Source organism: Thermobia domestica, chromosome 9, assembly GCF_964235325.1.
Source record: "Thermobia domestica chromosome 9, izTheDome1.hap1.1, whole genome shotgun sequence".
Classification (NCBI taxonomy): Eukaryota; Metazoa; Arthropoda; class Insecta; order Zygentoma; family Lepismatidae; genus Thermobia; species Thermobia domestica.
The window spans coordinates 156,986,257-157,130,435 of NC_137462.1; the positions used below are offsets into that span (position 1 = coordinate 156,986,257).

The 144,179-nt window shown below is 33.8% G+C and overlaps 1 protein-coding gene and 1 long non-coding RNA gene across 2 annotated transcripts in view; one reads left to right on the forward strand and one right to left on the reverse strand.

Moving 5' to 3' along the window:
* Nucleotides 1–2,121, forward strand: part of LOC145695126 (uncharacterized) — an 8,396-nt gene extending 6,275 nt beyond the window's left edge. The window contains exon 3 of the long non-coding RNA XR_014133114.1: nt 1,443–2,121. This is a non-coding gene — a long non-coding RNA (uncharacterized LOC145695126). The remainder of the gene's footprint in view (nt 1–1,442) is intronic.
* Nucleotides 2,122–25,575: 23,454 nt separating this feature from the next.
* On the reverse strand, nt 25,576–93,335 carry LOC145695127 (uncharacterized). Its single transcript, XM_081772051.1, has 4 exons — nt 92,725–93,335; nt 68,386–68,510; nt 48,663–48,800; nt 25,576–28,667 (listed from the first exon to the last, which is right to left on the reverse strand). Exons 1-4 carry the CDS (start codon nt 92,763–92,765, stop codon nt 27,670–27,672), a joined length of 1,302 nt encoding a protein of 433 aa, XP_081628177.1. The 5' UTR covers nt 92,766–93,335; the 3' UTR covers nt 25,576–27,669.
* Between the last annotated feature and the right edge of the window lie 50,844 nt (nt 93,336–144,179).

A 144,179-nucleotide genomic window follows, 5' to 3' on the forward strand; every position in this document is an offset into this window, starting at 1 on the left:
CGTCTTGGGATTACCGAGTCGAAGATTACAAATTCCGAAACGTCCAAGGTCACAGGAGCCATTCAATTTTCTGGAACTTCTTTATATATTTCATCATTTTTCAAGACCGCTTTGGTATTTGTGGCAATAAAACAAAGTGTCTGCAACCATCAACTTTGTCAACCATTTTAGGAGATTCGGGGATATATACATTATCCCAAAACACCCTAAAAGCATAGGTGCTATAGTTGAAAAAAAGAGAAATAAAGTAATGCTCTCCAAGACTATACAACAAATGAAAAATGTTTAAAGCGAATAGTGTCCCTCACGAAACGTTAAGAAAAATTGTTGTTTTCGAAAATGTTCAAAAAAAAAAAAAAAAAAAGCATGATGTTTTTAAAAACTGAAAGCTATGTTGTTCCTTATGAAAAGCTAAGAAAATTGCTTGCTCGATTATTCACCAAATCAGGAATCACTTTTAAAAATCGGGTACCGAAGTTCATAGTCCTTACAATTAGTCTTGTGAGGCAGCAATTCAACTCTTTGCTTGTGTTTGTTCTAAAATTCCTGCAATAATTAGCATTAAAGTAAATTATTTTAATGTACAACATACATGTCATCATGAACCAAAAGTACAAGGGAAGTCTTATTATCTTTCGAAAATTTGACATACAACGTTTGTATATTTAAAATCACAAATTGGGGTAACAAAGAATCTCGAGGGTCCCATGTGCTACGTTCAGTTCCAAAGGATTCCAAAGTCTTATGGCCATTGAATCACAATTCAGTGATATAAAATCGCAGCCCGAACTGTTGGACTTAAACTAAATTTGGTGCGAAGGTATGTCTTGAAGAGCAAGTTATGTCTTGGAGAAAAAGAGAATTTTGGCCAGGTCGCCATCTTGAATGAAATAGGGCCGCCAGTCAATATACGATTGGAAAGTGCCTAGCGCGAACAACTAAGGCTAGAGAAGCGGAATTCGCTATCATGGTATATCATGAACAGTAGTTTGCGGAAAATTATAAAGTATTAAACAATTCGCAATCTTGAGTTTATGACCACCGAAAGTGGATCATTAGGTATAGGTTACATTAAAAACACGATCCAAAATAGCGGGAAAACCTATATGAAAAAGCTGCACAGGCTGAAGCGCTGGAGCTAGAGAAACGAAATTTGTTCTGATGATTGTATCATGAAGAGTAGTTTATGAAACAATTGCGAAATTTTCAAAACGATACCGTTTTTAATGGAAAATGAGCACCAAGTATCGGAAGCAAACTGAAATCATCGGAAGCAATACAACGTACGTGATTTATTCTGTAGACATGTAGACATAAAACTGCCATCCGTGGTCCTCAGATATTTCCTTGTCAATACGTGAGAAATTGACTCTCGTCTTAATATCATGTTGATAATCGAATGTTATAGCGCAAATGCATAATTCTTTGAATTTTCATTTCAGAGAAGGCAGAAGCAGAAGTACTCCAGTTTCCTTGGATGAGAGCAGAAACACCACTCGAGTTTCAATGGATGAGAGTGGAAGTGCTACTCGAGTTTCATTTGAGGAAAGCGGAAGCACTATTCGAGTTACTCTGGATGAGAGAGCATCCTCATCTGGAGGTGGCACTCACAGTAGCACAGTCTCAGTTTCCAACGGAAGAACAGTGATGGCGAAAAGTGGTGATAGGTCTGTTTTGAGTTTGTAGTTTTTGTTGGGTGCTATGTTGAAGGAAAGTTGCACATAATGAAGTGAGAGTTGTTTAGCTTGCATGCGTATGAAACAAGACCTATAACTAAACTTAAGACTTTGTTCATATATGGTTGAAACCGCATGGTGATAAGTCTGTTTTGTGCATTTAGTTTTTCTTTTTTTTGTGCTAATTTTGAAGGAGAGTTACACAAAGTGAGAGTCGTTTAGCTTGTATGCGTAACGGAAGAACAGTGATTACGAAATATTTGTAACTATTTGTAAGAAGTAATCCGAACAACTTAAGACTTGTTTATATATGGTTGAAACCGCACACGGTTGATAGATCTGCTTTGTACATTTAGTTTTTGTTAGGTGATAATCAAGGAAAGTTGCTCATAATGAAAAGAGAGTCGTTTAGCTTGTATGCATATGAAACAAGAGTTAATGTTTACCATCGGGGTAGTTATCAACAAAGATGCATTGTACATAGTTTCCAGTAATATAACTGTTTTGTTCATCCACGAGATAATTTGCAGCATCTGTGCTGTAGGTAGTGTGCTATATTATGAACTGAAAGATCAACATCATTCAAATACCACATTCACTATGCTTTATATATATATATATATATATACAAACTCGTATTACTTCCGTGAAATTCATATAATTATATTAAATTTTGACAAAATGGTCGTATGGTATTTTGTGAGCTGGTCAATGATATCGGCAGAGAACTGGGTTTATAAATCTATTAGTTGGTGTGACTCAAGCGGCTTGTAACTGCTAAGAAAAGTTACCCCCAAAAATATTCACCTGTTTTTCGAAATAAAGTAATTAGCATGAAAAGGGTGAAAGTGTGAAGTATTTTTATAATTTAGTGTGTAGGGAAACTGCATGGTACGAATGGATTTTTAGGTATATTGTACTCACCTCACGAAACCTCGTTTTTGACAGCATCGACCAAAGCATGAAGACCGGCAAATAATAGTTAAAAACCACAATGTAGTGTTTTATAGTTTGTGACCTCGGTTCCAGATAAAAAAAACTGAGAAATGGAGAATTTTAACGTGTAGCAAAATATTCCTCACCAGATAACTCCAACTTCCTACCTCAAATCGCCTCCGAATTTGCACCAAGCATGGCGAGCATATATAAAACACAACCGGATGTTTTTGTTTCTCAATATAAGATAGTATTTAGCTGAAGTAACTGATTGCAAATAAGGATTTTGAAAATGAATCCTGTATCGTGCAGATGCTATGCAACCAGTTTGTGTGAGTGATGACTGGGTCGCTTCTCGACCAAGTGTGTGTCTATACGCCAGATATTGGCACACGTTTGTTTCTGGATGCATGTTCCGATAGTTCGGGGGAAAAGCTTCCGGGTGTGTTCTATCTCTGCTTGATGCGAAATCAGGTTGATTTGAGATATGAAGAAGGCAGAGTTCAAAATTTTGATATTTTCTTCCATTTTCGCACGATTTTCAAACTCAAAAAAAAAAAAAAAAAGAAAAAGAATAGAAAAAAAATGGTGGGAAGCGTTGTGAATAGGCTTCAGATACTGGCATCTGGTACTAAGTATTTTTATATATACACAACAACTTACTTTTCTCAACTTTTTTTTTCTATAAAACAGTTTTTGTTAATCTCCTTATGAATTCTGTAATATGATCACTGAGTATTGTTATAGTTTGTAGTACATTGTCATTCTAAAGTCAAAATCAAGCAATAAATATATAATGCCCTTTATTTACCGTATAGTATTTTTTTAATGTTTCATCCTAATCTTCTTAGTTATTTTTATCTGCTTGTTCTCACACATTCTAATGCGGTTGTGCCATTACCATGATTTTTACTGGTTTTTTTCGACATGATAATTTAGAAAAGGCTTAATCCTTTGTTCTTGGAGCCATCTGGATGCCGCCATGTTTGTTTATGCATTTGGAAGTGTCTGTTTTCCCTTGTGCATTATCTTCGAGTATAATGTGTTGTTATTGGATAATTTGTCGTCAATTGCTACTTTGCTGAGTGATTGTGCAGCCGACTTTGTAAAATTTTGAATTAAAATGTACAGGCCAAATTCGTTAAAAGGTAAAATTTATTAGATTTGTTTCAATGACTCGCTTTTAAGTCGAAATCTCCCTACGAAGAACCAGAGAAACTTTCCGTGTCCATTACAAGAGTAAGTGATGGAATAAACGTTGATGTAACCTTCAGAAATATTCAGGTTTAGGCGTTTTCTATTTTTTTTTTTTTTAAGTATTTATGTATACACATATATAAATTAAATGACGTTAAAATAGTCGTTAATAAGTTACTTCTTGTTTTATGAACAAGAAAAGTGCAGCTGGAAGGTAGCAAACTATCTTCTATATTTGCTCTCTTCAAAAGGATGTGGGCTGATAAGGGTCATTTTTCGCCCATCGAACACCGGAAAAATGTAAAGTGTCTATAGAGGCTAGATACATTCTGTTCTCTCATAAGTCGAAAGACACACTACCAAAATAAATTGATCCTCATATCAAAACTTACACAGCGTCATATTATTATGAGTTTGGTTTATTTAGGTTCATCGAATCCTTCTTACTACAAGCCTATGTCAACGACAGCAAACATTGTCAAAATGACGCAAAACTACTTCTTTTTGGGCACTAATTTCTATGACTTATTTTCTTTCTCACATATCTATTATATTCACATACAAAACATATATTCCAATATACAGACATTGCAAACTTGTCTGAATCGGACTATTCATTTTTCCGGTATTCGATGGGCGAAAAATTACCCTTATCAGCCCATGTCGTTTGATATTTTTATATAGTACTAGTTTCAAGACAATTGCTGCAAATTTTGATTAAGATATGTAGAAAAATTCTGAAACTAGTGAGGTACAAGTCAGAATATAAACTGCTTGGAATCTAAAAACTATTAAAGCATACGAAACACAATGTCTTATTCCGATTACATTTAGACAGAACCTGGAAATAATGAAAAATATTTTCTAAACGTCACAGGTGATTACTCCATGTATGCAACCGGAATGGTAGATTGGGTTTTCTGTTTTAATAATATTAAATCGCAAGCAGTTATTATTTTGACTTAAACCTCGATCACTAGTTTCAGAATTTTGATACATATTTTAGCCTTATACCAAATTTGAAACAAACAATACCTTATAAATTTGCTACAAACATTACCTTCTAAATTTGCTACAAACATTACCTTCTAAATTTGCTACAAACATTACCTTCTAAATTTGCTACAAATATTACCTTATAAATTTGCTACAAACAATACCTTATAAATTTGCTACAAACATTACCTTCTAAATTTGCTACAAACATTACCTTCTAAATTTGCTACAAATATTACCTTATAAATTTGCACCAAATATTACTTTATAAATTTGCAGCAAACATTACCTGATACATTTGCAGCAAACATGATCTTGCGATCGTAAAAACACTTTCTGCAATGTTGCTGCAAATCTTTTAATATTTTTACCAAATTTATCAGCTCATTTTCGGAAATTTTGTCAAAGAAAATTTGCACAAAATATTTGCAGCAAAGTCCTGGCAAACTTTCTTGCTGTGCAGTCGCAAACATTTCGTTTGTATTGGCAGATGTTTTCGTTTTCTGAGGCAACTTTGCTGCAAACTCAGCCAGCGTCAACTTCGTTATTTGCATTGAACTTTCGGCAAATTTTCTCATTTGAAAAGGCAAGTTTTTTGCAAACTTTTTAGTTTGCCTCTGCAAATTTTTAAACATTTTTAAAAACTTTTCTGTGCTATCTGGGAAGTTACATAGTTCTTATTGAATGCAGGAATGGTTCACCATTTCTGCAGTAATGCAGATGTATTGTGTCTAATGACATATGCATGAAAATTAGCAGTTTAAGACAACATAGCACAATTGAGAGTTCAGTGAGTTTCTACCGTGTATTAAGCAAATTGTATTGGTTTTATTTGATTTCATTATAAAACAAGAACAACCTGTAAAACGCAGGACTGACGATGTCAATGACAAGAAGATTAATGTATGGTTGATAGCTTAGAAACTTTCGTAATACCTTGTAACTGTAAGTTTAAATCAAGTTAAGGTTAAGACTCACGATGCTTGTGTTTAAGTGTATGTTTATCGGTTAACAAATAAATTATTTTCTCGAGTTTTGACCAGGGAAGAAATCCGATATGTTTCCACTCGAGAACTGTGGAAGTCCTTTCTTTTGCTTATTGGCTAGCATGTGCCTTTGATGCTCGTGGTTCTGGGTTCGATTCCCAGTGAAAGCCCAAAAATTAATTTTACAAGCCTTCACTTTCACTATTATCGAAATCCAGCCCTTCGGTAAATTTGTAATAGAAATATTGATAAAACATCAGCGTACTGGTAGTGTAAGCGTAAGTATCATTGCTTCAGCACATAATGAATTCACAACTTTTAATTATGAAGACAGAAATTCCCGTTGAACTTCCTCTGAATTTCTCTCAGGTTCTGGCTGTCAGGTGACAAACAATTAATTCTACTAACTGCTTTCACACACAATATAATTTTGAAACTTGAGATGCTAGTGTTATCTTTGTGTCTATAATACATAATCATTTGTCGATTGACTTCAGAGGACTGAGTTTAGCCTGTAAGCACAAGTTGCCCATAGGTTAAACATATCAGATGTACAGTCTTGTTTAATAAAATCCGGCCCTCATCTCCTTTATCTGAAAAACTCTGTATTGTTATGAAATTCAAAGACAAAGGCAATCGTCTTTAACCAATTACATTTTTATTTCAAGTATTAAAATGTGCTACATGAGGTTGCGAAAGGTTGGGTGGCTTTTTTTAACTACTGATCTTAGGTACCTAATATTGGCACTCATCTCTATGAATTGATGTAAAAAGCGGCCGCGTGATTTCTGGCCATTTATTTCATCACCGGTATCTTTGAGCAATGAGATAACAGTCGAAAGACAAACTTCGTTCTTCTCAAACTTGATACTTTGAAAAACTTATGCAAGTAGTTTTGTTATTCAAATACATATTCATTCTAATGAGTTTCAAAGTAGCATTAATCTTATAATAACGTAATGGTTGTAAGAGTCACCCAGAAAATGTATATTGTATATATATATATCTTCTTTTAATGTGTAATTTTTTTCTTCTGAATTTCACTGGTTATAAGGAACCTTCAGGTAGCCACTTTAAACTTTAATCGCTCCCCCTCCGCTCCCAATGCAACATTGGGTATATTTCTTTTAAATAAAGTTTTCAAAATGTGGCAGAAACACTGGATTTTCTTTATTACCGAATCATGCTAAATAATGACGGGTTAGACACCAGAGAAAGTTATCTTTATCTATCATCTTAATCAAGGGCGAATTCAAGACTTTTTCAGAGAAGGTTAGGAGTGTGACGGTGAAAGATTATCAGTTTCTTTGTCTCCGGACTTTACAATGATCTCAATGCAAAAGAATTTTGTCACTCAAGACTGCTGAGACAAGAATCGATCGAAGTTCACATGGCCTGACTTGGTCGCAATTTTGAAGACATCTTATCTTAAAACTACACAGTAAAATTTACTTTAAACAATGAAAGCGCAGTTGCCAAATGTATAACTTTGATTCACAAAGATGAAATTCGAGGTTTTATTAATAGGAAGAGTAGAAACTTCTTACACTCGAATGCTATGAAGTTCTTAGTGTTTCTTTGTATAACACTGAGGTTAGTTTATTCTCAAGTTATTGGCAAATTAATACGGAGAGTGCATATACTTTTTTGTGGGTTACTTAAAATGTTCTGGAAATAACTTCTATAACTTCTAAGACTTTGTCTTAACTTGAACATATGCTTGAAGTGGTTTATTACGAACTGGACAAAAAGAACTGTGATAGATTAATTACAAGTAATCCGGTTAGAAACACTGCTGCTTGCATTTTAGTTACAAAACCGGCCATCCGCACTCGTTCGCTGGTCAGGTAATACCAAGGAATGTGATGTCACCTATAGAATATGTTTTTGAAGGTATTAAGAATCGATTATGTCCAAACGGCAGAGCAGCACCGGTTGGAGAGAGTTTTTCGCACAAATAAGCTTTCTTCTTTGAAGCATTAAAAAGTTATCTTTACAACAATGTCCAACGAGGAAAACATTAATAGATATCTACAATTGATAGTGTGAATATACGAAATTTGCATTTTCTGCTGCTGAAATAACTCTTTCATGCTCTATAATACCGTAAGAAAGGAGGAATGTGCATTTAATGCATTAATTAATATATATCTAAAGGTTAATAATGTGACTGAATGTTCCTCGGTGTAATATACGAATACGTTTGTTGAAACATCAGTATATCCGTAACTCCACAATGTGAACAGGGCTTCTCACCAACAGGTTACTGAGATAGTAAAATTATTAAAATGGTTCTTGTAGCAACGTAATAGAAATTTAGACTTCAAAGATCTCATGAGTTATGCAAATTCATACCAAATACTATCATTTATTTTGCTGATAAGAGTATACAAACGGAGAAAAATTCACAGTGGGTATCTCACCACGTTACCAGCCGTGTTTTGCCTCAATATTTGGGTCCTTATTTCCTGAAATGAGACATTCAACCTTTTCTGCCTCTTAAAATCTTACAGGATGGATGTACGCAAAATTTCTGCAGCAAAATATACTTCAATTCTTGATTATGTGCTACGAATCAATCTTCTCAACTTATGCTCAATCTCTCACTAATTTCAGTCGCTTTGCCCATGACTACCTGAATTGACATTTTTCTGGTTTTCGAATAGAACAGGGAGATCCACATTCAATATGAGAATAAATTATGTTAAAATTTGTACAGTAATTCCTAAAGTTATACTAAAATTACAAAAAAAAAAAAAAAAAAAACGTGATTTCGGGAATTGGGGTCTGGGCCTCCAGGACCCACCACCTGAGTCCGTGCCTAAGAACACCAAGTAGGAGTTTAAGGACTTGGCCCAAAATTGACCCACAGAAATAAGATACGTGGGAGAAGATGGTAGTGATTCCAAACTACATGCTCATGGGATATCATGAATGTGTTATAGAGGTTGTTCAAAAGCATGTAAGACTTACCATATTACGTTTTACAACCCTAAGTGATCACTACAAGCAGCTGTTCGGTCGTCACGAATAGTGTCACATCCTCAATGTATATCATTGCGTAACAGAATGTTGGTGATTGCCAAAGCCGGTTGGAGGTAAGAGGCTGCACAAAGTATCCAGACAAGAATGTAAAATTGTTCGTCAGTAATCTTGAGATAACTAGATTTTTTTTTTTTTTTTTTTTTTTTTTTTACAATTCTCATTTTTGGGTATTACGAAAGAAACGAAAAGTTCACGTAGAAAAACCATTGGATATACTGTAGTATTAAAACACTCCCACGTGGACGAACAAGTGAACACAAAGAAGAACATATCTGTAGATATAAAAAAAAACTATCAAACCTGTATGAAACTATCAAAACTATGAAACTCGTAAATCTACTGAAACCTCTAACTTTCTTTTTCAATTACAAGTCTTCTAAAATTCTACATTCCTTTTGTTACTTGAAACTAAAAGAAATAATTCAATATATCAAAGTAATGAAGCTAAATTCGGCATGCATCTTTTTTCTGTTTAAAGGCTATAGATTAATACTTGTTTTATAATTACAAAGCTAATCACTTATTTAAGAAACAGCAGAGAAAATTTAGTTTTACTTTTAAAATCGATTGTACTTTACTTAACATGGATGTTTTCTGCCCCTTCCCCCAACCTCTATACACGGAGTACATTCGTAGAATTTATATACCTCCCCAGCAGCCGGTTAACTGTGGAAAAAACAGCCACCCGCGTCGCGGAGGGAGCAACCTGAAAATCAATTTATTCCTTACGGTTTGGGGCAGAGGCTAAAACAGCTACAAGAGAAACGGCTTGTTCTCGCTGATTTTAGAATCCATTTGCTTTTAATTGACTCAGAAAAGAGATCAACTGAGCGTGTGCACATTGCTAATTTATGTTCGAGTTGCTATGCTGAGACTGAGTTTCTGACGATATACAGACAAAATAAGTGTGTACTTTAGTAACAAATTCATTATAATTAAAATTCCATAAATATTTTATTTTTGGTTGTGTACGATATAAATAAAAATATTTGGAGTATGTTTAGTACAAGGGGTCCAGAAGCACGTAAAAAAACAAAATTTATAGGAGAAATGAATGATGCAAGTACTTAGACGTAACATAACGTAACCAAATCTAACCGAACCTAACATAAACTAACCTAAGCTAACCTTAACTAACCTAAACTAACCTAATATTAGTAGAAATAAGAGAAATTCTATCATTTTTTGGAAGATTATGCGGGACCCCTACACTAATATAACATAAACTAAACTGTACTAATGTATCCTAAACTAACCTAACCTACCCTAAACTAAGCGAATGTGAACAGAAGTTATCAAAATTGTAACATTTTTTAGAGAAAAAAGCTGGACCCCTTCTGCTAAACATAGGCCAAATATTTTAATTATTATTCTAATATTTTAATAAAAATTTTGCGAATAGTAAAAAAAATTAAAAATATAAGTCTATGTACAACTATTCTGAGATATTTGAAAAAATATATATCTAAAATTTCGAGTATGTAATAGTAATTAGCAATTGAAATGAAATGAAATCTTTAAGTTTTACGTCCCACGGTTATGCTGGTTAGGCTAAAGGAGACGGTGATAACGAGAGATGAGTGAAATGGTGGAATGAAGAAAGTGGGAGGAAACGGGAGAACCCCGAGAAAACCCACGAGCACGGTGTTTGTCCACCACAAAGTTCACTTGGCGGAGGCTGGGATCGAACCCGGGACCCCAAGCACCAGAGGTGAACGCTCTACCACTGAGCCACCGCGCCCCCCTAATTAGCAATTGAATCGAAGGTTGAAAAACCTATATTAGTGACTTCTGATTTTTAATGAGACACATTGAAATATCCTAAACTTCTAAAACTTCTCCCACTTCTTTCAACATTTGCATTGGTGGCATCTATGGAGCGTTTATTCTTTGTAAACGGTGCAGTATGATGTATACAATAATTCAAAACATGTTCATAATTGAGAAAAGTATATAATTTTCCGATCATTGATTCAACTATATACTTTATGTTTAGAGATATTAGCTGAAATATCCGTTCTTCGCACGAGAAGAACACATTTATGATATTGTTCTTTGCGAAAAATTTAACCCCCTCCCATTAAAATCCGTATTTCAATCAAAGTAAAATTATAGAAACCCATGTTACCAAAGTGCTATTCATTTCAAATGATTCGGCCGTTCTTCCGTGATGATGGAACAGCCAATCTCGAAGTCATGTTTATATATTGAAAAAAAAAAATAGAAATTCAGGAAATGTAGTGACGCATGCCACTTGTATTAAATAAGGAGTTTAATTACCAAATATAATCTTTTTAACATGCCTCTAACGTTAAGAGATTTCGAGATACGACCGTTTATTACAACATTTGCAATCCCCCCTTCCCATTTTCCTTCCCTTCTATGGGAAATAACAAATAAACGCTGAAATAAAATAAATGAAATGTTTCAGTTTTACGTCTCATGGTAATGTCATGTGAACTAAAGGAAACAGTAATGACGAGAATTAATGAAATGGTGGGATAAAAAAAAAAGTGCGACAAAACGGAGAAACTCGAGAAAACCCAAGCACACGATATTTGTTCACCACAAAACCCACCTGGCAAGAGCAGTTCCACGTATAACCTATATTTACAAATTAATTCAATAAAATAATACTTTATTCAGTTACAACTCAACATGTATATCTATTTATTTGAAGTGTTCCAGACTCAACTTCGCCTATTTCAACCTTGGAAACTTAGAATTAGCAGACGGAGTATTGGAATGATTGATGGGGATGGGTAGGGAAGAAAGTTGTTTAGGGTTTATTATCATTCTAGCATTCATTTGCGCCGCCTCCATAATTAGATCAAAATGCCTGTTATTTATATCTTATAGGTTAGCGCACTTGCCTTTAAAGCAATTGGCGCTGGGTTTGATTTCTGTCTTGAAAAGTATCTTCGATCTTGAGCAACTTCATGAGGTACGTTAGAAACCTACTTGAATTATGAGACAGTACAATAATGAAATAATGCTCCTATGACTGAGTGTGCTTACATATCACAGAACTGAGTATACCCATATCTCTACGTGGATCTAGGGGATTTTATTACACTTCAAATATACGCTATGCATATATATTGAAAGTCTTATAGACGACCTGTTCTATCTATCAATTCAACTGTTTGTCTGTCTGTGTGGTAGAGACCTGCACGGGCCGGACTTGGGCGGGCCGACACTGATTTCTCTTAAGGTCGGGCCGGGCTGGGGCCGATTAATCGCAATTCTTTAATAATTATTGACTTTCCAAAAACGATAATTGGAATAAAGCCAAACTAAACTAACTCACTAACTAACTAACTCTATGGCCTATGGAACCCGGAGGTTCAATGCCGAATTCACAAAGGCTCTCCACTGATTTCTATCCTTAGCCAATTGGATCCAGTTTCTACTTTGTATTGCTATCTCTGCGAGATCCATCTTAATATTGTCCTCCCATCTGCGCTTAGGTCTTCCTAATGGTCGTTTTCCGATTGGTCTTCCAGTCAAGACTTTGAAAGCGTTTCTACTTTCTTCCATTCTAGCTACATGACCTGCCCACCTAAACCTCCTAGACTTGACGACCCCAACAATGTTGGGTAAACCATATAAATTATTAGGGATGCGCACAAGATAAGATTTGAGACCGTCTCGTCTCGAAAATGTGCTGTAAAAGCGATGTCTCGACTCAAAAAATGTATATTTCTCGATTGGAAGAGCTGTGTCTCGACTCGAATTTTGTCGGAAAAATTTTTGTCTCGACTCGTCTCGTGAGCATCCCTATAAATTATGTAGTTCCTCGTTATGAAGTTTCCGCCATTCCCCATTCCCGTTCCTCTTGGGTCCGAATATTCGTCTCAGGATCTCGTTCTCAAATACTTTCAGTCATGTTCTTCCCTCAGAGTAAGCGACCGTGTTCCGCAAACATACAGAACAACAGGCATGATTATCGTTTTATACATTTTAAGCTTCATATCCCTTGACAGAATTCGCGATGACAAGAGATTTTGAACCGAATAGTAACACGAATTCTCTGCTTTTAGTCGACATTTAATTTCTTCGTGAATATGATTTTCGTCTGTTAATATTGATCCTAGATATTTGAAAGTATCCACTTTATCAAAAGTATTATTTAATATTTTAACGCATCCATAATTTGCCGTATTAAGGTTCCGACGCACTTCCATGTATTTAGTTTTCTCTGCATATAGTTCTAAACCCTTGTCCCTGTAAGCGTTTAATAAGATCTCTGCATTTCTATTGTTCTCCTATCATCCCATATTAGCCAAACGTTGAAGAAGTGTGCCCGTGAAAAATGTTAAAAGGATGCAATAGCTATATACAGTTTGTGTTGCTTAGCGGCAGGGCCGGCGCGAGGGGGGGTCGAGCCATGCCACCGCCCAGGGCGGCACGTCTAGTGGGCGGCAAAATTTGAAAAATTAAAGAATACTATTAAAATATAATGCTTCGTAATAGGCCCACATGGAAAAATAAAATTGTGTTCCCTAAGAATGTAATTAAACTTACTTCACTCACATTCAGGAAATTACTCACTCAGGAAATTCAGAGTATTCCCCCTCATTTTCAATTATCAAACTACTAGCCACAGGTATCTCGTTCAAGATTTCCCTTGCAGCAGCGTAGATAAGATTTTCAGCTAGGGCGGATAAGATTTTCAAGTGTCTTTTATATTTCTTCTATTCAGCAATATTCTAACGCTCCACTCCAAGTACGCAAAATGTACACTCCCACTTGAGACTAGCCTACAGCACCTAGAGACTTTTAGGTTCTAGCAGCGAGTTTTTAACCAATTTACAAATTGTTTATTACCATGTCTTATCAACAATATATATATATATATATATATATATATATATATATATATATATATATATATATATATATATATATATATATATATATATATATATATATATATATATATATATATTTGTTTTTATATTTAAGCAATACAAATCATGCCCGAACACATTAAAAGAACCATGGGAGGGCAAAATAAATACCACCATTACTAAGGAAAAGATGTCCAAAAATTCTTAGTGAGTAAATTGAAAGTAAAATACTGTTTTTTGAGAGCTGCAACATATTATACTATAGTGCTAGACTGTACACCAGGTATTTCTGGTACAGAGCAAAGGATCGTTCGTTTTGTACAAATTATATACAGTAATGGAGAATGGCTTATAAAAATTTGCGAACACTTTTTTGGTTTCGTACCAGTAAAAGACATCATTGGTCTAGCTAGAACTGACAGAAGTAATAATTAAACAGCCAAAAGAAATGAACTTCTATCGAAGATATGAAGAGCCAAAGATATGGCAATAGTTCCAATATGAAAAGCAAAAATAAATTCCCAAGCCTTCTATGTTCCTTTACTAAACTTTGTCGTTAACGATGCAGCCACATCATCTCAGTCCACCGTTTTATTTTTTTTATATAGTTAAAAAAAGTTTATGACTTCTTTTCTGCGTCAGTTCAACGTTGGGCTATACTAAAGGAACATATTAGCAGCCACTTTAAAACCATTCAGCACCACAAGATGAGAGATTTGAGTTGATGCTCTGACTGCACTTAGATATCAAATAGAGGTTTATGATACCTTACTTCAAATAAGTAACGACAACAGAGTAAATAGAATAATCGCCCATGATGCTCTGTGTATAGCAAAACCAGCTGCGTGGCTTTACTTTCTTTACTCACTCGTTATGTGGTACGACTTTTCACTCCACATAAACATAGTAAACAAAAGTATCCAAAGCATTGATTCTCGTGTGTTTGATGCAGTAGGGTTTCTTTAAAACAAATCTGAGAACTTTCAGAGGAGCAGAAATGATGCAAAGTTTCAATCTTACTTAGTTGATGCGATGGAGTTGTCATCAGCATTAGATATAGATGACCCACGGATAAGTAGTGCAGTGCAAACTCGAAGTCGAAAGAAGAGACAGTTTCAATAGAAGGCAGAAGATGAAGCTATTGAAGATCCACAAACAAGATACAAGATCGATTTTTATTACAAACTTCTAGACGTGATTGTGTTAGGTTTAAGAGAAAGGTTTGAGCAACTTAAACATCACAGCGAGTATTTCGATTTTCTTTACGATATAAGTAATCTGACCGATATGCCACCTGAACTTCTGTCTGAAAAGTGTCTGCATTTTAATACGCGAAGAATCGAAAGACATTAAGACCAGTGATTTGAAAGACGAACTGAAACTATTAACCGCTATAATTAAGCCTAAAAGTTCACCAAAAGAGACTAACATTAATTAAGGAATATGACTTGGCTCCCTATGTCAGTGTTGCAGTTATGATTTTGTTTACCTTACCAGTAACCGTGGCAAGTAGAGAAAGAAATTTTTCGAAACTTACTCTAAGCTTATTAAAAACTATCTACGTTCTTCCATATCTCAAACACGTTTAAGTGGTCTAGTGATGATATCAATGGAACATTAATTGGCTGAAACATTGGACTACGCGAATGTGATAAAGGAATTTGCTCATATCAAAGCAAGAAAAGTTTTTTCAATTAAAGTATGTTAAATTCGTGTATTTCTATTGCGTTTTAGTACATTATAAGTCTTAAGCTAATTACTTACTTTTGCCGTAATATTTGATTCACTATATTATCTTTCTGCTCCATACTCTATTGGAAACACCTTTTGATATAAAATAAGCTTAAAAATTAAAATTCTTAGTCGGACTAAAAAAAAAAAAAAAAAAAAAAACTGTATGTCCTGCTGTATATTACGTACAGCGAAATCGAGCATACTGAACGTTGTCATGTATGAAGTCATTTAAATATTACGTAAACATTCGAGAGAGGTAGTTCAATTTTTTGTTTACTTTTCCTTTTCATACATGTTTTTAAATATGGTATCTTACTTTTTTCTTAATATCTGAACGTCTTCTGTCAAAATAAGGTTTGTGGATTAAAGGGGCGGCATTTGAAAGTACCGCCCAGGGCGGCAAAACTGCTAGCGCCGGCCCTGCTTAGCGGCTCCACTTTCACTACAGAGGATTGCAGGCATTGCGCGGTAAATTGAGCTCTGACCTTGACCTTCACTGAACCCAAAATATGACAAGAAGGGGTGGTAAAGTTTTACCTGTCGCTAAACAATATTCCCATCTTCACTTTATGCTAAAAATCAATTAAGTTAGATTTTAGTTACAGGAAATGGAGTTTCTGTTCTCTCGATGACAGGCAAAGTTCTAGGAGGCAATGGTACCATTCGGGAGGCAAGCGTCAGGTTGTGAACCAGAGTTTAGAAAATGTTTCTGAGTTAGGTCAAGTTTAATACTAAATTTTGAGAAAGATTTCGGCTCGAGCTAAATTTTTTTAAAATTTATCGGGCCAGGGTCGGGCAAAAATCTTTTAAAATTTGTCGGGCTTGGGCCAAGAATTTTAAAAAACTTATCGGGCCGGGCCGGGCTCGGGCCGAAAATCTCCAAAACTGTTCGGGCCCGGGCTGGGCCGAGCCTAGGTACATTCGGGCTGGATTGGGCTCGGGCCGATATCTACTGTCTGGTGCCATGTGTCAGAGCAAAAATAGTAAGAGATAGCGACAAATGTTTTATATAGTATACTGTATATACAGGGTGATCCAAAAATCTGGATACAACCTTACATACTGGAAATAACTAAGGTATTGGGATGGAACCTGAGCCATGGCTATGTTACAGACCCATCAGAGTCTTGTGGGTTTGAATAAAATCCTGTCGCTGAGTCGATCTCTACTATGCCCTATCTTCCATGGGTGATGATACGTTCAGTGTTCTGAAGTTGGATTCCAGGCTAAATAAATTTAAGCTGAAAACAAGTTCGGACCTCACTCGTTTTTACTTCTCCAGGAGATAAGATAGCATGGGCGCAAATGTATTAAATAGAAATAGATGTCATCCTGCTATTCATGATGCAGTTCTTAAAGCCCCCGTGAGATGGCGACAACCCGTCTTTAGTCGCCAATAAAAGTACGTTTTGGATAAAGATATAGAACGCAAGTGATGTTTCTGAAGATTCAAGCACTGAAGACAAAAGACTTCACTTACAAATTAGATTTGTGAGAGGTTCATAGTTCGTGGTTCTACATGACACGACCTACCACCCACCATGACTCACTCTCGCCCATCGACCCACTACGTTCCATGACTCACTCTGCTCAGTGCATTGTAGCTAGCAACTTCCGAACACTGGTGAATTTTTCTACTTTTTACTTTCAAGAAATCCATTTTCCTTCCTTTTTAATTTGTTTCTATTTACTTACTTTCTATTTACTTACTTTCTATTTACTTACTGAGATATCATAGTATATGAGTATATCTAAGTAAAAAAAAAAAACTTCAGCCATTTTTGGATATTGATATTTGTAATTATAACTATAGCAATAAGACTTACTATTTGGCTTTCGTCACAGTCGAATTATAAACTGTTTTTCTTTCTTTCTTTTTTTTCATTGTCTTGGCCTACTTTACCTTGATTTGAGATTAAAATTCATCCTATTTTCCACTGAAAAGTATCTGTAATTCAACAAGAAGATAATTATATATGACAATTAAATTGAAATTCATAATAATATGTCCCATGGCAAACACTTTACCATTTTATATCGTAAAAGTAAGATGTACCAGTATTGTAACAGTGTGTCGCTTGAGCGATTGACCGTAGAAATTCAAACTCTCATTAGTGATAATTTCACATCCTTGTTTTATTATAAGTGTAAGTGGAGAGGACAATGTGAATCATAGGTCAGAGTTGATGACGATGGATTTTTGTTGGTTGTGGCTCACAGTGGGTGGTGGGTCAGTGGATCATTGGTTAAGCTTCCATTGATTCATGTCATCTCTAGTTCTCTGAAAAGTGTCGTATACCAGTATCTACAAAACACCCACCCACCCCCGAAATGATTTCGCAGATGCTTTTGGAAAGTAGATACAGAAACTCCGTTGGTATGTGGGGGTGGATGGAAATTACGTTGAAAAGTTCCGGAAAGGTTTCATAAATAAAGCATACTTGGAGTTATATGTAAACGGCACGTAATTTTTGGTATGCACCTCGAATATATCGCACAAATGAGAACAAATTTAGAAGAATGAATTCATGATTTTTCATTTTCATATTCGAGAAGAGGCAGTGCTCTTTTCCACAGAAACATACATTTTCGAGACGAGATATCACTTTTATGACAAGACACCCTTAACGCTTGTCTCTTGATGCCTACTGATGTTATGTTGGGTACCAATATTGGTTTCAATTTGCATATATATTCGTTTCAATGTATTGGTGTGAGTATGTGTGAGTACGAAGAAAATCCATATCATGAATTGAATCAGGCTATAACTCAAGATGCATATACAATTTTCAAACTATTCTCAAAATTACATTACTTGATACATGTTCTATTTTTATTTAACATACGCATCATCTATTGCCTTCCTGAAGTTTATTTTCTGAGGTTCCTTCTCCTTTTTCCATGCAATTTGCCTAGCAATATTCAAAGAGGAAAAAAAATTACCCTCGCAGCGCCGCAGCCACAATTAGTTTCCATTGTCGGCTATCGGAAAGGGTGGAGTCGGCTTCTTGTTTGCCTGTAACGTTATAGCTCCATAACTCAATTATTCCAAACGATGGCGGACAGCTCGTATATACGCCTGAATTAAGGCTTGCAGTTATTTCTCATAAACAAGGAAGGTGGAAAACCGGAAGTTGGTGGACGTTATAACTGCTGTGGACGTGCGCCTGCCCCCAAAATCGCGCTTCTGATATGATCATTTGGAGGACAATGCATCCAAGGTGATATGATGGTAGGAAATTATATTCTACACTTTTTCTTTCTTCAAAGTCACTTTTTTGCACACTATATCACCCCTCCTTGATTACCTTCCAGCACGTGTCCACCCCCTCTACACCCAAGCACTACGGCCATGAAAGTGGTTTATCTGATCGCTGATTAGAAGCTAACCTAACTCTCTTTTTCCTTTTTTTTTTTTTTTTTTTTGCATGCTTTTAACATCGCGGGTAATGTGTGGAACTTACTTAAGTGTTTTTGAATAGAAATATTGGTTCTTATTTATAAATGTTAGTACATGATTGGAATTAAGGAATAAAGCGATCTTGGTATTTTAGCATTCACTATTAATTAAAAATATGAAACGCATTCTATGTACTTAAAAAGATGAAGTCAATATTGTTTGTCACGTAATCACGGAAAAACGGATGAACTGTTTCAAATGAGTGTTTGAACATATTTAGCACTACAGTCGAGGAGAGTATTATCATGTCATTTGTATTAAAATGTGTGTTTTTAAAGGAAGCATATTGTATGCCAAAAGTAGTTTTTCACCAACTGCTCAAAATAGTAAAATAAAGCTCAGCTAATAAATTCCTCATTAGGAATAAGTAGGTACATGTTTCAGCGTTTTAGAAATTTCCATTTCTAAAGGAAGAAATGGAGCAATTTCGAAAATATTTTCAGTTTAGTATTCATAAAATGCCTGAAGTGAGTAAAGACAGTTGAACAGTTTCACAGAGGGGAAAAAAACATATGTGGCGTTCGTAAAACATATGTGGCGTTACACACGTAAATCCTGTAATTTTTGGACTTAAAGTGCGACTATATATAACATCCTAAAGCAAACATATATCTGAAAACGTGTGATTTTCAATATTATTCGTATAAATTCCATCTATATGTACTTTCCGTATGACTGTATATAGGTGGTAAGGATCTCATATACAAATGGACGTATATAACATACAGCTGATGTATGTAACATATGTATACATATGTAATATACGGAAGACTGTTAAATGTCAGGCATCCTGGATCCTCAAGTTGTATTATCTAACATCTAAGCGGAAAAGGCAGTACGTATGTAGCATACGGATAATGTATATTCCGTACAGATTTTTGTAGTAAACATATGGATTTCGTACGGAAAGTACAATATACCGCTGACCTTATAACGGATCTTTCTCAGTGTTGAAATGAATGTTCAAACATAGTATGTTAGTCGAGCTATGCTTTTATTATTTCACTTTATTTGAAACACGTATCCTATAAAGAGGGAAAAGGGATCAAATGCAGCTTTCAAATATATTCCAAAAACACGTTTTCCCGTGCAAACAACGGACATTTCAGTTAGCTCACTTTGAAAATGATATCTTTTGAACTCAATCTCAATTTACTTGGTTTCAATAGAAAATTTAATTTTGCTTTGACTAATAGAATAATTGAAACTGTTATTGCGGAAATACTGAATAACATTTTTTAAAGGTAAGTTATGAAGAAATTTGAGTTGTTACGGGCTCATGCGTGTGCATATACAGAAACCAAAAATCACTATTTTAGCGTAATCTCGCTCAATCTCATTTGCATAATATAATTTCACATCACGCTTACTCGACCTCACACTCGCATCATTAGTCCGACACAGGCCCGGATTAAGGGGGCTTGGGGGGCTGTAGACCCGGTCCTCTACTCTGATTAAAATTTCAACTGGCTATCTAAAAAGAATCATCAAGATACAATCATCATCATAAAATAAAATATGAAAAAAATAGGAAACATATTCTTTTAACTTTCCTATTGTACCTTCACAGAAATGTACTAGGTAAAGTCAGCAGGGGTCACATACTTTTTCCTGACCCGGGTATCCAGCTGGATTAATCCAGCTCTGGTCCGACATCACCCTCACTCGGCCTCATATCAATTCTCAAATATCACTCAGTTGACCTCATGCTCACATTGTCAGTTAAAATCGATTGAACGCGAGTTCCGAACTCATGAATTTGGATACCTTTGACAGAGCAGCACATTCCGCAGATATATACGCATATTGGACTTCCTTTACCGTTTTCTTCTTTCCGTCAATCAAGTGTAGCAGACCCTTTTCGGTGTTGTCATGTTCAATGTGAAGAAACGTCCACCATATGAACAAACAGGAGAGTATCCATGATTTTATATCTTAATAAACCGAAATATCTTTGTTTATTTTTTTTTCCAGAGAAATAACGAAACAAATCCCACTAATCCACTCTCGAAATCAGAAGAACTTGAAGTCTTCTCAGCAATCGTGCCCCATTCCTCGTTTTAAAAAATCTACGATCATTGGCTTTATTTCACACCAGAAATCTTGTAGCATAAAGAAACAAAATTTAGGATTTGTCTACTATAAATACGTACGCTTAGTGGTGGCTTAAATTGGGAACAGCGGTGACCCCCCCTTCCTCCGACGCCACGACGGTAGCTGACGCAAATGATCAATTGCTCGTTAAACAACGGAGCATCTTGATTGGTGGTTGGTGGTGCAATAACTGTGTTTGTCTCAGGACTTATTTGTGTGCTTGATTGTACTTGAAGAAAGACTATCCAGTTTCCACAACTTCAATAACTATGATCATGCATAGACTACAGCAATAGAACAAGAAATTGTCCGTTTTACATAGCGAGTCATCCATGGCAGCTCCGAGCAATCCTGATTCCCTGTCCCATCCTATTGGCTTCACGTGTCCATTCACTAATTTGCTGATCGAGTTCTTGGATGTCAGTCAAGCTTGTGTTGTGTTGTTCTCTTGTACTGTCTGCATACAGCAGATAGATATAAATTTAATGGATAAGTTATATGTGGTCTTTAAAGTTTAATATTTATTGTCTAATTTGCTACTTGCTGTTAAAGTGTATGTGTATACATTATTTTCAATGCTATTGGAATAAGTTCGGACGACTTTTCAGAGTTTCATTTGCTTCGAACTGAGCGCGAAGATAAGTTCCAATGAGCATATACAGCAAGTTGTTCAACAAGTTAATTCACTTATGTCATATTCAAGATTTTTTGACCTGCATGCTTTTTCTTCACTTTGTTTCATACTGTACTACTACAAGGGTAAGTCAATAAGTAATTGTAATATGTTTCCATTTCTTTTCACGTTGGCTCTACTGTACTGTGTGCTCACCAGACTCTAGGTCACCGTTGGCTGTGTCTGTATTTAGAATATTATACAGGGCTGAGATTTTGAGATACAGGGCTGCCAACTTGGAATCCAATATTGACTCCAGAAACGAGTGTAAAAAATGACAGCAATGACTCTCTGACTAACTTTGTCACAGATTCCATGCTCATGTGAAAGCGTTGGATTCCGGTTTGAAATCTCCTTTGCCGTCTGCCTGTAATGCAGACTAGCGCCTGAACCTAGGTAGTTGCAAATAAACTGATTTCGAAGTGTGGGCAATATCCTCGTGCGATAGTGAAGACAACAAGTTGAATCAATTTGCTTAGCTTTCTTCCAAATGTAGACGTTATTGCCTTAATGAAAGCAAAGGAAGGAACTTGATTTCCGATTTAGCCGCAATGATTCGGATATATCGGTCGTTTCAGTTTGGTACTTGGCTCTGTGTAAAGAATGCACTTTACTTTTATTATGTACTGCAGTACGTTGTAATCGGTTCCGCCCTAACGTAAAATCCACCAGTACATAAACTGATCTAAGATTTCTGTATTGTTTCACCCACAGCTTCCGTCCCTTCATATTTTATCTCTCTCTGGAGATTCCTTTACCAAAGTCCATTTTTTGATATTTGGCCTGGTATGTTTCCAAGTGGCAACACTGTATTCTCTGCTTCATATTTTGCATACACTCATTAGCGAATACTTAGATGCCTAATAATATAATAGTGCAATGTGCAAACTAAACTCGATATACCAGGATGACAGCAGTGACAACCTGATGAGATCACTTGTTCTTCCCTAATTCCCAGTTTATTGCTACACTTTACTTCTGACAACTAACTTTTCTGATAATGTTTCGCTTCTGATTTATAGTGAATTATTCCATGCATTCCCATTGAATTGCATTATTTTTTTTTTTGAGTCCAAGTTGGATACACTGTATTTCGCAAACAAAGGTGAATTCGAGAAACTGCAAGAGGAACTTGTTTTCTTGTTTTGATCTTAGGAATCACTTCCCGAATTTGTCCACATCTTTGTGTTTAGTTCCAATTGTCAGGAGTCGATTTTGGATTCCAATTTGGCAACTCTGTATTTCAAAACCGAAGTTGAATTCGAGAAATTGCAAGAGGACTTTTTCTCTTGTTTCGATTCGAGGAATAACCTCCTGAAGTTTGTAACGACCTTTTCTTTGCACCCTGTATGAGATATGGTTGACTCATAGGTAAATAAATAGATATAATTCTCATGTAACATGTAGCGACCTACACAGCACTCAAATACAAGGAGGCGTGTGACGAAATTATGAAGCACATCGAATATCTTGGTAAAGAATTGTGCAAAATAGATGGTTATCAAAAAGTATTGGAAAGACCTTTATCCAGCAATAGATCAACAATTGTTAATGGTCTGTATGTGTGTCAAATAGGTATAAATAACTTTTATCATTTCTCTCATATGATACCAGTTCTCATTCTTGATATCTGAGCATTTGAGATTAAGGAATAAACGTCTATACTTTGTTCTGAGAGATTGTACATTTAACCCTATAGCTGTAAGAATTTCTAAGGAGAAATACACTTAAAATAAAATTTACGCTTCCCCCACAGTCCCTCCTTCGGGTATATACAAAACAATGTTCTTCAAATAGGTCAATTGATTTTTGTCTGTGAAAAATTTCTGTTCTACAAGCTCTCCCTTCCGCTTAAATTTGCTATACACCATTTGCTATGCTAATAGAAATACAAAAGATAGGGTCTATAGGAATCATATCTGCATAGTTTATTTTCAATTCCCGAAAATAGGTTCTGCTACGTGAAGTTGGCACTGGCCAATTAGTTTGTTTTTTTTTTTTAACTTTAATTGTTTATAAATCGTGAACAAACAAATTTTTATGAGAACATTCGTGAACAAACGATGAACAAACGATCTGCAATGTTTATTTACGATTTCAGAAAATGGGTTCTGCCATTTCAACGCACATAATTTGTTTGGTTTCTTTCTTTCACTTTTGGCTAAGTCATGTGTGTGCGTGTGTTTATGTCTGGGTGTGACAAACGGTTCTGCGAACTCGAAATATTTTAACAACCGGTGCGAACCGGGTGAATAGCACCACTGCTTATAAACACTTATGTAGAGAAAATGATTCATCTTATGATGATTCAAATACTAAAGAAATGTGTAATTTTGCTCAGATTTGATATGAAAATGTAGAACATCATTATAGTTTTGCTTGTTTTCAGTAATTAGTAAGTATTTAATGAAGTTCGATGTAATATTCTCATAAATTACATACAAATTGAGTAATTGAGGTTTATTCGAAAACATTTTTAAAGTGACCATTGAGAGAATACAGGCCCATTCGTGATTTTAGAAATACCTTTCAGGTGTACAACGATGTTATCAATCACCCTATCATCTGTAAGTGGTGTTTGCTCATCCCACTTAAGACATCTTTACATATGTTCTTATCTTATTTATATTTTCTGCTTTTTCATTATGGTAAGATTAACATTTTTGTTAAAGAAAGAAGGAATTATTTTCAACGACCGGTGGAAATACTGCACACGAATAGAGTTGAAAATCTGAATCAACCTGAATATCAACTATAAATGGATTTTAACACTATAAAATAATCTCTACTTATCTCAAAATGTTGTGATCCTTAACGCACGGTCGTATCAAGTGACCGGAGATCTAGAAATGATCAGGATAGGGATTTGATGATTTAGGACCACCGGTTGCTTTTACTCTCTCGGGTTGATCGAAGCTTAATAACCACGAGTTCTGCCTCCCGACTATTATTACAAGTGTAAACCATTTAGTTAGTGGAAAGGAGGGCGTGGATCATGGATCAAAGTTGATGATGAGTTTTAGTGGGTGGTAGGTCAGAATGAGTCATGGTAGGTGATGGATTAGTGGGTCACGGTGGGTTTTGGATCAGTGGGCCCCTATCTCTGACCGGTTCCCTAAATTTTACGCACACGAAACGTTTTTCAAGGCATCATTATTAAAGAATGTAGAGCATTAACTGGATTCCAATGAGAACACGTTTAAAATGGTAGGGCTATAGTAAAGCGATATTAGAAATAATTAAAAATAGAAAAATCAACTGCTTAAAAGATTGAAATGTTATGCTGACAGACATGATAGAAGAAATGATAGAAGTAAAACTAGGGATTTTGTGACATGTTGTGGAGACGAGACAGCCTGAATTCTTCCCTATCAACACATTATTTTGCTGTCCCATAAATTCTTATACATATATTATTTCATACGCTTTTTAGACCAGTAGTTCTCAATCGATGTGTCGCAACATATTAGTGTGTCAGGCAGTCCCCTACGGTATGTCGCGAAATTTTAGAATTTAAAAATCATGAAGAATTTAATACTACTTAGTTAAAATCTAGACAGCCGGTACTATTCAACATCTCCAGCAGTAGCAATAATGCTCAGTGATGTATACATCATTATAAAGATTAATGTTTCACTATTACAATAGATAATAATAATAATAATAATAATAATAATAATAATAATAATAATAATAATAATAATAATAATAATAATAATAATAATAATAATAACAAACAATGTGTCGCGATGCCCTGGACACATAAAGTAAAGTGTAAAATGTGTCATTAGTCAAAAAAGGTTGAGAACCACTGTTTTAGACTAGAAGAAAGTATTAAAAATAATCTTCCTTTCTGGTTGACTTCAAAGTACATAATATAAGTCTATAGGTAGTAATTAATAAAAATACAAAAATAAACATTTAATCTATTCTTTATTTTTAATTTTTTAAATGATATTTTATATAATCAGAATTGTATATTTTATTCTTTTATAACACAATAAATTATTAATTTACATGAGCAAAGTTTAAAAGACATTGTTTCTTATATTTCATTTATTTTTTAATTTCTCTGCCTTTTTCACATTGCAATATATCTTATGTACATAATAATTCTTTCTCATTCGCACTTTCTCTTACATAAACTCATACACGTATCCACCAAACATTCAAAATATACATACACAAGTAAACTTACATACTCACTCAACAAAATAACACATCCACAAACACGTTATAAATGTAAATAAAATCTTCCCTCATTTATTTTTCTGCTTCAATTTGTCATATGAACACACACAAACAGAAAAATAAACCTCTAACTATTGACAATATAAATCTACAACCTGCTATCCCATCATCATTCAATTACCTTCCGATTTACACCTTTTACAATTCATGATCTTTCCAACGACCATATCCAACTAAACTATTATTATTATATAAATGCATTAATTAGAATGAAAACACAGGAAGAAAATTAAGATTTTCCTTTTATAAAAAAAAATATATTACTTTTCTTCTACATATATGTGTATTTGTAATTTCTTTCTAGGCAGTAATTCAAGAAATATTACAGAAGAAACTTTAAATAGATGAAGCAGTGGTTTTGAAAAAGAGTGTCATGTACTTAAATACAGTAGAATATCAATGAAGATCATTATGTAGTACTAAATCCACAATTTTTCATAGAAACGATATTATAATTAGTTTATCAGTGTAACAACAGTAAGCCAGTGAATTTTGTATATCTTGGAAATGGTAGCATTCAAACACTCTTAATGGTTTCTCATAGTTTATGTAAAACTACAAATTTCATAAACTTATACCATTTTCAAAAGCATTAATTCGAAAGCATTTTTTCGCAATGACTTTTTTTTGTAAATTTTAGATAATTGATATCCAAACAAATCTTTGACAATCTGATTTGAGAGACTGTTCTGTAATTAAGATAACATCTTATTCTTCTTTAGGACTTTACATACTATGTTTAATATTGGGAATATTGATAATTTGCAAAACAAGCCACTTTTGGTCATACGTTGTAACTGGATAATTAAACATATCAGATTAATTAACTTTTGATAGATAAAAGACACTTAGCTAGTAAAAGTTTCAACATCAAATAAAGTCTCTTCTATATATTTGAAAATAATATAGAAGTCATTATTTTAGTGGAATCATGGTTAATTTGTAGGTCAGTTACAAAAACAAAAGTTATGCATAAATCACTGAGTGATAAAATGAAATAAATATTTGTAAATTCTTATGTAAAACACAAGTTTATCAACAGCCAGTGTTAAGAAAAAAGTCAATATATTGCATTAATATGTGAATTAGTACTAAATAGTCACGATAAATAAAATTACAGCATATTGACTTTGGCTAAATTCATAAAGAAAGAAAGGGTGAAGAGAGCACCATGCCATCAAAACTAAGCATTTCCTTACTTTAGTAAGCAGAGATTTTCAATCTTTTTTTCCTTTTTGTACTCCTACTCAAAAGAATTAGAATTTTGCGACGCCTTTGTTACAATTTTCACAGATTGAGAATCCCTGCTTTGTATCATTCATATACTAGACCCCATATCAATTCACTCATTCGATTCGTACTTATACACACGCACACAGACATACACACATATATATACATACACTCTTAATTGCATCCATCATACATATTTTTAAACTCAGGAGACAAAAAAAAAGTTGGTGCTTTACATTTGTTCTCTCTGTACACCTCCATCACAGTCTAATTAATATTTTACACATATATTACCCTTTGTTCTTTGTCCTAAGTGTTAGGTACTTTCATAAAATAGGTGGAGAATAAAACATAGAGTGAACACAAACATTTACCTCAAAATTTACCGTAAATTTACCTCAAAAGGCACTTCCGAGTTTTCTCATAACTTTACACACCGTTCTGTCGAACCATAACTTAAGTTTGTACTCCACCGACTTTGAACATTGGAAAATTTCCTCTCTTTTTCTCTAACTTGGTGTACTTACGTAAGTATTTACCACCATCTTTGATGCATAAGAGGATGTGAATATGTAGGCATTACATTCATGTTAACGTTCATAGGATTGCTCGACATGCATGAAGTTGCCATGCTCATGCATGTACCCATTGACGACATTCCGGATAACTGCATTGCACTAAAGTCCATATTAACGTTTAGCCCGTTTAACGGTGCTAGAGGATTCGGAGGTTGGACACCTAACGAGACACTGGATGAACTTTCTGATGATTTACAATTGGGTGTTGTGTGAGGTTGACATGGTTTACCGTCACGTACTAGAACTGGAACGGCAACTCGTCTCGGAGATGGTAGAGTGTTAACGTCCTGCAAACCTTTCTCCTGTTGTGCCCGTTTCGTTTTGTATCGATGGTTTTGGAACCAGATCTTTACCTGCGTTGGCGTTAGACGAATGATACTAGCAAGATGTTCCCGTTCCGGAGCGGAGAGATAACGTTGCTGGCGAAACCTCCTCTCCAACTCGTATGTTTGTGCCTTTGAGAAAAGTACGCGTCGTTTCCTTTTCTTCTGCGGTTGTTGTTGACCATCGGCTGTATCGGAACTTGCTCCACCGTTGTCGAGCGAAACGGATTTAACATCATCCTCGTCGTGAACCAAATCATCTGATTCGTCCAATTTATGTTTGTCCTCAGCCGCAGATAACGCCGTAGAATCTGCAGCTGCTGTAGATGTGATTCCAATGCTGCGTGGGCTTCCGACGCCCGACGATGAGCATGGAGATCGTGAAGAAGGGGGTGGTGATGGCCCGACCAAAGGTGGAGAAGTTGCTGCTGAACTCCCGTCGAAGGTCAAAGACATTGGCAGGTCAACAACCCCTCCTTCTGTAGACTCTCTCTCCCTGGCATCAGTTAACCTCGGATGTTGGTGACTCTGGTTGCGGGAGGTAATTACGCTGGCAGTGGGGGAAGTGCTGTCGGGGCTTAATTGTTGTGGAGCAACTGCGTCCCCCGATGTTAGTCCCAGTGGAACCAGACCTGCAAATAGACAAAAAATAAACATTATTAGTTTATCATAAAAGATAACATTGAATACATAAGAGAGTTTAAACAGCCTGGACGAAAAGTCACTTAGCACAAATACATTTGAAATTAATTATTTACCAACTACGAAAGTATGAAATTAATATAAGTTGTATCAAAACATTTTCAATGCACAAGTTACATCTTTTAAGCAAGGAAGAACATAGTACATCAATAATAATTCAGGAGGCTGGCTCGTTAAATGAACAGCTCCAGGCAACTGGAAGCAATTTCAATTGTAGTAGTTCATATTGCTTTAGTGAATCAATACTTTACATATTGTTACATTTTACTAACTGTACGTCGTAACTTCTAAGAGCAATGTGTTGTGATTTTTTAGTAAGATTATCGCTGTGATTTGGCAAAAATTGTGAAAGAAACTGTCAAACTTCAAAAAGGAATTACTATTGTAGACGATAAAATTGAATGATAATATGTTCCCACAAGTAGTTCCACAAAAATCAAACATGAATTTCAAAAGTGTCTAAAAGTCAGGTAATTTCATACGAGGGCTATTTCTTTTTTAAGGTTCGCTAATCCACCTTAGAAAAACTTGCGAAGTGACGATACGGCGACAAGATAAATTTGTTCATAGGGTATACTGTAGTTCTCCCCTAACATGGGCAGACAGACTTTGCCATTCAATTGTTGTGGAATAGCAAGCCTCAAAACACGTCGAGTGCAATCGAGGCAAGTCAGGTTTAAGTTGATTTTTCCAGACGCTGATTTTGAAGTTTCAGGAAATTCAGCACATAGTTCAGGAATCATAATCGACCCCTTTCACGAACCACATAAACACGCATTCAGCTAGGACGTCTGACGCGAAAGATTTTCACTCTTGGCCGCCCTCGTCGTTTACATCAGTAATTAAGTTCTTCTTAAACTATCTACAGCATTCATGCACATAATCATCATTTATAAAATTCCCGGCGTAATCCTTATTTATTCGATGGTGAATTGTGGCTGCATTATGATCTTTCATCTGGAGAAATCGAATTACAAAATGCAGTTCACACTTGGCGGCCGCTTCGATTGCGTTCGATATGATTTCACGATCACTATTTCACAATGGCTGAACAGTAGAGTTTATCTATCAGTGTGGAGATATGTATCGTTCAAGAACAGCCTTGTCGTACCTCTGGTCATATTGAGTAACTTCCTTCTGATGGTTTGACGGAGATCGAAAAATTTATATCCCTTGTCCCTTTATTATATTTTACATATAATTTTATTTGACATTAGTTTCTTGACACAGAAATTAAGTTTTCTCATTTATTCGTATAAAAATATACTAATAATTATTGTAGAAATGTGCTTAATTATTTCACCCTACTTAAAAAAACAATCACAATATTTATTACATTCTTATGTTAAACTATGCAATTGATTCAACGTACTTTTAAAGTTTCTTTGAAATATTTATTGTTAACACTTAAATACGGAAAATTGCTCTTCTGATATCATCCTTTAGTGTGAACTTGTAGTCGTTGGGGCAGTCAGAAGACAGTAAATAGTTATTTTTTCTATTTTCACTATTCTTTTATTTTCGTTCATCTTTTACTCCTTCTCTATATCCTAATCCTATTCCATTCTTTATTCACATTATTATAATTATATTTCTTTTTATATAGGACCTATATTAATGTTGAAATATTAACGCATGTAGAATGAAATGACAACTTAACTGCACTAAAAATTGTACATTTGGAAGTTCAATGTGCAAATTACATAAATTAGCAAATTACATTTATGTGTTAATTTTCATTTCTTTATTGTACTATTAATTTTCATTCAATTATAGTTTTTCTTGATTTATTTTTTTAACAAGAATTTTAGGAATCATTCAAAAAATGGATCAAAAGATTGTGATCTTGGCCAATAATTAGTTTCTGGATCAGGGGCCACAAAAGTTTGGAACGGCTCCTAAATTTGGTTTCCGTATTTTTTACGGAATAAGCACACCATACTGAGTAAATTGTTAGTTTCGGTTACGCTACACTTTATGTAGTTCTCAAAATATGGGGCGTACAAAAAAATTGTTTGAGTGTATGAAATATATTGAACTTTTTGGATCAGGGCCCCCAAAATTTTTGAACGATCCCTAAATCGAGTTTTCATTTTTTTTTTTTTTGTGGAATAAGCACATCATACTGAGAAGTAAATCGTTAGTTTTGGTTTGGCTACACTGTATGTACTTCTCAAAACGTAGAGCGTACAAGAAAATATTTGGTTCTATGAAATATATTGAATTTTGTGGATAAGGATCCATACAATTTTTGAAAGGTCCCTAAATCAGGTTTTCGTATTTTTTATGGAATAAGCACATCATACTGAGTCAATTGTAGATTTTGCTTTGGCTACACTATATGTAGTTCTCAAAATATGGGACGTACAAGAAAATGTTTGATTGTATGAAATATATTGAATTTTTTGGATCAGGGGCCACATAACTTTTGGACAGTCCTTAAATCGAGTTTTCGTTTTTTTTTTTTTTTTTTACGGAATAAGCACATCATACTGAGTAAATTGTTAGTTTTGTTTTGGCTACACTATATGTAGTTCTCCAAATATGGGACGTACAAGAAAATGTTTGATTGTATGAAATATATTGACATTTGGATCAGGGGTCACAAAATCTTTGAAATGCCCCTAAATCGAGTTTTCATATTTTTATGGAATAAACATATACTGAGCAAATTGTTAGTTTTGTTTTGGCTACACTATATGTAGTTCTCAAAATATGGGGCGTACAAGAAAATGTTTGATTGTATGAAATATATTGATTTTTTTTATCAGAGGCCACAAAATTTTTGAACGGTTCTTAAATCGAGTTTTCGTACTTTTTACGGAATAAGCACATCATACTGAGTAAATTGTTAGTTTTGTTTTGACTACACTATATGTAGTTCTCGAGATATAAGGCCTACAAGAAAATTTTTGCCTGAAATATATTGGATCTTTTGATCCAAAAAAGTAAGAAAAATCCCTTTTGAAAAAATAATGAACGCATTGAAATACTTTTAAAAGTGAGTATTTCCATAAGATAATTTTGTCTTCATTTTAATATTTTAGCTAACTATTCAAATGTGAATATTGTTGGGAATTTGGGAGAAGGAATAAGTGCCATATAATGAAGGGAATTGTTAACAAGAAATAAGTGCCATATAATGAAGATGTTACTTTTGTACTGTTGTGTATGTCTATACTAGTGTTATATTTTAAGTCATCGGATAAGAAAACATGGAGAAAACATGTCCAAGTACTAAGTAGCAAAGTTTTTGACTCATCTTTAATATAAGTTTTCTACTATAAAACAATTTTATTTTAGATGTTTTATTATACATTTTGCTATTATGCTTTTTAAGAAAAACTATTTGGCGTTAAGTGTTTAAACATACCAATTCGAAATAGACAATGTCGAACTTATGTTCATGCCACCTTGGTAGCAGTTTGTACCGTAAGTATTAAAACTTTTTCTATAATTTGATACAACTTAAAAACATTGGTTGCTAATATGTATTTATATTCAGAACATAAATACATCTTTTATAGGTATTTATAGAATAGAATATAAGGAAAATAAATATATTTGGAAATTTCGTAAGGGGTTTCGTATTTAGTAATGATAGCTTAAGAGTAGAACGAATTACTTTACTTGTAAGTGATTGTGAAATGACAAATATAAGCATAATATTAGTTATGCATAAATTAACTATAAGAATAAGAAATATAAATATTCATACAAAAAAAAAAAAACTATAAGCATAATATTAAATTGACATTGGCATCACTCATAGAAGGGAATAATGTTGAATTTGTGGGTAATATCACTGCCAATATAGTTTTTGTCGATGCAAGTAAACGTTTCTCTATGACAAATGTCTGTTGTCAAGTGCTATTATTTCTTATACAGCCTATTACCGTATTTTCTAGACTTAATTTTCTTATGTTGAAGTAGCAATCATTATTGAATTTTATGTACAATCACATCTATTTATTTCGTAAGTTATACATACCTCGGTGTAATGGAATGTTATTCATGTGAAAAAGATATAAAGATTATTTTTCCATTAGCGTTACAACATTAGATTTACGACACGTGGTTTCGTAGTTGAAATGAAACGAAAAAAGGGGTCACGCAATAACATCCATTCCAACGAAAAACAGCAAAAACGTGTATCAAATGATTAGTTACTTATTTCTATTATTATTATTATTATTATTATTATTATTATTATTATTATTATTATTATTATTATTATTATTATTATTATTATTATTATTAAAATATATTAATTCATGATTATCATGATTATGGGTACATGTACAACTCTTTCTCAGAATAATCCAAATTAACATTTTAAAAATCAATCATCACTTAGCATATCACATGTTGTAAAGCGATCTATAGGACATCCATCTTAAAATCAAACGAGACTAACATATGTACAGAACATGCATATGTAGAAAAGATTTCCAAATAAATCTTGGTTCGATCTTCAAATTTAATTTCGAGTATATATCAATTGTTTTGAAATTTAGTTATGAGACTTGCTGTAATCTATATATTTACCGTTAGTCATAGTTAGACATCGGACTTCTATGCACTTAAAAGACATGAAATATGCATGCAACTAAGGTGTTAAATGTGTTAAAATATGCACTTAATATGCACTAAGAATCTAAGAAAAGAAAACACTTTCAAACATGCACCGAAGTTGTGACAAAAGTTTTGTAGGTGAAATACGATAATATGGAAAGTATACTTTACGTTTTAGGGACTTCTCTTCTGAATTTATTATGATATTTACAATTTATATATCCTAATTTTTTAAAAGCATACACAGATTATGAGATTAAAATGAACGCAGTGACATAAAAAATACAATTTCTAGTTGTTTTTTCACAATTGTACTTCAGAGTGCGTTTACTTTACACGAAATAATAAGAGACTCACTTTTCTACATGTTTCCATCATTTTTAAGAATTCATTTCTTCCCGTAATTATCCTTACAGTATGTTACGAAATACTTCTATACGTTTTCTAGTGTCCGTTTGTGGCGTTTGTAGCCAGAAAATGATCTGCCAATATCAACAGATGTTACCGAACAACATTTATAGAAAGGAGCAAGATTAGTATCTATATTTTCTGGCAAATTGGAATATAATCCTTGAAGGTATTTTCCCATGACTTCAGTTGTTTTGCAGTCGGGGTTTCTGGCAAGAATAGTCGTCCATTTATTTTCCATAGAGCTCCAGCGCCCGAATTCACCAGCCCGAGCTCGTGCTGAACTTTATCAATTAGAATTAAGCATTCACTGAGCAGCATTCCTCACCTCTCTTGTTTCTGAATTGATGTCGACACGATATTAGGTATAATAAATCTTAATCATTATCAGTTTTATGGTAACGCCTTCACAATTGAAAACGTCTTTGCTCGGCTGATCGGTTGCTAACAATATTAGTCCTTCATAAACTAGGCATTTCTCCATCTTTCCACGCAAAAAGCCGTTCTATTGCATATGTTCATTGAAAATACAATCTAAAAATTGGATTTATTGCATAATGCAAGCGTATATCTGAAATAAAAACTTATAGAATATGCTGAATATGCTTTTTAGCATTAATATATGCATTCACCTTCGAAATATGCATTTATATGCACTATAAAACTTCAAATTCGGGATGTATTGTTGTTGTTAGAAACCCCTACCAAGTTTAACAGAGATGCATATAAACAAACAAAATATGCTTTCGTATAAAAATCCCATGTCTAGTCATAGTGGGTAACTTCATAGAAGATAGAAGGGTAACTTCATTACCGAAACAGCTCCAAGTTTACTTTATTATTCAAAGTGTATATATTAGTTATAATGATTACTATGCTAATAATAGTTTTAAATACATTTAAAAATTTCAATTGGGGAGACAACGAACTTATTCGCCTAATTCTTCGTGCACTCAATAATAAAAGTTAATAGCTATTAGCAGTTCCTTGTCTTCACTTGCTGCAATATAAATTTTTACTAGTAATATATTACTCGTTTCAGTGGTATTGTATGGCTCATTTCCAGTATATAGTCAAGATGTTATAAAGCAATAAAAATATTATGAATTTATAACAGAATATTTTTACATCTATTATTGAGAACTTACACTCATTATAAATTCACTATAGTTTATTTTTTAGGAGATCTATTTATTTATTTATTTATTTGCGAAGCCTAAATAACAAATTGCGTAAGATATAATGTTGAAAGTTAAAAGAGTTTCATCATTCTTAGCGTTATATCAAGTTCTTTCGCAATAGATCTTTTTTTTTCTTGCACAGTAGTTACCACTGACAAGTCATTTGTCTCAATTATAATTTCAACACTCGAAACAAAATATTCATTTAACTTAAACAAATTAATATTTCTCTAGTATATCTTAATGTAAAGAAAATTTATTGTTTCTGTCATATTAATAAACAAACATTCGAAAGCACTATGAACTCTGAGAAAATATGTTGGGAATACATACAGCATAGTTCTGTCAACAGTATATTTATTTGATTTCAAAGATTTTTCTAACTTCTTTCGAAGGCTCTTTATAGTTTTTTTTTGAAAGGTAAACAGAATGAACTTGAAAACACCAAAAAAACTACCTATCTTATAATTTGAAGCCATTGTTATCAGTTTTGTTTTGTTTCTGATATTTAGATGTATGTATGGAATTGAGTAAAATTGTTTTAATTCGTTTCTCGCAATTTGACATTGGGTCCAACAGTTCTGTCTGGTAGACTGATTGGGACTTGCTGCTTGTCTCATCAGGAATAGTACACAGAAACACTCAATTAATTTACTAAAGAGTCTTGCTCCCGTGATATTAAATGGTTAGCACTCTTGCCTTTGTGGAATTAATTTTGGACTCGGTTCCTAGTAGCAGCACAAAATTGTCGATTTTAATTCAATTACTTGAGGCAATTGGAGAGCTGCTTGAACTTAAAGGTTAAGTACTCTAGTCTAGAAAATCAGGAACAACATCAGAAAGTCCAATATTTAGTTTATAGTAATTATAATACTCCAAATTAATCACATCGGGCAATCATAATCGTGTTCAAATAGATATTTTATGTATGTAGAACATAACATAAAATAATTTTATAATACACATGAGCAAAAAAAAAAAAAAAAAAACACAATTTTGTTTCTTTTTCTGTTTTCTATTTTCGGTTTCCTTTCTTTCTTTTTCCCCGTAGATGTGTTATGAATTCTACACAGAGTATAGTGTGGAAGCTTATATCGAAAGCTTAATGTGTTTGTTTAATAGGTTAGTGTTCACTGACATGCTATTGATTAGGTGATGATGAATTATAGGTAAGCCATTCCCCTTTTCATCTTATTTCGAGTTGTGTCCATATGAAACTGCGTGGTTTTCAGCTGCCGCGATTCCGTCGGTCAACAAGATGAATTAGTTTTTATTTTACCCTCGGATCAAGCAGATGAAAATAAGTTGAAGGTTCATTCAGTCCATTCTCTCTCTCTCTTCTTTCTTTCTTTCCACGTTTATGTTTGAACCAACGTGACATAATGGCTGGAAGTGAAAAATGGTTTACTTGATTAGATTCCAGTCTTTTTATTTTTCTTTCCGTCTCCCACAAATAAAATCTGCTATCTTTTTATTATTATTTCTTTCTTTTCTTGTGTAGGTAAAATATTTCGGTTTTTTTTCTTGTTAACATTGATTTATATATATCTGACTCTAAAAATCAACAGTCAAAGCTTTGCTCTGGCAAGTCACATCCTATTTTATATATATTCATGTTAGTGTAGTTTTAACCATCTCGGATCGCTGGTAGTAGCATCGCAATATAGGAGTTGTTTTTCGGATTTTCATTTTCCGACAGGGAATTTGCTCTATTTAAAAGAAATAAATATAAATATTTTGTGACATTAGGCCGCGGTGGTTCAGTAGTAGACCGCTGATCTCTGGAGCGTAGGATTCCAGATTCCATCCCAGCTCGCACTAAGTATGGGCTTTATGCTGGAGAAAAAGCGTGTGCGTAGATTTTCTTGTGGTTCTCTCACTTACGTCATTCCACCATTATCCACCATCTCATCATCACTGTTTTTTTTTAACCTCGGTGCATAATCATCGGACGTTAAACAATTTTGTTTTGTAACGCTGTGTACTATGATAATAAAGAAATATCAGATTATATATTTATTATTTCTAACATTTCAAAATTGAAGACCGTGAAGGAATTACAGAAAATTCAAAATTGTTACCTCTTTCAATTTTGCGAAAAATTACATTTTTGCTTTACATAGACCCCTATAAAATGAAAACTGAATCGAGCTCACAAACTAAATTACAAACAGTAAATATCATTGTTTTTTCATAAATTTAACCTAACATATTACGGAGTATTTATTACCCTTATTGAAAACGATAATTAAAAATATGGAAAGCAATGGTTTATAGTGAAGTGGATCTGTATTTCATATTGTAGGCAAAGATATGAAAAAAATATGTCAAAAGGTTTTGCTTACAGTTATTAATAATTAAAGTTTTTGTACGCAAATTACAAAAATTAGATTTGCCACTATCCAATTTATGATTATGACACTCTAACAATGACATATGAGTGGAACTTGCTTTTTCCAGCTGCAGATCAATGAAATCTTACATCATAGAAAGAATAACAAAATTTGATTTATTAAAATAATAAAAAGAATTGATGGGCAACAACAAATTACTGCTTTATCCCTGCCACTTAACGCAATATGCAAGTTTATATTTAATTCTGATTACTTGTGTTTTATAGTACTTTAATTGACAGAGGAAGAGGAGTTACCTTCAGCTTAACCTATTTTGAAATATCGTTAACTTTTCTCGAAGTTTTTCAACGATAGTAAAGTAATATTTAAAAATAAAAGATATTTGTGTGAATAGTAGAAAACAAAACAAAGAAAAACAGAACTATTATCACAGTAGAAAGTAAAAATATGACCGATACGATTGAGTACTTTTTTTTTTTTTTAAGATAAATTCTACTAAGTAATAGGACAGCCATTTGAGAAGAAAAATTATAATTTACTTAAAGTAATACGTGAGCAGATACAATGAGACTACAATAAATTAATTGAAATATTTAATTTTTAATAATATATTTCTAATCAAGCAGAAAACTATGATTTACATAATGTAAACTGTATTTACCGTACCTTTCTAGTCACTTTATAATTTTATGTATGTAGTATACTATATATATATATATATATATATATATATATATATATATATATATATATGTGTGTGTGTGTGTGTGTGTGTGTGTGCGTGTGTGAATAAAGAACTATCAATAAGAAAACTTCAGGTGCTTATACTCGTATATATTATATAAATCATCCGAAAAACTTGGAAAATAATCACACAGACCAGTAAAGTTCACAGGAGTGACGGATATTATGAAAATAAGCACAGAAATGGCAATGGGCTGGATATATTGCAAGAAGAAATAATGATCGATTTACAGAAGCAATTTTTCACTGGACACCAAAAAATAAGACAAGTCCAAGGATACGTATGTATACAAGATGGAGTGACGAAATTAATCAGCATTTTGGAGTAAGCTGGAAAAGAATTGCCCAAAGTAAATGATAAGAATATAACAGAAAAACACCATTACTGTTTGGCGTAGAGAAGGGAGTAACGTGTGTAACCAGCAATTAGGCGATCCGTGTTCAAATCTAACCTCTTTCAAGTTTTTTTTACACTTTTTTTTTACTTTCTGCCTTGAAAATATAATTTCACGATAAATGTGAATGCAGAAAACGGAAGAAAGTGGGAATAGTGTGCAGAAACAGAAATAAGTAAACTGCTGTACCATCTAAATGTGTAAACGCGTCTCATTCAACAAATGTTACGTATGGTTATAGATTTTCTGATAAATACACAAACAAGTTACATACATCCTACATAGTATACACGTTCCTGACACCCCAAGCGGCTAAGAGAGCTAGGTGCGTAAGCAAGGTTCGAGTCTCGATGGTTGCACATTTATCTTGTTTTAACATTTTGGAAAGTAAGAAAAAAAGTGGTATTTACACATGGACCATCTAATGACAGGCACATACGTTACCGCTACTCCACGCCAAACAATGGCATTAGTTTTCTGTTAGGTTATACATCTTGCCATGTGCCATGCCGTGTCACATTCATATCTTTACCGGGTTCTACAATCGAAACCGGGTCCTACCGGCTCTTACATTTTAAAAGTCATATTATGTTCTCTCATTTTTACCTTTAGCATAACTTCATGCTGAGCATGAATACGAATTTTAGACCATCTGAAGTTTTCTTACTTTACATTTAGAACTTTTAGAAGAAAGCAAAAGGCTAATAGTAATGGAAATAGAAGTGGATACAGTATAGATTCGCTAGATATATTTGTTTTACATGTTCAGAATCTATTGTATAACGCTGCATATTACAGAACATCAAAACTAAGTTTATATTTGTAAAACAGTAACAAAACAGAAGACGTTACGTGAAAATGGACAGATTTATTAGCTTCATTTGTTATTCTCCAGCAGTGTGATAAGCATGAGAGGGATAACGCGGTGTTCAGAGCTATATGTACTTTTTTCTTCCTCTTCGCAAACACAGACGTACCCATACAATTGGCCTATAGTCTGCTCCCGCCCTTAGGATTTTTACAAAATAGTGCACTCACAAACTAAATGTATTTGACACTGCTATCAATTACAATGAAGCCGTGAAACTTCGGAGCAGTAATAAGCACAATATGGTGTATGCGTCATGTATATTAATAGCAAAGCGTAGTATGGGGGAGAGAAACTCTATAGCTCCATCCCCTTTCATAATGGACAAAGTAGAAACATAAAAATGAATGCTATAAGGGTCGTAAACTAGACCGCGATTCCCAACAGAACACAAAAATCAATCTTGGTGTAAATGATCACAAGGGACGCAACAGGAGGCAAACATTCCTGCTCCCCTCTCTCGCGAAAGATAAACTACGAAAAGGGCTAACTATTGTGAAGGAAATAGTGGGAAATTGGAATGCGAGATTATATGGGAATAAGTGTCCAAGATATTAGTTAAGGAATGTGAAACATAGGGAAAATTAGAGATTGACTAATGTGTGTTAATAAATAAAAGCAAACAAAAGTATTGATGAAAGAATAGCAATGTAAATACAGTACTTTAAACAAATTCTACACACAATGGTTGTTAATTAGTCAAACATAATAAATTTTTAAATAAAAAAAAGTTTGCCCTCATAAATATTGCTTGTTTATTTTCAAATTAAAATTAACATATTGGAATGAAATTTGAAACGAAGTGATCTAGTCTGTAAAATGTGAAGTGAAATAGCCCAAACTATGCATGTAGTTTGAAATCTTATTGACTGATTTGGCTCAAGATTGGAATGAAACAATCCACTCTATGCATATTTCAAATATATATAAGCTATGTATTGGCTGATATTATAATGCTTATGTTGCGTTTTACACATCAGGCCATCTGTATTAATAAAAGTATCGAAAATTTAGTTTTTCATTAAATATTGTTGTTAAGTTATTTCTAATGCATGTTCTAAAATCATGAGAAAAATCTATATATATTCTGGAGCTTTAAGTAAGCAATTCCACATATATTTTATATGGTATAATATATTTAAATGAATTATAAAATATGAGCATATTAAGAAATTTCTCATAAGATGATTATTTAAATAATAATAATAATAATAATAATAATAATAATAATAACTTTACTTTAAGTACTGTGAACAGCTCATACGCAAAAATACAGCACTATGATAAAAACATTATATAATCATTTTAAACAGACCATAAAATGTATAGTATAGAATGACTATTAGAGCAGGTTAAAGCCTTTGTCAGAAGGTAATGTATTAAAATTATAAGGTTCAAACTGATATTTGAAACAAAAAAATTAAAAAACAATCAATTTCATAATATACTATTAAAACAACTATGCAAATTAAATTCTCATTTAACTACCATTTAAAAGAATGAAACAACCTTACTTAAAGTTGCACATTCGGGCAACATGCAAAAATCTTGGTCACTTATTGCCATATTTTAACATAAAAGACTGGTTCTTTGAGTAAAAGATTATAAAAATACATTGAAAATACACAATAACAATAAAATAAGGGTAAACAGCTAGAACCCTTGTCATAAAGTTAATAATAATAATAATAATAATAATAATAATAATAATAATAATAATAATAATAATAATAATAATAATAATAATAATAATAATAAATATTTGTTTCGCATAACCAATTTTTTCTCTCGTGCGTTCATAACTTATATATTTTTAATTCAAGAAATTAGCGTAATTAAACAATTTGTAATTAAACAACCGTACTTAAATACGGAAACAGTTGAAAGTAAATATTGCGTTCGGAAATAAGCAATTAACGCACTTTCTCTCAAACCATTACTCCAGGATTGTTCCTCCATCCAAAGAGTTACATGCTGTGTTCTCAAATGGAACATAATGGTCGGAAGTTAAGAACGGAACAGCAATAAATATGAAATAAAGCTTTTCTCTGGCCAAGAAGAGGGAAAAGAAGTTCATATAAGGAGCGAACAAGCTCGAAGAAGTTTAATTTTAGTAGACTTACGTATAGTTAGCATACGATACGATGAAAAATAATTTAATTAAAATAAATGATGTCGTAAGTTCTACTTTTGCAGTAATTTCATATTTAAGAAAGGAAATTCTAAGAGAAAATCCAAAAACTCGTCTTTATTTCAAATCGCTAAGGCTTTATCGATAAGAAATCTCAACATATAATTAAATTCTTTCACATTATTGATATAATGTAAATATCATTGTCAGTAAGAAGCCTTTTTCAAAGATATAGATAAAGAATTATATTTTATTAAAATTTAACATTCGAGCACAAAAAATTTAATTGCGTTTAGAATACACACGTTCATAATATTCATTATTTAATTTGTTTAAGTACTTTTCTAGGTTATTCTTAAATTTACGGATGAGATGACTTTAGTGTTAAATATACCAGAAATGATGCAATCTCCGTAATAAAGAACTAAAATTGGACAAACAGTATATACAGAACTGTTAAGAGTCGGAAGCTTCCCGATTACCAATTAAATTTATCTAGCTATGTTTACTAAATACTCGTATATTTAGTTTACTCATGTTCAATTTCAACATTCATGCTAATTTATTTGTGTAAATATTTTCTCGTTATTTACATTTTAATTCTAATTGTTTACTATTCGGTTCAAAATCTCTTGTCGTCGCGAATTCTGTCGAGGAATTTGAAGCTTAAAATATACAAAACGATAATTATGCCTGTTGTTCTGTATGGCTGCGAAACATGGTCACTTACTCTGAGGGAAGAACATAGACTGAAAGTATTTGAAAACAAGATCCTGAGACGAATATTCGGACCCAAGAGGAACGGGAATGGGGAATGGCGGAAACTTCATAACGAGGAACTACATAACTTATATGGTCTACCCAACATTGTTAGGGTCGTCAAGTCTAGGAGGCTTAGGTGGGCGGGTCATGTAGCTAGAATGGAAGAAAGTAGAAACGCTTTCAAAGTCTTGACTGGAAGACCAATCGGAAAACGACCATTAGGAAGACCTAGGCGCAGATGGGAGGACGATATTAACATGGATCTCGCAGAGATTGGAATACAAAGTAGAAACTGGATGCAGTTAGCTAAGGATAGAAGTCAGTGGAGAGCTTTTGTTAACGCGGCATTGAACCTTCGGGTTCCATAGGCCATAGAGTTAGTTAGTTAGTTAGTCACCATTAAATTTAATATTTCCTATTTACTCGCCTTGAACACACAAATTTTCAATACTAAATACCTTCTGTTCATTCTTTAGTTATGGTGGCCCTGCGTTATGTAGTAGCTAACGATCTCGCTTTTTGTGCGAGAGGTCCCGGGTTCGATTCCCGGTGAGGCCACTCGGTTGAAAAAGTGTAACAGTTTTTTCAAGCCATTTTGAGTGAGGTTTTCCTGGGTTTCTCTCATTCACACAAGGCAAATGTCGGGACGGTATCTAACGTATAGGTACCAGGTCGTTTCCTTCCTTCCCTTTTCTCGGATAGTGTGATCGCCAAGGGACGTCATCCCTGATACGTGACGGGCTAACATGACTATAAATGTCGAAAACCCAGAAATCTAATTTCTAAATCCTAAATTCTTAAATGGACTACAATTTGACTAAACTGATAACTTTAATTACTTCCACACTATTCACTATTCTGGATTTAGGATAGAGTAAATGTCTGAAATACCAACTATAGATTTTTGATACCCCTGTTTTGTAGTTTTCCCCAGCTTTAATAATGCATTACTATTATTATTATTATTATTATTATTATTATTAGTAGTAGTAGTAGTAGTAGTAGTAGTAGTAGTAGTAGTAGTAGTAACAGTCAAAACCATTTTAGTAAAGCTTAAATTAATTTGGAATGTCTGCCCATGTAAAATCTTATATCTAATCATTTTTTTAACTAATTTCCACATATCCAGTCAACTTGAATGTTTGTGTAGTTGTGGTATCTATCAAATATAGAAATCAATTAATTTAAATTATATACGATATAAATTTGGAGGCGAGGAAATTGCATTTTATCTTAGAAACGAGCCTAAGGATTTCAATGAAATGGAGTTAATCGTTCGCCCTTGGTTGCTTGAAAAGAAAGAGATTTTCGTTAATCTCAACTTTCAGAAAACACAATCTAAGAATCATTTTAATAACGTTCATTACTAAACATTAAATTGTTAAAAGAAAAGTATCCAGGGAATTTTGATTAGTTGGTTGATTCGTTGAATTAGAATTAGGTGAGTTCATTTCAACTTTAAGGCTATATAAGATATGGACCTACAACTTAACCTGGAATCCGAACAACATAAGCTACTGTCGGCGATTTTGATTAAATTAATTTAACCTACTATTTCGAGTACAAAATATCAATTGAACTCGAAGAAAAAATTAAATTTAATGATAAACCTAGCATAATTCATTTTACAGGATACAAAGACTTTTGAAAAATGAAGTGAATTTAACTTTATCAAGTGTAAGAAGTTGATTATCTAGGTCTTCTTAACTTCGGAAAAACATAAGCTAAACGTCATTTTGCAAAAGTCACTTGTGAGTACATAAGTAAATTAGCTGAATCTATCGTTTGCTGATGTGAAAATTCCACCTACAGCTTATCTTAGGGAATCTATCATTTACATATACGAACAAAGCGATTTATCTAAATCCTGAGTTTGGGAAAAACTCAATTTAGAAGGATAACCCTTATATACTTTTGAAACAAAAACAAAATATGAGCTCATACTGAAAATCAAATCGTGAATCATACACATACTAAAACCAAATGCGCTATCATTCAGTACTTACGAAGAATGAATGAAATCTTAATTTTGGAAATCTTAGGTACTGTAAGATTCTTGAGCAAAAATTTAAAAGGATGACTCATATGTATTCACTAAAATTACAAAGAATAGTCGGTAGTGAATGAATTTAGCAAAAATTACAAAGAATGACTTGCAAATGTATTCAAAGTAAAATTTACAAAGAATAACTGGCAAATGTCCACCATACTATTAATATCAAGTGATTATTCAGTGTACGGCAGATATTAAAATAAACAATGGTTGATTAATCTTTTAATGCCATATTAACTTTGTAGGAACCGTATCCCTTGTACTTTGCTTTACTGTAATAGACCCCTATTTAACAACAATTTAATATATATGTGTCAGTGATTCAGCGCAACATTATTTTTACTTAAAAATCTTTTAAAATATATCTGAATTAGTTTTATTTTATATTTTTACATTATCCAGAGCTACGTTTCACAAACTCTGGTCCTCAAATTGTGAGTGGTCTTCGAGGTTTGCCATTGTGACCCCCTTAAAATGAACATTAGTGAAAGGAAAAAGGGGGACAGAAAAAACAAAAATTTAAGTGAATTTTCGTATCGCACACTACAGTTGAGAATCTTAAACAGAATTTGAAAATTACATAAGAAAGCGTTATTCACTTCCTCTCCCACCACTGACTTTTATGAAATTTATTGCCGTGTGTACTTTATAAAATATTTATGATTAAATAATAATAATAATAATAATAATAATAATAATAATAATAATAATAATAATAATAATAATAATAATAATAATAATAATAATAATAATAATAATAATATATTTTCTTCTATTAATACTAAACTAAACTTGTGGGGATTTTAATTAATACTATTTTAAAATATAAGTAGACATATGCTCAAAATATTTTTAAAAATGATATTCTCACTGATAAAAGTGTTCCTCACTTGAAAGAAAGAGTTTGAAAAACAATTATTGTAATCTATGTACATAATTAAATATAATGTCCACAATTCGATAAAACTAGCTTTAGCAACCACCAAAGCTTACTTCGATAATTAGTGCAAGAAATTAAACTATTTTTCTTCCTTTAAAGCTGTATTTCCTTAATTCTTACTATTTCTTCGTTGTATATACATCTTAAAAACACATCTATAATTGATGACGTCCCTGCTTACTATATCTTAACAGCATAAAAGTACAAGTAGCATAAGTGTGCAGGTCTGGCCACCAAAAAATGGTATCTTACGTACCGGACCATTGTCCTTAACAACACACACATATATATAATCGTTGCATTATTTAGAGGTTACTATATGCAATACTGTGAAAGAATCAGTTCTACCTAGACACTACAATTTTTGCCTCGTTCATTACTAAGTACTGTACAAGGAATGCAAAGCCGACAAACAGATAAAACAAATATTTTATTTTAAAAAAAAATGTTCTGGAAATACGTATATTCATGGCTCTACTATTTTTATCTTGTACTCAAGAAGAAGAGAAAAACGAAAATCAGTTTCCAAAGCTGTAGCTTGTTTGTATTGACTAATCTTTTTTTTTTCCTTCCTAAGAGACTTGTTCTTTCTTCAAGTGCTTTTAAGTAGCAGTACAACTTCAAATGTAATGCTACTTTACACAAACAAACACCTTAGATTCTGATCCCTTCTCCAAATGGGAAGGAAGTATAAACAGGAGAAGACAGGAGCGAAAGGGGTACCATTTACTCATACATACATACATACATACGTCTCATACATCTATAGAGAGAGCAAGATGAGAGGTACTTAATATCCTTGTTTGCTACCTCTAATCCTTCTCATAAAGCATACAATTTCCCAGAATCCCACTTGAGCTTTGAGAAGCTCTCTCTTGTTATACTCGATGTGACCCTTGGCAGCGACCTTAACTCACCGTGACAAAATATTCACCCCAAGCGGGTCAAGATGACAATCAACAACTGTTAGTGATGCTGGATGGAGAACGATCTGATTGGCTCTTTGAGGTATCAAGGAGGTGGGGATCTTGCAAAGAAAACTCCACCTCCTTTTACCATTAGCAAAAAATCTCTTTTGTTGGAAGAGGACATATACAAAAGATGCAGCTGTAGGAAATATCATGAATATGTAAATTACGGACGCTAGTATACTCAGCAGCTGCTTGTAGCTACCTCCTTTCTATTCCCGTACCAATAATATGGCAGAAAAACCGGTCTTTGCTGACATTGGGTCAAGATTTTCTACAGTCACATGTTTGAGATATGTGCTCTCATCCATCCATGTACCTATATATGCTATAGTAAGAGATACAATGGCAACAATACTTGCCTCTAATATTTGAGAAGTGAGGTGGGATCACTCCCCTCATCACAAGTTAATCCTTATAGGAAATACAAAGTAACACTAGAGTCACTCTTTTAAATTCAAGATTTTTTTCGGGTTGATTTAAGGTTTGCATCATATTGTTGCTCAAATTCAAATATAACTTTTTATAAGGTACAACTCCTAAAAATAATTCATAGGTTTTCCAAAACAAATAAAAGGAATGAGTGATTTGGGAAAGACACACATTCCAAAAACCTCAACTTTCTGATACTGGGTAGAAAAATGAACATATTTCAGGTAAACGTTTCATTTTCTATATTTTTCCGCAGGTCTTGGTATAGAGTATGTAAAATTAACGAATATAATATTTTTTCTTCTCAAGAGATATCGGAACCTATAAAGAACAAAATAGCTTTTCCACTTTACCTTGCCTATTTTCTGGAATGTGTATCTTTTTCAACTCACTCATTCAATTATTGAAGTTAAAATTTGGAAAGCTGAATGTTAAAAGAATAAAGATGAATTTATTGTCAACATTTATAGCAACCAACAAAAGAACAGTGTCCAAACTTGAAGATATCTACGAAAATAATTTCCGTTAAAATAAATCACCCGAATATTTTTAAGACTTCAATTCTAAGAAGAGACAGCATCTACTGTATACAATGGTTTTTGTGTGTGTGGGGGGGGGTAAAACTTCATCTGATTGAAAATTCATATTAAATTGTAAATCTACGTCTCCTATAAGTTTGGTGCTGGTTGTAAGGTTTACAAGTTAAGGTCAAACCATCTCCAGTGCCTAAATGATGGCCCATGGGCCGGATCCAGCCAGCGAGTATATATCATCCAGCTCATGAATGAAAATAAATGTATGAGGGTTTAATGTTTTTTTTTTAAAAAAAAACTCCTTGCATAATAGGAAAAGTGTAGAAGGACATCATAAAATACTTGAATAGAGATTTTACTTTTAACTGTCAATTACTATTATCATTATTATTATTATTATTATTATTATTATTATTATTATTATTATTATTATTATTATTATTTATATATTCTTCTGGTTATGAAGCTCCATTCTGCAAGGCTAGACCGTTGGAGCTGAGCCGACTTATGAAAAAATCATATTTCATATATCTAGTTACTGAACTTCCAAATATTCGTAGCTCAAGCCCTAATTGGCCCTATACACATGCAACAAGAAGAAGAATTACGTAGAAAAGAACAGAGATTCAGAAAATGTATGATTTCCACACATTCAGTGCACTATTGTCTCAAAGAGAGGGAAAGAAGAATTGAATGTGGTCCCCGTGTGGGTTTTATTTCCTTCTGATTCACAGTGTATTATAAATTGGCGATCATACCTCCAATCAATAATGCTACATGATCGATATATCGGAGTACTTTTGATGATTAAGAAACCTATAAAAACAATAGCCTATCATATTAGTATACACATATATTGACGCAAAGAATTTACCTTTATTAAGTAATTTACCTTTCATAAAATTCAAGTTGATGAGCAGCTTCGAACACACAGATGATCAATTAATCAAAATTATTTTTAAAAAATCACGGTTGCTGATGCCAGTTGTAATTTATTGTTCAAAATAAATGTATTTGGGGATACAAATCATTGGCACTAAAATATGTAAGTAGTAGGGTGGATGAATTTTTCTTCATGCATCATCGATACTAATTTTCTGTCGATCTAAACAGAACCTTATCGAAACATGTTTCTTTCCGGAAAGAATTCCAAAAATAACTCATAACTCAGTGAAGTTTAATCACAAAGATGCCTTCTGTGATTTATCTTTACTTTTAAAATATAATGTGCAATGATACAGATATACATATTTTTTCTTCCATTTGATGAAGAGTAAGTGAGCTATCACTTTATATTTGCCTGTTCAGATTGTTCCTTTTGGAAATACTTTTTGAAAAATGACATTCATGTATTCTATTACAAGTTTTCTTTTTGAAGTAATGGTTTCAAAAATATTTACTATTTTCAAAATTCTCTCACTGTATACAAAATATATTCGTAAGTTATTTGGTGCAGGCTATAACATATTATCTGTGGATGCGACTACATATAATTGTATTAATATAAATAATCACCACTGAAATGCTATTCCAGCATTGATCTCTTTTCCATTCCAACAGAGACAAAAAATCGTGACTTACTTGGGTCGTGATCATCTTGTGGAGGTGGCCATCGAGAAGCTGGGACTGGAAACAGCTGCTCATTTCCCGACAAATCACAGATATGGCTGTAGCCTGCCAGTCCGAAGTTGTGGCCTCCATGCACCAGAGCTAATGGACCTGTGGGAATAAACCAAACATGCAAAGTGAGCTTAAGACACAGAATGTTTATATCAGAAAATTATTCTTCAGATTTACAACAAATCCTTTTTAAAAATAAAGTAGATAGATAAATATTTTCTATGTATTAATTTATAGAACAAATTGTACCTCAAATAATATAATAAAGACATTTATTACTCTTGAAAGAGCGTACAAAAAATGTAAATTAGAAATATTTTAATATATCATGTTCATTGAATATGCATATGCAAAACAATTGATTTATAATCTTTGTAACCTTGCTAATATTTATGTATCATGCTGCTCATAGAATACAAAATGTATAAGAATTTTCATACACCGATAGCGATCATCTAACTCACTTTTCTCTTGTTTTCTGTTTGAAACATAGATAATTTTCTTTTCTAATTTAGAGAGCAGTGGAATGTTAGCCTCAATAAAGAACGGAGACTTAGTTTTTTATTATTTTAATATTCCAGATTGTTTAGGAAGGGTGCAATAGAAAATGTATTGCAAAACAAATGAGGGAGGTAAAGAAGAAGAGGAAGATTTTTTAATTGTTAGAATGTATTACAAGCCAAAACGAAGAGATCAGAGAGATATCGTAAGCATTGAAGGTTCTACATTTGTGGCAAGTGATTCCTACTGGTTTTACAATAATAATAATGTTTGTTTATTATTTTATGAATAACTTACTATTTTCAAAATAATCTCAATATTAACTTATAATTAACTTCAAAGAATAGGGAGAGAATTTCACCGGAGACGAAATATTAATTAGAATACTGCCTTCGCGAAACATCCTAAAGTCTGGTTACCTTCCTGTTGCGGCAACTACAGAATGACTCCAAAAGAACATGAGCACGCTTCAACGTGATAACTATCGGTATAAAAACTTTCCTATTCAATGTATTGAAATATAAAGAGGAAAATCTGTAAGTCATATTTGACTTCAGCCATCATATGAAGTGTTCAAGCTGGTCATCATAATCACCCAGAGACTTTTAATTTCAGTTGAAATATTGTCCATAGGAATTATTCAGTTTTCTCTTTTAATGAAGGTAATGTAGCTAGCGAGTTTTCTAAGGTCTACTACCTCTTCTACGATTCCCAGTCGAGGAGCAAGTCGAGAGTTTTAAATTAGAATATGAAAGAAATTTAACAGCACTTTTTCGTCTTTCCAACCTCGTGGCCCTATCATTATGTTTAATTTCCCTTGTGAGTTCATGGTGACGTTTTACTTTTCTTTTTACTCTTTCTTTTTTTCTTCTTTTTCTGGCAAAACTGTTTACTGACATCTTTAGAAAGAAAATACCATATATATTACCATAATCTAACTCGAATATTAAAAAAGTTCATAGATAACCACTATTGAAGTATCTATAAGTTACATTTAATTGGGGCATCTCTTTATATATAAAGAAGGATGGATCATTCGGGAAATTCCCGCAAGCAAATTATCCTGTAAATGACGAAACCCAACCAAGAGTTATGTAGAATGGGTTGCATACGTTTCAGACATTTATTTCTTAATGAAGTCATGATCTTATTTCGTATTTAAATATAAATTTATATACATCAATTTAAACGAGGCCACGTATTCTGACGGTTCTGTGAAAGTTGCAACAAAATCCTACACACATACATGCTTTTACATAAACTACAAAGTGGTCGAGCCACTGAACTGAAATTTTTTCGACTGAAGCGAAAATGAAACGAGAGCAATTTTTTACGACTATCTATCTAAATCCATAAGCTTCCATGTTATCACTATTAAAACTTCAAGGATTGACATCCTTTTGTGAACAACCAGTTATGTAAACTTCAAAATGCTAAACCCATATTATTAAATGCAAAAAATCAAGTATAATTAAAAGAAAAATGTGTTGGGTGTCAAATAAACGGCTCAGCGACAAAATTCCAAGAAACTCCGATACTCTTCATTGTCTTTGTGCATTTTTATAAAAATACAAAAAAGAAGAATGTAAGATGCTTTTGCTTTCTGGAAGGGCAGGGAGATCGTAATATTCTCTATATTCCAGTAAAGATGTGGTGGTTTTGTCAGGCTATTCCCGTTTCCTCCCACATTCTCATAACACCAAATCTTCCATAATCATTCGCTTGCCTTGATTATCGTCTCCCTTCCCTTCAAGGGCATAATCGTGGGACGATTAACTGAAATATTACATTTCATTTTATTTCGTAGTAAAGAATCTTTTTCTCCAGTTAAACTAATTGACAAAATTTCGAAAAATTATCCTTTAACGAGTTGTTTAAGATATAGGAGCAACCACGTTCATAATTTAGATCACATTTAAATTCATATTGCATCTCGTTATGTTGGTCTGTGGGTAATTAATTTAGTTATTAAGAGATATTAATATAAAATATTGAACAAGAGTACAAAGAACATAAGTTTTAAACGCATATATACAGTGAATATAAGTATATTACATTAAAGAAAGCTACACGAAGTAAATCACCCAAAATGCTATATTATGTAAAATTGTGAATCAATATTGTTCGTAATAAGCCTATCATTCTATATGTAATTACATAAATAAGACAATCATTTTATTCACATTGTAGATACATACAAAAAATTGTTGTAAAAGCTTTCCTGTCGTGTTTATATCGACAATTTATTGCGTTGTTGTTATGGTTTTTGAAGCCATTGATTTCTCTTCTAGCTTTTACCCCATTCTGCTATCTTCTACAAAGTACTCATAATCCTTTTACTTGTTACCAAAGCCATTTGCAAGCCATGCAATATACGTGTGTTGTATATATGCTATATTGTAGATGGATATGTCCTTTTTTTCTTTCTTATTTCAGTTACAGATAAGCACACACAGGACAACGGTTACAATGCGTGCAATTGGAAATCGGTCGACAAAAATAATTGGTTGTTTCTTTGACAGGCTCTGCGGGTAATTTAGTTCTTTCGATCCGTGGCCTTCGTGTGAGTGGTTGTACTTGTAGCACTCTTCAACGTAACCGAGATAAACTCTTCAGATTAGTTGAAGTAATGGGGAGTATCCGAAAGGGGAACTAAGAGAATAGCCAGTGTAGCCAATCAAAAAGGTTTTCTTCAAAGAAACTCTCTATCAGAATTCCAAGTTAATTTCCATTTCGATCTTATATAAAGTATATTTAGAAAAATACATTTTTACCCTCACATAAAGCTAGCCTAGATCAAATTAAGTCTAACCGTTACTTTGTTTTTCGTGTGTATTACCTCTTTGAAAGTCAAGGGCCTTAATTTTTCTTTGTCATAATTGAATAATCTTAGAGGAGTCTTTAAAATTTTTGTTTCGCAAGATTTTTTCCATCTGAGATTGTATTGGATTAAACGTTTAAATAAGCAAAATGTAAAATTATTGACAGGTTTCTTGTCTACTGATAGAAACGTTATATTATATACTACAGACACAAAACTTTTTGTTTCTATTTTGCTGGGAAAAATAATTTTTAAAAATCAAATATTGAAAAACTGACTCAAAGAAAAGCATTATCATATTTTAATATTATAAAAAAATTACAAGTAATCTGTGCACTACTGTTAGGAGAAATCAAACAACAATTCATTCAATTTGCTACTTAACAGTGTGTAGATTTTTCATAAATAAATAAATAGTAGGTATATTCCAGCAGGATAAAACTATCAACTGCTACGTCAAACTGACAACGAATGACATACTTTTTTCTAACATAATAATAATAATAATAATAATAATAATAATAATAATAATAATAATAATAATAATAATAATAATAATAATAATAATAATAATAATAATTCATTTTTGTCGATTTTCTCAAAAATACAAATCAGATTTTGATTTTATTTTTTTCAGCTCCATACAATCTGTCAAGAGTATTATAATTAATTAAGAACTAATCAACATTTTGGCCATATCTCACTAACTACACTATGTACTGTCACCTTACATGTGTCATTATGAAAAAATTGATGACAATATAGCCCCCTACTTCTGTATTAGTTTTACCTCAATGGTTAGCGGGGTTATGGCACAATTATTAATTTTTACATTTACTAAAAAAATTCGTTTTTTTTTTTCCAATTTTCTCAAAAGGTTTTTACCCTTATTTATATCATTTTCTTCAGCTTAATGAGATTAGATATGTCCCATCTTTGGACTTTTTTTTCGTTATACACTGATAATATTGCATATTTATTTTTCTATTTGTAATTAGTTTGGATATTAACGACCCGTTTTAGCACCGAGGTTACATGAGACTTGGTTCTACACCTTAACGTGGGACTCAAGCAACATGAACTTCCACCGGGAATAGAACTCAAATCCCTGCGCCGAAGATATGTATGCTAACAACTATAGGCCTATAGTCACCAGAAAGCTGAAATTATTTTCGTTCAAAATTAAGACCATATGATTTTAAAGATCAGCTAAGAAACAAAATGAAGTTGATCTTAAATAGTATTTATCAAAACTGCAAGTTTATAACTATGAAAAAAAAATGGTAAAATCTGACCAAAGCACTAGAATATATATTAATAACTTCAGTGTCTTCATGAGATACATTATATGATGTATATAATGAAGGCAATAATATATCGCCGAAATTAGCACAAGCTATTATTAATATATGCTGAGTTAGTGCTATGTCAAATGTTCTTATTTATTCACATAGATAGATTTAAAACTAGTGTCAACAACGTAAATAGTACACAAATTGTTTTTATCGTAGTTCCTATTCTCTGTTTCACATAAAAGGATAGGAAAAAGAAGAAGTTTTTTCCCCCACCACGCTCAAGTACAGGTGAATGTTGGTGTTCCGTCTTCCACCATCAGCCCCCGCACACGGAGGTATAGAGTGTATTTAAATATGTCTAGGCCTAAATAATAAATTACAACTTTCATAATAACATTGAGTATTTTAAAACACTTAATGACATTTACCTGCATTAGTGAGTAAGTAGCAGATGTGTCATTTTAATGGAAATTTTATTGAACAGTTGTATTGTTTATTTTCCTTCTTTTTTGGCAGTCGGGGTTATGACATAATGTTGGAATGGCAAGGGATGTCAGGGTTGGTAATTGAATTGGTATTTACTGCTTTGATACATGAATTTCATAATATAAAATCGGAAACCAAGTACAATACGTATGTATGGGTAAATTATCAGTGCGTTAAGATAATAACAATAGAACCTGAAATAATAATAATAATAATAATAATAATAATAATAACAACAATAATAATAATAATAATAATAATAATAATAATAATAATAATAATACACTTCTTGTTTCCTCTCTTATATACATGTGTTCTTACATTAAAAAGAACCAGAAGAAAAATAACCATATGTATACACACTGATAATAGTGAATAAATGCGTCTCGCCCCGGGCGCCTCAACTCAGGCAAATGCCCTGGTTTCTATTGATTATTTTTCAATGAAATCATTTTCCTACGTTTTTCTCTTCGTACGTACACCTGATGTGATGGTGGCAAAGTATCTTTTTTTGTTTGTTGTTTATTAATACGCGGCGATAAATTTACGGTAAAGCATCATACATACAAGATTCATCAACACTGAAGTCTTCTGAGTTTATTAAGGGGGAAAATTTGTTATGGTGGACTTAGAAAAACAATCCCAGATTGATTGAAGCCTGACACGAAATAGTAACTACAGATGCTACGTAATTTGAACAGGTCCATGTCTGAGTCTGTCGTTTCAAGCAAAATTATAATATTGGAGCTTAACCATCATAGTGAATTTGACGCCCCTAAAATCCCCTAAAATTTGGCGCCTTGTGTGGTTGCAATCCTCACCCGGCCCTTTCGTTGGCCTTGAGTTTAGCCAATTGATAATAGAGGAAACTGACTTTTGAATTGTTTCTTGACTATTTTAATAAAAACGGAGTTGTCAACAGTCCTGACGACCGTTGAGGGGGAGGGAGAGTAACAGATGTTTGGAAATGAAATTAAATCTTTGAGTTTTACGTATCACAGTTATGCCGGGTAGGCTAAAGGAGACTGTGATGAGAATGAATGAAACAGTGCAAAGAAAAAGTAGGAGGAAACAGTAGAACTCCGAGAAAATCTGCAAAAACAGTGCTTGTCCACCACAAAGCCCACTAAGCACGAGCTGGGATCGAACCAGGGCCTTATGCCCCAGAGGTGAACGCTCTACCACAAAGCCACCACGGCCCCAACAAAACTTTTTAGTTCTCACAGAACTCTTGTCTGGAGGTCAATGCAATTAATGGGTGCTATACATACTTGAATTTCATTATTTTCAACAGTCTATGGAGAGTTGAGTGAGAAAAGCAGGGCAGTTCATCATCGGTATTTATAGCTATCAGAATTTTATTTAACGTTGGCAATTCATTACGGGAAAAGACCTGATGAACCTTTGATCGAATTGCCGATTTCGTGAAGTCGTCATAGTTTTCCGAGAGGGGAAATACTTGTACGCGTATTTTTGGGACTTCTTAATTTATTTTCATTAAATTTAGCCTCCCGCCTACTTCTATAAACAGTTGCCTTTCCTACACTTGTCTGTTTCCCAGTCATGTCGGCGAATTCTTCAACAGTTAAATTAGGGTGTTGTTCTCTTAAAGCATGGAAGATATTCAAAATGCAACGCTTCTCACCACTTCGTAACGCTGTCCCGGGCTCATGTTTTATCGCAGAACTACTGCAAGCATCATGAATTGTCGCTTCACAAAGCACTAAATACGCAATTATTTACAATTTAATATGCACTAAAATTTGTTTCAGATAATATAAACTATACAAAACATAATGGATACAGAATACAATTTAATATGCACTAATTTCACACGACACTATATATAATATAGTTACCACACACGCTAAATTCATACAATATTTGCACAGGTCGATAGTCTGCGCACTCGATACTCAGATAGCCAGAAGATTACCTTCCTTGAAATTGTAAATAAAGACAGAATGTCGACAGGATTGGTTTGCTTTCTCTCCCGATTCTTAAGTGAAACAATGATGGAAATTAACTTTATAACGAATTAGTTCTTATTTCTAGAAATGCAATTTAATAAATAGGACTAAAGCCAAAACTTTAATACATAAATAGTAAAAAATACTTTTCTTAAAGACAACAATTAAAAACAGTAATTGTTTGTTTTTCGGGGTTGACAGGTAAAAACAGCAGTCAGTGCTTTCTCACCATCAGGTGCGAGCGAATTGACGTACGAATTTAGTGTGTACACGATTTTGTTTCTTAGAAAAGCTTCCCTCCCTGTAAAGGTCAACGGCTTGATTTCCCCTCCGTACTGGAGAGTGGTGGGAGGAAGGGGAGTTTCCTATCAGGTTGCCTGGAATAGATCTTAGTACTACGTACGTTTGTAATATCGTCTATGAGAACCAAAGGAATGTAACTCCAAGAATGGAATTTGTTTCCTTGGATTATGAACATAATTCTGAAAGCCCCACTTGGTGTTGTTTGAGTGTTATTGAAGACGACTTTGTTATTGACTTGTGCTATGCAATAATACGTTTTCCATCTTATTAAAACAACATTTGTTAAAAAAAAAAAAAAAAAAAAAACTCTCTCCTGTAAACCGACGAAAGTGGAGTTATGTTCCTCTGGTTTTCATGCGACGATACGTAGTATGGTAGTTTGTAATATATGTCTATGTAATTTATGATACTCTAATATAAGGATAATATTATTCCAATTTGTAAATGATAACTATTTTTAACAATTTCTATGTTCAGGATATAACTTTAAAGTAGAAAGAAATATACTAATATGTGTAGCCGTTGGATTAGGTACGAAAACACTGTTCTTACAGTATCTCCAACTTTCCAATAAATTAGAGAACTGTTCTTTACAATACACTTCTAATATTAGCCCTATCATAATGTTTTGGAATTAAACATAAACCTTACCTTATAGCATAATATTGATTGATGCTATAAGTAAAAATTTGTTCTAAATTTATTCCTTTCAAAAGCACAAATTTTCGTGTTTCTTCAGTTGTTAATAGCATCCAGTTAATTGTGTTCTACAGTAATACGGCTAATCTTGAAATGTTTTAAGATGTTGAAACGATTTTTCTAGATTTCATATTGGTCTTGATGATTATTTCGAACACGACACATGGTGTTTTGTTCTGATTTAAGATGAATAGAAGGTTTTCGTTAATACTACTACAGAGCAGGATAGTTTATACGTTTATCGGGCAATATTATTTTAAAATATATTTCTTATTGGAAGAATGCAAGAAAATTAAATACTAACTTTTCAAATCTTACTAATATAACATTTGTTTATTACTTGTGTAAGAAAATTTTCTTGAAGTTAAGAAACAGAACAAGCCGAGTACAAAAACCGAAAATATTAAACTTTCCAACAAATCAGAAATATTCATCTCAATTTCTTTAACGTGATTTTTCTGTTTGATTTTCTACTGTAAAAAGAAGCTCAGGATGTAGAATGGTATCTCAATCGTATCTAACATCTCTAAATCTATACTTTAGACTCAAAATATCTATTGTTTTATTTATCTTTCTTTTTCACAGATGAGGAAATATAAACCATTGGATTCCTTAGTTACTATATATTCACAAATATTAGCAATTTATTGCAGAGAATAATTGTAGAGTTATATTTTGTTGCCGTGAGTTGGTGGCATTGAACATAATATCTGTCTACTCGCTAACAACAATAGGTAGTTGGGCTGTTGCGTGTTGATAGCTTTGGTTTCTACCTCTCAGCGTCCATTACCTGTATTCCATGCAGGACTATTGCTCTGTTCTATTGTGTTGTTATTATTCTGGCGGAGGTCAAACCGCTTTCAAAGAAGTGGACGCCACACAGGCGCTCAAGTGTTTTACATTAACGCTCATATAGTGACCTTAACAACGCAGCCATCATAAAGCTCTTAATGATGCCATTCTCTCGTTGCCACAAACAAACTTGTTTATGTTTTTGTTCTAAATGGATTTCATATGTTATAAATGGTATTATTTCTTTTTTTTTACGTTTGTATGTAATATCGGGGAAAAAATGCATAGCTAAAAAGTTTAGTAGCGGAAAAATGCATGAGCATGGTAAAGCCTCAGAAATGAATGGCACTTTTTTAAGTTCTCTAGTAATGCTTTGTTTATTTTCTACTTAACGATGTTGAACACTCGCGCCATCTTTGCTTTTTAATTCCTTTGAGTTATATGAAGAAAAATGTTCAGTTCTCTTTGAAATGAACTAGACTTTGAATTATTTGATTTTATTGATTTCTTCTTTAAATCTGTTCAAATTCTCCTTACTTCGTGAAAATTAAGTATTTGTTTTCTATAATTTTTAATATTTAATAATATTCTCCTCCTTCTTCCTCTGAAACATTGTCTCATACCCACTGAGACACCACACAGCGTCATTGCAAATTCAAAGGATGTTTAGCTAGACTTGAAGCAGAAATCAATAAAATTCCAATCAATTTCAAAGAAAACAGAAAAAAATATTTTCCTATATAAATCAATGGGCTGAAAAGCAAATACAGTGAATGTAGTACATACTTAACACCATTAAATATTATAGTTTCAATTCCTTTCCATTCTAATAGTTATCTATCTATAATTTTTCATAAAATAGATAAGTTAAATAACTATTAGAATGAAAAGAAAGAAAAACTAAAATAAATAATAAGAAGTATTGTTCAAATAGATTTGATTTGATTTTGAAAATTTTTTCTTTCAATTTAACGTCCCACGCTTTATGCCCTTTAGGCTAAGGGAGACGGATGATTAAAGCAAGTGTATGATGATGAAAGAATTGGTGGAATGAGAATGTGGGAGGAAACGGAAGCACCCCGAAAAACTCATGGACATCATGATGTCCAGTACAAACTTACTTCGCCGGGGATCGAATCAGGGATTACACGCAGCAGAGGTAAGCGCTCTGCCACTGAGCCACCGTACCCCCCCCTCCCTGATGATTTGCTTTTGAGTTTAACGACCCTTTTAGCAGCGAGGCTATATGAGACGTGAATCTACAGCTTAAAGTGACATCCGAATCACATGAGCTCTCGTCGGGAACCGAACCCGGGTCTCCCACGCCAAAGACGCGTACGCTAACCGCTTAACCACAAGGAAGTCCTTTTTCAAATAGAACGAAAAGAAGTACTAAGTAAAAAAAAAAAGAACTGGTATGCGTTGTTTTGCAAAATTAAGTCACAAAATATCCAATCACCACATCATATATTTGCATTTTCTTAAAAAATATATATAGATACCGTATTTTACGGACGATAACACGCACTTTTTCTTCGAAAAATTCCCTGCAAAATTCAGGTGCATCTTATGCTCAAATTAATATAAAAATGTCCAATGCCGTGGAAAACCTATCTCTATCTGGCAACATTGGATTTAACTGTTGCAGCAGTGCACCGATGCGACGAACATGAGTTGCGGAGATTCACAAGCTTGCTAACACTGTCTCCCTCCCTCCCCGCCATCACAAACCTAGAACCACGGACTAGAATATACAGACCGTAAACTCTCCAAAAAACTGGAAAAATGTTACGGCATTTAAATTAAGGTGCGTCTTAAAATCCGTAAAATATGGTATATATATATATATTTGTTGGTACGTAAATTTTTCTTTTATAGTCCCGAATTGTTATAAAAATCTTTAGGACAACCTGTGTTACAGTAGAACACCAGCTTGTCATGTAAATTTCTTCAAGTTCCCTGCTCGGTTTCTTAATTCTCAGAATAAAGATGGATTGAATAATTCTATGAGGTTGATTGATTAATTTCTATTTACGTCATTTATCACCATAGAGACTCACACGTAAGACGAATCCTACAAGTTTCAGCAATCAAGTTTCCACTGTAATGCATTCGAGGATCTTCCACCGAGAAAACAAACTCGAAATTTCGTGTACCAAAGGCATTCATGCTATTGAGAAAGTTTGTATATCATCAATCTACTGCATATAACACTTCTATAATTTGATGAAATATATATGAAATGTGATGAGGCACCCAGGGACAAGTAACTTTCGAAGACGTATACTTCGTCCTTGCTTCCAAAATTCCGAGTATTGTTGATTAACAGTAAGTTGGGTTGCCTGCTTCAAAGGGTTGCAACACATTGAAGATCAGCGCTTTTATTTTGGCCCATAACTAGTGATTAGGGAGAATACAGTTGTCCGGAGATTCTTTGGTGATCACAGAAGGAACCGTCGGAAATAAGAGAAGGTAATGCGTGAACGAGATATCATCGCCTCTATTATAACTAGTTCATCGTCGTAAGTGTGTTCGTGTGTTTGTTTAGCTACTGTTGTTGAGCCTGGAAGGGCGTTGGCTCTATTTGCAGCTCTCCCCGTCCCATCCCGTGTCCCTTCTGCTGTGAGAATGCGGATGAAAAGGCGGGGTCCGAAGAACGACCGAGAAAATTTAGCACGATTACTTTCCTGCAGGCAAATGTCGGCGGGTTTTATGTCAATTAAGGAAGGGAGGGATTCCACGATGGCCTCCAGATGAGAGAGAGCTTTACGTCTCATTCTTTTGCAGCGTTTCCAACTTTCAAATCATATTCATTATGTCTGCATTAACTTGATTAGAAAGGACACATATCATTCGTAGCTTGTAATATCGTAGTCAGTCATATTCCTTTTTGTTTCTTTCTATTTAAATCAAATTTGTGCACAAATATGATACTACATAATTGATTTGATTTCATATACGCAATAACCATTAGCATTGTTGTTCTCACTACCACAAAGCCTCTGGGTATGGAGTTTCAAGGCTAATATTGGGATAAAATTCAGGCCGGTAGCCAACCCAAAAATGTAGGGGGGGTAGAAGTTAGGGGGGTCCGACCCAACCATATTATAGTTCATCACCGTATTATAGTTCATTTGCAAGCCTACCGTGAAAATTTTAGGGGAGGCCAGTGAAAATTTAGGGGGCATATTTTGTCAATTTGCACTCTTCCCATGGTAGTATTAAGGATTGAATGTATACATAGGTCTAATTTCTTTTAAACAGAAGTGTGGCTTATCTATATCTCGAAATGAGATATTGTCAATGTTTTGTCAGGTTCTTTCATCGCCAGGTGTGTAATATAAGAGAACTAACAGAAGTTTATTATTATTATTATTATTATTATTATTATTATTATTATTATTATTATTATTATTATTATTATTATTATTATTATTATTATTATTATTATTATTATTATCGTGTTATAACATTAAACTGGACGTAGTTATTGATTAAACTATTATTTTACAGATAAAGTTTAGCAAAGGGAAAGGAAATTAACATTGCTGTATCAAAAATCTTGGAAAGAAAGCTATACTACGACTAAACAAAGCCAGCCGAGATGTTTTTACATTGACGAAGTGTGGTCACTATATCGTTTGGCATCGTCATTATTTCTGCCTTTCTGAACCGGATTCCCGACCTCATAATTCAAATAGTTCTCCAATCAACTCACGATGCTGGGTCAACACTCAAATATACTATTATCAGTGATTATTTTTTGTTCTATGGCATCACAAAAATAGGTGAATCTTAGCTTTTAAAACTCAAAGTAGTAACTAAAATCGAATAACAATGACTACAAGATAGAAAGTTCGAAACTTCAACATGTAACTTCGTACAATGTGCGTGAAATTGAATATACTGTATTTAATCGAATATAAGCGTCCTTTTTTTTAAATGTGGGATTAAAATTCGTGAGGGGCGCTTGCAATTGCATTATGTGGGTTTGAACTCTAGACAAATTAGGGAAATACCGATAGATGCTCATTTAATTTTTTTTCCCCTTAAAGTTACTTCATTGTTTCTTTTTCTTTTAGTACGATAAATATATACTGTAAATACAACACTGTTGTGTAAGTTCAAGCATAGTATTTTTCAGAATGGATAGAGGCACTACGGGTAACTATATCTGGAATGATGCTTCTAACAAGTCACTGACTTTGCAGCCAGTAGTGTATCGTGAATTTGGTAGCAGAGTGAATATTTTGTAGTAATTAAGTGGTGCTTGTATCCGCATAGGATCTGAAAAATGGATTCTCAAAACCGATACAAATTTTACAAGGTGTTTATATTGGATTAAACACGATATATAAATCAGAAAAGTGTTTAATTGTTCATAGCTCAATAAGTATTATAAACTCAGAAAGACTGTTTATAATAATAATCGCTAGGTATACAGAAATTGCAAATTTGGAGCGAAGTGATCGACCTTCATTAATTATTTATAGAATTTTTTTAGGGTATCAACTGTTTTCGTGAACAAACACCATATGCAAATAGTTGAATTTGGCATATCAGCTAAAAGTATAATGACTTTAAAAAAAATTTTGTTTGTAGAACAAAACAGAAAGGGATTTGCCCTATTTTTAATGCTGAAAATTCTATGAGAATTCGCGCGCCAAATGCTTTTCCAAAGTTGTCTTTGGGCATCATTTTTTCGATGATTATTCCTCAACGGTACGTCCGATAGGAACATGCATCCCTTACGACACTCAACGCGCGCTCTCCAATCGCCACGTCCAATTTGGTGAGATTAGTTCAGACATTTCGGAGATTCCTTTTTTTTTTTTGTGATTATTCCTCAATGGTACACTGTAAAAAATTTCGCCTTAAATTTACTGACCGATTACCGTCAACTCTCGCTGCCATCCGATTACCGTAAATTTTACGGACCACCGTTTTTTCATAAAAACGGCAGACCGTATATTTAGAAGCAAAATAATATTGACCGTGTTTAGAAACAAATTTGGTACCGTATATTTTACGGTAATTTACCGTAAAATTTAGGGATCGCGTTTTTTAAAAAAAAGCACAGGTTTGTTATTACCGTACAAGATTTATCACACCAATTCCCTATCTAGAGGTCCTTGGTGGTCCAGCGTGCCCTCTTGCTAGATCCAGTAAGAATTCTTGCTGGGCAATATATATTGACCCAAGTTTCATCGAATTGCTGGAAATTGTATCAGTACACACACTAACTAGCAATATTTTTTCCTGGATGGATGCAACTAGAGTGCACGCTGGTCCACTGGTGTTAAAGACTACTTAACAAAAAAAAAAAAAAAAAAAAAAAAAAAAAAAAAAAAGTGAACGAAAGAAGCGTTGCACCTACGACATGCATATCCATAAGAATAAAAGTTGAAATTAATTCATAGTTTGTAATATCGAACCCTTGTTCTGATATCATCTTGAACATAAATTGCTTTTTTTTTCAAAATTACCAATTTTGTCATGTATTGAACAAAACACCAGAAGAGGATACGATATTACATACAAAAAAAAAAAAAAAAACTACTTCTTGAATTTCATAGCTGAGTTTTGAAAATGTAGTTGGAACAAATATTCATGTCCTTTTATTCTGTTGCAGTGTTAAGACTAGCTTTATCGCATGTATTTCGCTATGAGTACCAGTAGACTAATAGTCCTCAAGTATTGTAATCAGCGATTCATTCGATTAGTCGCATTATTACGGTTTCAGATAACCAAGCAGGTGCCCGACAACACAGCTTAGAATGACCAGAACTACGACTAAACAAGTGTAAAACCATATGACTTCTCACAACACTGCCTACAGTATCTAGTATCCGCTATCCCAAATTAATAAATACGTGTTTGTATAATTATGTAACAGTGGCATCAATGCTCAAAAAAAAAAAAAAAAAAAAAAAAAAAAAAAGTCACCAAACTTCCAGAGTATCGAACTTTTGCATATTTATTAAACGCTCAAATGTGTTAACAAGACTCCAGAACAGATTATAGGTACTCAGAACAAAATTAAAGATAAAAACATTTACAGAAATATTTTTCAAATCTAACAATTCATTTATCCAGAAAAAATAATGACAGCATGGGCGCCCGATGAAAATTTTCTAGGGGACTCATCTCCCTGGTTACTATATATCCTATTACATTTGATAATTTTTATTTGTATTAAGAAATTTAACACGTTTTCATTAGCTATGGGAGCGACCCCCTGCCCCTCCCTCGAGCACACATGAGTGACAGTATACTTTTATTTCTGTAACATGAAAAATTCCAGTTGATGCAACACAATTTATGTAATGCTGTACTAAGTACGGTAAACTACGAAGCACTTTATTATTATTATTATTATTATTATTATTATTATTATTATTATTATTATTATTATTATTATTATTATTATTATTATTATTTCAACATTGTGGTTCTAATTCTAGCTTCACCAGCACTCGTAGTTGGTTATCATAAGAACTTTAGTTTATACATCCAGCAGCTTCTAGGTTTCGCATCGTTGCACTTTAGAGTGATCTGCTTGCCACGATAGGTAACTAAAGTTTTGTTTGTCACCGAACAAAGTTCAAATATTAATATGGTGCTTTCCCATTCATTACCTTGCTTAATGTTGAATTTCCAGGATATCTTCGACACTAGTACTGTATATATCACACCAGAAAAACCACACACTAAACACACAAACAAACAAACAAACAAAAGAAAGAAACCGAACAAAACAAAGCACAACACATCCGAACCTACGCGCCATCAATCCACGGTTCGAACATGTGTTTTTTCTCTCCAATGCGCATGCCCGACACAAGCACGTGACAGGAAAACGGTCTCCTACCATTATTTTAGAAAAACGGTAAACCGTATATTTTTCATGGTAGGAGGCACTTATTTTCACGGTTATTGGTTACAGTGTATGTCCAATCGGGTCATGCGACCTTTACGACATTCAACGCGCGCTCTCGAATGACCATGTCAAATTTGGTGAAGAACGGGTCAGGCATCTCGGAGTGGTATCCAGATAAACGAACGCCTAGGCTAACTCGAGTAGAGGAGCTTCGTTCCAATTACCGGTGGAAGTGAATGAAATAGGAACATACACCTAATATTTACGGGTACAGTGTCATCAGTACAAATTCCTCATACTGTCGATCGAATCTCCCGACTCCTGGCTATTCATCCTATACTCCCTATATCAACTAGTGGTTTTAATTAGTACAGTAATAAAAATATGTTTCTGCTTATGAACACTAGAAGAAATAAAGACCAATGAAGTCGATTAGTGACCACACATATCCATCAGTAAAATTACATGAACGGCCATACCTTTCATAGGATGTATCGTCAGTAATTCAAACTTTTAAGAAACTTAAACCAAAAATTAGATAAATTTTAAAAGTTAGAAATCCTGCTTGAGTTTCTCGTGTTGCCCCTTTTGCTCCCTTCCATCATCTGCCAATCTCACTTTCTTCCCAGAATCCATCCATATTTGGCTGCTTTGGGCTTCGAGACGGAAGCATGCAAGCACTCTCTAGCTGAAAAGGCGAGTAATTAGGCGGCCAGAGAGGCTGTAATTTGCTTTTCGAACCTTGATGGCCAAGTTTTCCAGTCAATCAAATGAAAAGAAGTTGGTGAACGATATAGCTCACTAAGAGAGCGGAAAAGAACCGAGAGCATGATGTAGTGCCATCACGGAATAATGTTCGGTAGAGAAACATTTAGAATTAAAAAGAGGGTTAGAAAAGTAAAGAAAAAGAGGATGAAAGAAAATCTATTAACTGAAGAATATGAAGTGTTTTCGCCGTACGAAAAAAAAAAGAAAGAAACTCAGGAGTCAGTCAATGATGATTACTAAACTGCTACTAGACGTGTTATCGCGGTGAATTTTGCCTTTTATTATGAACAAAGATACTTTTTCTTTGTTCTACAAGGAGACTTCGTGACTCCATCTTGTAGTTAGTATTTTTTTTTTTCCTTTTTACAAATGGTAGCAATAAAATTAACTTTATATGGCATGCGACTTTAATGAATAAATCGGTAGAATGATTTTTATTGATAATAATACATATTGCAAGTACTCCAATCCTCTTTAATTGATTAACACATTGACGACAAAAAGCAATTTTTCGTTTGCAAACATGAGAATTAGAGTTGGCTCGGCTCGAGTAAGTGTCTTGAAAGTGGTGTCCCGAAGTATTAAAAAATACACCTGTTTCTATTGGAAGGTTTCTATTTCGTCTTGTATCTCTTCACGAAATGTATGTCTCGTCTCGTCTCGTGGGAAACCCTTTTGAGAATGTAATAAAATTTATTGTTAGATCTATGTATTGATAGAGGCTATTTAGTACATTATCATCGTTTATTTTTTCCTAAACAAAAAAAAAAAAAAAAAAAGAGAGAGAGAGAGAGAGAGAGAGAGAGAGATACGTGGGAAGACAGAATGTACATTCGATTTTGATCAAAGTTCGTACGGATATGGATCTCGTTAGATACTATTTTACGAGTAATTGCTTTGCCTGGAAACAGGATGGAATTATAAATTGTTACATTTACTGATAGTTGCTATTTAGCATATTATATAAACTTGCTTTAGTTGTTTCTCATGTTTATAGTTAAAATTTGAAATGAAATCTTTGAGTTTAACGTCCCACGATTATGCCTGTTAGACTGAGGGACACGATGATTAAAGCAAGTGAATGATGATGGGAGAAATTGGTGGAATGAGAGCGTGGGAGGAAACGGAAGTATTCCGAGAAAACCCACGGACACGGTGTTGTCCACCACAAACTTACTTGGCCGTGATCGAACCAAATTACTTAATTGTAAAATAGATACTAGATCCAATTTTAGTCCAATTTTAAATGAAGATAGGTGTTGTAATCAGTTCTTCCGGAGTATACGTTAAATTTATTGTTAAAATTGATACAGAAAGCAATGTATTGAACATTTCACAAACAACTTATTTTTTAATATAGTATCGAAGAGTACTTCTTTCAATAAATGCTAATAAATTTCGTGTTAATCAGTAGTATCACCAACTCTTGTGTTTCAATGATTCATGATCAGAAAATAAGTGTAGCTCCTGTGAACTAGTAATAAAACAAAAGCTAAACCAAAGAATTGACCCATTCTCACGACCCCACAACTCTAGTTATGACTCACTATTCGAATTTGTGCATAGGCTAAGAATGGTGGTCAGTGATTAATATCTAGCATTATATAAGGTCGCGGGAATTGTCACTTGAAAGCATTGCACTACGAGTAAATTCATGCACGAAAGAGGAAACTTTGAAAAAAAAAAAAAAACTCTAAACGCTATTTCCTTTGCGTGGAATGCGAGGGTGGTAAGAGAGCAGGTGTATTAAGCAACTAATAATGTCGATAAATGGAAGAAAGAAGAAAAAAATAGAATTAGTTGCCTCGATTTCAAGTGTACATGGCTTTTAGTGACTTCCCACGATCGCGATGACTCTTTCACCCGCTGAATTGTACTCTTTTACTCTGCATTGATTTCTCAGCAACTGAATCAAAGCCTGTTTAAAAGGACTACGAATGAATATAGCTGTTGTTATAAATGCATCGTGTTACGCGGTGAAGAGTTACATATAAAGTGGAATTATATACAAAGTAGTTTTGGAGTACTTTAGGAGCGGTAAGGAAAATGTGAATATATGTATGCTTTTATGCGTTCAGCCTTGCTTTAAAAAATATAAAAAAGAACTTAATTCTTCAACGAAACATTTTGCATTCTGAGAATTTAGAGTCTCAGTTGCATAGTCGGTAGGTAAGGCGTCTTCCGATCAAACCCGATGATCACGGTTCAGTTCTGTTTTAGCCTCGTCCACTCAAATTCTAATCACATTACATCTTTTGAGTGCTGAGGTCGAGCAAGTAAGTGTGGAACTTTACCTTCTTACAGCCCGTGAGTCACATAAACCTATCCTGAATGGGAGCATATGTTTACCATTCTTTAGATTTATCGGATGTTATAGTCTAGTTTCAGATACACTAATTCTTAGCAATGTTTCGGGAGTCGTCGGGTACCGCAAAATAATTTAGATTTCACTTCAAGTTTCTGGTTATCTTTTACATTTTCGTTAGCTCTCTCAAGTTTAAGCATAATTAATTACTGAAGTTGATTGTTAACATATGGGAGCAGAAGTAAGTAAGATTTTTTCCTCTTAGCTAATAGTCCTATATATTCGAATTAAAATAATTATTAGAAATTTAAATAAGATCTAAAAGCTACGGTCGATCTAATATATCATATAGGCTTTAACGTTATAAATTTCAAAATACAATTCTATTGCTAATATTGTAATATTAAAGAAACTCAAAGCGAATAAGTATGCAACGTAGTGTTTTGAGACTTTGGAAGAATGAATAAAAGTCTGAACTAAACAATCCCTCCTGGGAACCGCCTTGGAGAAAAGAAAACTAATTTTATATAAACATATTGATTTGATTCTTTAATTAAACATTGGGATTCTTTGAATTTAGAGCCGTGGGAATGTAGTTCGGAAAGAAGTCTACCAATCAATTTTTTTTAAATCAAACTTTCAATTTTCTAACATCAGCATTTACTGTTTTCCACACTATAAAAAGGTATTAGCATCGAAAGATTTATTTTGAAAGATCTGTTGCTTCTAAGAAGCATCATTTGAAAAAAAATCGTAACTTCTACAGAAAGTAACTTTTTTCTCTTATACATTAGGGAAAGCAACTTTTTTAAAAAATAATTTGTTTTAATATATTAGAGACACTGAAATAACTATTTTTCTTACCTGTTGACAAAGGGGTTTGCTCCGACTCGGCTGGATCTGCCACTTTGGCATCAGGCATACCAAGGATATCACGGACATGGAAACCCGAGGTCCGAGGTCCTCCCAATTGCATCTTCATCTCAAGTCTGTAAGATAGAATTCAGGCGATTTTAGCTAATTTAAATATTCATTTCAAAAGTGTCAGTCAATACATATTTCTCCAAAAGGTTCACATTATTTTCTAAGTGTATTACTGATAGCTAAAACAACTCCATGTCACATCATCCCAGAAGCGACAACGTACTAATAGCTAAAACTTAACTAAGCGGTACAATAGCCTATAAGGGAAAAGATACTGATAGCTATAGATATACCACATTGACTTGACACCTAGTCTTCCATTCCAAGCGCTGCTATCGGCTGAAGAAATTGCACTCTCATTTCGTCATCCGCTCTCTCGCTTAGCAACAGCTGAACTCTTATTGGCTCAAAGCGTGGGGGTGAGCTTTAGTTCGCATTTTTGCCACGTATCAAGACATTTGGTAATACAATAAAATTAAATTCCGAAGTACACCATCCCAGAACGGACAATCTACTGATAGCTAAAACTAAACTCCGTAGCACATCATGTCAGAAGAGACAAAGTACTGATAGCTAAAACAAACTCTGTTGCATAACAGCCCAGAAGGGTCAAAGAACTGATAGCTAAAACTAAACTCGGTGATACAAGGGCCCAGAAGGGAATAGATACTGATAGCTCCGTAGCACAACAGTAAATTTTAACTCTCGTACTTTTGGGATAATGTAGTCAGAATGTCAGTTATTCCTTCCCGTTAATGCTTTTTCCCTTTATTTCTTGTGTCTGTGTGTTTGTGTGTGAGGAGGGGGAGTGTTGCTACTTCTTTCATTCACGTAAATTCTCAATTATCCTCAGTTGGAACAAGCCATAATGGTATACTTATCTGGATGCATAACTTCGGTAATTTCAAGGAAATCGATAGGGACCAGTACGGCTAGGGCATCAGGATACTAATTTAGATAGTTCCCACTATATCTATAGGGGTATAATTTCCCACTTGAAACCCTACAGATAATTTTTGTAACGGAAGTAAGTAATAGTCTTGGTTTGCTTAAAGAATAGTTTTTAATTTATACCTTAAGAAAATAGAATGTACACGTATATATGTGTGCATTATTTATTTTATATAAATTATATATTTTCCCAATGAAGGATTATTTTGAAGAAAATGCATAGAATAGGTAACATTAGGCACTAAAGCAATTATTTAGGCAGTAAAGGTCAAAATAGGCAAAATAGGCAAAATAAAATTGGCTTAAATCGAAACTATAATCCCCCATATAAACTTTAAAACTTCATTTTTGATCATATCTTTAATATTAAAGAATAGGCATTTTGCCTAACATCCGGTCTCTATTATATATGTGAAAAAGCTATTTTAAAAATATATATTTTTAAAATGAAGAGAGGGAAGGAGATATACTTTTATTTGGAAACAAATCTTCATTGCTTTTATTTCTGTTAAATCAATCAGCTTGAAGAAGCGCATTTCAATCTCGGTATGACAATATTGTTTGAGATTGTTGTAACATTAAGTATCGTTAATTATCATGTAACAACTAAGAGCGGAAAAATCTTTCGTTTTTTATTTATTTCCACGGATTTACATGTTAATGCCTGTAGACACTATTTAAAATTATTAATATCATCAATATACTTCATCTTTTATGTCGGAGAAACAGCAAAAATAATATTGTAAAGAGATGTATTATAATTTTCGTTTTCAAATTGATAATTTGTAAATATGGACATGCATCGTACTGGATGAAGTTAAAATCTCTTTTAACTATCTTTTTATTATCGAACAAACAAATCAAACAACTAATACAAATCAAACAATCTTTTTACCTTATTTGCTATTTGTCTCATTCAATACACTTAGTCTACTAATTTTGATGATGTGTAATTTTGTGAAGGAAGCATTATAAAAGAACAGAAAAATCCATGTTTCTTCATAATAGGGAAAAATAAACGCTGTTCATAAATTTCTCATTAAGCGATGAATCAAACCACAGCTGACCGTGCTTTGTTAACTATCCGACAGATTCAGGATATCAAATATTATCGTTTCCTGGACCTCTTTGAACATTTACATCGCGGTTTGACGTTAGCGGATCAACTGCTGTTGTACAGGAAAGTAGGTGTGGGAGGGGGGATTTAAATAAAAAAAATTAAATAGAAAAACTTTAACCGATTTCAACAAAAGCGCTAAAAAGAAAATAATAGAAGCGTCATAAAGCAGAAAGTAGTAGTAGTAGTAGTAGTAGTAGTAGTAGTAGTAGTAGTAGTAATAATAATAATAATAATAATAATAATAATAATAATAATAATAATAATAATAATAATAATAATAATATGTCTGTTATTTTTGCTATTACTGTTGTTACATGTTTTGGTTTTAGTGTAAGATGGTCAAATAAGTTAAAAGGATAATAATAACTGGAAGTGGACCATCCTGACTCTTAATTTTCTTTTTTACTTTCTTTAGAAAATTAGATTATTATATTAAGTCTATAAAAAGCAAAATTACATACCAAGTTGGCGCAAAACTATTATACAATACCTATGTACATTTTTAAAACTTATTTTAATCATTTTAACTTTATAATATAAAGCCTAATTTTGATAAAACATATTGAAATTCTCGTGGTCATGATACCTGGATTACTTTACTTACGATATCATATTTTATTATTTTTCTGCTACGAAATTATGTGTGTATATAAATATTTTGTCAAGTATTTAGGCCTACTGTATATATGTTACGTATTCTGACTACATACCACTGTTATGTATATGAAAACAAGGTGAAACGAAGTGGAGTTGCACCTAAAGTAGTGTGTAAAGAAGACTTTTCGAAACCAAGGGTATGAGAAATTTTAGTAATGAAGCACACCTGGGATATATATAAATATATTGCGGCGTCTTCAGTGAAAAATATGGAAGCTCGTACATCGTGAACAAGATACTCCATTTTGCCAGCTTTATGAATCTCCACTTCTTGAGCACCTGAGTTTATGAAACTTCTGCCGCTAGTGAACACAAGAGAAACCCACGAAAGATTGTGGTTAGATGTAAGAAAGACAAAAAAGACGGATATGGATGTTCATTATTTGTTCTCAATGAAATTGTATGTGATACTTAAATATATTAATCACCTTCTCAAATTAAGAGTGTGTCAATTTCCAAAAGATATCACCATTCCCCTATATTTTCAATGCATGGTTTTAGGCAGTGAATATGAGTATTTCCGATAACTCATTTAAATTCAACGTATGAGTGTTGAAACTACAATTACTCAGTCAAATTCAAGAAATAGATATTGAAACTACAACCTACGAAAATTCAGTCAAATTTAAGAGACAAATGTTGAAACTATAATAATTTAGAGAAGGTCAAGAGTTGAATGTTAAAATTACAATGATTCAGGCAAATTCAAGAGATGAATATTGAAACTATAATAATTTAGTAAAATTCAAGAGATATGTGTTAAAATCATAATAATTTAGTCAAATTCTAGAGATGGCTGTTAAAACTACAATAATTTAGTGAAATTCAAAAGATATGTTCAACAGATAAGAGATAAAGTTCAATAATTCAGTAAAATTTTAAAAATGAAAATTGAAGCTACAATAATTCAGTTTAATTCAAGATATACCTAGATATTGAAACTACAATAAAGATAAAATTCAAAAGATTAATGTTAACATATTGCCCAAAGACAAGTTAAGTAAATAATCAGAAGATACTCCTCGAAGTTCTTAATTATCTTGATTATCCAATGTTGAGATCACTCATATTTTCAAATTTTTCGATGATTAAACTCTCTCAGTCTTCGAAGGTCTCTCTAATCCGATAATCTTAAAAAATATTCTCCTAATTTCTATTTAATACATCATTATTTATAGAGAAGTCATAATTGTCTATAGCCAGCCCATCTCTAATGAAAATCAATCTTAAAAATTGATAAAAAATGGAGACACATAATAATTACAAAAATGAAGTGCACGGATAAGCCTCTGATTATTGACTTCGTTTGTCTGTAACCAAAGTTTCAACACTTACCTTCAATTTGACAAAGCTTTCGAACAAAAGGTCGTTCCATGAAGAAAAAAAAAATAGAGATTGATGCTCTGTTACACTCGCCTTAGTACGGTTGCTTCCACGTAACTATATATCTATCTATCTATCTATCTATCTATCTATATCTATATATATATATATATATATATATATATATATATATATATATATATATATATATATATATATATATATATAAACGACACATAAAAATGTTTGACGGTTACTCCTTTTAGACCGCTGAACTGATTTTGATTATTTTTGGTAAATGCGTTGATCATGACCTAACTTACGCTTTTGTTACATTAGTTTTCCGAACAGCGTATCCTAAGGGGGCTTGAAGAAGCTCAAGAGATTATTCCAAAGATAGAGTATCTCACGAGTCCATCAACTTAGAAAGATGGTACTCGAATGAACTTCTCATTAAAAATAAGGAGAGACGTATCCCAACGCTTGTAAAACATTTTGTTTTAAGAGCAGGACCAATTTCTATAATAATAATAATAATAAAAGGAAACTTTAAAAAAATATTAACCGACTTCAACAAAAGAGCTAAAAAGCAGAAAATAATAATTATAATAAAGCGGTTCAAAGCAGAAAATAATTTATCTATAAACATTTTTGAAGTCCGTACCAAATCAAATAAATTAATACCTCATAAAACTACCATCAAAACTAATTTCATATTAGACACTAATTTGTTCGGTTGATACATACTTTAAATTTTTTTTATAGATAATAGTGATGAATTGTTTTTTGCTTTTAGTCTAAGTGCTTTATTATTATTATTATTTTCTGCTTTTTTACCGCTTTTATTATTTTTCTTTTTTCGGGGTTGGTTAATATTGATTTTTTTATATAAAAATGTTTTTATTGACTGCTTTTCAGTGAGTCCTTGAAGTCGGTTATTTTTTCTTTTAAGTGTATTTAATTTTTCTACTTTTTCATTAAGACAGTAGTTTAGTTAGTTACCTAAACTAAATGTAGAATATTAAGTTCTTATTAAATGGGTCGGCCTGCGGAACATGCGAGCAAACAAACTAAGCATTGCATTCAATGGCCAATCCCGTAGTGATGAATTCATGGATCTTACTAATGAATGTGTTGGTTGTGATGAACACTATGAAAACGAAAAGAGCAATAACAATTTCATTCAATATGTTTTCTGTAAACGATGGCTTAATGAAACCTATGCAGTACATTCATTGATGTTTGTTTGCCTTGTGGGAAAGTGGTAATAAGGAAAAGTTAAACCATTGCTTTGCTGATAGAAGTATTTGTCTTTAAAACTCATTTGTACATGATTTACTATTGATCACATAGTTCTAAGCTTCCTAGCTAGACTTATTTAATAATGCGATATATTCTTTATAAAACAAACTGTGTAATTGCTCTTATTTTTGTAGAAGCAGTATATTATTGTTCCTTGCTTACAAAGTAAATATGCATCTTTCTAACTTCAAAAATATGATGGTCAACTAACCCGGTATCGTATCACTATCTCTCCCGGGCACCTAGGAAAGTATGGCCAATGTGATATTTTTCAAAATTTGATAGTTTCTCCATATGGTCGATTTTTTCCATCAAAAATGCATTTTATTGTGAAAAGTATACCTTCTAGAACCTAGTTAATCTTTTTACCACAAAATTCTTTTTAAAAAACTTTATGTTTAAAGGCTTTGAAAAAATAACTATGGACATCTCTCCCGGAATTATTCTATATCTATTTAACATGTGTGTTACTAACCTAAAACATTACAGAAGCGTAACAATAGCAAAAAAGGAGATTTTTAGTAAATAAAGTACGTATCAACTGGAGAAAATTGATAATGAAAATACGCCAAAGCTAGTAATAATGTCTTAATTAAAACACGTAGGATTTTTCTTTTTCAAATCACAACCTTTACATCGATATACAGATTTTCCTTAACACACACAAAGAGAGACAAAATAAATCAACATAAATCAATAAGTTATTACTTAAATCATTTAAAAGAAAATATTTAAATAACTTTTGAGCCGAAAAGAAAATAATAGTGTGGTTGCTGCTATTTTATATGTAAAATTTCTATACGTAAAATATCTCTTTCATAATTCTTGTTAGCTATTAGTGTAGCTTCATCTTTCAATCTCCACAGAAGGAAAACAAAAAGTATTTACAATTACATTGTATCATTAATCTTTGAATAAACTCAGAGATGGTGTATGAGCAGAGAGTGTTTTCGTAAACTTGCTTTGTTCAGTTCATAACAGTACACTTTGCTTCTTCAAGTAACGTTAAGTAAAACAATGAGTTGTCGTAAATTGATTTTAAGTGACGACGTCTGTTTGTTTATTTCAATTCTAAGCTAGCAATAAATGGGTTGTTGAATATAAGTGGCACATACAAATACTGTGGTCGATGTATTCCTGCTACATGTGAACCCTCTACCTATGAACCCAATATACGATTACTAAGTGGACACCTGAAAAAAGGCCAATTAACCCTTTACAATGATCGATAACCATTACGAGTATGTGCCCCCCTTGCGTCTATAACTCCTCTTCCTTTTTCCTTCCATTTCAAGCTGTCGTTCCTGCAATGTGTAATCGTAATCTTTAATTTAGACACGGTCGTAAATTGTTGTATGTAACAAACAGCAACAGAAGTCATAAAATACATGAAATAAAAAAAAAGCAAAATGGGGTTTCGATCTACTGTTTATTTTTGTCGAACAAATTCCTTCTTTCGACGATAGATGCTTTATTTTCTAAAATACGTACTAAATGTATAATCTTGGTATTAAGTAAGTAATGCTCTTAAAACTTTAAATTAAATTTATAGCTTGTACCTAGGTAGTTACAGTGACTTTAAATGTCTTTTATTAAATCACCAAAGTGATTATTAAATCTTAAATTTAATTGATTAAAACATAAGAATATTTTGTTTTCTTGTTGAAATTAGTTGTTATATCTCAAAGCGAATGGTTCGTTTAATTTCTCTATATCATGATTCTATTAACTTTTGAAACCCTTCAAGTAAATCATAATTCATTTACAGTTTTATTAATTTCATTTTCCAAACTATCAGTATCCTTTCATATGTCCAAGTAATATCCTCAAACCGTTCTTTTTTCCTTAAACATGGAAAATATTGGACTCAAAACCATTTTATTAAATCCTTCAACTATGTTACTGATTAGAAATAATTGTCAAATCAATCAATTGTATTCTTGATGATTAAAACAACTCCTAATTTGAAACAATTGCAAGAGCAATTTGGATAATAATATTTATCAAGTATAATGTATCTTTCTAAAGAAAAAAATCTTTAAATTAAACTTTAAAAATACAAATTTCGATATTACAAATCGAAAGCAAGTCTTCAAATAATTATAATAATAATTTTCGAGTCATCGTCATTACTACTAGTTCCGTGTTTATGTTCCATAAATATTATGCAATTAGGAGATTTCATTTCCGTGCTCTACAATACTTGAAAGTTGTATAGCCTATATATTAATTAGAAAATATGAAAAGATAGTTTGAAAATTGAACTATCGAGACTTGGAGACGCCTCAGAAAAGGAAAACAAATCCAACAAATCTTTTTGAATGTACTGGAAAACTCATCTCTCTAACCTAATATTGTAATTCAAGAATTTTTAGTTCTGTAATGTTGTTCATTGAGATTATTTTATTTACATAATGTTATTTAAAACAATTTATCATTGATGATTGACTTGAATAAACTCTAATATATTTCTTAAAATGTCACACAAGATGATCCGTTTCAATGGTTAAACAAGTAAGTTTCCTTTCACACTTGTGAAACTAGGGTAGACTTCCAAACTCTGCGAATTTAACATTGGAATGTCTATAACTTAACCACTTCCAGACTAAGAAAAGTGGTATAGGAGAAGACTGAATCTTTCCTTGAAACACTAAATCGATTCCAAAATCGCTTGTCGTTATCTATTACCGTTTTTATTCAACGACTATCAACGTTGAAACCGGAAATGGTTGATTTCTACCAATTCCGGTTTCAACCAGGATTAACGGAGAAGATGAAACATATTCTTGAGATGAAGAATCGATTGCTGAAAACCACTTCTCGATATATCTGACTGTTTTTGCACTATATAAATTAGTATTTGAAATAGGAAGTACAGTGAAACCTCTACTAACGGACACCTCTATAAAGCGGACACCTCCCGTAACGGACATATTTTGTAATCTCCAAACGTCGTAATAGGAAAAAACATATTGGCAAACCTCTCTAAAGCGGACACTCTCTAGTACGGACACGGACAGTCTTTCTTGTCTTTTATAGGTATTATTTACCTCCTATTACGGACACTTATTCTAAAAACAAGTTGAAAAGTACAGTAAAAATACACTTTTGGTAATTCATACTATGTCACCAAGGAAGAACATGAGGGTGTGACAACATTTTGCCTCCTCAACTGTCTGTTCAGCAATCCTGAGGAAGGGTCTCTGTTTCACAACACCCTTATATCCTTTGCTTGCATTTCACTCCCACCCAACCTGTTTCAGATACAAAAGTGATTAACAGTTGCCATCTGTTTGGGATGACATCATTCTACTGTCCCGCTGGAATCTCTAACCAAGCAGAAGACAAGTTTTGTATTTTTGACCACGGGTACGCATATTGTCTTTAAAAAAAGTACGGTAATTACTGGACTGCAATTAACTCACAAATTAAAGCAAACCGAAAACGTAGTAAGTAGCTATAAGTGTAAAGTGCAGAGAACTATAACATCTTATTCCCATGTTCTGCTTCGAACATAGGGAATTGGATGACGCAAGATAATGCAGGTACAGTATCATTTTGGTAATTTTCATAAATGCGTGATGCAATGCAAAATCATTTTTTCTTATTGCATGTTACCTTGTTTATTAATTTACGTAAGAAAATATTGAAACCTCTGTAAGGCGGACACCTCTCTATAGCGAACAATTTTTGATTCCCCACGGCTGTCCGCTTTACAGAGGTTTCACTGTATTAGTAAATTTCAACCACTTCGGTTCCAGTTTTAATCAGAATATTACAAGTGGTTATGGTACTATTTTTTGAAACACTGAATCAATTCCAGAAAATTTATTTTCTTAATGTTTTTGTTCTCTGGTGATTAATGTTAAAACCGGAAACGGTTGATTTGTACCATATCCAGCTTGAATATAGGGTTAACGGAGGAGAGGAAACCTATTCTTGGGACGCTAAATCGATTGCAAAAAAACACTTCTCGATATCTCTTATCGTTTTTGTTCTATGAAAATCTTGTTGAAACCAGAAGTACTAGTTTCAAGATGTGCTCCACCTCCGATTGTAGCATAGCGCTACGGGTAATTAAAGTATGTTTTGTTGAGACACTGAATCGATTCTTAAAAAAAAAAAAAAAAAAAAACAACAACAACAACAACAACAACAACTTGTTACTAGAGCAATATTACTTTTTTGTGATGATCAACGTTAAAACTGCAAATGATTAATTTGTATCACTCCTGTTTATAACACAGGGTTAACGGAGAAAATAGAACTTATTTTTGAGTCGTTGAATCGATTGCAATAAATCGCTTCTCAATATCTCTTACAGTTTTTGCTCTGATACCTGTCGACAGACAGATTAACATAGCCGTTCTATAAAACTTCCGATAATTATGCGCAGCACACTTTGGAAGACTTGAATAATGATGAACACACATATATATTAGTAGGGCTACCTATAAATTATGTAAATGAATATTGAATATTTTATCTGTCTTTAATTATCTGTTATCAATACTTCTATCTGTTAATGTGTTATCTGTTCATCCTGAAGTCTTAGGAAATAAATATATGAGAGGAAGATCTATATCATACAGTGGCGTACACCGAATTTCATCAAGATAGTTCAAGAACCCAAATTTATACTCTGATGTTTTAATAATAATAATAATAATAATAATAATAATAATAATAATAATAATAATAATAATAATAATAATAATAATAATAATAATAATAATAATAATGCATTAATAATCTCAACGCTTTCGAAAGTGGAGCACATCTTTCTTTCAAAATTGTTTCCAAAGTGTTTTTTAAATGGTATTTGAAGGGAACAATACATTTTTTAAAAATCTTCAACAAATGGTAAAAATATTGACAACATAATTTTAGTTAACTAAATTAACTACTTTTATAGTGTCACTATTGAGAAGTTAATTTTATTTATTTATATTTAGAAATATTTCAGCTCTAGCATTGAAGCAATTTTAATTGGCACATTTTAGTAATTTGAAAATCACAATAGCTTCAAAAAGAAAATTAAAAATTAGGAATTATATGGAGGGGAAGAAAATTTACGTCAACGAAGGGGGAGGGAAATCATAGATAGAGGAATATTCAATTATGCAAGGATATGCAATTAGCGTACTATAACAAGGGAAGCAATAATAATTAAAATTAATAGTAATACAATATAATTTTACAATAAAGTTTATGTAGGGTTAGTAAGGTTTCGTCTCTCTATTCGTGAAGATTATAGGAAACGAAGAACAAAAAAGAAACATATTTTAAGTAAAGAAACGATAACTAAACAAATCGTAATAATAGATAATGACAGAAAAGAATCGGCGAAACAATGAGGTTGTTACCGTCGACTCTGGTGGAAGCAAGTTTTAAAGCTACTCCGTATGATGTCATTATTCTCGGTAGCAAATGTAAATGGTCGAGAGTGTAACAGCTATTATTTTATTCCACCAGAGACACTGTTGTATATCCTAGCAAAAATGGATAGTTATGAACGTAGGGCTAATACAGTATAATAAGTACACTTCTTGAAATGGCGTGATTTATAGCTTTGCATTTGTTGAAGAATTGGATTCTTTAGAGATTCGGAGGCCAAGGGGTATTGGTGTTATAATAAACAACATCGATAATAATGGAAGTGTTAATATGTAATGAACTTTAATATAACTTAAATTAGGTTAGTTAGCCAGCAACAACAAACATGATTGGTATAAAATCATATGTACTGAGGGGGTAATATGTGTTAGTAATTTGCTGAAAAAGCCAGAGTACTAACGAAAAGATAGTCGAAAACAATTACATATTAAAATAAATGCGACATACTTTTCAATACTGTAATTTAATTCAGTTTATCGCTCCTTTTCAATGCTAACGGTATTTGAGACATGGATTTACACCTTAACCCCTTACCGCATGCCGTGCCATATATGGCACATACCCTTTTTTCACTTTAGCTTTTTTATGATTTATCAAAGGCACCAAATGACTGTTTTGTCTGCTCTGTGAGATATTGACGTGTATGAATAAGAGATTTTGGTGTCATCTGGCATGTTCTTTGTGAGTTGTGTGTCATATATGGCACTTACTTATTTCTCGTCGGAATTAAGCGAAAAATCTAAAATTCAAGTTTTAATTCATTTTTCAAGTTCCAATATGAGGATTTCCAATACTGATTGTTTTTCGCTGAAAGAAAAAAATCATGCGGAAAGGAGTTAAACGTAGAACTGGAACCACATTAGTTTCTACCAGAAATCGAAAACGATCTCCCTAACTAATGACTGAAAAGCCTCAAAATGAAAAGAGTGGTAATAATCAATAAAGAGCAACGCGAAAATAAGGGTTCTCAACAATCAATACAACAAAATAATTAAATCTAGATAAATAAATTCATCTTCACGCGTAGCCATTGTATTTAGAACAACGATGGCAACATAGAAAAAGATATCATTAGACCAATAAGGAGTAGAAGACCAGACAACTCACTTACTGAATGAATTATCTCTCAAATTGTCACAAACTATCTGGTTAACGAAGATTCTAAGTAAGACTATACAGTATATACAGTAATAGAAAATGGAAATGCTACTGGTGCGATATGAGACGAGACGAGAAATAGAGCTTTCTTTTCTCGTTTTATAAATTTTGAAGATCTCGTCTCGTCTCGATTCTCGAAACCATTTCCTCGTCTCATCTCGATTTTTTTTCTCATTTCGTTTTATAAATTTATATACAAAATTTATGCTTTAATTTTTTTCTCAATTTCATTTGGAAGTTTTCAGAATCATTCCGCATCACGAGAGGTCCATGAAGAGAGTGACATAACAACATTGAAGGCTGATTTACTATTAGAGTAAATTGTGGAATGATTTTGCGTATCTTTAAACGTTGATAAATGCTTTTCATACTGTTCGTACGATTTCTTTATCAATTTATACTTTTGATACTGTGAATCATTTAATGTTGAAATGACTTGGGGGAACTATTGTTCCTCGTAAAAGTCGTTAAAGTTCTCGTCTCATCTCAAAACAAGACGAGACTTGTCATGTTTCTCGACTCGTCTCGAATTTATAAATGTGCTTCTCGGCACGTGGGCAACACTAACCGGTAGCGTCTGGTTAGGAAGTAGCATCCTTGAGTTTGCTTCCCTGAAAGTCCTTCCAAATTCATAAAAGTGCCTTCTAATTTCCTTTACTGCGTAAAACACATATATATATTTGCCAAGGTAATAGGTTGGTTACCCAGCCATAACAATAATGATCGCGTTGTAATAATCTATATTTTGTGGTTAGCACTCTATGCGTGTCATGAAGTTAGTGTCAGTTATCTTCGGAAACCATGAATACTGTCCCGCTATATTTATACAATTTCGATATCAATGTTTATATAATTTACTTATTAATTTTAACATCAGGTGAGGTATAGGTATAAGTTATTTTTTCTTTGTTTTTTTTAATCTATCGGATAACAGGTTACAGTAATTTAGAGTTGTTGTACATGACTAAACATATACCATTTCTTATAGGATATTTATTTCCGCTCAACTCATAAAAACGTCTCTCCCATAGCTAGAACATAATAGCAGCTTAACTGTTGAGCCTCTCAACGAAACCAATTAGAACTACACGGAGAGATCATGCTGCGGCATTCATTCACTTGTAAAACCCTATTCTTTGAAACTCTTAGATCGATGGTACTTGTGAAAAATTGACATCAACATTGTTACAAGTGGCCATTTCGGAAAGGCACCAATTGTAGCTGGCTATATTGAATTTTTTTAAAAAATGAAAAGATCGAACGTGACTTAACAATAGTGGCTTCAGATTCGAACCTCGAGTGGTCTACAAGTGAAGTCAGTGAAAAGTCACGTGGAAAACATTTTCTTTCTCTTTTTTTCGTTATTCTTCAAGTTATAAAGAGAAGAATCCATTTCACACGTCTTTGTGTGCGTATTCGCTCTCTCAACTAACATAATTTTTTCACAAGAAAAGGGCAAGAAGTAAGTCGAAGAAAAGCAACAATTTATCCATTCTGATGTATACTGCAAAGCAATGAAACGTTTATACTTCAGAATACTATAAGTTCCACGTTTCAAGAACAGTTACTGCAACGAAATAAGATTATGTTCAACACATCTTTGGATGATATTGATTGATCACACTGTTGAATATACTTCATCACTGCCAACATTTTTTTTTTATAGTAAACAGATCTTAATGAGAAAAATAGAAAAAATTACCATACCTTTGTTTATGTTATGCTTGAAAAAAATTATATGAGTAATTGACTGAACTGCATACATGTCGACATCTAATTAATCGTAAATGACGTCAATTGAAGAAGAAAAAACAGAGATATATATGACTTATCGAATTTCCTGTAATTGACTTGGCTCCATACTAACGACAAATAAAATAATACGAGTTGACGAAGATTATAATATGGCTACATAAGAGTACGCTATACAAATATAATGTTTCCTTGTAAAAACTAAGTGGACTGTTTGTAAACAAAAACTAAAGTAATTCCCTATAGTACAGGACTTAAGCCGACAAATTACAATTTGAAACTCGGGGGATCACTGTTGTTATTCGTTTTCTACTTCTTTCCTTCAAGTAGTTTCCTAATGGACCTCATGATCTAATTACCTAAATCGTCTGGTTTTTCTCAGACGAACACACATCAAGTATAGTAACCAGGACCAATACTGCTTCGGTAATCTCACAGGAATCAGTAGCGAGTGCGGTTAGGATGTTAACACACCATTTAAAAGAGCCTTCCTTCTGGGAGACTCGGATTCGTTTCCCGGTGGGAGCTCATGTGACAGATCCTACATAAGCTGTAGGTCTATGTCTCATATAGCCTCGATACTTAAAAGGGATGCTAAACTTCAATAAACAAACGAACGTAACAGTTTAAAAAAGATTGTACTTTGGCCATGGATTAGAATAATAATAAACTTATCTAAAGTACTTTTGAATTGTGTCTTATATCCTTTCACATATTCTTTATTTTTCATGATTTAATGAGTTTTGTAATATCCATCCTTCCTCCAAAATCAATAGTTTATTACAGAGTATTTTTTCTTTTAAAAAAAGAAGAAAGAAAAAAGAAAAGAAAGAAAAAGAAAGAAAAATGCGAATCTCTGAAAAACAACTTTAATAATTTATTCCACAATTCATAAATAGTTCGTTTTCTTTTTTTTTAATTTCATAAATCAATGTTTCATTAACAATCCTAAAATAAATATGATACGTCATTTTTCTGGGAAAAATTTAGAAGGGGTAGTTAAGTCGAGGTAAATTCTATTCAAACAATTTTCTCAAAAACAGCTCAGAACTTTTTTCTCCCTATTTCATAAATAAATACTAGTTCACTAATAACTACAGCATGATATAACCTAATTTAGAAATGGAAATGAGAAAAGGTAGTATGTATGATAGCCCTTGTCTTTTATTTTTTTATTTCTTTGAATATAGTAAAATATTTCCTAAAATTAGTAGATATAGCATTACACTAGAATAGATATACTTCGTGCTTTCACCATTCCTTTCTTCCTAATTCATTTGCCCTTCTCAGACATAAGTATTTAAATTTATTCATCCCTTTACCTTGTTATTATTGATTATTAAATTTCCGTTATTATTGATTTTTAAATATAAGTATCTTTCCTGTCTTCAGTCAAGAAGTTATTTATATTTTGCATTGTTCATTCATAGCACTGAAGATACAGGAAATATATACTAAAAATAAAGTTTAACAAGTGAGCCAAACTACGTAGGAATTGAATCGTAGTAATCCGTATCGAAAGCAAGAACTCCATATTTAGCCACGAAAGAGTCCAACTTATCCACATTTTCTTTCACTGACCCTATATCACGTAATACGCAGAAATATATATATCAAAAATATGTCGAGCAAAAAAATGAGCAATTGGTTAAGTAAGACATTGGACAAATCTTACTTAAAACAATCAGGAACAAAATATCACTGTGAAATAACATTTACGTTACATGTTCATCTTATACGGCATAAGAGATCCCAGTTCAATTCTTACGGTTAGCAACTTATCTTAAGATTTCCATATCTTTCCCATTAAATTCTCATATGATTTCCTGATTAGAACTAAGGATGCTTAATATTTCATGAATAAAATTAATATAAAGACAGTAAACCCACGATTTACATAATACGCGTCATTTCATAGTTATGTAATAAACCTAGATAAAATTCAATATAAACCAATTCAATGAATCAGTTGAAAAACGTACACATTCCAGAAAATAGGCGAGCTAAACTGGGTTGGTTATAATTATTTTATATGTACCTACACCGCATGAGAGGAACAAGGAACGCATTCATTAATTTTTGGTCCTCTTTACTGAAGTCTACAGGAACATATGAGTGAAAAATCGAACATATTTCTGGAATGTGTTCATATTTCCAGCATATGTTTGAAAGTTGAGGTTTTTGGAATGTGTTCCTTTTTCAACTCACCCATTCAATTCTAGTTGTAAAATGTTACCTTAGTAATTTCCTATACCTTTAATTATATCTTTTTAACATTTTAACCGTTTATATCCTAATAGATACTGCCATATGGCATTTTATTGTATAAAATTTTTGCAATAATAGTGTGTGAACAATAAACATGTATACACATAATAATAATAATAATAATAATAATAATAATAATAATAATAATAATAATAATAATAATAATAATAATAATAATAATAATAATAATATAGCAGTATCGAAATAGATAGAGGAATTGTTTTTCAGTTTTACGTTTTACGATTACCCTGTAGGACAGAGAAGATTAATGACAGTGAGCAACTATGAAAGACAGACGGTGGTTCAGTGGTAGAGCGTTTACTTCTGGTGTGTGAGATTTCTGGATTGATCCCCGGCCAAATAAGTTTGTGGTGTAATGGACAACATCATGTCCGTGGATTTTTTCTCGTGGTACCCCCGTTTCCTCCCACCTTCTCATTCTATCAATTCTCCCATCATCATTCCTTGACTTAATCATTGTCTCCCTTAGCCTAAAGGGCTTAATCATGAGACGTTAAACTAAAATATTTAATTTCATTTCAAATTATGAAATAGTTAGTGGAATGAGAATGCGGGAAGAATCGGGAGAACCCTACAAAACGTACGGACTCTCCAATAAACTTTAAGCCTGGGATCAACCCAGTGATTAATGCATAAGAGGTGAGCGCTGTACCGCCAGGTCATCGTGCCTCCTGTGAGAATTTTATAAAGATCCAGTTACGAATACATAATTTTAGAAGAGATTTATCACTCTTTAAGATTATATGATATTATAGAAGATTTAAGCATATCAATTAGATTTTTTCTAAAATAACATTTGATATTACAATCTAATCCTTGAAAAATCATCTTTAGATTGCGTTTAAATAAATCAAAAACATTTATCTCAAAACATTGACATTTACATTATATTCTATACGAATTAACCCGATTAAGAAATTTTCTCTCAGAGCATACATTAACTCTCTCTCTTTTATTGTTGCTTTACCTTCTCAATCTTTCATTTAAAAAAAAACTGGAAAGCTAAAACACTTTGAGATACTTGTTTCCTTAAGTATCAGCAAGATAAATCATAGGGCTACGTTATATACTTATCAAACTGCATATCTTGAGAGTAAGCACACCTCGCCCCAATTGACATGATAATTGTCTTTTGAATTGTCGATTACTTCCAATAATGGATTACTCAAGGTGTTTTCTGGGATAACACGATCTTTGACAACTGAAGTGACATTATAAATCATTGTGATTGATAATTCACTGATGATTATGCTGAAGTTTAACTCTTAGATGGCATACTTCTGAAATACCAGTGGAAAAAAGTTTGAATATGAAACTCGTTGAGTAGCAGAGTATGAAATTGTGATTTTTTTTTTCTAGAAACGAACCAATTACATTGTTCAATAGTACTATCTAAACGTTTTGTCTACTGTGACAGAGATCAGAATTCTAACTGTAACATTCAGATTGTAAACCAAGTACACACTACACTTACAAAGAGCCATACAAGAAATATATATTATTATTATTATTATTATTATTATTATTATTATTATTATTATTATTATTATTATTATTATTATTATTATTATTATTATTATTATTATATTACCGGTAAGAAGTTTCTCTATCATAATAAGTTGTCCCACCCGAGCCCTTGCTCCTCTGTACACTAAAGGTTGGATTAAAAATCGAACTTAATTAAAAGTTCTAATTGGTTATATCTAACAAATGTATTTATTCATTTATTGAAATAATTAAACTAAAACAATATACATACTTGTAGATTTCAAGCTGCAATTAAATTGTCACAATAGCTTTAACAGTTTAACAACGGTAGCACAGGTAACGACATACATTAGAATGACTATTTATTATTAGGAATTAGCGTGTTGTTTAAACTGGAGCATTTACTGTTTATAAAAATACTTTTTTTTTTTTACATCGAATAAATGCGTATTGGAGTTTCCCTCTATCCATGCCCATTTTATTACCAGTTACAATTTCAAATAATGTATTACAAAATTCCCTATAACAATCCAGTTTCGTTCATGAGAAAACTCGTTAAAATACAGTACTTATCTTCTAGTTTCCTTGCTGCAAACTGATAAACTATAATGCAAATTCAATCTTTTGGAAAACATTTCCATTTTTTTTTTTTTTTTTTTTTTGGTCAATTGTAACGTGATCACACGTGACTTCTATCTTGTATTTCGGTGTCTTAAGCAAACGTATACTTCCGTTAAAAAGATCAAATACAATTTTGATATGGACAGTTTATTCCTTTCTTCAACTAAAAAGACCCCATTATCCACTGTTTAATTTCGTCACTATTGCAACTTTATTTAATTAATTTATTTTTTTAAAATTTAACGTGTTCTCCCTCACCAGTAGCGAGGCTATATGAAATGTGGATCTACAGCTAAGCATGGGGTTCAAACCGCATAAACTTCCATGAGGATCGAGCATGGACCTTCCGCGGCGAAGGCGCATACGCTAACCTACAGATTAACTAAAAAAGTATTTTGTCGTTTCTTCCCTTTGATATCTATTTTTTTTTAATAGGCTGCAAGATGTGAGAAGTGTGTGATGGAATTTATCATAGAATATGCTAATTGTTAAATTCTCTTTCCCAATAATAACAATAATAATAGACCTAATAATAATAATAATTTCTCACAATTTTGAAACATAAATTTGTTACATGTATTTTCTATATGTTAATTAAGTATGTTTAAAAATTATACAGTCGCAAAAAATATTTTCGAAGAGTAACTGAATTTTTTGTATGTATACAGTATATTTTCTAATGAATATTTATATCAGCTTTGTTGTTATATTAGGTTCCTTTTCAGCATCGAGGCTATATGACACATGGACCTATATTTAAGGATAGAGTCCGAACTATTACAATGCATACAATGCTCTCCCACCGGGGATCGAATCCGGCGCCCGAAGCACAAAAGGCGCGCGCGCGTCAGCTACTTTCTTTTTTTTTTTATTCGTCCTAACTAGTACACTTGTCTCCATGGTTTTCTAATTAATCTTACACAGTGTTTTACTTAATCCAATAAGTCAGATACACAAAAACAGAAAATCCGAGAGCCCTTCAAAAGGTCTCGAATCCTCGATGTATTTCGTTTGACGATAGTGAACCTAATGCCACAGACCATCTAACCACATTACATCAGCTACAACTAACCCAATGAGGCAGACTTACATCAGTTTTATATAATATTTCTACTAGCAGTTTTACTAATACCACTTTACTCGGGAGGAATAATGTTTATGGAAAATCTTTGAAAATAAATAAAAAAAACTCGTCATTAACAACGAGCAATGCCTCTATCTGTTCTCAGGCCACCTGACATCCTGTTCTTGGCACAGGAAGAAATAAGACTAATGTAAAACAATTCAAAAACATATGTAAGTTATGCAACCTGGAACTTAGGAAAAACGATTGGGCTGCCTACTTCACAGGGACTATGGTTCACTACATAATTTTTGCAGACATTTTAATTATCTAATCCTTCCTCGAGTCAAATAATGGAAAAAATACATCTTTCTATGCGATTAGATCTGGTGAAGGGCTATTTGTGTACAATATGTAGTGCCTATAAGTGACTCCTTGGTATGCGAAAATCTGATGACAGATCACACATTCTTTTATAAATTACTAAGGAAGGATAGCAAATAATATAGTAGTTTCAAGTAAAACTCTTGTATTGATGGAAGACTGATCTTAAATTTCTTAATTATGGCTTTGCAAAATTTTTTGAAACAGAAAATACTGTTTCTAAGTCGTTCCAGTATAAGTTAACTGTTACGAAGTGCAGAGGAGAATATTATCTTGCTCCCTCTTTTTAATTACTTTTAGTATTTTGTTAAGACAATTATTAATTTTCATTTTATTTAATGGCCAACTATATATTTTATTTCATAAGTGATCAAATCTTATGCATCTTATTGTACTGTATAATCTCGGACGAAAAAAAATAAGTGCTATATGTATAGAATTTGCGTGTAAAGCACAATTTATTAAAAATTATAATTTTAAATCATGTATTCCAAACTTACCTAAAAATAATAATCCAGTTTGATTCATTAAAAAAAAAACTTGATAAAACGCTTTTCTTCTAGTAATTTACTTGCTGCGAACTGATGCACAAGAATTTGAAAATAAATATTTTGCAGCATATTTTTATTTTATTTCTCTAAATTTATTTTTCCATAAAATTTTGACTACCAGTGTGTGAGTATAGACCCTATATTTGAAGAAAAAGAATTAACATTGTGTTTCGGAAATAAAAGCTACGCGAAAATGTAATGAAAACAGTAAAAGTCACGCTAATAAAAATACAAAATTTGATATTTATATATTTATCTTTTTTTCTTTTTTGTATTTTAAAACTTGATGTAAAGATTATCCTATGACGGATGACACAAAAAGATTAATTTTACAGTAAATATGTGAAATGGGACGAAACCCAAATTTGCAGTTCCGCTATAGACTAATGATATACTAATGGTTAGGGCGTGTGATCCTAGTTTCGACTCTCGATGGAGTCACAGAGTTTCAGTGTTGATTTTGCAATGTGAAGCAATTATGGAGTTATCTGAATTAAGAGGAAATCGAAGCATCGTTTCATCTTCCATGTAAATTTAGACTTATTCTAAACTAAATTTAGACTCTGGAACCCATAAAATTCTATGACTGACCAGATAACGTACTTGGAACTGGATGCTCCTTGGTCAGAGTATCGGGTGCCTTGGTCACTCGGAAATTGCACCATCTGGTTAGCAATAGACTTGTATAGACTATAGAGTCATAAAATTTAGTTTAATTTTAGAATTATGTAGTTACATGAAAAATAAGATTACATTTCGAGATCATTCAGGATAATTATAGCCTATTAAAACTGTAAGCGCCATGTGCATATACATTTTATATACACTTGACCCATAATTGGGTGGTATGTGCATATATATGTTATGCACACGTTTGTGTTCTTCAGTGGGTCAGTGCACGCTGCTAGCCCTAGAATAAAATATCGTATTTTGGGAATTGGCACTTAAAGTGACAAATAATAAAGTTCCCGTTTAAAAAGTAAATAATTTTGTAAATTCTACAAAACCATGTGTAGTTAAATAATTTTAAGTAGTCAAAATGAAATGTTATCATTATTATTTGAAGTCACAGAGAAATTTCCATTCCTAGACAGCAAGATTCATTTTTATTCGATTTGATTATTTATTTATTTATTTGAATAAAGAAAAATGTTTAAAGGAAAATATCATATTATTTTTGGAAAAAACTTTCCTTTGTATTTTCTTTATGTCAGTACAAAATTATATGTGATTAATTATAGTAAGATCATTCGTTCATTTATGTTCTGAATATAAAAAGTAGTTTACAACATTTTATTATTCTTCTCTCAGAAAATGTTCTTTAGAATGAATACATTAAATAATTTTTCTCTTTTAATACCAATATTGTATACTGTTTATTTATGAATAATATCCATTATTACAGAAAAAAGTTTGGTTTGTTTGAAAGTATATCAACTCATAAAACAAAGCATATGTAAATATTTGACTACCAGAAAATAAACTAAATGTATAACAATGAATTCTTATTACATTGTAGTTTTTTAAACATATACCTGTGGCTAACGTGTATAGTCGCGGATTTCATCACCGGATTTCATGCTTCTCTCGTATAAAACCCGAGCATGGTTCAAATTCCATTTTAAAAAGTAGGCCCCGTCTCATATATTTTCGATGCTGAATAGCAAAGTTAAATTTCAGTCAATCATTCAAATATGATGTTTCACTAAAGTAATTCATGAAGATTTTTTTATAGAGCTTTATAGAATGGAGGTTAGAGGAAAGTGTAAAGCTGGTGGTCCAAAATCATAATGTTCTCCACGTGATGAGACGAGATTAGAAGTTATGATTTATCGTCTCACCTCGTATGTTTGTGTCGAATTATTGTCTCGTCTCGCTTCTCGAAGAATTCTTTCCTATCTCGTCTCGATTCTCGAAAAAGTTATCTCGTCTTGTTTCGTAAATTGATATGCAAAATGTATGTCCTGATTTTCTTGTTCATTTCATAGAAATTATCTGAATCTTTCCGCACCACGAGAGACACGCGCATGGTGTAATATAACAACATTCCAAATCTATTATTGGAGTATATTCTGTAATAATCTTTAAACGTTGATGAATGATCTTCATTTTGTTCACACAGTCACTTTATAAATTTATAGGTTTTTACTATATAACCCTATGAAACAGTGTTTCGAATCTAAAACTTGGGTAAACTAGTCTTGTCCACGAGAAATTTCTCGTCTTGTCTCGATTTTCACATCGAAAAAGAAAAGAATTATCATGTTTCTCGTCTCGAACTTGAAAAAATATTTCCCGTCATATTTTCGAGACAAGACATTTCTTGTCTGTTGCGCAGCACTACACAATAATAAGAATGGGATGCAACAAATATAGCGTATAACACTTGAGAAACAACAAAATGTCAATAAAATATAGCACACACACTGAAGCTGTTAACATGAAATTCATTAACATAACTCTATTGTGTTCTCTACAGGACTTTTGTTAATATTAATATTTGGAATGGGAGGCAGGAAAACTAGGAAGAAGAAAAAGTAGTTATAATTAGTCGGCTGTATTAAGAAGGCCAAGCAATCTTACGTCAGAATGAGTTCACTGAGGACCATATGGAATCATCTAAATTAGAATAATTAGGTAGCAAATGACCTGAAATCCGATACAATATTGATGATGTGTTTCATTTTATTACATTAATAGGCACATTACATTACATTTTTTATTTGGTAAACTAATCAAAGTAAGATACACATTAGTCATACTCCATTGACTTCACAAGATCAAAATGACACTGGGGCCTAAATTCTCTTAAACTAATTCATTGTACAAAGAAACTGCGAATGAACAAGTTGCTTTATCATAAAAAAGTAGGTCTATGTAAATGCAATATTATTTTCTAATAGCAAAGCTACAAGTAGACCTAAATTGGTAAACATAGAATTCGTCTGAAGCAAATATGTTATTATAACGGATTCTATTAATATGATCTTTCATATTAATGTTCGTTCGTGAATGTCGTGACTTTAAAGCGAGTAGATGTGCAGCTAGAATACTGACAGCCTCATCCGTAGAAGCAATTATCAATAAACATTTCACTGTCTATTCAGTACTGATGCCAATAGTCTTTAAAGAAAGTAGAGGATATATCTTTTCTACTCTTTTGAAAGAGAGCCGTATATTCCGTTTTCGAGAACATCGTAGTTTGCATATTCTTTTCTCATAAAATTAATACTTTTCGAAATCTTTACCGGCAAAATTTTCTTCGAAACCTATCCTTTTTATCCATTTTAGTGTCTACTTTCGAATTGTTAGGAGAGCTATTTGTTAAACTATGCTACACTTCGTCTTGGTAAAAAGTTAACAACTTTACATTCGACAGTTGAGTGTTTGTCTAGAGACTGTCAGCTAAAATATGATTAAACAATTAATGTGGTATAATATTTAAAAAAAAAAAAAAGAGAGAGAGAGAGAGAGAAGTAGAAAAGAAACATGTAACCACATACACGTAGCAGCGGATCTAGTCCGGGGCCGGGGAGTCTAGGACCCCCAGTTTTTTGAGTGACAAAAATAATTTAATTTGTTATTTATATAGTTTTGAAAGTTTATAGTAAACTCATGATATACCTTTCATAGTCTAGATTCCGGCTGCCCTCCCAATTTTTACCTTCCAGATCCGCCATTACATATACGATAATCTGTCTATTAATCTCAAAATCCGTTTAGATTTTTATGTTGCATACGATCCTAACGACACATTACTAAAAGATACAGGATATAAATACATTTTTAAAATATTAATTCAACTTCTCTTTCTTTTTATATAATAAAAAGTCACAAGGATGTCCATGATCTGCTGATGTGATGTATCGAATACAATATCTTTGTTCCTAAAATGTGGTCTCTACAACAATTGACCTCCTCCCGCTTCCGGTAAATTTAAAATATTTTTTTAAAAAAGTAAATAACGAAACTTATTATAAAATGCAACTATAAGAACTTAAATAAATAATTCGAGAGGTAGTATACATTGATTATGTTGACTGTGAGCGATCCAATGTAAAACTTACTTTTTCCCCTCAAATTGTGATCAAATAATTGGGGAGGGGGAGCAAGAAACAAATAAAGAGGCTACAGTAGTATAGAAAGTCTACTCTAATAAGTCTATAAACAGAGTTCGGCTAATGCTACTATAACGAATGTTATGAAAATATCCATTCACTTACCCTGGCAATGCCCTGCTTCTTCGCCCCACGTCACCTCTCATACCAGGTCGACACCACGCGGGCACCAATGGGCACCAAGGAGGTACCAGTGGGCACCAAGCTAGCACGGTATCCACCGCTAGTCGAGCGTTCCGAGTCGTCTCGGCCACCACAGTTTTCTCGCCGGACGCTCGTCCGGCTGATTCGCGATCCTCCGCCAGCCCCGGGCTTCGAACTCACAACCCGAGAAAAAATCTTTTTAAAAAAAAATCAGAATTGCTATTTTCACTGCGTTAAGATACTAACACAAGAGCTTCAATTTCAAGCCTAACAGAGCCACTCATTCGTCACAAGTGAGAACTTTAGGGTAAGTGTTCGAGTGTGAACTATTGAGAGCAGGTCAAGAGATATAGTAGACCCTTTGAAGAAGAACTTGACGTTTGGGTAAGTGCAGCAATCAAGATTTGCACTCGAGTACCGGAAGTCCACTTCAAGACTCTCCTAATCCCTGATAACATATGTGCCACAACTTGAATGCCGCGCGTGCAGTCAGTCTATCAGAGCGGTCAAAGAGGGGAAACAAAAAAAGAAACAACACTTAGAGGGGGTGACAAGGGAGGGGAGGTTGCTCGGGGTCACAAAGAGTCGTGTGTCGAAGAAATAGAACCACAAAAGGGGAAAGCACACACGGGAAGTGGCGGTCCAATCCCAAGATTCCGGTCGCCCCCAAGTGGGAGGGGCTTAAGCCTGGAGAGGGCCATTGAGCTGGCGGAATGGTGCCGAGTGCTGGCTATTGATTGGTTAGAGAGCCGGGTGTTTGAGAAGCTCTTCTCAGCCAAGGAGAGGTTTTCATTGGCTGGAGAGGATGCTCAGCTGCCGCTCTCCAGTCGCACAAGAGCCGCCACAAAAGAACCCGCCACTCGAAGCCCTTTTTCTTCGCCACGGTTTCCATTACATCTGCATGCGTTCATTCCTTTTGGAGGAGAGTCACTCCCCTCTTCCTCCACGGCGGAAATGAAAATCAATGTGCGGATTCCTGACACACTCCGGTCGAAAAGAAAAAGAAAGACATGTAATAATAAAGAAGAGATTTTATCGTCCTTTTAAACTGCGTTTTTTTCTAATTCAACGATGCAAAGCGCGCAGGTTGGTTTTCAGTTCTCCCTTTGTGATATCAAAATCTTAAACCTACTTTATTAGCTTCTATCGAAAGGAAATAAAATCATAGAAAATAGTTCGTCTTCGAGATGAAACAGTAAGCTTTTCTTTACAAGAGACTGTGAAGAGTTGGACTCTTACCACTAAATGATTTGAACCTTAGCACTAGTATCTACACGTGGTTGTATTTAGACAATAACTGCCAATAATGTAGGTAATGCTTTAAAGTCGAGTATCACAGATCACAATCATAGCAGGGATCAGAATGCTTGAAATTGAGATTGATTTTAATTGAAGCAGTATGGAACAATACAAATAACTAAAAATGCGTTTTTGAAATATTTCAATTTATTTCAAACAATTATCAATTTGTAATATTCCAATTATACCTACTATGTTGTACTACATATGTAGCTGATTTTTAAATTGCATTTTAAACGTGTACCAAAATGGCTTATTTTGACATGTAGCTACTGTTCTACCTTGAACTCAGAAAATTTGTCGATACTTTGGTGTTGATTGTCGCTAACTGAACATTATATACAGACCCTAGTAAAATATATATATATATATATATATATATATATATATATATATATATATATATATATATACAGTGGTGCCCACCCCCACTCATGTCCATGACGCACCCCCCTCAATTGTCAATCTGTAGGTGATCTTCCATGAAAAAAAAAAATCCTTTCGATTAATTTTTACACCCTCTCGAGCATATTTATATAGATTTTTACCCCCCAAATATTTCAATGACGCAGTTTGGGTCATAGCCCCCCCTTGTGGGCACCCCTGATATATATATATATATATATATATATATATATATATATATATATATATATATATATATATATATATATATATTAGTCTTATATTTAATATTTATTTTAGTGCCATTTTCTATGAAAACATGTTGCGTTCTCCTCAAACATAGATTGAATGACAAAGTGGAGCTTTTTTCATTTTCTTGTAAATAGATCGATAAGTTGTTTAGTTAACAAACCACCACGTACAACCTGGGAGATTATTTTTTACACTGGAAAATTAACAATCAGCAACAATAACAACAATAAAAGAGGAAATGAAAGGAAGTTGGACATGATCTACCTTTAGGGTACCTTCATGACATTGACCTGGTGAAACAGGAAAATTCCGGGAAAACCTGAGACAGGGTTACCGGCCAACCCGAGACCTGTCTATTGCGAAGAAAGAACGTTAACAACCACTCTAAGACCACATTGTTCTACTTCGACTACGCAGAGAGCGAAGAGAGCACAAAATGAAGACCTGAAACAACGATATGGGTGCATCCATAGAAAAATACAATTTACTGTACTCGTACACTATAAAATAATCTTTATCATTTTCTTTTCCAATGACATGGGCGATACGCGAAACTTAGAAATATCCATGCAAATGTGTATACATGAAATACGTATAATGCATAAATCAACCAGATGAAGCACTTCTGTTGTATAAAGCAGAATGTACTAACAAATAGAGGTGTGCAAGGAACAAGAGTTCAGTTAATCTCGTCTCAAAAATGTATTATAAAAGTAATGGTCTTGTCTCGTGCGCAACCTTGAATTTTTCTGGCCCTGTCTGTTTTTCTTAGTGTTGCCCACAAAATTAGATTTGGGACTCTCTCGTCTTTAAAAAAAAAAAAAAGTAATCTGAAAAGTTTTTTCTCGTCTCAGAAAGTATATTTGTTTCAATTGAAATAGGCTGTCTCGTCTTGTATATCGTCACGAAAATTCTGTCTTGTCTGGTCTCTTGGGAAAGACTTAGTTTTCATGAAATATAAATTATGTGCCTTACATGCAAAAATTCTTTTTTTTTTTAAGCATAACGTACAACTAAATATTTTTTTTTAAAAAAAGAAGAAGAAGTTATCTACCGAGAAAATAATAAAAAAGAAACACTGAAATTGCTTCATGTTAATGCGTAAGCTCTACAGTTGCGTCTTTTGTGTTCCGTATACAAGATTACATCAGATCAAGAAGATCAAATCACCACACACACCACCACATCACAACCACATCCAGAACATCAGACCCATATCCAGGGGGGTCGCTGACCCCCCCTAAATTTTCGCTCCCCCCCTAAAATTTTTACGGTGGGCTTGCAAATGAACTATAATACAATGATAAACTATAGTATGGTTGGATCGGGTCCCCCTACATTTTTGGGCTGGCAACCGGCCTGCAGAACATGATTGTCTTGATACTATCGAAATATTCCATCCTCATGAGAAAAATTCTCTCTGCTAGAGTCTTTCTATTTGAAGTGTGCCCCTGCTGGTGCTGCTGTCGATGTGTGTTTTTCCGTACCTTCCACAAAAGAGGAAGGACAAGTTGCTATGGTCAATATCCTTTAATAGTTGGATGCGGACATGGTTGCCATTCCGAATTATTTCCTGGGCTTCGCTTTGCACTGTCTTGTTAGCCATTCTAAGTAGCCTACAATCTTCATTTGCCAAGACTAAACGACTTGAATGAGCAAAACAAAGAGAAGGATTCCTTTGTAAGGGGTTGGCGGGAGTGGAACCGAAGTATGTTTCACATATTTTCCAAGGGCGCACTTGAAATTGAAATGCTCTAAATTTTGAGTTATGTTATTTAAATATAACATCTCGAATTTACAAAATTATTGAAGAAAATTAAGCCTTCTTGGTGTTACAGCAGACGAAAGGCTTTGGCTCACCAGACACCTATTGACTGAATAGCTCGTGGTCAGTACATAGACCCTTTTCGCCATTATTTTTGAATTTTTATATACAGAAGTTTTGTTACTGCGTCCTTCCACCATAAATCGAACGATGAAAAGTGAGTGTGCTGGAACGTTAAGTTACATTATATCATCACTTGTTTTTATACTGTACTATCTGAAATGTCCGCCCTTCGTATGAAAAGAATAGTTTTCAGGAAAACATTGGAAAGGTATGTTTGAAACCCCTCCTTCCCATTAGGATGCCACTTCAATTGAAATGAAATTCCAAAAACCATGTTCAACTCAAACGTTAACTATGCTCAGTGTTAAAAGTTGGATCTAAAAAGATAGGAGGACGCATAACGTCACGTCTGACCCTGTGCCTATCTTTGCCTGTTGTAATTTTTAGGAAGAGGAGGGATGCCATAAATATTTTGGAACTGGTGGAACGGCGTCCTCCTGCGTCCCCCTTCACTTTTACCCCTGACTATGCCCAAAGATTCATTTCAAACTGTGCAGTCGTTATTCTTTGCGAAAAATTTAAACTGCCCCCCCAAGGGTGCCCACTAGGGGGGAAAGGTGGGGCGCTCGCCCTTCCCCTAGAAGAAATTGTACTTCGGAATATCGGAAACCCAACAGAATTTTTAGAATAGTTACAGCAAACTTTGAAACTATATTTGGAATGTCGTTTATACTTGCTCCCCCCTTGGAAACCACAACATGGGCGCCCTTGACCCCCTCCACTTAGGATGCACATTTCTATTAAAGTGTAATGATCAAAAGCTCCGGTCAAATATTCATTTTAAACGGTTCAATCGATTCCTGATTCTCGCCAGTTTATGAATACAAAGTTGGCAATCCCTTCTCCCCTCAGAAGCATAATTTTCGAAAACGTTGGGATATTAATAAAAATTTTATATTCCGAGTTTCATTTTTCTAGCTTGGGGAGTTCGTGAGATGTTCTAATTTCAACTTTGATCCCCCGCTCAACCTTATACTACACATTTTAATGAATGTGACATGAGAAATATCTAGTTGGAGGTGGCTTTTAACTATGTTCAAACAGTTCAGCCGATTTCCTGAGATAATGAGATAATAACGTCAATTTCAGTGTGGAGAAAAACTATAAACTTAGGGGGGCCCGCACCACTAGACCCCCTTGAATACAGGCCTGTCAGCTTTCCTTATTAAAAGCGGAATTTTTGAAAACGCTGGCACATCTCGACTTATTTTTAGTGAGAAGTTTATATACTGGGTTTTATCTTAATATTCTAAAGAACTCGTAAGATATTATATTTTTGGCATAAATTTTGAAACTCCCCTCCCTGTTAAAATATCAAATTTTATTCAAAGTGACACAATAAAAACCTAGTTTAAGGTAGGCACTAACTATTCTAAAAATATTCATTTCAAACGGTTCAGTTCATTATCACATGATGGCAGTGTTGGGAAGTAACGTAACGCAAGTAACGCGTTACTTTTTAAGTAACGTTTCCTAGTAAAACGCGTTACATTTTATCAAAAGTAACTGTAACGGTAACGCGTTACAAAATTTTAAGTAACGTACCTAGTTTGCGTTACTATTTTCGCGTTACATTTCGGATCAGTAACTACAATATATGTATATATTTTTTTTCGGAAACAAATGTTTCTTTCCTGTAAGTGAATTTCTCAGAATGAAACAATCGAGCATGAACTACGTATGTCAGTGATCGACAGTCACAGACACACAGAGAAACAGATAAGTTCGTAGTGCCACTTGCTGTTTTTTTAAGATGAGGACAGCCTTAGGGAAATCACGTGTACTGATTGCAAGCACCTGGAAGATTTTGTCGTAGATTTTGACAGCTCCAAATCAATACATTCAGTGAGTGAACTAGGATTGCAACTATTTTACTTTGATTGGTGTTGTTTTTATAAAGATGGAGAACAAAAATATTATACCGTTCGAACATTTAAAAGAATACTTTTTTCTTAAGAACTGAGGATAATGGTGGACAGAATTTAAAAGTAAAGTGTCTGAAGTGCCCCGGCGGAAAATATTTATCAACAACTAGGGTGGCATAATTAACGATTTACAGTAAGGTGTTAATATGAATAAACTGTGTTCTGATGAGCAGGCCTAATTTATTACTAGAAAATAGTTTGCTGATGGTATGCAATATTCGAGTTCTTTCAGATCAGTTTGCTTATCCTAGAGTCCCATTGACTATAGAGTAGTGTAATGTTTCTCTATACTCTTTATTTTTAATTTTACATAACAACATTGTTATTATTATATAATTAGTTTAACAGAATAATAATAAGCAACTATTTTTTCTAACGTATAGGGATGAGCACGAGTCAAGCTAAAACTCCACTCGACTCGAATTCAAGTCGAGTTTCGAGTCGAGTCAAGGGTAATATCCTCGAGTCGAGTTCCGAGCCGATTCAGTTTTTCGCGTCGAGTTTCGAGTCCAGTCGAGTTTGATAAATGGCTCGTTCGTTTTAAGTCGTCTTGAAATCGTGGCCTGATTACACTGGAAAACGAAAGCCATGAAAAATGTAAGCTAAACAGTAATATGGAATACTTTTAGTGTTGCTCACGAGAGGGAACACGGCTCGCATCTCGTCTTGTCTCGATAGCGAGACCACAAGAGATTTTTTATAACAAGCTCAGCTCGGCTCGGCTCAACTGAGAAGATGGCTCGAGCCGGCTCACTTGGGGTAAACCATCGGCTTGAGCTGGCTTGGTGGGGATGAGTCATTTGCTCGGTTCGGCTCAACTGAGCCGAGTCGGTTAGGTGAGCTGTTGGCTCGGCTCACTTCTCGGTTCGGATCGATAGTGAATGAGCTGTGAACCGAGCTGCTCGAGTCGTTGACAATTCTAAACCCGGACCGAGCAGTTTTGAAAATATTTGGCCAGTGCCCTTTAACTTTTAACAGTGTTTGGCTCGAGCCCGAATACTCAACCTAGACCCTCAACTCAAACTCAGAAGCTCGTGAACAATGTCCTTGACTCCTAGACTTCACGACTACCGAGGTTGGCAAGCAACTAGTTTTTTAGTATTCAAATACAAACCGCCTATCTTTCTTTTTATATACAGTGTTATAATAATAATAATAATAATAATAATAATAATAATAATAATAATAATAATAATAATAATAATAATAATAATAATAATAATAATAATAATAATAATAATAATAATAATAATAATAATAATATTAATAATAATAAAATAAGTTATAGTAGTAGTAGTGTCATTGATAATAATTATACTGTCTATGTAATATACTTGAAGAATGTACTCGAAACTACACTGCGGACTTGGCTCGAGTGGGCTCGAAATTCGACCCCAATTCGAGTCGAGTTGGAGGAAATTTTTCTAGTCAAGTTCTCGGGTCGAGCTCAAATATGTTTGTTACTAGTCGAATCGAGTGTCAAAGAAAACTCGCTCGTGTCCATCCCTACGAGTAAAGTAGTATGGCATTTTATCAATGTTACATTATATTAAAATGTTCATATAACAAGTAAAAATTTGTCCTTGCATTTACATAAAGCGATCCAGAATGTGCAATAATAATAATAATAATAATAATAATAATAATAATAATAATAATAATAATAATAATAATAATAATAATAATAATAATAATAACAAAGTAACTAACTAACTCTATGGCCTATGGAACCCGGAGGTTCAGTGCCGCGTTCACAAAAGCTCTCCACTGACTTCTATCCTTAGCTAACTGCATCCAGTTTCTACTTTGTATTCCAATCTCTGCGAGATCCATCTTAATATTATCCTCCCATCTGCGCCTAGGTCTTCCTAGTGGTCGTTTTCCTATGGGTCTACCAGTTAAGACTTTGAAAGCGTTTCTACTCTCTTCCATTCAGTGTTGGGAAGTAACGTAACGCAAGTAACGCGTTACTTGTAACGCGTTACTTTTTAAGTAACGTTTCCTAGTAACGCGTTACATTTTTTCCAAAGTAACTGTAACGGTAACGCGTTACAAATTTTTAAGTAACGTACCTAGTTTGCGTTACTTTTTTCGCGTTACATTTCGGATGTGTAACTACAATATATGTATATTTTTTCGGAAACAAATGTTTCTTTCCTGTAAGTGAATTTCTCAGAATGAAACAATTGAGCATGAACTACGTATGTCAGTGACCGACAGTCACCGACACATAGAGAAACAGATAAGTTCGTAGTGCCACTTGCTGTTTTTTTTTGAAGATTAGGACAGCTTTAGGGAAATCACGTGTACTGATTGCAAGCACCAGGAAGATTTTGTAGATTTTGACAGCTCCAAATCAATACATTCAGTGAGTGAACTAGGAGTGCAATGATACCGGTAGTCTATTTTACTTTGATTGGTGTTGTTTTTATAAAGATGGAGAACGAAAATATTTTGCCGTTCGAACATTTGAAAGAATACTTTTTTCTTAAGAGGTGAGGATGATGGTGGACAGAATTTAAAAGTAAAGTGTCTGAAGTGCCCCGGCGGAAAATATTTATCAACAACTAGGGTGCCATAATTAACGATTTACAGTAAGAGGTTAATATGAATAAACTGTGTTCTGATGAGCAGACCTACTTAATTACTAGAAAATAGTTTGCTCATGGTTTGTAATATTGGAGTTCTTTCAGATCAGTTTGCTTATCCTAGAGTCCCGTTGATTATAGAGTAGTGTAATGTTTCTCTATATTCTGTATTTTTTTATTTTACATAACAACATTGTTATTATTATATAATTAGTTTAGCAGAATAATAATAAGCAGCAATTTTTTCTAACGCATAGGGATGAGCACGTGTCAAGCTAAAACTCGAAGTCGAGTTTCGAGTCAAGTCAAGAGTAATATCCTCGAGTCGAGTTCCGAGCCGATTCAGTTTTTCGCGTCGAGTTTCGAGTCCAGTCGAGTTTGATAAATGGCTTGTTCGTTTTAAGTCGTCTTGAAATCATGGCCTGATTACACTGGAAAACGAAAACCATGAGAAATGTAAGCTAAACAGTAATATGAAATACTTTTAGTGTTGCTCACGAGAGGGGACACTGCTCGCATCTCGTCTCGTCTCGATAGCGAGACCACAAGAGATTTTTTATAACAAACTCAGCTCGGCTCGGCTCAACTGAGAAGATGACTCGAGCCGGCTCAGTTGGGGTGAACCATCGGCTCGAGCTGGCTTGGTAGGGATGAGCCATTTGCTTGGTTCGGCTCAACTGAGCCGAGAGCTCTAGCCGAGTCGGTTGGGTGAGCTGTTGGCTCGGCTCACTTCTCGGTTCGGGTCGATAGTAAATGAGCTGTGAGCCGAGCTGCTCGAGTCGTTGACAATTCTAAACCCAGGCCGAGCAGTTTTGGAGATATTTGGCCAGTGCCCTAGAACTTTGAACAGTGTTTAGCTCGAGCCCGAATGCTCAACCTAGACCCTGAACCCAAATTCAGAAGCTCATGAACAATGTACTTGACTCCTAGACTTCACGACTACCGAGGTTGGCAATCAACTAGTTTTTTAGTATTCAAATACAAACCGCCTATCTTTCATTTTTATATACAGTGTTGTTATAATTAATAATAATAATAATAATAATAATAATAATAATAATAATAATAATAATAATAATAATAATAATAATAATAAAAGTTGTAGTAGTAGTAGTGTCATTGATAATAATTATACTGTCTATGTAATATACTTGAAGAATGGACTCGAAACAAGACACCGGATTTGGCTCGAGTCGACTCGAAATTCGACCCCAATTCGAGTCGAGTTTGAGGAAATTTTTCGAGTCGAGTTCTTGGGTCGAGCGCAAAGATGTCTGTTTCTACTCGAGTCGAGTGTCAAACAAAACTCGCTCGAACTCGCTCGTGTCCATCCCTACGAGTAACGCAGTATGGCATTTTATCAATGTTACATTATGTGAAAATGTTCATATATAAAGTAAAAATATGTCCTTGCATTTATATAAAGCGATTCAGAACGTGCAATAATAATAATAATAATTTTATTAATAATAATAATAATAATAATAATAATAATAATAATAATAATAATAATAATAATAATAATAATAATAATAATAATAATAATATTGGTAGTAATAGTAGTACCGAAAATTGAAGTCATAATTTTTTTCACATTTTTAAAGTTTCGGACCTAAAAGTAACGCGTTAGTAACGCGTTACTTTCGAAGTAAAGTAATAGTTACTTTTTGGGGGCAAGTAACGCGTTACTAACGCGTTACATTTTAAGAGAAAGTAAAGTAACTTGTAACGCGTTACATTTTTACAAGTAACTTACCCAACACTGCTTCCATTCTAGCTACATGACCTGCCCAGCTAAGCCTCCTAGACTTGACGACCCTAACAATGTTGGGTAAACCGTATAAACTATGTAGTTCCTCGTTGTGAAGCTTCCGCCATTCCCCATTCTCGTTCCTCTTGGGTCCGAATATTCTTCTCAGGATCCTGTTCTCAAACACTTTCAGTCTATGTTCTTCCCTCAGAGTAAGCGACCATGTTTCGCAACCATACAGAACAACAGGCATGATTATCGTTTTATATATTTTAAGCTTCAAATTCCTCGACAGAATTCGCGACGACAAGAGATTTTGAACCGAGTAGTAACACGAATTGCCTGCTTTTAGTCGACATTTAATTTCTTCGTGAATATGATTTTCGTCTGTTAATATTGATCCTAAATATTTGAAAGTATCCACTTTATCAAAAGCATTATTTAATATTTTAACGCCTCCACAATTTGCCGTATTACGGTCCCGACGCACTTCCATGTATTTAGTTTTCTCTGCATTTACTTCTAAACCCATGTCCCTGCAAGCGTTTAATAAGATCTCTGCATTTATTTCTACTGTTCTCCTATCATCCCCTATTAAATTTACATCATCCCCTATTAAAAGCGGTAGTAATAGTAGTACGGAAAATTGAAGTCATAATTTTTTCACATTTTTAAAATTTCGGACCTAAAAGTAACGCGTTAGTAACGCGTTACTTTCGAAGTAAAGTAACAGTTACTTTTTGGGGGCAAGTAACGCGTTACTAACGCGTTACATTTTAAGAGAAAGTAAAGTAACTTGTAACGCGTTACATTTTTACAAGTAACTTACCCAACACTGCATGATGGGATCAGAAACAAGACCACTTTGAGTTCCATTTGTAAGATTTATTTCATTAACAATATGTAAAGTTGTATTATAACAGTTCAGGGACGTACGCAGGGGGGTCACGGGGGTCCGGACCTCCCCGAAATTTCGACTTTTTTAAAATTTAGCCTAATTTTAGGGGCAATTTTAGAAATTTTAATATAAAATACTTTCATATTTAGTTTGGACCCTCCCCCCCCCCGAAATAAATTCCTGGGTACGCTACTGTAACAGACTTTCATTTCTGTTTGTAAACAGATCAACTATACCGTATATCTATAGTTTTTCGCTCAATTATTACATTAGCAATAATTAACGTCATACAACTTCCTATATATTTTTACTGAAGTGCTAATTATTTTGCGGAAGCAAAGCAAATTTAGGAATATGAAGTATTTGTACTCTCTTCATTCAGAATTAGGATAAAATTTATAGGTCTAATATTTTAAATTCTGGAGAAGAAATGCATTTTTGAACAAAATTTGACATTTAAATGATTGATTCGAGTACAGGTCACTTTCTATGATGTAAAAACTAAGAAACAAGACGTAACGTCTTTATATTAATAATAGCCTACAACTTTATCTTATTTCCTTTGATTCATATTTAGGAGCTAGGTCCTAAAATAGTGTTGCATAGGTATGTGAATTAACGATAACCTTAGTTTGAGTAAGATAAGATCTACATGATCATTACTGTTTACTAAAATACAATACAATTAGTTTCCGTTACAAGCTGGTTACAATTTATTCAATAAAATTCGTTATGATAATCTTACTCTGCATTAATGTCAATTGTACACACTGCTGTGCAAAGTAATAAATTTATAATTAAAAAAATAATAACTTTGGATTCCAGCAACACTATGTGCGCCCGAAGAAAATTTTCTAGGAGGGGGCATCTCCATGGTTGCTATATTACATCTGGTATTTCTGTTATTTAATATACGTGGTTTGCTATGTTACGTATACATTTTCGTGAGCCAGGGGGGCATCCCCTGCCCCTCTTCGAGTGCCCATGAGGAACAACCCAGTATTCCCAATCGAACTTGAAACATTATTAATCTTCGTTTTACCTTAACTTGAAACAACAATAAACCTTATTAAAGAATAAGGGAAATTTGGTAGCGGAGTAGCTAAGGCACGTGATTTCTGTGCTTGTGGACCCGAGTTTGATTTCCAGTACCGTACTTGCTTCGGATAACAAACTCTATCTCATCCTCTGTATTGGACAGAGAACCTAAACTCCAATCTACCAACCAATTGTAGAATAAGTCATTTTTTTTAGACAGCGAAACAAAATTACAGAATGAATGAATAATCATGGTTTAATAGGGGCGTCAGTAGTGATGCATGAAATTCAGGATCGAAAGCATAAGTAATAGATACTGTACAAAAATAAAAAAAATAAAAAAAAAAAGCACGGCATTGTCCTCTAATAAAGAGGAAGCCTACTTAAATAGGCAGAGGCAGAGACGTCATTTGGAGAGAACAGGTGGCATTGCCCCCACGAATTTGAGAAATATACTTTTTAATAAATTGACACTTACAACTCTTACGTTGATAAACTTTTCCCCTTCCCTTGCCAAACCTGAAATGACACTACTGAAGTAGAGTTTCAACACACTACAATGTACTGTGCATTAAGTACTACAGGCAACAGGAAGAATCAATATAATAATAATAATAATAATAATAATAATAATAATAATAATAATAATAATAATAATAATAATAATAATAATAATAATAATAATAATAATAATAATAATAATAAAATAGAGCATTATAATTTATTACAGTAATCAATATATAAGTTCTGGTTATTATCATAATATGACGGAGCCTGACGGAAATCAACCTGAGTCTTAGAAATAGAGAAATGATGGATTATTATACATGCTAGTATAAAATTGTGACTGTAAATAAGTACCAACCAATGCAATATTATTTTGAAATATGGTCATATTAATACTTGTATATGGTGTTAAAATTCGAATTATCTCTATTCCATATACTGTATGAATATGCGGACACTTAATCAATATATTCTTCGAATATTCTTGTCGTTTTCTTCACGTTTATTGGTGTTTTGAATATTCTCGCACCACTATTAAGAATTGTGCTACAAATGCTGAAAAGAGAAATTTGAATGTTATATATATATATATATATATATATATATATATATATATATATATATATATATATATATATATATATATATATATATATATATATATATATATTTACTGGAAGTAATATTTGATATTTAGGTTCTGGAGGTTAATTCCCTTTCTTCAAAATGCTATTAATTCCTTCCATGTGATCTTACAATTTTTACCTGGTTATAATTAGTTAGAGTATAATTGGTTGCGTAGTTGATTTTAATTTATACGTATTACTTCCTTGTATTGTTCACTCTGAATTATGTTATCCTTTGTTTATATATATATATATAGAATGTGAAAGACATGTGATTATTTTTTTATTTTTTTTATTTTTTTTTTAAGGTTGAGTTCTGAGTGAATGAAAAGTTGTATTATTTTGATGAATTTTCAGTTTCTTGATGCCAGTACATATTTGTATGTGAGTGGCGCATATCCCATAATATTAGGCCTATATAATTTTGAAGTAATTTGGTTGCATGTAGATTTTGAAGTTCACATTCAAATAAGAGGTGATTTAAAATATCTATTCCTTTATCGTACCAGCAGTGGTATGTATTTTTCCTTTTTATTTGCAATAATTTTGTCGAATTTAACTCAGTGTTGAACCATAATCGATAGTATAAAATGACTTCTCTTCTTGACCAGAAAGCTAAATATTTAAGAAAATTTCATGAATCTTCCAGTATAATTTTCCAGGTAGTCTTTTTTTTTTTTTTTTTACAAATGATAAATAAATAAGTAAATTTTTCTAGTTTTTTTTTTTCGGAAAACTTATTCATTGTAAGTCGAGAACTGAATGTAATTTTTGTAGTGTTGTGTCCAGCTTCATTTGTTATTTGTTATCAAAAGTGGCCACAAAAAGTGGTGTGAGGCACCGTTGAATCGCTTGTTTTAATTTAGGTGGATTGTTTTGTAGTTTTACCAGTTGATTTTTACTCAGGTCGGTGTCTTGATTAGATTCAGCGGAGTTCTAAAGCTTTGGCATGGAGGATGTCGTTTTAGGTGTTTGTTCTCTGTTTGCAAGTTCCTTCCTTTGGTAAGGATCAGTGTCATAGTTGGTTGATTGGGCGTTGATACGAGGAGATATTTTTCTTTTAGAAGGAAAGGAATCTTCTCTTAGATCAGGTATGATTTTATTTCTATCCTTCTTTGTAATATTAGAATTCTGGGAGTAATTTTTTGACATGGTGGCTTGGGACCATTTTAAAGTAGAATCAGAGTCGAAGTCAAGTTTGTCGTTTTTCAAGTTGTTGTCAATTATGAATCTTACAGGTTTATTGTCTAGTATATTCCTCCTCTTTTTTTTTTTCTGGAGGACTTTCTAGCACGTCTCTGCGTGAGATTTCCAGTGACAGTGAATCTTTATTTAATAGAGCTGCCGAGTAAGGCCTGTTTTTGACTTTAGGAGAGGAGAGAGACGTGGATGTCTGATCTGTTAAGTTTCTATGAGAACCAAAACGAATAAACTGTGTTTTCCAGGTCTGGGGGTAGTTTGATTATTAAGTTCGCTTCGTTAAAGGAGAGTTTCTCTTTTGTCATCAAGTCCATGATTTGTATTTGTCGTAATCGTTCTGTGCATTGAGAAAAGTCAGCTCGGTGGTTACCTCCACAATTTAGGCAATGTACCGGATTGTTACATGTACCTGGCTGATAGGATTGGCCACAAAGTACGCATATAGTTTTATTTGAACGACAATTTCGTTTCCTAATCCCAAATTTGTAGCATCCGAGAGTACATTGCTTGGATGTAGGTATATATAAGTAACCATTTATTTTCATGTAGTAAAGTTTAATGTCTGATGGTAATTTTTTAGAATCAAAGGTTAGTATCGAATATTCGTTACATGAATATACTCAAACAACAGTTTTTCAAATAAAGGAATGATTATTGAGATAAATGAAAAAGTTATCAAATTATGATCGAATAATTATTCGAATCAACGATAATTGGTAGAATTATTACTCAAATTCAATAATTGGTTATAGGCCTAAGTACAACAATAATTAGAATTAAAAAAATGATACTTCGAACGATCATTCAATACTTAGAAACCAGGTCAACATTTCGAATAAGAAATATTCTAAAACAGTTATTGAAATAGTGTTAATAGCACTACGTGATAGCACTAACCACAATGTTGATATTACTCAGATATCCTCCGTAACAAATGTGTTACATAGCTATTTAAAATGTAAAAGTGACTTCTGTTATAATGGAAGAAGACTATCATTAAACCTACTTTTCTGTGTTATCAGCGACAAAATTACAAGCAAAAGAATTTCTAATTAATAGTTCTAAGTATTTTGGATTTGGAGAACTTTTTTAAAAAAGGGAACTTAGAGGTTATTTACTTTTATCAATAGTATTACACGAAATGTCTCTAGTAAATTATGTATTCCGATTCCATTTAATTTTTCTTCATGTAAAGCCAAAATGTCACCTTTGAAAGTACTGTATAGATAGGCCTATCTCTATTAGCAAATGTACTCACATATTAAAACGGTGGTAAATGTTTCGCTGTTCCTTTACTGTTGTACCCCTCCCATATGTCAACCATGTTGATTTAGTGAAAATGAAGGACAGGCATGTATTGTCTCAAGCAAAAAGTCCCACAAATGTTCTACCATTAAGTGTAGCGGATCAAAAGAAGTTATGTGTATTAGCATTAAAATTTGCCACAACATTTGTAGAGGTTTAATTTTACGACACAAAGTATTTAAGATATTAGCTACAGAATTAACTATGGTATGAAGTTGTAATATTACCTACTGCAATCCATAACCAATCATCGCAACCTGATTGTGTTAACCCCACAAACGAACACTTATAGGCCTATTATAGGACTCTAACTTCACTATCATGTTTTTTTAACTTCACTTGACATTTTTCATCTAGTATTCAGCAAAGGCGGCTCTTGAAGAAAGTCACATCGGTGAAAGTTACAATTTTCTCCCCACAAGCTATAAGGGAAGAAAACTTACCTAATATCCTAATTTTTGTATACAACAATTACAGGTAAGTTTTCTCTCGTTAGTTTCTAGCGATAAAAGTCTAACTTTTTTACCGATATGACTTCCCTAAAGAGCCGCTACTGGTAGCCACTAAATATTGGACAAATTTATTGTGCTTAATAATGTTAATTAAAATAAATTTTTATAATATTTTATGTAATGTATGATTTAACTATATATAAAGTTTTACTAGTTATCTGTGGCAATTCCAGTAGCTCTTGACCTAAGTAGAGATTTGTTTGCCGTTAGACAAGATTGCATACGTGTTCAACTAACTTTTTAAATAAATAAATAAATAAAATTATAACAATAATAGCATATTCAACTTTCGTTTAACGTGTTTCCTATATTACAAGTTTAAAACTTACTAGTTTTTTTCTTAATCTAAACAACTTACAGCATCTAACACAAACTACTCACAACAAGAAATTCTACTTGCTCCTCCAAGAAGACATAGTGTTGCTTACGTAGCCTATGAAAGAAATGAGTGATGGATAGAGTATATTCTATAGTTTGTGGGATGGGCACGAGATAAAACGAGGATTAATTGAGGCCCCGTTTGTCAACATTCTGACAGCCCAGGGAAGGAAACCAGATTACAAGGACAGATTGATGTGACGTGAATAGCATAAAGAGGCAAGACGATCATTATTTATAAAGTAAAATATTGACTAACATTTATTGCTTGTTTTAGAAAAAGAAGAAGATTACTTCTTCTTTAGCATTTTTCTAATCTTCTTCAAACTTCTAAATTATAAATCATATACATAAAGTACGAATACAAAACATACAAAAATATAAACACTATTTGATCACATAGCATCAACGTAGATAGACCTAATTTATTTTCAATCTTTTGTAGCTACCAATGTTCCAAATTACAGATTCTGATGCCACAAGCCGTGATGGCTGGTTTGACTACACATTCAAGTGGATGATGCCAGGTTAGTAAAGTTACATCGACCCTAATATGTTTTCGGACTTTCTAAAGTGGAGGGTTCAATCTCTTGAAGTTATATACTGTAGTTCACTAATTCCCTAACAACACCGAAAATTTTCCACACAGCGGGAATCGAATCTAGGACAATTCACACAAAATATTTAATATAAAATATTATGACATAAAAAAATTCAATATAAATTCGTACTTATTTAATTCGAAAGTAAATATTGCTCACAATAGGTCTACTTCTCATCGTTTTGAATGGCATTGTGTTAGTATTAATAATGGTACTTAACTGTATGTTGTGACATATTTTATAATGGTACTTAACAATTCGATAGTTCGTACTTAATACAGTGTGATAATATTTAATAATGGCACTTAATTCGTTGAGATACTGTTCACTAGTTTCATCAATCAAACAGATATATCTGTACCTTACAAACATAATCTCGATGCTATTCTAATGACACATCGATTCAAAAATTTACTGGTCTAGGTAACTGTAAGAAAAGGCGCACTATAAAGATAAATATAATGGATTCTAATCTAGTAGGCCAGGGCCGGTCTGGCTAGTAGTTGGCCCCGGCGGCTGACATTTTGTGTTGGCCCCGAATTTTGAATCCCCCCAACCACCATTACAACAACTGTCCACTGTTTTCCCATGATGAAAACACACTATTATCTTAAATACAGCACACTATTGTTTAGGAGCCATACCGTACATTTTACCATGAAGATCATAATATAAAATCAGACTATATGTTATGTAATAATTATAGACCGGATGTTAGGCAAAATGCCTATTCTTTAATGTTAAAGATATGATCAAAAATGACGTTTTAAAGTTTATATGGGGGGTTATAGTTTCGATTTAAGCCAATTTTATTTTGCCTATTTCGACCTTTACTGCCTAAATAATTGCTTTAGTGCCTAATATTGCCTATTCAATGCATTTTCTTCAAAATAAGCTTTCATTGGGAAAATATATAATTTACGTAACATAATACACACATATTTACTTATATTATGTGTTTGTAAACACAAGCTCGTGGTACTTTACAATATATATACAGGATGAACTTCAAAGATGTTCACATACTTCGGGAGGTGATTCGTGACATGAAAAGAAGATTAAAGTCCTCTTGAATTTCACAAATCATCATCTGAAGTATGTGCGCACCTTTATGTCCCGTTCCAATTGTCAGGATTCGATTTCGATTCCAATTTGGCACCCCTGTCACTCGAACACGACACAGAATTTGACAACATGCAACAGCACTTTTTGTCTTCTATTCATGTCAAGAATCACCTCCCGAAGTATGTGCACATCTTTCAGATTCACCCAGTATTTGCAATGCATAACATGCCTCGTGTTTGCATATACAGTAAAAGAAGATATTATTTAACAAACAAGTATGTTTCTATATTCTTTGAACATTACCTATGACTTGAATCTATTTTTAATGGTATTGAGTATTTATCTTCACTATTTCGAGTTACATTTTAGTGCCTATTTTACTGCCTATTTTTTAAATTTTAAGTGCCTATTTGCCTGCCTATTTTCCAGGTTTTTAGTGCCTAAACATCCGGTCTCTAGTAATAATATTTATAAGAATAACACGCAGTAATCATTAGCATACTTTTTTTCCTTTTCCCTTGGGACGGCTGAAATTTGTAATTTTTAACAAAGAACTACGGATAAATTAATGTAAAGTTAGCACTGGCCGTTTCAGTATTCGTGAACGAGGGATAGGCTATGATAAGATACAAAGGAACGCCCACTACACCCAACCCGAAATATTTTTCGGCGGTTGGGGATACCTTCCGGAACAAGCACGACAAACTCTTCTCGTAAGGACACGTATCGATAAGCACTTTGGTCGGTCTACGAACTATGTCAAGCACCCAGATTGTGTGTATTTATGCAAATCGTGTGCATGTATAGGCAGCGATGCAACTAGGCTAGTTGTCACCCGGGGCAAGAACTTGCTTTAGCGCCCCTTCCCCCCCTGATTAACCAAACCAAAACGCTCCCCAACTACACCTGATATTGACATCACACAGTAATTCTCCTATTCCATTTTTTCTTCAAGACTTCAAGTGGTAACGCTTGATTTCAAAATTGCAGTACATAATTTAATTTTTAGTACAAGATAAAACACCAAACTATGGAGGTAACCAAGAAAGTTCTGTCGCTTTTTGTGGAGGTCTGTGTTCCATTGGCCCATTGGGAAATTGGTGTAATGAATTTTCATTTAGATTTACGTAATTTTATTCCAAATTTATTGATCTTCTCTCTCTTTATTAAAATTTTCATTTGGACCCTTTTTGATTTGGCCCTTATCTGGGAGGCGATCGGCGCCTAGCCACCTGGGCCAGTCCGGGGCTGTAGTAGGCTATGTTATGTATGTAAATATATTCTTCTACTACTTACATCAACATATGACTGTCGATGATCTCAAAATGATGCACTTTGCTGTATTGATATATTAGCAGTTCGTCAATAAGGCACAAATATTGATGGGCATTAGAAAGTGCACCGCAAGAACACATTTTGTGAGTCAAACTTCTATACATTATTTTGTTTAGTATGAATTTATTCTGTGAATGTTATACATAGGCTTACTAAAGTTTATGTATAGGTTTCGAAACATAGTGTGTGGCCCGCGTAGCATATTCGCTAAGGCTCCCATCTGTGGTGCGAGTGGTTCAGAGTTCCATTCCCGGTAGGGATACTCGGTCGAAAAAGTGTAACATCCTGAGTGAGGTCTTCCTGGATTTACCTCATTCATACCAGGCAAATGCCGGGATGGTACCTAATAAATAAATCCCAGGTCGTTTGCTTCCTTTCCTTTCCTCGGATAGTGTGATCGCCGAGTGACATCCCTTATACGTGACGGGTTAACATGCCTGTACATGCCAAAAGACCAGAAATCTAATTCCTAATCCTAATCGAAGTATGTGAAAAAACTAATGTAGGCCTATTTTACAAGATTCACTGCTCTATTATGCAAAGAAACTAAAGTGTCATAGTAAAGTAACTACCGTAATCGTATCAACCTTAAGAGCCAAAGTGAGTTATTCTTTTGGCCTTATTCCATTGTTGTATGCTATTCAAATATTGAACGGAAGTCAGTACAACAGAATCACTACCATTTCAAAGCTAATTTATTTTAGCAAAATTGGACCCAGTGTTATGTGAATTTCATAATTTGTCCGTCTATTCGTTTGATATTGCCTGATTATTTCCACCCAGGCTTTGCACTAGAAAACTCGCAACCATTAGCATAACTAGGATAGTTTGCTAGAGGGAGAAAGAACTACTTAAGAACTTACTTTTAAGAACGTAAAGCATTATTAAATAATAAACAAATATCAGATCAAATAATTATTCCAATAAACTAGGTTAAATCAGTAGATCGAATAATGAATATTTGAATATTTATTAAAATAGTTTTAATTGCACCAGGTGATAGCAGCACTAACTGTGTCTAATGTTGGTATTACGCAGGTGTTCTTCGTTTCAAACGTTAGGGTACTCACGATAGGGAATTTTCGTGATCACACAGAGCTTTTCCGTCTCTTCCTTCCCGGTATGAGACATTATTTTCTCGACATCTTTTTGAGACGAGATAGCCTTAAATCTTGTCTCGCAGGTAACGTTGCAAATGAGATGAGATGCCACGAGAAATAAGATTTCCTCGTCTCTTCCTATCTCGTTTCGTCTCGATTCTCAAAAAAGTCCTTTTCGTCTCGATTCTCGAAAAATCCTTTCTCATCTTGATTCTCAAATAATCCTTTAACGTCTCGATTCTCGAAAAATCTTTTCACGTCTCCATTCTCGAAAAATCCCTTCTCTTCTAGATTGTCGAAAAATCCCTTCTTGTCTCGTCTCGATTTTCGGAAAGGTTTAATTGTTTCATCTCGAAAATTCCTCAACTCGTTTTGTAAACTTATGTCCTGATGTTTTTTTTTAATTTCATCTAGAAATTTTCAGAATTCTTCCCCATTATGAGAGATCGTCTCGACAAAGGGTGTGGTGTAACTACATTTAAGCCATATTTATTATTGCAGTATTGTGTAATGAATTCCGTATTTTTAAACCTTGATAAATACTCCTTATTATGTTCGTGTAATCATTCCATCAACTTATCGCTTTGTACGATGAGTCATGAGACACTAAAATAGTGTTTGAAATCTATACTTTAAGTGAACTACTGTTGCCCACGAGATTTGTAAAATACCTCGTCTCGTCTCGTCTCGTTTATTGTCATGTTTCCCGTCTCGTGGGCAGCACTTGCGTACGTAGTGACTACTAAGTGAGGACTGTTATGCTAAGTTCACTTTGACAAATTTTAGAGGAAAGAAAAGCCAATAGCTCAGGAGGACATAACATTTCTAAACAACAATGATATGGATAAGTGAAAATGAAATGAAATGAAATTTTTGAGTTTTACGTCCCACGGTTATGCCGGTTAGGCTAAAGGAGACGGTGATGATGAGAAATGAATGAAATGGTGGAATGAAGAAAGTGGGAGGAAACAGGAGAACCCCGAGAGAACCCACGCACACGGTGTTTGTCCACCACAAAGTTCACTTGGCGGGAGCAGGGTTTGAACCCAGGACCCCAAGCACCAGAGGTGAACGCTTTACCACTGAGCCACCGTGGCCCCAGTGGATAAGTGCATTAAAAGAGCATGTGTTAATTAACACTTTTGTATGCCATTTGAACTTTAGTGGCCTGAAAAAAATTCAGATGTGACGACTTGCGGGTTTTAGCTTAACAAGGACTTAAAATGAATTTAAAGTTCATTGAAAAAGAAATCTTCGCCCGTCTTGTTTCACTTTTTTTTTTTTTTTTTTTTTTAAGATTAAGTAAATTAGGTTCATAGACACATTTCAATTTTAAGCATCATGACTATTATTAGGAAAAACGTAGAATGTACTCAAATCTAAACATTTTCTCCGGGATATTCGTTGTCAGAATGTTGATCTAAAGAGGCACTATGTCATGAAGTAGCTTCATTAAAAATAATTGACTTATAATTCTCCAACGATTCGTTGGACGCCCAGGTAGTTCTAATATACGTACTTACTTATTAAGAACAGAATCAACTACGGACTTAAAGGAGTTTAGCATAACAGACGAACTTTGACGTCATTTTCAACCTGATTCTAATGAGTGTTAGACGATACCGTGTTATCCATAGATAGCAGGCACCCTAGAATTCATTTCCATAGAACAAAAAAGCATTTTCATATAAAAGTGGACTTAAGGGGCTTAGGATTACAGTTCTCAAGTGTGATCTTTCAGTAGCACATTAGATCTTTTCGCTGTTAATTCTGGCTGTCTAGTCCAGATTAGTTACCTCTTAAAGTAGCCGACTCCAACAGACTCATAATGCTTAGTCAACTCGGCAGGGATTGAACCTGGAACTACTCATACCAAAGACACGCATGCTCACTAATTCTCATCTTCCCCTAAGTTAATTGCTTTCCAAGGATACAAGGATACAACTATACAGTATTTGGTTCTTTAGCCGCGACATCCTTAAAGGGAGTCCCATTCTTTAAGAAAGTTAATGAATGGCAATCTTACCCCAAATATAATAACAACATTATTACAATATTCCAGACAATCAGTAGCTAATCCACACCATCTGTAGCGTTACGGTTAATTAAGCCCAGAACCGTTGTTCACAAAGTAGCCAATAGTTTTCAACTGTTTCTTTAGAAGATCAGTAATCCAGAAGCATTACTTTAGTAATAAATCGACTACTTATGTGGTAGTTATATGCGGAGCTCTACTGCTTCAGGAAAGCGGGACTATTCAGAGATGGGTTCACCTGTATTTTGTTGGGGGATATCCAACGCGGTTGCTTTTAATAGGATGTGTCGTGCAGAATCGAAGGAGCAGAGGATTAGCGGAAGTAGGCGTGGACCTCACACCTGTGCCCACAAAGCCCTTCAGGGGTCAGCAACAACAGGTAGGAATGAATGAAAGTTCTCAATGAAAGAGCCTCCCGCGTGAAAGTCGCTCTATGTGGATGGGGTGGGAAACTCTCGGCACAAGTGCTGCAAAGACTCCTTCTTGAACTTCGTGTAGGTGTCTTGTATTATTATTATTATTGCCAGGATTTCCACTTGAAAGACAAGTCTTTCTCTAATGTGTCATTCTACTCCAAAGATAGGAAACTGGGAGCAAATCCGGAAGTTATGTATATAGGCGTAATGTAAATTCATTGATGTGTCAGGAAAAATCAAAACTCGAAATCTAGCAAAATGAGCTTTATTTGTACCCATTCCTTTTATTTTTCAAATTGATATTTGCAAATAGCCAGTACTGCACTGACACACTTATACTTTCTTTTAACACCTACCCTCCACCCTCTAAAGAAAGGTAATGAAATGTCATTTCAAATTTATTTCTACTTACTGCACCAGAAGGTGGCGTTAGTGTTGTTGTCCATTCTGTTTTAATACATGAAGAAAACTTTATATTATGATCGAGCTGTCGCTTTATAGACTTTAATGTAAGTTACAATGACTAAATTTTGGATCCCACAATTGCGACTACATAGTAATATTGTTTAATACAAGTTTGTACAGTAGGATCACTCAAAAAGGGACAAGCATATTATAAATCGTCATGTGAAAGCACCCACAAACACCCACAAAATAAATTTCTAGTGCAATAAATCAATTTAATATTAAGTAAAAAAAAAATGACCAAAGCGAACACTTATAACATTGTCTTCATTAGACACGTTATCCCTGATGTGTCTGATATAGGCAATGATATATTGCCCAAATTATAACACAGATTATGATGATTGCACCCACTGGCGCAAATCCCGGGAGGATCTTGGAACTGAGGGGGACTGTCCCCTCAATAATCTGATTTGAAATGTGTTTTGGGGGAGAAATGTGACGATTTGTGTCCGACTACCACAAAGGAAAGTGAGATGAAATTGATGTTCCCCAAGAATAAGCCTCAAATCTACCCGCCTCCCAATGTTGAAGACAACTCTGCTCCCCTGATCCTCCACAACATTCTTTTTCCACTTTATAAATATTTCGAAAATCGGTTAAAAAATATTATGGAAACGGTCTTACCAGTCCCCCCAATGTTGAAGATAGATTTGCGCCGCTGATTGCACCACTCTATGTACCATCCTACAATCACTTCTACTGTCTAAACCAGGAGACAGCGCGCTTGTTGTTTGCTGGTTATGACTTCATGTCCTTAAAAGCACTATGTTATTGCCACGTTGCGCCAATAAAGAAAAACCGTACAGCTGGGCAAATTCCGATTTGCGTGCTAAATTGCAACACAGCGTTAACTTCACGTGCTTTCAGCTCAGTGAGAGTAAACAAGAGTAAACAGCGAGAGTGGGTTGGACCATTCCGTGACTAACAGTGGCGGAAGTATAGAATAATAAGTGTTTACTTTGGCAAGACGTCATTTTTATATGTTATTCCCAAACTAGAATGAGCAGTATTCTAATTTATTCCGTAATATTAAAGGAAATGAAAGAGGGAGTCAAATATACCGCCTGTCACCCTTAGGGATGGGCACGAGTCGAGCTAAAACTCGACTCGACTCGAGTTTCGAGTTGAGTCAAAGGTAATTTTCTCGAGTCTAGTTCCGAGTCGAGTCACTGTTTTTGAGGTCGAGTTTGATAAATGGCTCGCTGTTCATCTCGTTTCGTCTCGTTTCGAAATCATGACCTGATTAGACTGGAAAGCGAAAGCTATGAGAAATGTAAGCAGTAATGTGGGATACTTTTAGTATTGCTCACGAGAGGAACACTGCTCGCACCTCGTCTTGTCTCGATAACGAGACGACAATAAATTTTTATAACGAGGCAGCCTCAAATCCCTTAAGTACCAATAAAAGTATAAATTTACTGTAATTCTTACCTTCAAGACTGAATTCAACTGAGTGAACTGCTTGAGGCAGCTCTCTTGGGATGAGCCATTGGCTAGAACCAGCTCCGTTGAAACGAATCCATCGACTCGGTTCGACTCAGCTCATAAGTTAATGGTTTGAACCGGCTCGGTTCGGGTTAGCCATCAGCTCTATTCGTTTTGTTTCGGGTGAGCCATTGGCTCGAGCCGGCTCGAATGGGTGAGCTGTTGGCTCGGCACACTTCTCGGTTCGACTCGATAGTGAATAAATTGTGAGTCGAGCCACTCGAGCCGTTGACAACCCTTATCCCGGAACAAGCAGTTTGAACATGTTTGGCCGGCGAAATATAACTTTTAACAGTTTTGGGTCGAGCAAGAATACCTGCTCTTTCGGAACTCAAACCCAAAACCTCGTCTACGATGTCCTTGCCTTCTGAAGACTTCTCGACGACCGAGATCAGCAGTCAACCAGTTTTTAGTATTCAGACACAAACCGCCTACCTTTCATGGTTATACGAGGTGTTGTTATAATAATAGTAATACGTAATAATAACAATAATAATAATAATAATAATAATAATAATAATAATAATAATAATAATAATAAATAGTAGTAGTAGTAGTATCATTGCTAATTATATTGTCTATGTAGGATACTTGAAGAAAATACTTGAAACTACACACAGGATTTAGCTCGATTTGGTTCGTTTTGGCTCGATTCGCCTCGAAACTCGACCTGAATTCGAGTCGAGTTGGAGGAAATTTTTTGAGCCGAGTTCCGAGTCGAGCTCGAAAATGTCTGTTTTGAGTCGAGTCGAGTTTCAAAGAAAACTCGTTCGTGCTCATCCCTAGTCACCCTTCTATTCATCTTAGGTCCGGCCACCAAATGAGAGAACTATATAAATCCTATGTTAACCGTACTAGTTCATTGATATTGACTGGACTGAAAAAACACACCAAGTTATGTCCTTAAAAACTTTTTAGTATGCGCTGTGTTTCAGGCTCATCAATGGAGCTCGTTTTTAATCTTATTTACTAGAAAAACAACAAACTAACACATCATTACTACAAGATGTTACTATTACTTGTTGTTATTGTTAGTAAATAAGGTTGAGAAGAAGTTCCTTTGATAAACTCCAAACATACTACTTTGTGGTGGACAAACATCGTGCTCGTGGGTTTTCTCGGGGTTCTCCCGTTTTCTCCCACTTTCTTCATTCCACCATTTCATTCATCTCTCATCATCACCGTCTCCTTTAGCCTAACCGGCATAACTGTGGGACGTAAAACATAAAGATTTCATTTCATTCTTTTCCAAACATACTACATACCAAAAGCATCTTGTGATCGTACATTGGTGTGTATGTATTTTCATATATATTAGTTTTCTATACTATCTGTTAAAAAAGAAATGGGAGACGTAAGTAAACAAAGCTATTTTGGTGGAGCACCTTATTGCTCATAAATAAAACTTAATTTTATTTTTATATCCCACGTTATCTCTAAGATAAGGGACATTAGATTTCATGAAAAATTAAACCATGTAGGCCTATGGTAATTCAATGGTAGGGAGAATACTTATCTTTGGTATGAGTGTTTCTGTTCGATCCAATCCTGGCGATGTGAGCTTACTTTAGTTTTCTCGAGGTTCTCTCGTTTCCTGCCAGATTCCCAACCCAGGCATGCAAATAACCACTCTCCCGGGGCGAGTGGTTCATCGGTGGGGGCGAGTATTTAATATCACACCGAAGGTAAGAAAATGATCTCTGTTGTGAGATGTGGGCTAGCAACTTTTTTCTTGGGTAAAATGTTATTCCTTATTTGCATTCTGCACTAACTATTCCGTAATAATCTGCCCACTTTAGCCTGCAGGGCATACGAGGGACGTTAAACTAAATATTATCAGTAACGAGTTAAAGACTTTCTTTCTGTTTTTAGTACGATATAATATTTAAATTTTGTCTTTTACTTTATCCAACAGTTCCTCATTCCTTTTCCAATGCATTCACTTAATCTCCCTCCATGGGAGCCCGAAGGAGAGGGCAGGGGGCCCGAACCCCCCTGGCTCACGAAAATATATAAAATATCTTAAGATTTTCTTAATACAAATAAAAAAAATACCAAACATAATATAGCAACCAGGGATTTGAGCACCCCTTAGAAAATTTTCTTCTGGCTTCCATGTCTCCCTCCCCAAATTTTCGCCATATCGAGGTATCGAAAGCTTATCAATAGTTTAACTGTATCATTTGCTAGAAATTTAGAATATACTCTTATATCCCAATATGGAAATATTCCGTTAATTTCGCGTTGTATACGTAAAAGAAGTTAACTCTTTCGCTACCACCTTGATTTCAGCACCCCAACCCAATGTGCCACCTACACTTTTGCAACATTTAGCTTTTTGCAGCAAACTAGCTACATCTAGCGGAAACTAAGCACACTACAGAAAATGACCAGGCCAACAGTGTGTGCCACCAGAGTATAAAAGCTCTAGAGGTCTGAACGGGTCGGAACTTTTAGCCCGGCCCCGGCCCGTGAATTTATAATGTGAGGCCCGACCCGAGTTCAAAATATGTTTTACCATTTAGGTCCGAGCCCGGCCTGAGCTCGTGTGATAATCAAATGAGCCCGAAATAAGCCCGAATTACAGAAATTTAATCATTAATGCAAAATTGTATTTTTATTTACAGCAATTACAAGTTTAATTTTGCAGTTGTGCTTTTAAAAGTTCTCCAGAAAGAACGGTTCAATAAATATCATTGTACAGTATATTTACAAAATTAGGACCGAGAAATGTGGTTATATATTTAAAAATTTACTGCCTGAGCCCGGCCCGGGCCTGAAGTGATATATGCTTTGTAGGACCGAGTCCGGTCCGCGGGCCGGGTCGAGCTTAGGACCAATACCCCGATGCCATTTTACAGAGAATGTCTATAATGAGAACTATCTCTTGACGCCAAATGGCGTCAATGGCACACAGCAAAAGGTATGAATGACGCCATATGGCGTCAAGTGGCAGCAAAAGAGTTAAACCCCATGTTAACACTTTTGATTCTGAGCCCGAGCAGAGATAGAGTATTTTGTTAACTCAAACTAATCCTGAGTTCTGACGAGCAAAAATCTCGCCGAATGGAAATTTGTGCCAACGTGAAAGCAGTTTGTGAAATGGCTTTAAGCGCATTTGCTGAAGAAGCCTTCCAGGATGCCTTCGCAGGTTGGAAATCCTGTTTGCAAAGATGTATCAATGCAGAAGAACAATATTTTGAAGAATTTTAATCTACAGATATTATCATTCTTATTATTATGTAAATAAATGTTTTGTCGTACTTGTAGACTTGGTGACATTACTTTCCGGAAGACCTTGTAATATCAGAGGTTTATATAAAATTAAATATTCAAAGAATGAAGGAAACCAGAAGAAAGAAAGAAAGGAAACGAAATAAAAAAATAAAAAAATACATAATGTTGGCATTATTGTATAAGACAATATACATGTATATATACTGTATGTCTGTTACATACAGTACTTATAATTTCACAAAAGAAATAACATTATATACAATAGCAAAATAGGACAATAAAATCATATGTTGCATTTCTTGTTTAATATTGGCCTTACAAGTTTTACATACATTGGACATGGTAGAGAAAAATCAGTTTCTGTAATGTTCTTAGGTTATCGTATAGTTTCGACAACGTTGAATCAGAAAAGAATTCACATGCATATGAATTTATACTTTACACTAAAAAAAAAAAAAGTAATTAAATTGCCAAACATCGCTGTAAAATCATTTACCCTTCATTTTGTAAGTTGATATACATTTCCTTAGATTAAATTACAAAATTTGCTGTTTTGTTTACAAATTTACAGTAAATTTATAAGAAAGTATGATATTTTTATTGATAAAAATGTAATTTTACACCATTTCATATTAGTTGTAATTTTACACTATTTCATATTAGTAATTTTACTTTATAGGTGTAAATTGATTTACATAGAGGAGTGGCAAACAGATTGCCACCTTTTTTTTGTAAATTTACCTATGAAATTTTGTACAGTGTTTACGAAACGTCTTGGAAACATTTTATACAAATAGGGTTCTGTAGATAGAATCTGGCTTACTTTCTAAATCTTGTTTTTTTCAATGTTTTGTTATTCATTAAAATTCCATAAACTGAGGATAAGTCTAGTGAAGAATCTTAATTACGCATAAGTTTTTATCAAAAAATGTAAAGCAGAAACCTTCGAAATATAAAATAGCTTATCTTCGATAAAATTTTCATTCATTTCAGAAATAACATTAATTACACTTTATTGGACAATGTATGTTTTCTGACAATCTACGTTGACCATTAACTACCACGGGATACACATCAACCACGTGTATAGGAGATGGGAGAAGCGAGGCACTCAGTCAGGCAGCCTGCGTGGGAGCATGGAAGCATATTGTGTGGATGTTTCACGCACAAGGAAAACACCTGCTCACTCCCACGGTCCTGCCTGTCCTGATGTGCTCTCGGATGAAGCTCACCACTTGCTTTGGCTTGCTGGCCCAAGAGTAATTTACATTCGCATCATCTGGCTATTAGCCACGTAATTGCCTCCCTGAAGATCAATCTTCGTCAGCATCAGCGCCGGTATCAGTCCGTGCCAGTATCATCCTCGTCACAAGGACAAGACTTTTTTTTTTTTTAATCTATTCTCTTTCTTTACCTGAGGATGGTTCTTAAATATGATAGCCTATCTCTCACTGAAAGACGGTTGGCTGTGTCTTCACGAATCTATCTTTTCCATCATGATGTGCATATGTAGTAGTTTACCTATGATAAGTTGTTGATGATTTGCCATCATTTCTCGCAACATGCAATAAGATCATCAGCAAATGCAGCTTGTTATCTTGTAATATTCTTTTCATTTACTTTTTTAATATATATATATATATATATATATATATATATATATATATATATATATATATATATATATATATATATATATATAGTTTATCGCTCTTGATGGTTGTAAACAGATCTTTCAATCAACGAATTAATAATATATTTGAATAATATGTTTTGTTTCTTAGACTTCAAATCTTTATCAAATTATTTTATGCGGTAACTTATTTAATCAAATCTATGACATTTTCTGTCCGTACTTAAACAACATTTAAGTATGTCGACTAGAATAAATTCCGTTCGTACCTATTAATAATAAATAATGATTCACTCAAATAATATAATTAAAGAAAATTCCTTTTACGAAGCGAGACATGTCATCTGTGAATGCGATCTATGCATCTTAATCTATCCATGAATGAAAAGAAAACAAAAGAAGCACACATATTGAATATTGTTTCACAATACATGTGTAAATACATTCAAACTAGGTGACATATAATACTGGAATTTATGAATAAATTACTGTTGAAAAAGAAAAGAAATATTTTCCCATGTTACTGTATGAAATTAAAAAAAAAATCATTTGCACTGAAGATTATAGGCCTACAAATTGTAGTTTATGAATGTGGTTTTGCTTCACGTCCTTATGCAACATAGAAGCTATTAGGAATTATTTAACACTAAAATGGAATCGAACCATCACTCGGGTGTGTAGTTCGACTTCAAGAAGGCTTTTATTGTGCCTGTGATCATATGCATCAGAAGTATATACGTACATAAGAGGTGTAAGTGAATTCGCCCTTTTCCACGATATTTAAAACAATGAAAAATGAAAGAACAGAAACAAAATTTGCACTTAATGGCAGTCCAGTACATAAAGGAGGGTATGGAATAGTGATAAAAGTCTTAGGAAAATTGTTTCTCATTTGGTAGTTTATAATTCTGAAAGATTTTTTCTATCTATGTTTATTAGAGGATTTTTCCTTCATTTCATAGAAGGAATCGCCCCCAAATGATTTTAAGCGGAGTTGTCTTCCACCCTGTATAGTTCGGCACAGGAGACCCGGGTTATTTCCCAGGGAGAGTTCATGTGGATCCCACGTTAAGCTATATGTTTACATCTCACATAGTCTTGATGCCAAGAATGTAATGAAGAGTACATGGTTTATACCCACCTAATATTTTTATAGTTCGCGTATACTCATTTTAATCAGGAATATAATGGAGGGTATAAGGGTGAGTATACGCTATGTTTCTGAAAACGGTTGAGGGAATACCTCAAAAAATTTTAGTAGTACATTGCTGCTCGGTGCTGAAAGGGGCTCCAAACTCGTAATCATGCTTAAACCATATGAGTAATTGGATTGAGTATAGCCCGCTCCCCCCAATGATTTTTAACGAATCATAGTGATTCTAACGATTCATATTAGTTCATGATGAGTCGGAACCGCATGTTATAAAGATTTAAGATGTAAATCTTGTGGTAAGGAAGGTTTACTATAAGTAGTAGTAGTAGTAGTAGTAGTAGTAGTAGTGATAGTAGCAATAGTAATAGTAGTTGTTGTTGTAGCAGTAGTAGTAGTGGAAGTTAAGAGCAATAGTAGTAGTACTAGTACTACTAGTAGTAGTAGTAGGAACAGGTTAGAAGCCCCGCAGGGGTTGGTTGGGTTCTGTTCTCAATTTATAAGTAGAGGAACTGTACCAAAAGTGGGCCCCCATTTTGTTTTTTCCATATATCTAAGAAAATATCGATCAGAAAAAAATGATATTCAAGCTGAAAATAATACGATATGTAATTGCTTTGCTTGTTTCTTCCCATAACAATCAAGAAAAAAATAGGTTGAGAAAAAATGGATTTTCATATGGACTGCATTTTCGGCATTCGAAAAAACTGTTCCAAAACCGGGCCCCTTTAAATTTAGATAAATTACACAAAACGAAAACCTGTATTACTTAATGAGTTACGCATTTAAGCTAAAAACAACATCCTAAACACTGGGGATTAAAATAAAATGAAGTATGAATGTTTAAAAGACATTATTAGAAGAAATTGAAACAAATTCCGAAAAGTAAAGAACACACTAAAATTGAACTTAAAACTTAAATATTCTACATTCTAGTGGCCGAAATGCAATCTGAGAGTCTTTTTCTGCACAACCTCCACTCTAGATTAAACTTGTAAACTGAAAATGTCTAAACTTAAATATTCCACATTTTACTGGCGGAAATAGCAGATCAAAAAGTCTTTTTTTTTTCTTTTTTAAGCTCTAGAACAATCTTTCAAATAGACTAAACTTGACTGAAACTTTCAAAACTGAAATATTCAATATTCTACTGGTAGAAATAAAAAATCTAAACATCTCTCTTTCTGCAACCTACTTATTTGGCATTAAAAAAAAAAATTCCTCAAACTTCAGAACCAAAACTTCCAAATTAAACGTGATAAATGAAATGTTTCACAAAGTTAAGATTTCTACTGGCGAAAGTCACAAATATAAACGACTTTGGCAGTCTCCTCACAATCTACATGGGCCCACTAAAAGCACATGATACAATGGACCCAGAGTTAAACTCTCGTATCACTCAAAAAAGTTTCAGTGCAGAAGGTGCAGGTGGCATCGTCATCCGTGGACGATGTTTTCCCCGGTGGAACGTTTAAAGTTGAGAATATTGTTGATGCTTCCTTATATCAGAGATTGAGCCACAATTAGAATCGTCTTCCTTGGCTCTTCCTTTCACCTTCAGCGGTATCTTTTACTTTTCTGGATCATAGGATATTGATAATGACTTGACACTACCATGTCCTCGACCACGATATTGAGTAATTAGTTTCGGCTTTGTTTTGGGCATTTTGGACCTCTTGAAGATTGTAAATAAATTGCACGAATCATGAGAATTTGGTATGAAATATATCTTTTAATTTTGCACAACATAGTAGGGGCTCGCTTTAGGATTGACAAGGGGGCCCACTTTACGACCATACATGTTTCTACTTTCGCTGCAAATAATTTGTCACTCCTACGTCTAAATTACTAGCTAATTACATAGAACATCCCTCTTACCATTAAGATTAAATAAATAAATAGTTGGTTCAATTATCTCTTTACTAACTATGGAAAACAATGCTTGCTCGTCGGAGCTTCAAAACTTTCCACTGCATGAAAACTCATCAGATGTTCATTGCAGAACAAAGGATTAACTGATCAACACAGGAACTAGCGCTGCATGCAACAGTAACGGTAAACTACAATTCAGCTTATTTCTAGCATTCTACGCCAATACCCGGAGCAGCAATTGAGGGGGCCCGCTTTATGGACCCGGGCCCGGGTTTGGTACAGTTCCTCTAGTAGTAGTAGTAGTAGAAGAAGAAGAAGAAGAAGAAGAAGAAGAAGAAGTAGTAGTAGTAGTAGTAGTAGTAGTAGTAGTAGTAGTAGTAGTAGTAGTAGTAGTAGTAGTAGTAGTAGTAGTAGAGCAGCAGTAGTGACTCTTCCAGTTCCGGTGACAAAGAACTGGGAGGAGCGGGCTATACACAAGCCGAGTAATTAATTCGACAATTCATTTCAGCACCAAAATGTGGACCTACTGTTATCCCATGCCGAATATGCATTTGTTAACCTCCACGAGGAAGCTTCAAAAGATGCATGAAATTCCATTAATCTAGCGGAGAGTGAATTTACTGAAATCCAATGAGTATTTTCCACCTTAAACTTGCTCTACATTACGTAACAATTTGGCAGTCTCTACTTACTTGTAGTATATTATAATTATTTATTTGAATTACAAGTTTTACACTTAACATAGGTCTATTTGTCTACGGCTTCGCATGCTTACTTTCACAGTAACATGTCAGATGTAAATCAATTTAAAATGTAAATAAAAAATAAATATTAATGTGCTAAATGCTTTAACCCAATGATTTTTTTAAATATATAAATATATTAGGTGTTTATTGTTAACAAACAGTTTGCATTTAGGAAGGAAATGACCAATAGACGTCACACGTTAGAATAAAGAGAGAAAGTTTATAGAAAAAGCTTAGTGTAAGTATAGGTAGTGCTTTAGACTTAGAAAAAGATTTTTGACCGAGTAAACTGAGACATTTTAATATAAGCTCTAAAGAGAACTGAAATGGAATAGGAGAATCGCAGTCGCAGTTCCGCAAAGAGAAACTTTCAAATAAACAGACTAGTAAGAGAGGATAGGGAAAAATTCAGAGAAAAATGTAATTAGAAGGAAAATTTGAGAGAAGTTGCTTTTTTCCATTATTCTATACGTATTTTGGAGAGATATTCAAGAAGGATCAATATAATAGTATGGAAAGATAGGGATTAGAGTTCTGGGCTGTCCGTATTTATGGCCATGTAGCCCGTCATGTATATAATGGATAACGTTTCTCGGTAAGAACACTATCCATTGAAAGGGAAGGAAGGAAGGAAGTGGCCTCAGAGCATTATGTTAGGTATAATCTCGGCATTTGCCTGATGCGAATGAGGGAAACGCAAGTAAAACCTCATTCAAGATGGCCGGCCCGAAAAAAACTGTTACACTTTTTCGACCGAGTGTCCCCACCGGAAAACAAATCCGCGACCGCTCACACCAAAGTCGAGAGCGTTAGCGACTACAAATAGTAAAGGTAATATTTTGTTTTATAACGTGTTTGTGTTACGGATAATATGGCTCTTGTAGTAGAATCTGAAACGAAAATTAATAATTTGAGAGAAAGCTGTGAAGAAATACGAGATAGGAGCCAAATGTAAGCGTTAAATAAATAAATAAATAAATAAACAACGGCAATTGTAATACTAACTGTCAAAGATATAGGGGGGAAAAGCAGAACAGATGAATAATTTTTGGTATCTAAATAACATTTATTGAAGATCTGAAATGTGAACAGAAAATAAAGGTAAGGACAGTAATCACAATAAGAGCTATTAGGAGAAAGGAAAGCGTATTTCGTGGATCCTTAAATACAATGTTGGATTGCATTTTGAGGGGCGCTCCGGAAGTATAGCTTAGGATGTCAGAGTGTGTTAATTCGGCAGAGGCGGTATCTACACAAAAAGGGTCTCGAAAATATTGCATGTTCTAAAAGATACATATATAAGCCAACAGCCAAGTTTCATTGAAGAAAGATTATTACGTATGAAAATAAAGTTTTTCGAACCAAAGGCAACCATTTTTGAAACTAATATGACCTTGGAGAGAGAGAGTGTGTGTTCTCATATGTAAACGGAGCATGTAACCTTGTGAGCTAAATGAGTAACAGAACATGTATAGTCTTGTTCAAGAAAACCTGCCCACCCACCTTTACTCCAACATACACTTGAAATTAAGTCAAAGAAATATTTTGTTTCTTTGACCAATTGAGAGCTTTATTTACAAACAAAAAAGATAAATATCCTACGTACAGTTGCCAAAATATATCCTTTTGAAGTGTTGTGGGCACTGGTGTCGTTAGCTTCTTAAATCTGGGGAGTCGGATGAATCAAAATCAAAATCCTCTTCCGACAAAAGTTTTATATATACTATACAAAGTAATATAGTTTTTTTTTAAATATAATTTGACTAAAATCTGAGGGGAGACGCGTCCTCCCGACCTCCCACTAACGACGCCCATGTGGGTTGCCAAGATTTTTTGAACAAAGACTGTACTTACGATGTACTTAAGTACATGTTCTAAATACCAATTAAACGAGAATACTTAGCAGTGAACCATATACAGGGGCAGTAATTTTAAAGGGATTAATATATTTCTTGTTCTGAATACAAAGACATATAAAATGTGAACTAACGATGTTTTTTTTTTTTTTTTTCTACTTGTAAGCCCACATATACAGTATATTGACGTGTTTTGCTAATAAAGGACTATCAATTGATTTTCACATTTTAGAACGAAAAGCCTTGGTTTAGTCAAAGGAGTGAAAAAGCGAACATTCAAAGCACTTGGTGACCGATTTCTTTCATTTTATCGTAAGTGGAAGCAAATATCATAATTCACAGTCTCTTTTATAGGTTGCATGAGAAATGGATAAAAATGGCAGCTGTCAGAGGCTAACAATACAGTAATAAAGATGTAGTCGACACCAACAATCCCTCAGAAGTTATACTTTCGAACCGTATTCAAAGGATGGTCGATGGTGATAAATGTGTTTGCTGGACGTTATTTGTGGTTAAGTTCTTTTGTAAGTTTAACAGTTTGTACTGAACGAAGAAATTTCAATATTATGATAAATCAGATCTTAAAGTAAATAACAATATCAAAACAGCGCTAAAAGGAAATAGAGTCAATTGTATTTATTTAGTACCGTTATTTAGAAGCTTCATCTTATCTTTGATCAGATCTAGTTTAAGTATTTATATTTTCTGTTTTTTGAACATATTGATCAATCATATTGATTTAAATACTGAAAAAATATTCCATAAGTCGCCTGTAGAAGTCTTTCGAGCTCTGAAGAATGAATTTAGAAAACTTGGTGTTGGTATTTGCATATACAAATCAAAGTAGAGACAGTCATATTGTCAACTTTACATAATTGGACATAAAACTTTGTGAAGAAAGCATAAGCGAAAATTGATACCGTTCGATGAAAGTAACGTTCTTAACAAGAGGTGTGTATTTCCTGTAATCTTCACGTTCATGAATTCAGACATAACTCAATAGAAATCCCCCCGCCGGAGGATAAAATTTGACCGAGGAAAATGCACTTATCGCTTGTTTTAACGGATAAAAAGGAGATAACATTGGTATGATATTGCTGGTTATCGAAGTTCCGATGCAAAGTTTCTAAGTGGATAATATGAAAAACTGCATTACGAAAGAAAGAGGTATAATACAGTACTGTACTTCTAATCACATACACTGTACAATCTGAGAGCGCAAAATACCAGTACATGGCATACACTATAATACATTAACTTCAATAATTGTATCTTAAAGTTAGAACTTTCAAACTGAACATGAACATTTTTTCTCTCCATGCCACCCTCTTTGAACTGCTTCTTTCACAGTTAGGGGATTCGCAGTCTAAGCGATAACATGCCAACAGTACATGACAAGTAGGTCAAGTTAAATCTCGTGTGCTCTAAGGTAGTAGAGCGGTGACGTAGTGGCTAAGGTACCTGCAACTGGACTGTCCGGGTTAGATCGCGGTGGATTATTTTTCGCTTTACCCTAATTCCAGTACGATTCAGGAGTAATGAATACCTGAGGAAACCGGGGGGAGCCTTTTTAATACACAGCAGTGTCTTTTTAATCAAAGTTCAAGGGGACATGAAAAAATTTCGAATTACTCAAAATTCCAATTATCCAAAAATACACGTATATCTAAAACCAAGCGAACAAAACTAATGTATCTACAATGAAAGTATAATAATATGCAGTAGAACTTATCTTTTAGGAAGCATATTATTATTTGCATGATACAAATACAACAAACAAGTAAACAGCATTTTCTCGCACATAAATTAACCCACATGTACAATGGAAAACATACTAAAGAACAGTATCACATACACTGAATTAACAAGTAAAACCACACATACGAGCAAGAGTCTTAATTATCAGTTCTTGTTTGAAAAGTTCGTGATCTTCGTTTGGTCTGATTTGATTGCTTTTGCATCATCAACTTAATCTTCTACTGAATTTATTGCGTGAAATACGTTATTAATTACGTTTAGTTTACAATCAATAGACTTTCTTAAAATTTTCAATCTTTCCGAAAGCCTTAGATCAAGTTGGCACCAGCGCGGTAACTTAGATTTTTTCTGGGGGGCATTAATATTTGGGCTCCTAGAAAAGGTTGTTTTAGACCCTTCCGCAAAATTCGAATATAGGCCCCTTCTTTTCATCTTTCTCTTACTCTTTGTGAGCCCTCAAAGCCTGTGGGCCCTCCCGCACGCCCCTGGACCCGTTCCATACATGAGAAATTAACTAAGGGGACAACATTGACAAATCTCAAAGCAATACGAATAAATATTGTTTCTAGGGCCCCTAATAGAAGACTTTTTTACTTAATGGACCCACGACTCATTTTTGTTTTATTTACCTTTTGTATCCTGTTTATGTAATGTAATGTAATGTATGTAATGTAATGTAATGTAATGTAATGTAATGTAATGTTTGTTTATGTAATGTAGTGAGTCTGTTCGATGCTTCATTTATAATTTCATGTTCGTATCGTATATGGAGTAAGAAAATTTTGTCTTAAAGTGGGCCTCCGTCGAATGGCAGGGTGCTTCCCTGGAGAGGCAGTTGTCCCCCAGCCCCTCACAAGTTACGGCCCTGGTTGGCACACGCTGTTCTTCACTTCATCACCTATCCAATCTTCATCTTTTTTGTTATCACCAAACGGATGTGTTTTTGTGCCACTCTTTCCTATGACTGCTTCTGGATAGCCGAAAATAGTTGAAACTGCATTCTTCTAGTTGCAATCTGCCAAACACTATAAATTCTTGTACTGTATTACTTCAAATTATCCAAAGAGAAGATTCAAATGTTCATTTTACCCACATTTTTTTAACAATTGTTTTTAATACAGTTTTCGAGGGAAATAAACTTTTGTTCGAATTATCCAAGTCCGAATTAATGAAAGTCTACTGTATTTGAAGGACGAAACCTTGAATATTTATCACTGTACCTTATGTTGGTGCTAAAAGCATAGTTCTAACAAGTTAGCATGCACTTGAAGGAGAAAGGTATCAGTCCCTCGCACAGCATTTCTGGACACTTTTACGAAATACCACTCCAATGTAAAGTATTTTCGTATCTGTTTATTTTATAAATCGAATGTTGGCTTTAAAAGTTAAGTATTTCTCAAAATAGGAAAAAGAAGTTTGTTTATCGAGAAGAAAAGAAAAAAATAAAACAGAATGGAGGGAGAATAAAATGTTCCATAGAAATGACAAAATAGATATATCAATCGTCAAGCATTTGACTCTCTTTTTCGCTCTTTTCTCTTTATTTTCTTTTTCATTTTCTTTCCCTCTTCTGTGTGTATTTGTATCCCTCGACTCTGGTATTGATCTTTGTTAAACTAAGATTTCTCGAAGACATGAAGGCAGCTGGACTTTTTCTCATCGTGAAAAGCGATCGACCTTTGTACTAAAAGGAGAAAGAAAAATGTTTATATCCTGGTTTAAAGCAACCCATAACGCAGTATTCTTTACCTTACGCGCTATGAATAAAATGACGATGTTCGCTACGAAATTTTCTTGTGCTGTAAATTGATATTGAACTCAAGATTGTCACGTTTGAAACTATAAATCAAGACTTATTCGGTCAATTAAATACTATACTTTCTATTGTAAAGAATATTTAAAATTGTAAGATTCAGTTTATTGGAAATTTTCAAAAATTTTGTTAATTAATTAATCTAGGAACAGTTTCAGCTGTACCTGTGAAGTCATTTTACATTTGAAAACAAATAACAAACATGGAAATAAATTTTGGAAGGAAGTGACCTCAGCTTCTACTTAAAGATGGTATTTGCCTAGTGGAACCGTGACAAACCTGTCAGAAAGGCCGGCCACAGTATTCTAACCGAATATTGCTGTTCAAGTCGAATTATTCATTGTTCGAATATTCGAATTATGGGTTCTTCAATAATCGTTATTCGAATATTCGGATAGCGAATTATATTCGAATATTGAAAATACATATGCTGGTATTTGCATAATAGCAGAAATATTATTCGAATAATTTTAACAGCACCATATAAAATCTCCCGACTCAATAAAAGAAAGCTAAATATATATCGACTTCCTCTTTTATCTCGACTTTAAAATATATCTACATTTCGTGAGTCCTCTAAGAGAATAATTCTAGAATGAATTTACTGTTATTAGTTATATGGTATCTTCTTTGTCTTTCAGGGATTTTTTCAGTGTTACAGTATTCTCTTGCATACACATATCCCTGATAGGTGCGTATATATACAGTACTTTAAATATATAGATTTGAAATCACTACTTTCAAGGTGGTGTATGGCGCTAAATTCGTTGTACAAAAGCAGAGGAGTGATTCTTGAGAGTAAAACAAACAAAAAAGTCCCAATAAACATAGGGCGAAAACCCCATCGTTTACGTGTTATAGGCTGCCGAAATCATGAAAAAAAATTAATTTTAAAGGTTCATAGCTCCAAAACTATGGGACCTACCTTGGTCAGGTCAAGACTTCACTTAGGAACCAGTATGTGTCCTATCCAAAAATGCGTGTTTCAGAATCCTGAGGTGCTTCCACAATTTTTATAGAGGGAGTTTGACTACGGGGCTATGATATCAAGTACTCTTCAACTATCTCCATAAAAATTGTTGCGTGAGTACCTTAGGATTCTAAAACATGTATTTTTGGATTTAGCACATACTAGTTCCTAAGTGAAGTCTTGACCCGACTACAGTAGGTCCCATAGTTTTGGAGCTATGGACCTTTAGAATTCATTTTTTCATGTTTTCGGCAGCCTATAACACGTTTTCGCCCTATGTTTATTGGAACTTTTTACTCTCAGGAATCACTCCTCTGCTTTTGTACAACGAATTTAGCGCCATACTATATATATATATATATATATATATATATATATATATATATATATATATATATATATATATATATATATATATATATATATATATATATATATATATATATATATATATATATATATATAATCTTATATATGTATACAGTAGAAGGTCGAAAATCCGAACTAATTGGGACCACAGGTAGTTCGGATTTTCAAATTGTTCTGATTTCCGAAAATGACCAAGAAAATGCCATTTAGGCTTACATATACTTTAGGATATGCTCTTCTATCGATACAGTGGTTATTCAGTACATACAGACAGTAATTGCAATACCGTACGTAAGGCTACTTTCATTTAATGTTTCTGAAGAACCTGCTCGTACACTAAATTACACTGATCTTGTAAGTAACACTTAAAACTTATAGGTCTAAGACAAAATTAAAATAAAAATATGTATGGCAAACAGTTACATATGAATGAACTTTTGTACAGATTTCACACAACAAAGCTTCTAGGGACCGCGTTCGGATTTTTGACGTCCTACTATATATATATATATATATATATATATATATATATATATATATATAGGGTGTTCTTTAAGTACGTTGCCACCCCGTATATCGTCGAAACGACTGCGAATATGAGAAAACGCCAAAACACATCCATCATTATCTTAAGGGGAGTGAGTTTTGAGCTATAAAAGGTCCACTCCAGACACCTCCATATAGGGGTACAAGGGGTCAACTTGAAAATTTTAAATAGCAAAAAGGGTCGAGTAATAAATCGGTTGAAAGATCTTGAAAAGAAAAATATTTTTCTGATAGTTTCAAGTCCCTATGTTGACCACATCAAAAATATTGGGGTTCATATTTCTTCTCCATAAAGTCTGTTGCCACCTCGTGTATCTTCGAAACGACTGAGAATATAATAAAACGCAAAAACACGTCCACCATAAGTTTAAGGTGGTTGAATTTTGAGTTATAAAAGGTCCACCCCAGACACCCCCAGATAGGAGTACGAGGGGTCGTGTTTTTGTATTTTATTATGTTCTCAATTGTTTCGAAAATACACGGAGTGGCAACGGACTTTACGGACACGAAAGTGAACCTCCCGCCATTTTGATGGGGTCAACATAGGGACTTGAAACTTTCGGGAAAATCTTTTTTTTTTCGAGTCCTTTCCAACGACATATTACTCGACCCCCCTTTGCCGTTTAAAATTTTCAAGTTGACCTCACGTACCTTATATGGGGGTGTCTGAGGTGGACCTTTTATAGCACAAAATTCAAGCCCCTTAAAATAATGATGGCGGTATTTTTGCGTTTTTTCATATTTGCAGTCGATTCGAAGATACATGGGGTGGCAACGGACTTTGTGGACACCCTGTAGCGGATCCAGGATATGATCAAGTGAGGGGCTAAACCATAGTTTGCAACTTTATCCAATGTAAAGCAGGATTGAAGTCCATTTTATCCAGTGTATATCTGAGCGTCAAAGGGAAGGGGGGGCTATAGCCCCTATAGTCCATCTTGGATCCTCGCCTATATATATATGCATTTACCAGAGTTCAAAGAATGCGTAAATGAGATTACAATGGCATTGCTTGCTTTCCAACTTAATTAAAACATTGAATAAGATATTATCTTATGCTAATACACATGCTGAAATGCATATAAGATAGTATTGGAGATGGTACATTCAAAAATAAACCCAACAACTGTACTAGGGGAGCACCTAAAAATTTTTGTTGGGGAGTACAAATTCGAAAGATTAGAGGGGTCGGGTCGGGTGGAACCTTTGTGCGTGTGTTACTAGTGTAATCAAAACTCTTTTGTTTTTGCGACACACTCCTGATTTGTACAAACATTTGGTTCTCAAGTACGCTTTACAAAATGCTAGGTAAATACGTTGTGCAGTGATTCTGTCAGTATACACCGTTTATTAATACAATATTGTAAGCTACTTACAGTTACATTCTTTCGAGTGTGCATCATTAGTGTCCTTACCTTTTCTGTTGAGACACCTCTTGGTGAACAGCTAATAATCAGCTTGAGCAAAATCAGGAGAGTATGGAGGATATGTATGCTGCCAGGGGGAAACTTCGCCTAATTAAAAGATGTACAAGAGATTCACACTGCGCACCCTAAAGGTCACAAAAAGTGACCTGCAGAAACAATTTGATAAGTGATACGGATGTTAGGAGAATTAGCAAAAGAGATATGCCACTGGAAGGTAGACTTGTCGTTCACCGATGTGCTTATTTTCAACAAAGTGTTTTGTAAAAGCTTCCTTTGAATATATACCCCTATCAGTACATGTCGTGTGTACAGTATATATGTTATCATGTATTTATATAAATAAACATTAATCTATGTTTGTATATGTATACATACATAATTTGAGTTCGCATTGAAAGATTCATGTCCAAATTTTAATAGTTCAAAATCGTAATGGAAGAACCTTCCACATTTTATAATGTAGACCTAAGCTTATCTTCATATCTGTAGTAACAAGGCTACTGTAAAAAATAAGGCTCGTTAAATTTAGATTAAATAAATTTAAGAATGCTCTAAAACAAATATTCGTAATGAAGAAACTCAAGATAACTGTGAAGAAACATCTTTATGATAGACATTAGTTTTTCAGATATTCATCCACCACATTTTGTAACCACTCCTACACAAAATGAAAACGAGACGAATAATTCATATGAGCAATGAAATCAGCAATGTCTCAGTGAGATCTTCACACGGTTATCCTACTATGGTGCGATGACTTTGCGTAATTTTCTTTCAACATCTGAGTGCAACCAAGGGAGAGGCTGATACTTAACAAGCATTAGTCTTTCCTCATCCCCTCTTCACCTCATTCAACCTTTAAGGCATTTCCTTTACATACAACGATTTCACCTGATGCTTAAAAAAAAAAAAAAAAAAAGTTCTCTCTTCTATACAAGAAGGCCCCAGCCCTTGCAGTCAAATATCTGTTACCTTCCTTTTCAAACGTTAACTCTTTAATGTGAAGGATATTAATTGCAAGTCAACACTGGCTTTGTAATGGAAGAAAAGGACACTTGTCCCGTGGTATGGAAACGGATGCCGTGTTACGCCTGTTTTGTTTGTAAGAAGGCTTTTTAGACGCTTCTTCTTCTTCTTTCCCCGAACAGTTTGTCATTTGCATCGAAGACCTCACTAGAAGAGTATCTTCCCAGAGTGACATATGATGAATGAGATGGAAGATAGTGGCCACATCCTTCCTGAGGCCTTGAGAATTCTTGAGGGCGACAACACAATAATTAGAAATTAAAAAGCATCAAGCATTCATTCCTGCAGCCAACTATATAATAGTGTTCCTTCACTGAAAACACAGATGATCCAAACACTCTCTTTTATGTTCTACAGTTGAACATTTCGTGATTCACACCAGTAGCACCTTCACTCTTTGTTGCATTGTTAAGATAAATTGCACCTTGCTCACCTGTGGATATTTATTCTTTTTTCTTAGTTACTTATTTTCTAAACTTATTTTTTTCTTTTTATGTCTTTTCCTGTGTTTTTTAAAATGTTAATTCACTCTTTTGCGGGAATAGCTACTCTTTAAGTGCTATCTAGTTGATGTTCTTTACATCTTAGCAAAGATGCTTTGCTACTTTTCCCTTACAGTTAACGTTTCCCTTTTCCCTTTGTATATTACAGTTAACGTTCTGCTGATTTAAAGCATCATGTTCGGTGCAAATGCCATAAACATTATCCTGTGTTTATCTGTTTATTATTATTATTATTATTATTATTATTATTATTATTATTATTATTATTATTATTATTATTATTATTCAATGAGCATCAAGGCCAACGATGTCGTGAACCTAATAGCTCAACATGGAATCCAAATCAGATGTACTTCCAGGAAACCGAATCTGAGTTCATTTTTTCAAAGGCGAGAGCACGAGGCAGGTCTAAGAACATCATTACTACTGGTATAATAATAATAATAATAATAATAATAATAATAATAATAATAATAATAATAATAATAATAATAATAATAATAATAATAATAATAGTAGTAGCAGTAGTAGTAGTAGTAGAAGTAGTAGTAGTAGTAATACACTTAGCTGTACACTAGCAAGAAAATGAAATGATATCTTTAACGGCTATCATCTTTAGCCTAAGAAAAAGGACGAATAACGAAACAGAAAGATTGTGGAAGAATTAGTGATATGAGAATGTGAGAGGAGGAAAAGGAGAAAACGCCGAGAAAATCCATGGGGACAATTTTGGCCACCATAAACTCACATGGTATGAGATTGAACCAGGGACCGCTAGCATTAAACATGGGCGTTCTACCACTGAGCCACTGTACCTGGAATGGAGAATATTTGGTTCCATAAACAGAGAAATAAGGTTTATCTCTGACCTATAGATCTAGTAGAAATCAGCTTGGGTGGGCTCTGGCGAAACCCGCGGATTCAAGTTTAACCATTCCCAAAAATGGGACTTGGACTAGAAGGGCACGTATGATTTCAAGCTCGAATTATAAATCGAAACCTCACATTCAAAGTTATTCAGGAATTTTTTGAGTGTTCTATGGGTAATACAGCATATGTATAAACAATGTATACCACTTTATCTCCCGGTATAATGAAAACTACATTACATGTGTTGTTTCTATTAAGTAAAAATAAAATTTAGCAACGCTGCGCTAATTTCAGACTCCAATCAGTATCTTTTGACAATATCAACATTCCTTCCCATCGGTCTAGTGGCTAAGCGCTCTTACCTTTGGTTCGATTCTCGGTACGAAAGCATTAACATTTGAACGCATTACGGTGGTTAACATCTTAAACTGTATGTTCAAGTCTCATACAGCTGAAAGGGACGCTAAACTTCAACAAAGAACAAAATTCAATATCAATAATAACCATCTGTTGTGCTGAATTGGACTTCTGCAACATAGTTTATGTCGTGCAACATAGTCAATTTCACCAAAGATATCATAAGCATAAAAAAAAATGAATGAATGAATGTCTCAAATAAACGCCAGCGTTTTATCCAGACATGTTAGACAGAAAATCCTTCCCAAAAATTCTAGAATCCCCCTCGAAACTTTCTAAAGATATAGTATAGCATATAGCTGATGAATATGGTGTTCCCCTACTGTTTTAACCCCCTTGAAATTGAAAATGAAATGAAATCTTTCAGTTTAACGTCCCACGATTATGCCCTTTAGTCGAAGGGAGACAACGATTGAAGCAAGCGAATGATGATAGAAGCATCGGTGGAATGAGAATGGGGAGGAAACGGGAGTACTCTGAGAAAACTCATGGACACGATGTTGTCCACCACAAATTCCTTGTATGGGATTGAATCAGGGACAACACATACCAGAGGTAAGCGCTCTATCACCCTCTGAAATTGAGGAGACTGGATAAAGTATTGGTTAGACTTCATGCTGAAAAGGAAAACTAAATTTCAACACTAACAACTTCACAAAGAACATGGATTTTTGAATCTCCAGTCTCTCTTTACATCTCCCTCCCCCAAAAAAGTTAGAATAAAGTGTATGGGACAGCAGTGACTCAGTTGTAGAGCTCTCGCCTCTAGAGCGTGGAATATTCGGTTCGATCCCAGCATCCGCCAAGTTGCTTTGTGGTGGACAAACACAGTGCGTGTGGGAATTCTCTGGGTTCTCCTGTTTCTTCATACTTTCGTCGGTCCACCACTATCATCCATTTTATTACCACCGCCTCGCTTAGCCCGGATGCATATCGTGCGGTGCTAAACTCCAAAACAAAAAGGAAAGAAAGAAAAGAAAAGAAAAGAAAAAAAGAAAAAGACATTGTAAAATATCAGCTAACAAGAAAGTTCATACGGTTTTCGTCACTCATCAAACACGACCCACAAAAATCTTAAACACTCATTTTATTCTTCGAAATAATCACCATTGGCTTCAATGACATGTTCCCAATGGGACACAAGCTTATACTTATAAATGCTCTTTTTGAAAAAAATCATTTTTCTGGAGTTCAAAAATTATGATACAGCCTTTGTGACATCGTTGTATTTTCGAAACTGTTGTGGTTATCCATGGCCAAAAATAGGTAATAGTCCAATGGGGCGACGTCCGGAAATAGGGTAGATGAGGCAGAGCTTCCCAGCCCAGTGTTTTGATAACCTCTTTGGTCGCTTTTGAAGTATTAGGTTTGGCACGATCGTGGAGGAGAACTCCTCTTCTTTGACCAGTGCTGGCTACTTCTGTAGCAGTGCAGCTGAGACTCTTTGCAATTGTGACGAGTAGACATCGGCTGTTATGGTTTTCCTGTTTACTAGACATTCATAGTGGACTATGCCAGCGCTGGTCCACCAAACACACAGCATTACCTTATTTTGGTGAATGTCCGATTTAGCAGCCAATGAGATCAAACCAAAAGTCGACCAATGATGTTTCCTCTTCCGGTTATCATACATGGTCCATTTTTCGTAACATGTCAAGATTTGGTCCAGGAACGAGGCTTTATTATGGCGCGACAGCAACGACGAGCAGATCTTCAACCGTTGGAGCTTCTTTCCCTCGGGCAGGAAATGAGGAACCCACTTGCTTAGCTTCTATGTCATCCCAAGGTTATGAAGATGTGATCGAATAGTTTCGTCAGATACTCCAAACCTGTGTGCAAGCTTCTGGCAGATTTGATTAGGATTCTGCTTGATCTCCTCCTCGAGCTGGACTTTGTCGGGCTCTTGCCTCCAGAAGAAAAGTGTCTTAACCATTTTTGAGCAGTCCGTTCCCTCACTCACTCCAGACGCGGGCATATTCTTCTAGCAGCCTCTGCAGTACTATTTCCTAATTTGTTCTCGTAAAGCAAAATAGGCCTCAAAATCTCCCTTTCCAACGACATGTTCTTTCGAAGATTGTGCTTCCTATGAAACCAATTACGAAACGTGTAATGTACTGAACAACTCTCTACTGAATAAGGTTTGAAAGAAACATGAACATATAGCGTCATCAGAATCAATTTGTCCACACTAACGCGACAAAATTAACTGTTCTGAAAAACCGCACGAACTTTCTTGATTACATGAAAAACAAATTTACCAATACAAATAATATACTGTACATAAATAGATCAGAATTGATAGATTTCGACTGAGTTTCATCAGATACGTGAATATTTCAATCTCCAATATCATTTAAAAAAAATATGTTATAATATGAAGTCTCTACCCTCTTATTAGATACTTATAGTGAAATTACTATGCATATTACCTAATACAATTATTCATTAGTTTGCAGAAATGGAATTTTCCTTATTGCAACGAACGATATTGTATAAGTCGCGTGGCAAAGTTCTTGTGACAGGGACTTGAACATTTGGTCAGGAAGAGAGAAAACTGTCGTAAATTTCGTGACATTCATGTCACGAAAAAATATGTATGTATAATAAAGAACGGGGGGAAGGACTCTCATGGTTCCGGGTGGAGACAACCACATACCGTGCTGCACTCTTCAATCTGACAAAGAAATTCTGTGGTTTCAGACAAGTGGGACTATAGGCACAGTTATTTTAGTGCAATGCACGAAATGAATATTGACCTGCCAACAAATGCCTTTTTTTCCTGGTATTTGCTATACTATCAAATAAACGTATTTCGTGTTTCTACAAATTCGTACTGAACAGAAATAACAGTATATGAAGATGATGTTAGTATATTTTTAATGGAAAATTAACTTTTCCTTTTAAAGAAGTCTCTCCTCTCTCTCTCTCTCTCTCTCTCTCTCTCTCTCTCTCTCTCTCTCTATATATATATATATATATATATATATATATATATATATATATATATATATATATATATATATATATATATATATATATATATATATATATACAGTGGAGTCTCGTTAATTCGAACTTGGATAATTCGAAATATTGGATAATACGAACAGAAGTCCATTCCCCTTAAAAACTGTATTGAAATCAATAGTAAAAAATCATGGATAAATCGAACTTTTGAACCTATGTTTTGGATAATTCGAAGTAAATACAGTTGAAAATTTTTAATATTGGACAGATGTAAACAGAGAAATACAGTTTTAACGTGTTTTCAGTTATCCAGATGCAGCCATAAGGAAGAGTAATACAAAAGATAAATAGAAAATCTATGTAATGATAAAGATGAAGGTGAGTCGGGGAAGAAGTAAAGATAGAGAGCGTGTGCCAATCTCATCTTGTTTCAGAATTGGTTGAAAATTTAAGATGAATTTTTGATAAAGTCAACCAAATGTTATTAATATCGTATTACACGCAATACATGAAATTCAAGATTTATTGACCGTACAAAAACAATCAAATTTAAGCAAATGAGATTTACTTCTTAAAAGTGAGAACAGAATATTCAAATTGTTACTGGTGTTTAATTGTTTGGGCTATTCAATGTATGTTGTAGTGTTGTACGTAAATATATTTTCCATTGTACACGTAGTTTGAATTATGTGGAGTCAATGTCGTTTGTTATTTTGCGGTATTCGATCACGCAAATAATAAGCTGCTTTAAAGGTAAAGTCTACACCATATGAATATGTTATTGATGCTCAGTACTTTGGTTTGTTTGTTGTTATATATGTGAAAATGAATGTTGTTGGATAATTCGAATTTTGGATAATTCGAAGTTTTTTCGTGTCCCCTTGGACTTCGAATTAAAAAGAGTCCACTGTATATATATATATATATATATATATATATATATATATATATATAAGGTGGGCCATTTATTTTGATACTCCCATAACTTTAACGAACAGAAAAAAAAATGAGATTTTGTATTATACAAATATCGGCAGGGAGACATTGTCATATCACAATGTTAACAGTGTTGCCAACCAAACATAAACTTATTTTTTTTAATAGTAATTTATTACACATTTTAAATGTACATATTAAATGAAAATTTACAATGTTAGAATTATTATTCAGTGTTGCAAACTAAGTACGCTACAGTATCACAAACATTCGAATTTTGATGGTCTTTACAGCAAAAGTAACCCAAGTGAGATTGACGGGGCAATTCACATCCAAAGTACTTTAAAGTCTAATACTATGGGCATGACATAACTGATTTCGACTGAATACAAAGTTATAAGGGATTGAAAATTTTAGATTTTTTTAAAAGCCTTTATTTCGAAATACTGTTTATGATAACTATCTCGTCTAATTGCATAGTTGGTTTCAGTGGCGAAGCATGCCGCGAAAAATTGGTTAGACCCTATACCTATTCAACTCCGAGTAACGTCCCAAGTATTCTAATTGGCGACGAAGCTTTATTAAAACTTAATTTCAATATTAGCACCCGTAAAACAAGGAAAATGGATCTAACACAGGGATAATATTCAAGGTCCCGGTAGACGTTGAACGACCTGTCAAGTTACATGGAAGTAGGGTTTAAATAAGGATCTACTTTCAACTTAAAAGAAGAAAAATATATTATAGGAAATTTTAAATTAGGGAAAGATCTAAATTAAGCACATAAAATTTTAACGTGTAGATACTGTCTACCCTGTCTCCTTTCAAGCCTCGCCACTGGTTGGTTTTCAATAGATATAAAGACCACAGTGCCGTTTACAACCATGTAATATCTCAAACTGTTCTGGAGATATGTTAAAAACTGTTAAAGTTTTCAACACTGCTTAAAATTATGTAATTCAGGGAACTTGTTGGAATTACATTTACCAAAATGTATTGTTGTAATGTTATAAAGTCAACGTAAATAAAAAAAAGTTTTAAAAAGTTCCCACAAATTTGTAATTTTAAGCAATTAACCCTTCAGTACACGGGTTGTGCCTGAGAAGCACGCAGCAATCACAAAGAATATATTTCTCTGTTTTTTCAATAGATGACACATAGATACTATTGTGTCACTCAGTGTACCTTCCTTTGCGATTGCCGAGAGTCAATTGTTCATATTTGTATACTTCATGCTTGAGTTGTCTGTGAGCTAGAAGGTATTGTTTTTGATGTGTGCCTGTCAGGCACCACCCGTGTACTCGCGTAAGATAGAAAACATTGATCGAAAATTTCGTTGGGACACTTGTAATTTGTGTTTTGTAGAAAATGTCAAATAAATTGACTGTAAAAGAAACGAGAAATGTGATCGAAAACAGTAACCTGTCGGAATTGGATTTTCCGGACGAAGATTAGGACTCTGATCCCACTTTTCAACTTGCCACTTCTTATAACGTGAAACTGAGCTTCAAAACCGCCCCCTGGTTTTGTATGTTCTGATGAAAGGGAAATCTGTAGTGTTATTTTCGTCAATACACCACCGTGACAAAATTGTCAGTGAAACCTGCAGTAGTAGAAAACCTGTATAAGATTTTACGATAGGAGGAAGAGAAGGGTGGATGCGGCAGATGTAATGTGCGCAGTATATGACGTAGGTACGAGAAATGTACCCAGACCGCCACTGTATTTGCTCTATATACATTTCTGGAATAAACGCCTATATTGTATTTGGATCAAATACTAATCAAGAGAACTCTGTATCAAGAAGGCAGTTTCTCAATAATTTAGAAATTAATTTCAAAATAAATGAGGGAACGAGATCAGCTGCGTTATTTTCCGCGACACATCAGGAGTCCGCTGCAAGACTGTCAGGTTTTTATACCAGTAAAATGAAGACTCACTGCAAGGGAGAAGATGGAGATGCTGCTAGTGCAGAAACTGTGGGACATGGATCTCACCTAAGTTGTGCAAACAGTGACTGTGTCTCAAGCTCTGTGAAATGTTATGCAGGGAATGAATTGAGGACAATATTTGCATATGGTCAAAAATGAATCATTTTAAACCAGTGGTTCAAACAATACACAGCACACTTGTAATTTTCAATACGTTTGTTTATGTTAACACATTATTCTTGATATTTCATGCGTGAAATCATATGCTATTTCTCAGAAGTCGTAATTTTACGGGGTAAGATTTGATTGCAT

Coding starts and splice junctions, on each gene's coding strand:
- LOC145695127 (XM_081772051.1), bottom strand. CDS start 92,765: ATGAGAGGTGACGTGGGGCGAAGAAGCAGGGCATTGCCAGG. Junction 48,801..68,385: donor GCAAACCCCTTTGTCAACAG/GTAAGAAAAATA, acceptor TTATTCCCACAG/GTCCATTAGCTCTGGTGCAT. Junction 28,668..48,662: donor ACAAGATGATCACGACCCAA/GTAAGTCACGAT, acceptor GTCTATTTGCAG/GTCTGGTTCCACTGGGACTA.